Source organism: Jaculus jaculus, chromosome 11, assembly GCF_020740685.1.
Source record: "Jaculus jaculus isolate mJacJac1 chromosome 11, mJacJac1.mat.Y.cur, whole genome shotgun sequence".
In the NCBI taxonomy this organism is placed as follows: domain Eukaryota; kingdom Metazoa; phylum Chordata; class Mammalia; order Rodentia; family Dipodidae; genus Jaculus; species Jaculus jaculus.
This window is the reverse complement of record NC_059112.1, coordinates 56,496,404-56,618,299: the sequence shown is the minus strand read 5'-3', so window position 1 is coordinate 56,618,299 and position 121,896 is coordinate 56,496,404. Positions and strand designations below refer to the sequence as shown.

Sequence of the window (121,896 nt, the reverse complement as noted above, 5' to 3'; positions counted from 1 at the left end):
TAGAGAAAACCAGTCAATGAGTAAGGATTAAGCTTGTCCTAGGGTTGGACAATTAGTCCCCCTCAAGCATATATTGTGTCCCCTTTTCCATTGTCAGAGAATATTCTGGGGTTGTCTGTGTTACTGGGGCACATTCTGCATGGAGAATTTTGCCTGAGGATGTGAACTGTGAAGGCTGTGGTGCATGGTTGGGCTAAATGGGAGCCTGTAAAGTTGCCTGTCCAGAATAGGATAATGAATATTAACAATATAGGCTGCTTGGGGGATATGATGAAATTACAATTAAAGTTTAGAAAGGGTAGAGATGATTTACCCAGCCCAAAGCCCTTTAACAGCCCAGGGTGGCCAATAAAGAAGTCATTCAAAAGCCGGGTGTGGTGGCGCACACCTTTAATCCCAGCTCTCGGGAGGCAGAGGTAGGAGGATCGCCGTGAGTTCGAGGCCACCCTGAGACTCCATAGTGAATTCCAGGTCAGCCTGGGCTAGAGTGAGACCCTACCTCAAAACACACACACACACACACACACACACACACACACACACACACACACACACACAATAAAATAAAATAAAATAAAGTCATATAGCTCATGGAGGATGACCTTGGGTTCCAGAGAGAAAGAGGAAGAGAGGGAAGGGGATAGAGAATAGGCAAGCCACTGCAATTGAGCTCCAGACACATGTACCACTTTGTGTGTCTGGCTTTACATGGGTACTGGGGAATGGAACCTAGACTTTGGAAGCAAGTGTCTTTAACCATTGAGCCATCTCTTAAGCTCCTCAATATCACTCTTTTGACAGAACTGATGAAAGTGATGGGGTCTTTCCATGCTGTATTAGACCTTGCTAATGCTTTCCTTTTTTTTTTTTTTTTGAGGTAGGGTCTCACTCTGGTCCAGGCTGACCTGGAATTAACTCTGTCATCTCAGGGTGGCCTTGAACTCATGGCGATCCTCCTACCTCTGCCTCCCGAGTGCTGGGATTAAAGGCGTGCGCCACCACGCCCGGCTTAATGCTTTCCTTTTTAAAAAATAATTTTATTTATTTATTTGAAAGCAGAGAGAGAAAGTATGGGTACACCAGGGTCTCTAGCCACTGTAAATGAACTCCAGATGCATGCACCACTTTATGCATCTGGAATATGTGGATATGTGGGTACTGGGGAACTGAACCCAGGTGATTAGGCTTTGCAGGCAAGCACCTTAATTGCTGAGCTATCTCTCCAGCTCTAACAAGTTTTCTTTTCTTTTTATTTTACAGAGGGAGAAAGAGAGAATTGGCTTGCCAGGCCCTCATCCACTGCAATTGAACTCTAGACACTTGCACCACCTAGTGGGCATGTGTGACCTTGTGCTTTCCTCACCTTTGTGTGTTTGGCTTACGTGGGATCTAGAGAGATCAAACATGGGTCCTCAGGCTTCACAGACGAGTGCCTTAACTGCTAAGGCAGCTCTCTACCCCCCCCCTTTTTTTCTTAGAGAGAGAAAAAGAGGCAGATAGAATGGGCATGCTAGGGCCAGCCATTGCAAATTATCTCTAGACACATGTGCTACTTTGTGCATCTGGCTTACTTGGGACCTGGGGAATCAAACCTGAGTCCTTGCTTTGCAGACAAGTGCCTTAACCACTAAGCAATCTCTCCAGCCCCCTAACAAGTTTTCTTAAAAGATACTGTGGTGGGCTGAGGAGATGGTTTAGCAGTTAAGACACCTATAAAGCTAGGGACCCAGGTGTGATTCCCCAGAACCCATGTAACGCTAGATGCACAAAGCGGCACGTACATTTGGAGTTTATAGTGGTTGGAGGCCCTGGCATGCCCATTCTTTCTCTCTCTCAAATAAATAAATAAATAATATATATTTTAAAAAATATACTGTGGTATTTTGAATGGATGTTACCAATTCAGGAGTTTTATTCAAGCTTGTAACTAGGTGTCACTGTGGACAGATCCCAGGGTCCATCCCTAAGGCAGGTCTGAATTCTAACTTAAGATATGCAAAGTGCCTTAGTTGTCTGGGTTCCTGAAGTGTGCTTGCTTGTGGTGTTGGGGTTTTTCTCTCTGCTTGCATCTGTGAAAGCAGGCCAGCTTCTGCTTTAGCAAGTCACAGACCAGAAATGAACAAAAGACCACTCGAATAAATATTTTAAAAGAGAGTTTAAGCCGGGCGTGGTGGCGCACGCCTTTAATCCCAGCACTCAGGAGGCAGAGGTAGGAGGATCGCCGTGAGTTCAAGGCCACCCTGAGACTACAGAGTTAATTCCAGGTCAGCCTGGACTGGAGTGAGACCCTACCTCGAAAAACCAAAAAAAAAAAAAAAAAAAAAAAGAGTTTATTAAGCCGGCCAGTGTTTGTTCCCTCACATCAAGGAGGAGAGCAGCTCCATCCTACTTTTTTTTTTTTTTAACAACTTCCATGATTATAAATAATATCCCATGGTAATGTCCTCCCTCCCACCACTTTCCCCTTTGAAATTCCATTCCATTATATCCCCTCCCCATCTCAATCAGTCTATCTTTTATTTTGATGTCATGATCTTTTCCTTCTATTATGATGGTCTTATGTAGGTAGTGTCAGGCACTGTGAGGTCATGGATATCCAGGCCATTTTGTATCTGGGGGGAGCACATTGTAAGGACTCCTACCCTTGCTCTAACATTCTTTCTACCACTTCTTCCACAATGGACCCTGAGCCTTGGAAGGTATGATAGAGATATTGCAGTGCTGAGCACTCCTGTTACTTCTTTCCAGTGCCATGTTGCCTTCTGAGTCATCCCAAGGTCACTGTCATCTGAAATGAGAAGGTTCTCTACCAAAAGTGAGAGTAGCATTAATATATTGGTACAAACATTAAGAGAAGTGCTTATTGGGTAGCTTGATAAGCATAGTATATACATTTATCCAGACAGCAGCAAGCATTACACCCCTAGGGCTCAGGAATACCCTTTATAAGTTTCCAGTATCTGGGATGTATTCCCTCCCATGGAGTGGGCCTCCAGTCCAATTAGAGGGCTGTTGTTTCCACCATGACAGATGTGCCACTATTGCACCCATTGGCTCATTTGGTCTGGCTGGCAAAATTTAAGACTTGCAGTGTCCACTGTTGAATATCTTCACTGGTGATTTCTCTCTCTCCCATTGAACTGCATGCAGAATGGCTTCTTCCAGTTTTCTGTCAGCTGGTCTACTTGGAGGAGGTTATCAGCTCAGTTCCAGCAGGATTTCTCAGTGGCCTTGCAGCCCAAGTATGTGGAGTCTTCAGCAATAGGGTTTTACCATCTATTCCTGGTGGGAAACCAAGGGCCTTAGCAATGGCCTGAAATGTTTTGGGGCATCAGGGACCTCCCTGGCCAACAACTCACTGGAAGGTATGCCATCCCTGGCACTGAAAAATTTCTATCAACAATCTATGGCTCCTGAGTGTTCCATTGTCTAAAAAAGTAGGATTACATATGATTTATTTACATCCTATTAGGTTTTTATTAGCCCTCTCCACCTTTCCTTTACTTAGTCTCTTCCCCTGACCTCACCTGGGCCTTTTCACTCCCATTAATCATTCTTCTACTTACATATATACAATATCATCCTATTACGTACCCACCTCCCTTCCTTTCTCTTCCCTTTATATCTCTTTTCTAGCTTATTGGCCTTTGCTACTGAGTTTTCTTCCTACTCACACAGAAGTCCAGTCATCTGTAGCTAGGATCCACATATGAACATGTGACATTTGGCTTTCAGGGCCTGGGTTACCTCACTTAGTATAATCCTTTCCAGATCCATCCATTCGCCTGCAAATTTCATAACTTGATATTTCTTTACTGCTGAGTAGAACTCCATTCTATAAATGTGCCATATCTTCATTATCCATTCATCAGTTGAGAGACATCTGAGCAAGTATCTCTGAGGTAATGAGATGAGTCCTTAGGATACATATCTAGGTGTGCTATAGCTGGGTCATATGGTAGATCTATTTTTAGCTGTCTTAGAAACCTCCACACTGATTTCCACAATGGCTGGACCAGATTGCATTCCCACCAACAGTGTAGAAGGTTTCCTTTATCCCCATCCTTGCCAGCATTTATGGTCATTTGTTTTCCTGATGGTAGCCAGTCTGACGGGAGTGAGATGGAATCTCAATGTAGTTTTAATCTGCATTTCCTGATGACTCAGGATGTAGAACATTTTTTTACATGCTTATATGCCATCTTTATTTCTTATTTTGAGAACTCAGTTTAATTCCATAGTCCATTTTTAATTGGCTTGTTTGATTTCTTAAAAAATTTTTTTTAGTTGTTATTTTATTTATTTTAGAGTGACAGACAGAGAGAAAGAGACAGAGAGAGAGAATGGGCACGCCAGGGCCTCCAGCCACTGCAAACGAACTCCAGACGCGTGTGCCCCCTTGTGCATCTGGCTAACGTGGGTCCTGGGGAATTGAGCCTCGAACCAGGGTCCTTAGGCTTCACAGGCAAGCGCTTAACCACTAAGCCATCTCTCCAGCCCTTGTTTGATTTCTTAATATTTAATTTTTAAGTTCTTTGTATATCCTAGATATTAATCCTCTACTAGATGTATAGCTGGCAAAGATGTTTTCCCATTCTGTAGGTTGAATCTTTGCTTTATTCAGTGTCTTTTGCTGTACAAAATCATTGTAATTTCATGAGGTCCCAGCAGTTAATCTGTGGTTTTATTGCCTGAGCAATTGGGGTTATATTCAGAAAGTCTTTACCAAGACCAATATGTTGAAGGGTTTCCCCTACTTTATCCTCTAGCAGTTTCAGAGTTTCAGGTCTGATATTAAGGTCTTTAATCCATTTGGACTTAATTCTGGTGCATGGAGAGAGAAGAATCTATTTTCATCATCCTATAGATACATATCCAGTTTTCCTAGCACCATTTGCTGAAGAGGCTGTCTTTTCTCCAATGAGTATTTTTGGCATTTTTATCAAATATCAGGTGCCTGTAGCTACCTGGACTTACATAAGGGTCCTCTATTCTGTTCCACTGACCTATATGTCTGATTTTGTGCCAGTATCATGCTGTTTTTTGTTACTATGGCTCTGAGGTATAAGTTAAAAGCAGGTGTGGTGATACCACTAGCCATATTTTTGCTACTCAGTATTGTTTTAGATATTCGAGATTTTTTGTGATTCCAAATGAATTTTTGGATTGTTTTTCCTATTTATGTGAAGAATGCCATTGGAATTTTCATGGGGATTGCATTAAATGTGTAGATTGCTTTTGGTAAGATTGCCATTTTCACAATATTGGTTTTCCGATCCAAGAACAAAGAATGTTTTTCCATTTCCTAGTGTATTGTGCAATTTCTCACTTGAGTCTTTTAAAGTGTTCATTGTAGAGATCCTTCACTTCTTTGGTTATGTTTATTCCAACGTACTTTTTTTATGTAAATGTGAATGGGAGTGATTCTCTGATTTCATCCTCTGTTTGTTGTTAGCATATAGGAAGGCTACTGATTTCTGTGTATTTATTTTGTATCCTGCTACATGGCTTATAGGTGTTTATCAGCTCTAACAGTTTGCTGGTAAAGTCTGTAGGGTCCTTTATGTATAGAATCATGTCATCGGCAAATAATGATAACTTGATCTCTTCCTTTCCAATTTGTATCCCTTTTATGTGTGTCTGTTGTCTTATTGTTATGGCTAAGACTTCCAGTACTATATTAAATATAAGTGGGGACAGTGGACACCCCTGTCTTGTCCGTGATTTTAGTGGAAAAGCTTCCAGTTTTTCCCCATTTAGTAATAGGTTGGCTGTAGGTTTGTCATAAATAGCCTTCATTATATTGAGATATGCTTCTTCTAGTCCCAGTCTCTGTAGGACTTTTATCATGAAGGGATGTTGGATTTTGTCAAATGCTTACTCTGCATCTAATGAGATGATCATGTAATCTTTGTCCTTCAGTCCATTTATATAATTTTTTTAAATACTTTTTTTTTCAATTTATTTATTTGAGAGTGACAGACACAGAGAGAAAGACAAATAGAGGGAGAGAGAGCGAATGGGCGCGCCAGAGCTTCCAGCCTCTGCAAACGAACTCCTGACGCGTGTGCCCCCTTGTGCATCTGGCTAACGTGGGACCTGGGGAACCGAGCCTCGAATCGGGGTCCTTAGGCTTCACAGGCAAGCGCTTAACCGCTAAGCCATCTCTCCAGCCCCATTTATATAATTTTTTACATTTCTCAATTTGTGTATATTGAACCATCTCTGCATCTCTGGGATAAAGCCATCTTGGTTGGGTTGAATGATCTTTCTGATATATTCTTGTATTCTGTTTGCCAATATTTTGTTGAGAGTTTTTGCATCTATGTTTAATGAGGGAGATTGGTCTGTAATTTTCTTTTTTTGTTCTATCTTTGCCTGGTTTTGGTATCAGGATGATATTGGCTTTGTAGAAGGAGTCTGATAGGATTCTTTCTTTTTCTATTTTATGGAAAATCTTAAGAAGCAATGGTGTTAGTTCCTTCCTGAAGGTCTGGTACAATTCACCAGAGACTCCATCTGGGACTGGACTATTTTTAGTTTTTTTAGTTTAGATAGTTTTGATAACTGCTTGGGTATCCATACTTATCATAGGTCTATTTAAGTGAGTAATCTCATCTTGATTTAATTTAGGTAGGTCATATAAATCAAGGAAACCATGCATTTCTTTCAGATTTTAATACTTAGTGGAGTATATGTTTTTGTAGTTTGTCCCTATGATTTTTTGAATTTCTTTGGGTATCTGTTGTCATGCTACCTTTTTCATCTTTCTTTCTCTCTCTCTCTCTCTCTTTTTTTTTTTTTTTTTTTGGTTTTTCAAGGTAGGTTTTTGCTCTAGCCCAGGCTGACCTGGAATTCACTGGGTATTCTCAAGGTGGCCTCAAACTAATGGCAATCCTCCTACCTCTGCCTCTCGAGTGCTGAGATTTAAAGGCGTACACCAGCACGCCTTGCTTTCATCTCTAATTTTATTAATTTGTGTCTCTTCTCTCTTTCTTTTGGTCAGATTTGCTAAGGGTTTATCCATCTTGTTTATCTTTTTTTTTTTTTTTTCAAGGTAGGGTCTCACTCTGGTCCAGGCTGACCTGGAATTAACTCTGTAGTCTCAGGGTGGCCTTGAACTCGTGGCGATCCTCCTACCTCTGCCTCCCGAGTGCTGGGATTAAAGGCGTGTGCCACCACGCCCGGCTCCATCTTGTTTATCTTTTAAAAGAACCAACTCATTGTTTCATTGATTCTTTGGATTGTTCTTTTGGTTTCTATTTCATTAATTTCTGCCCTAATCTTTATTATTTCTTTCTGTCTACTGATTTTTGGTTTGCCTTGTTCTTCTTTTTCCAAAGCTTTAAGGGGAAGCATTAGGTTGTTTATCTGAGACCTTTCTAATTTCTTAATATAGGCACTTAAAGCTATAAATTTACCTCTTAGGACTGCCTTCATTGTGTCCCAAAGGTTTTGGTATGTTGTGTTCTCATTATCATTTAACTCTATGAATTTTTTCATTTCCTTCTTGATTTCTTCTTGACCCATTCATCATTTAGTAGTGTGTTGTTTAATTACCATGATTTTGCATATGCTGTATTTCTTGCTATTGATTTGTAGTTTGATACTATTGTGGTCAGATAGAATGCAAGGAATTATTTCAATTTTCCTGTATTTGTTAAGATTTGCTTTGTGTCCTAATATATGGTCTATTTTTGAGAATGTTCCATGTGCTGCTGAAAAGAATGTGTGTTCTGCAGCCTTTGGATGAAATGTCCTGTTAGGTCCATTCCTTCTATAACCTCATTTATTTCTGATGCCTCTGTTTATTTTTTGCCAAGATGATCTGTCAATTGATGAGAGTGGAGTGTTGAGGTTACCCACTACAACTGTATTTGGTGTTATCTGTGACCTTAGTTCTAATAGTGTTTGTTTGATGAAGTTCAGAGCCTCATGTTAGGTGCATATATGTTTAGGATTGTAATATCCTCCTGTTGGAGTGTGCCTTTAATCAATATAAAATGACCTTCCTTATCTACCCTAACTAATGTTGGACTGACGTCTACCTTGTCAGATATTAGAATAGCAACCCCTGCTTGTTTTCTATACCCATTTGCTTGGAACACCATTTTCCAACCTTTCACCCTAAGATAGTGTCCATCCTTTGTAGAAAGGTGAGTTTCTTGTAGGCAACAAATTGAAGGATCCTGCTGTTTATCCCAGTCTGCAAACCTATGTCTTTTGGTTGGGGCATTGAGGCCATTGATATTAAGAGATATTATTGAAAGGTGTGTGATTATTTTTGCCATTTTTTTTTGTAGTTCTTCTGGTTTTACCTTTGTTCTCTTGTATTAACTATTATTTGAATATGGTTTGTTTTTTCCAGGTTCCTTATATGTGTGCTTTTCTTTCTCTTCAGCATTGAGGATTCTTTCAAGTATTTTCTGTAGAGCTGGTTTTGTCTTCAAATATTCCTTTTTTTTTTTTTTTGGTTTTTCGAGGTAGGGTCTCACTCTGGTCCAGGCTGACCTGGAATTAACTCTGTAGTCTCAGGGTGGCCTTGAACTCATGGCGATCCTCCTACCTCTGCCTCCCGAGTGCTGGGATTAAAGGCGTGTGCCACCACGCCCGGCCAAATATTCCTTTAGCTTGCTTTTGTTATGGAATGTGCTTATTTCTCCATCTATTTTAATGGATAGCTTTGCAGGATAAAGTAACTTTGGTTGAAAGTTACTATCTTTCAGAATTTGGAATACATCATTCCAGGCCGTTCTGGCTTTTAAAGTTTGTGTTGAGTAATCTGCTGTGATCCTGATGGACTTGCCTTTGTAGGTAACTTGATTTTTCTGTCTAACTGCATTCAATATATTTTCCTTGGTTTGTATGTTTGGTAGTTTAATTATAATATGGTGAGGAGAGGTTCTTTCCAGGTTTTATCTTGTTGGTGTTCTAAAGGATTTCTGTATCTGCATTGGCACCTTTTTCCAAATTTGGGGAAAGTTTTCTTCTATGATTTTGTTGAAAATGCCTACTATGACTTTGGAGTGAAATTCTTCTCCTTCTACTATATCCTGAATTCTTGTTTGATCTTTTTAAGGTGTCCCAAATATCTTGAAATTCTCATTCATATTTTCCTATTAGTTTGTGTTTCTCTTTGTTGGACTGTATTAGAAGATCTGCCATGTGGTTTTCTAAGTTAGATATTCTGTCCTCTCCTTCATCCATTCTACTAGTGAGATTTTCTACAGGGTTTTTTATTACCTTGACTGTGTTCTTCATTGCTAGTAATTCTGACTGGTTTTTCTTTACCATTTCTATTTCCTTATTTATGTCTTGAATTGACTTCCTCATTTCATTAGTTTCCTGTGTCTTCTTTGATTTTTTTGATTTCCTCTTTCATTCCTTTTATGGAATGACATTGAGCATATTTATAATCATTCTTTTGAAATCTTTCTCAGGCATTTCCTCTAACTCATTTTCACTGGAGGTCATTTCTGATGCATTAATACTTTTTGGGTAGATTTATACTGTCTTGATTTTTGTGTTTCTTGTGTAATAATGTATATATTTTTGCATCTTGGATTAATTTAATGCTTGGATTTTCTAGTTAGCTGTAGTATTATTAGATGTATCTATCGATCTGATGTTATATATCTTTAGGGTAGGAGCTTAAGGTGCTAGGTGTGGCTCTTAAGTCTCTCAGAGGATCTACAAAAGTGACCCTAGGTGTTGGGTTTGCCTGCTATGAAAGTATTCAAGTAGGCTGAGTGGAACAAAATACAGGCAGATTCTAAAATTTAACTAAACAAGGTACACATTCAATGAAAAGCAGCACAGAGTATTTATGCAAGATTAGGTATAATGACATCCAGATCCTCTAACAAAGTCACAGTCCCCTCGGGTGTGTGTTGCCCCACACACTTAATCCTGTCAACAAGGAGGTTAAGATTTCTGGTCTGTTGAGGGTTCCAAGTCAGCTTGTGACTAAATGAGACCCTTCCCTAATGAACAACAGAAGTGGAAGCAAAGCCACTACAAATCAAGCATCAAATAACAAACCCAAAGTATAGCTTATTTAAGAATGGCAAATCCAACTATCAGGTTTAACATATAATTTATTCTGATATGGAAGGTACAATCAGAACTTCTGGTTCAGGCCTATACACCAGGCTTATTTGACAGGTACTGACTTGGTATAAACCCAGTTACCTTTTGGGATGATTTTGATCTCAGTTATGCTGTGCTCTTCCTTGGGTCCCTCTGATGCACTAGGGGTTCAAGTAGGCTGGCTGGGTTGCAGGATCACTGCTCAGGTCGCTGGTGCTGGGTGCTGTGGGCTCCCTTCCCTAGGTCTCTGGTACTTGCTGGCCCTTGCACTGGTGCTGGCAGTGGGGAAGGGGAGGATGTGGATGGTGGATCTGTTCTACCACTTTCCACATGATCCTCTACCTCGTGATCTACTCTTCCGTTGTTTGCTGTGGATCTCCCTTCACAGTTCTTGAGTTTGTGAGGAGAAGCTCCAGTGTGAGTAGAGAATCCCCTCACCTGGCTTTTCCTGAAGCTCAAGCTGAGCCTTGCAGCTGTGGCCCCACGGACCTGGTGCCGCCGCTTCTTCGCTTCTGCTTGCCTATGTGTGCTTTGGATCTCTCCTACTTTTCTGCTGCCATTGGTAATTTCTTATAGACATCACTTTTTAGTAGAAGAGTGTAATTTGCTGGTTTCTTTTTTCTTTTTTGGCTTTTTCTCCTCTAGGCTGCTTTGGCATGGTACCTATGCTTCCATCTTAACCAGAAGTCCCCCATCCTACTTAAAAAATATTTTACTTATTTATTTATGAGAGAGAAAGAGATATAGAGAGGATTGGCATGCCAGGACCTCTAGCTACTGCATACAAACTCTAGACACATGTGCCCCCTTGTGCATCTGACTTATGTGGGTCTTGGGGATTCAAACCCGGATCCTTAGGCGTCCCAGGCAAATGCTGTAACCACTAAGCCATTTCCCCAGTCCCCCCCCATCCTACTTTTACAGTGAGTTTTAAACGGCAAAAACCATATTCCTTTACAATGACCTACCCCTTACTCTTCAGTTATCCCTCCACCCCAATTTTGTATGGAGTATCAGGCCACCTTGACCTCGGGGCAAGACTAACCTCAGATATCTTTACTGGACTCATGCCCTCAGGTTTGTAGCTACTGTTCTGTGCTAGTCTTTACTTTCTTATGGCTCCTTGAGAATGTCAAGATGGCTGAGTGGCCTAACATGGCTTCCTTTAGGTCTGTTCATTAGAAGTTGTTTCACTGTCATTATGGAACTTCCCCTGCTTCAATAAATCCCTTCCTCTCATAATTGTTCCTGACCTGAAAGTCATCCCAGTGACAAGAGGCTGTCTACTACAGATACCAAAGAGGAGCTGGGCATGGTGGCACATACCTTTAATCCCAGCACTCAGAGGTAGAGATAGGAGGATCACCATGAGGCTACTGTGAGACTACATAGTGAATTCCAAAAGAGGATTTTTAGAGAAGATTGAGAGATTGATTACTGGAGCTAGAAGAAACTTAGAAGGAGGAGCCTCCCCAGATTTGCAGGGGTATATCCCCCACAATACCTGCTTTTTGTGATTCTGATCCTTAAAACATCTGACCAAAAGCAGCTGATGGGAGGAAAGGATTTATTTTGGCTTCTAGTCTCAAGGGACTTCATGGATGGCAGGGAAAAGAAGGTAGAGGAGAAGTTGGACATCACCTCCTTGATACAGTAGGTGGAAAACAGTAGGAGGAGAGTGAACTGAGGTCTGGTAAGGGAGAGCTGGCCACACCAAAATCGCACCAAAGTCCATCCCCATCAAAGCACCTCCTCCAGCAAGCCTCTACCTTCAAATTACCACCAGTTGAGACCATTCAAAACCCGAGTTTATGGAGGACTTCTGATTCAAACCACACAGGATGTCTGCAACCTGACCAACTCACCCAGAGGTCTGGTATGGGCAGTGTAAGGTTCAGGAGTGACCAAGACCACAGAGACCACTCTGAGGCAAAGATGGAAGTTTTTATTCAGGAAAAACATGAGCTTCCAGGATTGACTCTCAAGAATGGAGCAGTCAATTTGGGATTACAGATAGTGGGCTATATAGAGCTCTTCAGCTGGGGGAAGGTGAGGAAGGGGAAAGTAAAGAAAAGGTTTCTTTAGGGGAGATCTAAGATAGCCAGGGTGTGACACCAGAACAGTAACCTTGTGTCCTGAGAGACAAGGGGGCAGGAAACTGGGGCATTGTTAGGCAAGGAAGGGATGATGGCTGGGTGGTTCCTTGAGGAATGTGGATGACCCTCTTCCTTGTGTTTCTGTTGCCTTCCTGATGTCCTCGGTGATTCCATTTTGTCCTGACCTAACAGGCAAAGGTGCTACCCTGCAGCCTGAGCCCTTTCATCAGACTACCGTCCTTATCCTCTAAGCACTGTGGCTTCTAGACCCTGGCTTGGAAGGGGATATAGGGCCTTGTCCCAGGAAAACAAACAGAGCTCTAAGGGACCAGGCATGGCAGGTGCTGGGGTGTATGAAGGTAGGATAGATAAGCCAGGTATGCCATAGTTGGCTCTTCTGGCCTTACTGCTTCTCTGAAGTTGTGCCAGCTGACCTCTGTTCTGGAGTGGTCAGCCTGGTCCTGGTGACTCAAGGATCTGCCACAGCAGCTGTTTACCATTGATGAGGTGTGTGCATGCCAGCCAGCACTGCCTTTTCCCTCAGCAGGGCCTCAGTCCCATGCAGAATGGTTGTGTCAACTCAGTTTCTCCGTGTTCAGTACAGGTAACATTCTTGGAGAAACTTAGAGGCAGACCTTTAAAAGACAGTGGTGGGCTGCAGAGATGGCTCAGTGGTTAAAGGTGCTTGTTTGCAAAGCCTGATGGCCTGGGTTTGACTCCCCAGTACTTACATAAAGCTGATGCAACAAGTGACACTTGCATCTGAAGTTTGTTTGCAGTGGTATGAGGCTTTCTCTCTGCTTGTAGAAAAATAAAAGATTTGGCTGGAGAGATGGCTCAGCAATTAAAGGTACTTATTTACAAAGCCTGACAGTCTGGGTTTGATTTCCTAGTACCCATGTAAAGCCAGATACACAGGGTGGCACATGCATCTGGAGTTTGTTTCAGTGGTAAGAGGCCTGGTGCACCCATTCTTTATCACTGTCAAATAAATACAATTACAAAACAAAAAGGTAGGTGTGCTGGGCATGGTGGTACATGCCTTTAATCCCAGCACTTGGGAGGCAGAGGTAGGAGATTCACTGTAAATTTGAGGGCAGCCTGAGACTACATAGAGAATTTCAAGTCAGCTTGGGCTAGAGGGAGATTCTACTTTGAAAAACCAAAACCAATCAGAAAGATTGTGAGAGCCACAAGTTGGGACATTTTGCACAGAGACATTGCCTCTCTCCCATAACTGACTGCTGCCCCCATAATGCATGACCCACAATCCCCATGGATTGACCTGCATCCCCGATGAGGAAGGCCATTTCAGAAAAGGGGTAGGGAGGAAGGAAAGGATGGTACCAACATGTGATGCTTATATACAAAATACATCCTTATCTAATAAAAAATATTTTTAAGAAAGAAAAAACAAAACAACCAAACAAAAAAAGATGGGCATGGTGGTGCATGCCTTAATCTCAGCACTGGGGAGGCAGAGGTAGGAGGATTGCTGTGAGATAAGAGACCAGCCTGGAACTAGAGTGAGTTCCACGTTAACCTGGGCTAGAGTGAGACCCTTACCTTGAAAACAACTCAGAAAAACAAACAACCCTCCCCCAAACCAAAACACATACACACACACACACACACACACACACACACACACACACACGACTGGTTATAATGGGGATCGAGGCCACTTGGTGGAGCCACAGCTTCTTCATCAGGGCATAAAATCTAGCATCTTCCTTTCTGGCTGGTCACTCGTGGGGCTTGATGGATGGCACTTGTGGTGCTGGCACCTGTCCCAGCAGACTCAACAGGAACGTACCTCTAATTAGAGTCACATGAGACCTGGCAACTACTGCTGGTTTGCAAGGCACTCCCAATAGTCTAACCTGTAGAAAGGTTTGAATAGATTTTATGTGAATTTATCAAATTAAATGAGCATTAAGAACATCTTTTGTAACTCCCAAGTACGGGCCAAGAGGCCTGGTGTGTGTAACTCAGTCAGTCACAGGGCTTGGGCAACAACATAGGCTGACTATGGTGAATTGAGAATGCTGCATTGGTTAGATCATCTGGGCAGAGCTCCTCCTGGGCATAGTTGCCTGCCAGATGTCTTAGTCCTCCTCATTTAGACCCTGCCTGCTCTGGCCCAGGTCACAAACCACCTGTCCTCAGGAAAACTGGAGGGGATTAAAAGCCTGCGGTATGGGGATGGTCCAGCAGCAGGTGAGGGCTCTTTCTAGTCTCTCCTGGCACCAGATGGCTCAACTTCTTAGCTTACATAGGGCTGGCTTTACTTGATGCTAAACCTGTGGAGGCCTGGCTTGATATCTGGTGTCCTCAACATCCAGCCCCAGTTCTCATATGCACCCCTTTTTTGGACCCTTCCCACATACATTCCAGACTACATTTTCTATCTACAGTAGCCACACCCTATCCTGAAGCCTTTTCCCATATCTGAATTTTTAAAAATTTATTTGAGAGAGGGAGAGAATGACTGGGCGCACATAGGGCTTCCAGCCACTGCAAATGAACTTCAGACATATGTAACCACCTTGTCCATCTGGCTTACCTGGGTACTGGGGAATTGAACTAGGTCCTTAGGCTTCGCAGGCAAGTGCCTTGACCACTGAGCCATCTCTTCAGGCAACCTCCCAACCCCATTTCTTTCTTTTTTTTAATTTTTTTTTTTTTTTCGAGATAGGGTCTCACTGTGGCCCAGGCTGACCTGGAATTAACTATGTAGTCTCAGGGTGGCCTTGAACTCACGGCGATCCTCCTACCTCTGCATCCCAAATGCTGGGATTAAAGGCGTACGCCACCATGCTTGGCTTAAATTTTTTTTAAATTTATTTTTATTTATTTGAGAGCGACAGAGAGAAAGAGGCAGATAGAGAGAATGGGCGCGCCAGTGCCTCCAACCACTGCATATGAACTCCAGATGTGTGCGCCCCCTTGTGCATCTGGCTAATGTGGGTCTTGGAGAATCGAGCCTCCAACCGGGGTCGTTAGGCTTCACAGGTAAGCGCTTAACCTCTAAGCCATTTCTCCAGACCCCTTTTCTTTTTTTTGCTGAGACAATTTTTTTTTCCCCAAGGTAGGGTCTCACGCTAGCTCAGGCTGACCTGGAATTCACAGCAATTCTCCTACCTCTGCCTCCCAAGTGCTGGGATTAAAGGTGTGTACCACCATGCCTGGGTGTTTTGTTTTTATAGAAAGAGTCTCCCTTTAATCCCAGTACTTGGGATTTCGAGACCACCCTGAAACTAGAGCTAGAGTGAAACCCTACCTTGAAATCCTGGCCCTTCCAAAAAGAAGAAAAAAGCTGGGCGTGGTGGCTGGCACACGCCTTTAATCCCAGTACTCAGGACGCAGAGGTAGGAGGATTGCTGCAAGTTCAAGGCCATCCTGAGATACACATAGTGAATTCCAGGTCAGCCTGGGCTAGAGCACAACCCTGGGCCCTTTGGCTTTGCAGGCAAGCGCCTTAAGCGCCCCCGCCTTTTTAAAAATTTTCTGTTTTTTTGGTGCTAGGATGGAACTGAGCCTCCTAGCACCTTGAGAAGTGCTCCGCCCTTAAGTGGTTTATCACCACTTATCTTCCTTCCCAGCACTGCCTACCTAGCGTGTCTGTCCCGGGACCCATAGGCCTCTTTTAAATTCCTTCATCTCACGGGACCCGGTACGTGTGGGGGTTTTTGGTAGGATACCTAATGCTCCTGCAGTCGTTGTGGCCCCTGCCAAGGCGGGGACCATCTCCCCACTCCCAGGCACCGTTTGAATAGCCAGTCTTTGGCTTAGCAAGTCCCATAAGTCTGGCTGGAATCTGCAGACAGTGGAGGGTGGACGCACCCGTCAGTTCGTGTGTGCGAACCTGCTCTGCCCCGGCATTCCACGGCTGGAGGTCAGCCGGGGACGCCAACCTCCGGGGTGGGAGGCTGAGAGGCAGGCCGCGAGTCCAGGCGAGGACAAGCCCGCTCAGGTGTGGGCAGTGTCTCCGCGAGGTAGAGGTAGGCAGCACAGTTCTAGAGACCTAAGAAGTCGGCCACGCAGGGCCAGCGACCCTCACGCTGTCTATGCCCGCTCCGGAGCCCACGCGGATCTAGTTTGCATTAGCCAGTCCCTCATGTTGCACCCGAGAGGGCGAGCGACTTGTCCAAGAACAAACGCGGGGAAGAAGCTTCAGGATACAGGATCCACGCGGGCCCGCAGGCCGCGCCACCCGCCCTCCTCCCAGAGTCCGATCCACTGTCCCAGGTGAGCCGCCGACCGCTCTCCCAGCACAGCCCCCGGCGCAGGCCGGCGGGCGCACGCGCACCGGTGCCACAGCCCGGACACGCTTCTGCCGGGGAGGACGAGGTCCTGAAGCCCCGCCTCTCCTCCGGGCCTCGTGTCGGCGTCGCCCCGCCCACAGGCGTCGTCCCGCCCCGCGGCGCGGCTGAGGGACGGTGGCTCGCGGCGGCGGCGGCGGCGGCGGCGGCGGCGGCGGCGGCGGCGGCGTGCGGGTGGACGGCTGACGGCTCGCGGCGGCGGCTGCGCGGCGGCCAATGAGGGTGGCCGGAGGGGGCGGGGCGTCGGTCGCGGTTTTGTTCCGCCGCGGCTGAGGCGCGTCGTCCTCATGCGAGAAGGGCAGCCTGTGAGGCCGGTGCTCCGCCCCGCCCGGCCCCGGCCCCGGCCCCAGCCCCGGCCCGCCGTCCGGCCGCAGGTACCGAGCACGGCTCCCGCCCGACAAGAGTGGAGTGCACTCCCGGTCGCCCGCACGCCGCCGCGGGGCCGCGCGTGAACTTGGGCCGCTCGGACGCTACGTCCCCGCGCTGTCAGCCCGGGCGTCTCTCCGCACGTCCGCCCCACGGGTGCATTGCTGAGGTGCAGGGCTCGAGCCGCGTGGACCACTTCCTCGGGCCGGCCGTCGCCCACGTACCCCGCGACCCCTGCGCCCCCTGCACGCCCCAGGGTTCCAGCACCCCCAAATCCCCACGGGACCCAGGATCCCTCTGGCTGGGCCAGGGTCCTGCGCTCCCAGGTTCAGCGCACCCTGCATGCTGGGCACTGTGGCCTGTCCCGCCGTGCTGCCACTTGTTGAGTCAACTTTGCGTGTCGCCTTGGGGACTTCTCGCCATACTGAGCCTGTGGGCCACAGCCCTTTCTGGGACTCAGAGTTTGTTATTTTGTACCCAGAGAGAAGCAGGAAGTTTGACGAGATAGAACGGTCTGGTCCGTTAAGGGAGTCCCAAGTGTGGACCTTCCCCAAAGACCTGTGGAAGGTGATATAGAAATGGATTCTGAAATCACTTTTCTGTGTAGACTGGAGGGGTGTAAGTCACTTTGAGACTTCCTGTGAGGGTAGGATGCATATTAGATGTATTAGATGTACAAGGTATTTCACCGTTCTGACTGGCTGTTGCCTTATGTGTAGCATGGATTTTATTTTCCCCTAATCTTAAGTACAGATCTGAAGTGTAATCAATCTGTATTAAGTTGACTCTCGAATTTTTGTATTTTAAAGTATTTTATCATTGGCTATCTCTTAGATGTGAGCCTAAGTTTTCATAAGTTTACATTATTTTGTGTGTGTGTGTGTGTGTGTGTGTGTGTGTGTGTGTGTGTTATGGAGGCTTGAACCCTAGGCTTGGCACATGCTAAGAGAGTACTTCACCACTCACTGGAGCCACACCCCAGCCCCTGAATTTTTTTTTTTTTTTTTTTTTTTTGGTGTTTAGAGGTACGGTGGCACTCTAGCTCAGGCTGACCTGGAATTCACTCTGTAGTCTCAAGATGGCCTCGAACTCACAGCGATCCTCCTACCTCTACCTCCCAAGTGCGAGTGCTGGGATTAAAGGTGTGCACCATGCCCAGTCCCTGAATCGTTTTTTGAAGACTCAGACTTGACACATCATTTCATTTATAATGATCTCAACTCAGAACTTTTGGCGATGGATAAGTTACTTTAAGAATGTACTTCAGTTTCACATTAAGAAATTTAGCTGGTGCTTACTGACGCTGCTGCTTCAAACACCTAAACTTGTCACCTGTCACTTGTGACCCTGATGGAAGGGAGTCTTTGGCCAGAAGTGTGACTGACATGGTTTTGTTTTTGAAATTTGGGATAGTACTCCAAAATGGAAACAGAAATGTTTAGACTTTATTTAGGTGGTAATTCAGACAATTCTTCCCCAGCACCACTGTCACTCCTGAATCCCAGTAGTGGTCCTGGTCACTACTATGGCTTGATAAAATGATTCCTTTCATTGTTCCTGGAACTTAGAGCTTGGTACTTAAGGGTTGGCAAACGTGTATCTCAGGCTGGAGCCATGGTAACAGTTATTGGAGTTTTTGGTTGGATCTTCACTTTTTCTTGACTTAGGTTAAGTTTGACAACCACAGGAAGGATAGGTGGTTTGTGTGTGTGTGTGCGCGTGCGTTGTGAGTGAATGCATGTATGCATGTTTGTATGCCTGTGGGCACTCATGTGCAGGTGCATGCATTTATGTGTGTATATGTTTAGAAACTAGAGATTAGTGTTGGGTGTCTTCCTTTATCATTTTCCTCTTTGTTTTCAGACAGTGACTCTCACTGAACCCACTGATTCAGCTAGACAGCAAGTCATGGGCATCCTCCTATCTCTGCCTTCGCTGGGCTGGAATCACTAGCGTGCATTGCCATTCCTGGCATATTGCATGGATGCTGGGGATCTGAACTTAGATCCTTGGCTTGTGCTGCAAGTGCTTTACTATAGAGCCATCTCCCCATTTTTTTTTTTTTAAATCTTTTCAACATAGGGTCTCACTCTAGCCCAGGTTGACTTGGAATTCCCTGTGTAGTCTCAGGGTGGCCTTGAACTCAGTGAGATCCTCTTACCTCTGCCTCCTGACTGCTGCAATTAAAGGCACGTGCCTCCATGCCTAGCTATGTGCAACCATTCCTGGCTCCATCTCCCCACTTTTGCTGCTACTCCAAAGCATTTAATATGAAAAAAAAATTTGCTCAAGCAATCCTCTCATTTAAATGGATGCACTTTGGACCTTCTAGTTACAGAGGCATTTGCTCATATACAGGTGTGTATACATAGGGCCCAGGAATGTCAGGAGGTTCCAGTCTGAAAGAACATGGTCTTACTGGTAGAACCAAGAAAACCTTTAGGCATTTTCCACTGGTACTTTGGAAATTCTGAAAACTTGTTTTCTTGTTTTTTGGGGGTTAGTGTCTCACTTTAGTCTAGGCTGATCTGGAACTCACTTATGTAGTCTCAGGGTGGCCTTAAACTCACAGTGATCCCCCTACCTCTGCCTTCTATCATGCCCAGCAGTTTTAGCTTTTTTTTTTTAAACTTTAAATTTTTATTTATTTATTTGAGAGAGAGAGAGAGAGAAAAGGTGCCCCAGGGCCTTCAGCCACTGCAAACAAACTCCTGATGCGTGCTCTCCCTTGTGCATCTGGCTTATGTGGGTCCTGGAGAGTCAAACTGGGATCCTTTGGCTTTGCAGGCAAACGCCTTAACCACTAAGCTATCTCTCCAGCCCAGTTTTAGCTTTTTGAGACATCATCTCACTATGTAATCCAGACTGCCTTTGACTTGTGATCCTGCCTCAACCTCCTGAGTGCTGGAATGACGGGTATGCACCGCTATGTGGGCCTCAAAAATTTTATGACATAACGAAACCTTCTGCTTTGAATACTAACTTAAAACAGTAGTGGGGCTGGAGAGATGGCTTAGTGGTTATGGTGCTTGCTGGCAAAGCCAAAGGATCCAGCTTCAATTCCCCTGTACCCACATAAAGCCAGATAAACAAGGTGGCACATATGTCTGGAGTTTATTTCCAGTGGCTGGAAGCCCTGGCACGCCCATTCTCTCTTTCTCGTAAGCTGTGTGTGTGTGTGTGTGTGTGTGTGTGTGTGTGTGTGTGTGTATATATATATATATATAAATTTTTTTCTTTTCTTTTTTTTTTTTTTTTTTTGGTTTTCTGAGGTAGGTCTCACTCTAGCCCAGATTGACCTAGAATGCACTATGTAGTCTCAGGGTGGCCTTGAACTCTCAGCATTCCTCCTACCTCTGCCTCCCCCGAGTGCTGGGATTAAAGGCATGCGCCACCATGCCCGGCGTAGTAAATAATTTTTTATTTTTATAAAAACACCACATTTTTTATTGAGGAATATACATGGGAGAGAGAGGGTCAGCGAACCAAAGAAAGGAAAATGGGTATACCCATGTAGTAATAAGCCCATGTGAGAGAACAAATGGGAACATGAAAAGGGATTTAGGGAGGTAAGAGAAGAAAGTGCAGAGAGCTCCTGCCATGTGAGAGGCAGGAGAGGGTAGAGAGCTAGGGGGCAGTAGGGGAAGCTTACCAGAACAACCTGGAAGGTGAGAGATGAACAGCTAGCAAAGAGCTAAAAAATTTTAAAAATTAGTAGTATTTAAATTAGTAGTAATTTTTAAAAAAGGCCATATGTGGCTTTAATCTCAGCACTTGGAAGGCTGAGACTACATAGTGAATTCCAGGTCAGCTTGGGCTAGAGCAAGATCCTACCTCAAAAAAAAAAAAAAAAAAAAAAAAAAAAATTAAATGAGAGTCTCATGTATCTCAGGCTGGCTTCAGATTCTATGTGAGGTTGACCTTGAATTTCTGTTCATCTACTTTCTGAGTCCTGGGATTAGAGATGTGTACCACCATGTCCAGATATCCAGTTTTTATTTATTTATTTGGGGGGGGAGGGGAAATGGGCACGCCAGTGCCTCCAGCCATTGTAAGTGAACCCTAGAACTTTTCTTTATTTGAGAGAGAGAATATGGGCATGCCAGGACCTCCAGCTGCTCCAAACAAACTCCAGATGTGAGTGCCCCCTTGGACATCTGGCTTATGTGGGTCCTGGGGAATCAAACCTGGGTCCTTTGACTTTGCAGGCAAGCGCCTTAACCACTAAGCTATTTCTCTAGCCCCCACCATGTCCAGTTTTATGGGATCCTGGGGATAGAACCCAGGAGGTCATGCATGTTAGGCAAGCACTTTACCAACTTATCCAGAACTTAAAAAAATCTTTATGTGTGTGTGTGCGTGTGTGCGTGCTCATGGGCCATGTGTTCCAGAGCACACATGTGGAGGTCAGAAGACAATTTTGGAAAATTTCTTACATAAAGTCAGTGTTTTTCTGCAATGATACTTCCTTTTTTTAAAGGTTTTTCAATGTAGGGTCTCCCTGTAGTTCAGACTGACCTAGAATTCATTATGTAGTCTCAGGGTGGTCTTGAACTCAAGCAATCCTCCTACCTCTGCCACCTGAGTGCTGGGATTAAAGGTGTGCACCACCACACCCAGCTGCAACGATATTTCTCAAAGAAAAGTTGACAATTTTTATGTATTTGTTATTAGTAGCCATAATTTAAACATGTATTAGAACTTTAGATCCTTGAGGGCTAGAGAGGTGAAGTCACTCCTCAGTAAGTCCAGCTGGTGTACAGGCCAGTAGGGGTCAGAACCTACATCTTCCCAGGTCATCAGAGCTTACCTGATGCCCTTTATCTCAGAGGGTCACTACATGGTACTCTATCTTCTTTCATGATGTGCATCTGGACTCACCGGTAAAGTAACCAATAACTTCCACTTTGGCATTCCTTTTTTTTTTGGCTTTTCGAGGTAGAGTCTCACTCTAGCTCAGCCTGACCTGGAATTCATTATGTAGTTTCAGGGTGGCCTTAAACTCACAGTGATCCTCCAACCTCTGCCTCCTAAGTGCTGGGATTAAAGGCATGCACCACCATGCCCGGCTAAACTTGTTTTTATTGACAACTTCCATAATGATAAACAATAACCCATGGCAATTCCCTCCCTCCCCCACATTCCCCTTTGCAACTCCACTCTCCATCATACAGTTTCCTCTCTCAGTCTCTGTTTTATTTTGATGTCATCATCTTTTCCTCCTATTATGATGGTCATCATCTTTTCCTCCTATTATGATGGTCTTGTGTAGGTAGTGTCAGGCACTGCAAGATCATGGATATCCATGTGACTGGAGGTGTGCGTTATAAGGAGTCATACCCTTCCTTTGGCTCTTTCATTCTTTCCACCACCTCTTCTGCAATGGATCCTGTACCTTGGAAGATGTGATAGAGATGTTTCAGTGCTGAGCACTCCTCTGTCACTTCTTCCTGGCACCATGGTGCCTTCTGAGTCATTCCAAGGTCACTGCCATCTGAAAAGAGAAGGTTCTCTATCCAAAAGTGAGAATAGCATTAATATATGGGAATAAACATTAAGAGAAGTTCTTACTGGGCATAGTGAGCATAGTATATATATTTTAGCCAGATACCAGCAGATGTCACACCCCTAGGGCTCATGACTACCCTGTCATAGGTTTTTGGTATCAGGCATGTATTCCCTCCCATGGAGTGGGCCTTCATTCCAGTTAGAGAGCAGTTGGTTTCCCCCATAACAGACATGCCACTATTGCACCTGTTGGCTCATTTGGCCTGGCTGGCCAAATTTAAGGCTTGCAATGTCCACTACTTGTATCTCTACTGGTGATTTCTCTCTCTTCCCTTGAACTGCATGCAGCCTAGCTCTTTCCAGCATTCTGTCAGCTGGCCTACATGGAGGAGGTTTTCACTTCAGCTTCAGCAGGATTCCTCAGTGACCTTGCAGCCAAAGTATGAAGAGGCTTTAGCAATAGGGTCTTACCATCTATTCCTGGTGGGAAACCAAGAGTCTCAGCAGTGGTCTGTAATGTTTTGGAAGCATCAGGACCTCCCTGGACAACAACTCACTGGAAAGTGTCCCATCCCTGACACTGAAGATTTTCTAATAATCTATAGCTTCTGGTTTTCCATTGTCCAAAAAAGTAGGTTTCCATTCATACCCTCTTAGATTATGGTTAGCCCTCCCCCCACCTTTCCTTTACTTATCTCATTTAGGCCTTTCCACTCCTATTATTTGCTGCTTCTACTTACAATAATGCCATCCTATTAAGTCCCCCTCCCTCCCTTTCTATTTCCTTTATATCCCTTTTCTAGCTTTCTGGACTCTGCTAATAAGTTTTCTTCCTACTCACATAGAAGTCCAATCATTTGTAGCTGGAATCCACATATGAGAGAGAACATGTGACATTTGGCTTTCTGGGCCTGGGTTACCTCACTAAGTATAATCCTTTCCAAAGCCATCCATTTTCTTGCAAATTTATTTTTCTTTACCACTGAGTAGAACTCTGTTGTGTAAATGTGCCACATTTTCATTATCAACTCATGAATTGAGGGACATCTAGGCTGGTCCCATTTCCTAGCTATTGTGAATAGAGTAGCAATACACATAGTTGAGCAAGTATCTCTAAGGTAGTGAGACGAGTCTTTAGGATATATGCCTAGGCATGGAATAGCTGGGTCATATGGTAAATCTATTTTTAGCTGCTCAAGAACCTCCACACTGATTTCCACAATGGCTGTTCCAGATTGCATTCCCTCCAGCAGTGTAGAAGGGTTCCTCTTTTTCTGCAACCTCGCCAACATTTATTATCATTTATTTCCATGATGGTAGCCATTTGGACTGGAATGAGATGGAATCTCAACATAACATGGTTTTTTTTTTTTTTTTGGTTTTGAGGTAGGGTCTCACTGTAGCCCAGGCTGACCTGGAATTTACTATGTAGTCTCAGGGTAACCTTGAACTCTTGGTGATCCTCCTACCTCTGCCTCCTGAGTGCTGGGATTAAAGGTGTGCACCACCACACCTGGCTTCAACATAGTTTTAATTTGCATTTTCCTAATGGCTAGGGATGTAGGACTTTTTTTAGATGTTTATATGCCATCTGCATTCTTCTTTTATTTAAGATTTATTTATTTATTTATTAGAGGGAGAAAGAGAGACACACAGAGAGAATAGGTGCATTAGGACCTCCAGCCTGCAAATGAACTCTAGATGCATGTGCCACTATGTGCATCTGGCTTACATAGGACCTGGAGAATCAAACCCAGGTCCTTAGGCTTCACAGGCATGCACCTTAACTGCTAAGTCATCTCTCCAGCCCAGTATTTCTTCTTTTGAGAATTCTTTGTTTAGTTCCATAGTCCATTTTTTTTAATTGGGTTGTTTGATTTCTTATTATTTAGTTTTTTTGAGTTCTTTGTATATCCTGGATATTAATCCTCTGTCAGATGAGTAACAGGCCAAGATTTTTCTCCCATTCTGTAGGTTGACTCATTTCTCTGTTCACAGTGTCCTTTGCTGAACAAAAGCTTTGTAATTTCATGAGGTCCCAGTGTTTAATGAGTAGTTTTATTTCCTGAGCAACTGAGGTTATATTCAGAAAGTTTTTGCCAATACCATATTTTGAAGGTTTTCTCCTACTTTTTCTTCTAGCAGTTTCAGGTCTGATATTAAGGTCTTTGATCCATTTGGAGTTAATTCTTGTGCATGGAGAGAGATAAGGACCTATTTTCATCCTTTTACAGATACATATTCAGCACCATTTGCTGAAGAGGCTGTCTCTTCTCCAATGAGTATTTTTGGCTTTTTTTTTTCCCCCTCACAAATAGGATCTCACTTTAGCACAGGCTGACCTGAAATTCACTATGTAGTCTCAGGGTGGCCTTGAACTCACTGTGATCCCCTAACCTCTGCTTCCTGAGTGCTGGGATTAAAGACGTGTACCACCACACCTGGCAATTTTTTGCATTTTTGTCAAAGATCAGGTGGCTATAGTTACCTGGACTTACATCTGGGTCCTCTATTCTGCTCCATTGATCTACATGTCTGTTTTTGTGCCAGTACCTTGCTGTTTTTGTTACAATGGCTCTGTAATATAGGTTAAAATCAGGTATGGTGGTACCACCAGCCTTATTTTTGTTGCTCAAAATTGTTTTAGATATTCAAGGTTTTTGTGCTTCCAAGTGAATTTTTGGATTTTTTTTTTCTGTTTCCATGAAGAAATTGGAATTTTGGTGAGGGTTGCTTTAAATGTGTAGATTGCTTTTGGTAAGATTGCCATTTTCACAATATTGATTCTTCCAATCCAAGAACAAGGGATGTCTTTCCATTTCCTAGTGTCTTCTGCAATTTCTCACTTGAGTGTTTTAAAGTTTTCATTGTAGAGATCCGTTACTTCCTTGGTTAGGTTTATTTCAAGGTACTTTATTATTATTATTATTTTTGATGAAATTGTGAATGGGAGTGAGTCTCTGATTTCATCCTCTGTGTGTTTGTTGCTAGCATATAGGAAAGCTACTGGTTTCTATGTGTTTATTTTGTATCCTGCTACATGGCTATAGGTGTTTATCAGCTCTAACAGTTAGCTGGTCATTTTTAGGGTCCCTTATGTATAGAATCATGTCATCTGCAAATAATGATAACTTGATCTCTTCCTTACTAATTTGTATCCCTTTTATGTGTGTCTCTTGCCTTATTGCTATGGCTAAAACTTCCAGTACTATATTAAATAAAAGTGGGGTGGACACCCTTGTCTTGTCCCTGATTTTAGTGGAAAAGCTTCAAGTTTTTCCTCCAGTTAGTATTATGTTGGCTGTAGGTTGGTCATAAATAGCCTTTATTATATTGAGATATGTTTCTTCTATTCCCAGTCCTTGTAGGACTTTTATCATGAAGGGATGTTGGATTTTGTCAAATGCTTTCTCTGCATCTAATGAGATAATCATGTGATTTTTGTCCTTCAGTCCATTTATATTACATTTATCAGTTTGCATATGCTGAACCATCCCTGCATCTCTGGGATAAAGCCTACTTGGTCAATGTCTTTCTGATATATCCTTGTATTCTGTTTGTCATTATTTTGTTGAGAATTTTTGCATCTATGTTTATGAGGGAGATCTGTCATTTTTTTTTCGATGTGTTTTTGAGGTAGGGTCTCACTCTAGCCCAGGCTGTCTTGGAATTCACTATGTAGTCGCAGGGTGGCCTTGAACTCACAGTGATCCTCCTACTTCTACCTCCAATTGCTGGGATTAAAGATGAGCACTACCACTCCAGGCTATAATTTTCTTTTTCTTTTTTTTGGTTCTATCTTTGTATGGTTTTAGTATTAGGGTAATGCTAGCTTCATTTCTACTTTATGAGAAAAGTTCTTCTATGAAAGTGGTAGAATTCATCAGTGAATCCATCTTGGCCTGGACTTTTTTAGTTGGGAGATTTTTTTTATAATTGCTTAGATCTCCATACTTGTTATAAGTATATTTAAGTGGTTAATCTCATCTTGATTTAATTTAGGTAGGTCATATAAATCAAGGAAATTATCCATTTCTTTCAGATTTTCAAATTTAGTGGAGTATATGTTTTTTTTTTCAAGATAATATTCTTTTTTTAAAATTATTTATTTATTTGAGAGAGACAGACACAGAGAGAAAGACAGATAGAGGGAGAGAGAGAGAATGGGCACGCCAGGGCTTCCAGTCTCTGCAAACGAACTCCAGATGCGTGCGCTCCCTTGTGCATCTGGCTAACGTGGGACCTGGGGAACTGAGCCTTGAACCGGGGTCCTTAGGCTTCACAGGCAAGCGCTTAACCGCTAAGCCATCTCTCCAGCCCGGAGTATATGTTTTTATAGTATATCCCTATGATTTAAAAAATTTCTTTGGTATCTGTTGTAATGGTTCCTTTTTCATCTCTAATTTTATTAATTTGTGTCTCTTCTCTCTTTCATTTGGTCAGATTTTCTAAGGGTTTGTCAATCTTGTTTATCCTTTCAAAGAACCAACTCTTTGTATTTTTTTTTTTTTGTTGTTTAGTTTCTATTTCATTACTTTCTGCCCTAATCTTTATTATTTCTTTTTGTCTACTGAGTTTTGGCTTAACTTGTTCTTTTTTTTCCAAAGCCTCTAGGTGAATCATTATTTACTTGTGACCTTTCTAATTTCTCCACATAAGCTCTTAAAGCTCTAAATTTCGGGCTGGAGAGATGGTTTAGTGGTTAAGCGCTTGCCTGTGAAGCCTAAGGACCCTGGTTCGAGGCTCGATTCCCCAGGACCCACGTTAGCCAGATGCACAAGGGGGCGCACGCATCTGGAGTTCGTTTGCAGTGGCTGGAAGCCCTGGTGCGCCCATTCCCTTTCTATCTGTCTCTTTCTCTCCCTCTCTCTCTGTCACTCTCAAATAAAGAAATAAAAATGACAAAAAAAAATATTAAAAGAAAAAAAAGCTCTAAATTTCCCTCTTAGGACTGCTTTTATTTTGTCCCAAATGTTTTGGTATATTGTATTCTCATTATTATTTAACTCTATGATTTTTTTTTTTTTTTTTTTTATGAGGTAGGTTCTCACTCTGGCTCAGGCTGACCTGGAATTAACTATGTAGTCTTAGGGTGGCCTTGAACTCATGCTGATTCTCCTACCTCTGCCTACTGAGTGCTGGGATTAAAGGCATGCGCCAACACGCCTGGCTGACTATATGAACTTTTGATTTCTTTCTTGATTTCTTCATTAACCCACTCATTATTTAGTAGTGTATTGTTTAGTTTCCATGATTTTGTGTATGCTCTGTATGCTCTGTAGCTTTTCTTGCTATTGATTTGTAGTTTGATCCCATTGTGATCAGATAGAGTGCAAGGAATTATTTCAGTTTCCTTGTACTTGTTAACATTTGCTTTGTGTCCTAATATATGATCTGTTTTTTAGAGAATGCTGTATGTGCTCTGCAAAGAATGTATATTCTGCAGCATTTGGGTGAAATGTTCTATAGACATCTGTTAGGTCCATTTGTTCTATGACCTCATTTAATCTGAATGCATCTCTGCTTCTTTTTTGTCAGGATGACCTTTCAATTGATGAGAGTAGCGTGTTGAAGTCATCCACTACAACTGTGTTTGGTGTTATCTGTGACCTTAATTCTAATAGTGTTTGATGAAATTAGAAGCCCCCAAGTTAGGTGGATTTATGTTTAGGATTGTTATGTCCTCTTGTTGGGGTGTTCATTTAATCAACATAAAGTGACCTTTTTTATCTTTCCTAACTAATGTTGGTCTGAAGACTCCCCTGTCTGATATTAGGATAGCAATGCCTGCTTGTTTTCTAGGCCCATTTGCTTGAAACACCATTTCCAACCTTTCACCCTAAAATAGAGTCCTTTTTTTTTTTTTTTGTGGAAAGGTGAGTTTCTTAGAGGCAACAAGGATCTGCTTTTTGACTCAGTCTGCATGCCTGTGTCTTTTGCTTAGGGCATTGAGGCCTTTTATATTAAGGGTTCTTTTTTTTTTTTTTTTTCTTTTTGGTTTTTTGAGGTAGGGTCTCACTCTAGCTCAGGCTGACCTGGAATTCCCTCTGTAGTCTCAGGGTGGCTTTGAACTCATGGTGATCCTCCTACGTCTGCATCCCAACTGCCGTGATAAAAGGTGTGTGCCACCACACCCGGCTTATATTAAGAGTTTTTATTGAAAGGTGTGTATTTATTTTACCATTTTCCTTGTTTTGTAGTTCTTCCGGTTTTACCTTTGCTTTCTTGTATTAACAAGTATTAAAGTATGGTTTGTCTTTTTTTTCCTCAATTTTTATTACACCTTCCATGAACATAAAAAATATCCCATAGTAATACCTTCCCTCCCCCCACTTTCCCCTTTGAAATTCCATTCTCCATCATATCCCCTCCCCATCTCAATCAGTCTCTCCTTTATTTTGATGTCATGATCTTTTCCTCCTCTTATGATGGTCTTATGTAGGTAGTATCAGGCACTGTGAGGTCATGGATATCCAGGCCATTTTGTATCTGGGGGGAGCACGTTGTAAGGAGTCCTACCCTTGCTCTATATTCTTTCTGCCACTTCTTCTACAATGGACCCTGAGCCTTGGAAGGTATGATAGAGAAATTTCAGTGCTGAGCATTCCTGTCACTTCTTTCCAGTACCATGATGCCTTCTGAGTCATCCCAAGGTCACTGCCATCTGAAATGAAAAGGTTCTCTACCAAAAGTGAGAGTAGCATTAATATATGGTGCTTTTTGGGTAGCTTGATAAGCATAGTATATACATTTATCCAGACAGCAGCAGACATTACACCCCTAGGGCTCATGACTACCCCTGTTTTAAGCTTCCATTATCATGGATGCATTCCCTCCCATGGAGCAGGCCTCCAGTCCAATTAGAGGGCTGTTGGTTTCCACCATGACAGATGTGCCACTATTGCACCCATTGGCTCATTTGGTCTGGCTGGCAAAATTTAAGACTTGCAGTGTCCACTGTTGAGTATCTTCACTGGTGGTATTTCTTTCTTCCATTGAACTGCATGCAGAATGGCTTCTTCCAGTTTTCTGTCAGCTAGTCTACATGGAGGAGGTTATCAGCTCAGTTCCAGCAGGATTTCTCAGTGGCCTTGCAGCCCAAGTATGTGGAGTCTTCAGCAATAGGGTCTTACCATCTATTCCTGGTAGGAAACCAAGGGCCTCAGCAATGGCCTGTAATGTTTTGGGGCCATCAGGGACCTCCCTGGCCAACAACTCACTGGAAGATATGCCATCCCTGGCACTGAAAAATTTCTATGGCGCCTGAGTTTTCCATTGCCCCCAAAAGTAGGATTACATATGATTTATTTATATCCTCTTAGATTTTGATTAGCCCTCCCTCCACCTTTCCTTTACTTAATCTCTTCCCCTGATCTCACTTTGGGCCTTTTCACCCCTATTAATCTATTCTTTATATATACAGTACCATCCTATTAAGTACCCATCTCCCTTCCTTTCTCTTCCCTTTATATTTCTTTTCTAGTTTACTGGCCTTTTCTACCTTTACTCATGTCTTTTAATGACCTTATTTTATTAGGTTGGTTTTCTGTGTTCTTCAGGAGTTTGTTTTCTTCTTTGATTCCTTCTTTGATTTCTTTGAACATAGATATAATCATTTTTCTTTCTTTTTTTCTTTTTTTTTATCAAGTGCATCAGTGGTTCCTTTGAAGACATCAGATATAATCATTTTTAAAAATATTTATTTATTTGAGAGAGAGAGAGGGAGTGAAAGGAAGAGGCAGAGAGAAAGAGAGAATGGGCTCACCAGAGCTTCCAGCCACTGCAAACAGACTCCAGAGCATGCACCTCCTTGTGCATCTGGCTTATGTGGGTCCTGGGGAATTGAACCAGGGTCCTTAGGCTTCGAAGGCAAAAGCCTTAACTGCTAAGCCATTTCCCCAGCCCAATATAATCATTTTGTTGAAATTTTTGTCAGGCATTTCATCTAAAGCAGTCTCACTGGAGGTAATTTCCAGTGGATTTATAATTTTTGGTGGGGTTGTATTGTCTTGATTTTTTTGTGTTTCTTGTGTTACAGTGTACAAATTTTTGCATCTTGAGTTAATTTGATGCTTGTGTTTTCTAATTATCTGCCTTGTTCTTAGCCATGTAAGTCCTTCTTTACGTATCTTCAGTTTAGGAGTGCCAGGTGTAGCTATTATACTCCAAGAGAAACAGCAAAAGTGACCCTAGGTGTTGAGTTTTCTTACTATTCAAGTAGTGTAATAGACTGGGTGAAGCAAATTACTGACAAATTCCAAAATTCAAGAGAATACTGTAGACATTCAATCAACACCTGCACCAAGTATTTATGCAAGTATAGGGATTAAACTAAACAGATAATCTAGTAACTCCAAAGTCCCTGATGGTGTGTATAATTAACCATCATAAGAGGAGGAAAAGATCATGACATCAAAATAAAAAAGAGACTGATTGAGATGGGGAGGGGTTATGATGGAGAATGGAATTTCAAAGGGGAAAGTGGGGGGAGGGAAGGTATTACTATGGGATATTTTTTATGTTCATGGAAGGTGTAATAAAAATTGAGGAAAAAAAAGACAAACCATACTTTAATACTTGTTATTACAAGAAAGCAAAGGTAAAACCTGAAGAACTACAAAACAAGGAAAATGGTAAAATAAATACGCACCTTTCAATAAAAACTCTTAATATAAGCCGGGTGTGGTGGTACACACCTTTTATCACGGCAGTTGGGATGCAGACGTAGGAGGATCACCATGAGTTCAAAGCCACCCTGAGACTACAGAGGGAATTCCAGGTCAGCCTGAGCTAGAGTGAGACCCTACCTCAAAAAACCAAAAAAAAAAGAAAAAAAAAACACCCTTAATTTTATTTTTTAAAACATTTTTGTTGTTTATTTTTATTTATTTAAGAGCGACAGACAGAGAAAGAGGAAGACAGAGAGAAAGAATGGGCATGCCAGGGCCTCCAGCCACTGCAAATGAACTCCAGATGTGTATGCCCCCTTGTGCATCTGGCTAATGTGGGTCCTGCGGAACCGAGCCTCGAACCCGGGTCCTTAGGCTTCACAGGCAAGTGCTTAACCGCTAAGCCATCTCTCCAGCCCTCTACCTTATTTTTTAATATTCATATTTATTTATTTTTACTGTTTTTTTTAAAATTTATTTATTTAAGAGACAGAAAGAGGCACAGAAAGACAGAGAGAGAATGGGCACGTCAGGGCTTCCAGCCACTGCAAATGAACTCCAGATGCATGCGCCACTCTGTGTGTCAGGTTTTCCATGGGTACCAAGCTGTTAGGCTTTGCAGGAAAGCGCTTTGAACCTCTGAATCAACTCTCCAGTGTACCATCTTTTTAAAATTTTTGTTGTTGTTTATTTTTATTTATTTATTTGAGAGCGACAGACAGAGAAAGAGGCTGGGGGGTGGGGACTGTGGGCATGTCAGGGCTGCTTAGCCACTGCAAACAAACTCCAGATGCATGCGCCCCCTTGTGCATCTGGCTAACGTGGGTCCTGGGGAATCGAGCCTTGAACTGGGGTCCTTAGGCTTCACAGGCAAGTGCTTAACTGCTAAGCCATCTCTCCAGTCCTTTTTTGTTTGTTTGTTTTTTGAGGTAGAATCTCACTCTAGTCCTGGCTGACCTGGAACTCACTGTGTATTCTCAGGGTGGCCTCTAACTCACGGTGATCCTCCTACCTCTGCCTCCCAAGTGTTGGGATTAAAGGTGTGCACCACCATGCGCAGCTTTTTTTTTTTTTTTTGAGACAATATCTTACTGAACCTAGAGCTCACAAGTTCATCTCTACTAGCTAGCCAGTAAGTCCCACAGATCCTTACGTTTCCACCTTTCCAGTGTTACCACCTTATTTATTTTATTTTTTTGGTTTTCCGAGGTAGGGTCTTGCTCTAGCTTAAGCAGACCTGGAATTCACTATGTGGTCTCAGGGTGACATGGAACTCATGGCAATCTTCCCACCTCTGCCTCCTAGTGCTGGGATTAAAGGCATGCACCACCATGCTTGACCCACATTCTTTCTTTTTTTATTTTTTATTTTTTGAGGTAGGGTCTTACTCTAGCTCAGGCTGACCTTACTATGGAGTCTCAGGGTGGCCTCGAACTCACAGCGATGCTCCTACCTCTGCCTCCTGAATGCTGGGATTAAACCTGTGTGCCAGCATGCCTGGCTTCTTTCTTTCTTTCTTTCTTTCTTTCTTTCTTTCTTTCTTTCTTTCTTTCTTTCTTTCTTTCTTTCTTTCTTTCTTTTTTTTGAGATAATCTCTTACTGAATCTAGAGCTCACAGACTCATCTCTACTAGCTAGCCAGTAAGCCCCACAGATCCTTATGTTTCCACCTCCTCAGTATTAGCTCACAGGTTCATGACAGTGCTCCCGGTTTTTCAGGGGTGCTGGGGAATTGAATCTGGACCTGCAGGAGGCTTTGTACACAAGCATCTTTAACTGCTAAGCATTTGTCCAGTCCTAGCTTTGCTGTTTTAATTTGCATTTCCTTGATATTTTTCCCTAAGTTGTGCCCATTTTTTAGTTAGGTGTTTTTGGGGTGTAGTTTGTTTATTTTTTTTGTTTGGTTTTTCCAAGGTAGTATTTCACTCTAGCTCAGGCTGATTTGGAATTCACTATTCTCAAGGTGGCCTTGAACTCATAGCAGTTCTCCTTCCTCTGCCTCCCAAGTGCTGGGATTAAAGGTGTACACCACAACACTTGGCTCATTTTTTTGTTTTTTTGAAGTAGGGTTTCACTCTAGCTGAGGCTAACTTGGAATTTACTATGTAGTCTCAGGGTGGCCTCGAACTCATGGCAATCCTCCTGTCTCTGCCTCCTTAGTGCTGAGATTAAAGGCGTGTATCACCATGCCCAGCCTATAAGTTTTTTGTATATTTTGTTGTTAGTCCCTTATCATGTATTCTCTGCAATAATTTTCTCCCAATCTGTTTGTCTTTTCATTGTCTTGATAGTGTCTTTTCACAGAACATATTTTTTTAAAATTTTGATGATGAGACTGTATGAATTCTGTTTCTTGGCTGTGTTCTGTCCACTGATCCATCCTTTTGCTTACACTTCATCTCAAAACGAGACTAGGCAGAAGGGCAATGGAGCAGTTCTGCTGACTTTCCGTTCTGTCCTCCATATAAGTGAACATACTGGGCACAAGGGTACCTATATATGCTAATTCCAGAGTTTGTGTTGTTCAGAAGATTCTCTGGGCTGGATGTGGTGATTCCTTTAGTCCCAGCGCTTGGGAGGCAGAGGTAAGGAGGATTGTTGTGATATATGGGACCTGGAGATAAGGTTGTCTCAGGGCCCCTTAGGCCCTTGTGCTTGTGCAGAAAGTGCACTGAGCCATCGCTCCAGTCCATATTGAGTGATTTTTTTTCTTCCTTTTTTGTTTTTTGCACAGATGTAGGTGTGTGGTGGTGATGTGTTTGGCATATTCACATGTGTTGTACAGAGGCCAGAGAACAGGTATTGTCCTCCATCTGTCATCCATTTTTTTGAGACGTAGTCTCTCTCTGAACTTGGAGTTGCTATTTTTTTTTTGTCAGACTATCTGACCTGTGAATCCCATTGATTCTCTTGTCTCAACTCCCCACAGGACTGGGGTTTATAGGCATGTGTGCTCAGTTGTTTATGTGAGTGCTAAGGAATCAAACTCAATATTAATCTGGCCCTCATGCTTGTATGGCAAGTGCTCTTACCCATTGAGCCATCTTCCCAGCCTAGAATCAGTTTTTTCTTTTTTTGAGGCAACCCCAACAGATTGGGCTTATTTTTTTAATGACAGAGAGAAAACTGGTGTGCCAGGGGACTCCAGCCACTGTAATCTAACTCCAGATGTGTGTGCCACCCTGTGCACTTCTATCATTTTGTACACCTGGCTTGTGTGGAACCTGAAGAGTTGAACATGGGTCCATAGGCTTCGCAGACAAGCGCCTTAACTGCTAAGCCATTTCTCTAGCCCTTTCCTCTTGTTTTTTCAATGTAGGGTCTTTTGCTCTAGTCCAGGCTGACCTGGAATTCACTATGTAGCTTCAGGATGGCCTCAAACTCACAACAGTCCTAGCTTGGCTTCCCAAGTGGTGGGATTAAAGGCATGTGCCACCACATCTGGCTGTTTCTTCTTTTTCATAATCAGTTTTTCATATCCAAAAATAACTGCTTTTTTTTTTTTTTCCCGTGGCAGGGTCTCACTGTGGCTCAGGCTGACCTGGGATTCACTATGTAGTCTCAGTGGTGGCCTCGAACTCTTGGCGATCCTCCCACTTCTGGGATTAAAGGTGTGCACCACCATGCCCAGCACTGCTGGGGTTTTGAATGGGGCTATGGATTGATGTCTCTGTTCTTTCAAAATTCATATGTTGAAACCTAATTCTTAGTGAGAGCATTTGGAAGTGAGGCTTTGAGAGATACTTAGATCATCCTGTGTATGGGGATTGGTGTCCTTAGAGAAGAGACCCCAGGGAGCTTCCTTGTCCCTTCTGTGTGTGAGAACACAGAAATGACAGATATCTAAACACCAGAAGCCAGTCCTTGGCTAGGCACCAAATCTGTCAGTAATGAAAACTTTGGACTACAAATAAATAAATAAATACTAAAAATAAAATAAGACTGGGCATGGTAATGCATACCTTTAACCCCAGCACTCGGGAGGCCGGAAGTATGAGGATCTTTGCAAGTTCGAGGCCACCCTGAGACTACATACTGAATTCCAGGTCAGCTTGGATTAGAGCAAGACACTACCTTGAAAAATCAAAAAATTAAAAATAAAAATAAAAAATTTTGTTTTAAAAAATTTATTTTCACTGGGTATGGTGGCATAATCCTTTAATCCCAGCACTCAGGAGGCAGAGGTAGGAGGATCACTGTGAAGGTGAAGTTGAGGCCACTCTGTGACTACGTAGTGAATTCCAGGTCAGTCTGGGCTAGAGTGAGATCAAACAAAAACAAAACAAAGCAATTTTTTTTTTTTTTTTGAGCTAGGGTCTCACTCTGGACCAGGCTGACCTGGAATTCACTATGTAGTCTCAGGGTGGCATCAAACTCACTTGATCCTCCTACCTCTGCCTCTTGAGTGCTGGGATTAAAGGCGTGTGCCACCATGCCTGGCAACAAAAGTTATTTTCGAGGAGAGTGAGAAAGCAAGCATGGGCTCACCAGGGCCTCCTGCCAAGTACCAATGAACTCCAGATACATGTGTCACTATATGCATCTGGCTTTACATGAGTGCTGAGGAATTGAACCTGGGCCATTAGGCTTTATAAGCAACCATCTTTAACTGTTGAGCTATCTCCCCAGCCTTTTCTAATTTATTTTATTTTTATTAATTTGTTTTGAGGTAGGGTCTCATTCTACCTCAGGCTGACTTGGAACTCACTCTGTCGTTCCCAGGGTGGCCTCAAACTCATAGTGATCCTCCTACCTCTGCCTCCCAAGTGCTAGGGTTAAAGGTGTGCACAACCACGCCTGGCTCCAATTTATTTTTTTTAATCAGAGTTTTGTAGTTTTCCTCATATAGATCAACACATATTTGTTAGATTTATATATCAGTGTTATTTTGAGTTCAACATAAGTTGCTTTGTTTTTACTTTCAATTTCCACTTGTTGGTTGCCATATATATATATATATATATATATATATATATATATATATATATATGTAAAGGAAAGCATTTGATTTGTTTATTAATTCTTTTCTCCATACTTTTGTTTATTTATTTATTACAGAGAGAGAGAAAGAGAGGGGGGGGGGAGAGAGAGAGGGAGAGAATGGGCATGCCAGGGCCTCTAGCCACTGCAAATGAACTACAGACAAATGTGCTACTTTGTGCACCACTGGCTTTACGTGGGTAATGGGGAATCAAATCTGGGTCCTTAGGTTTCACAGACAAGTGCCTTAACAGCTAAGCCACCTCCCCAGGCCTGGTGTATTAATTATTTAAAAATATTTATTTTTTTATTTGAGAGAGAAAGAGGGAGAGAGAGAGAAGGAGGGAGGGAGAGAGAATGGTCATGTGGTTGTGCCAGGGCCTCCAGCCTCTGTAAATGCACTCCATGCTTGTACTACCTTGTACATATGGTTTATGTGGGTCCTGGGGAATCGAGCCTGGGTCCTTTGGCTTTGCAGGCAAGTGCCTTAACTGTTAAGCCATCTCTGTAGCCCTTAAATATTTTTTATTGACAATTCCCATAATTGTACACAATAAACCATAATTCTCTCCCTCCTCGCTTTCCCCTTTGCAACTCCACTCTCCACAGTATCCCCTCTCCTTCCCAATCAGTGGGAAACCAAGAACCTTGGCAATGGCCTGTAATGTTTTTGGGCATCAGGGACCTCCCTGGCAACAACTCACTGGAAGGTATCCCATCCCTGGCGTTGAAATTTTTCTAGTAACAATGTATGGATTCTGGGTGTGCCATTATCCACAAAAGTAGGTTACCATATGGCTTATTTATACCCTCTTAGATTTTTATTAACCCTCCCCCAATCCTTCCTTTACTCAATCTCTTCCCCGATCTCACTTAGACCATTATGTGTATTAATTCTTACAGATTTACTATGATGGTTTATCTTTCTAAAATTATCTTATCAATTTCAGACTTTCTACATAGATAATTATGTCATTTAAGAACTTTCTTGTTAGCATCAGCTATGACTTTGAATATCCTGTTGAAGGGCTGGAAAAATGGCTTAGTGGTTAAGGTGCTTGCCTGCAAAGCCCAAGGACCCAGGTTCCATTCCCCAGGACCCATGTAAGCCAGATGCACAAGGGTATGCATGCATCTGGAGTTTGTTTACAGCAGCTGGAGGCCCTGGCATGCCCATTCTCTCTCTTATCTTGCTTTTTTCTCTCAAATAAATAAAGAAAACTTAAATATGAATATCTTTTGAAAACAGTGGTGTGAGGGTCATACTTGCTTTGTTCTGATCTTGGTGAGTAAGCTTTAAGTTTTATCATTCTCTCTCTCTCTATATATTTTTTTGAGGTGGGGTTTCAGTGTAGCTCAGGCTGACCTGGAATCCACTCTGTACTTTGAGGTAGCTCAAACTCATGGCTATCCTCCCACCTCTGCCTCCCTAGTGCTGGGATTAAAGGTGTGCTCCACCACACCCAGCTCACTCTTGTTTTACAAAATTATTTTGTCTGTTTCAGGCTAGAGAGATGGCTTAGTGGTTAAGGTGCTTGCCTGTGACGCCTAAGGATACATGCCCAACTCTTCAGGTCCCATGTAAGCCACGTGCACAAGGTGATGCAAGCATGCAAGGTTGCACATGCACACAAGGTAGTGCACATGTCTGGAGTTCGATTGCAGTGGCTGGAGGCCTTAGTGTAACAGTTCTCTCTTTCTCATAAAATTATTTTTTTAAAGCCAGGCATGATGGCTTACACCTTTAATCCCAGCACTTGGGAGGCAGAGGTAGGAGGATCGCTGTGAGTTCAAGGCCACTGTGAGACTACAGAGTGAATTCCAGATCAGCCTGGGCTACGGTGAGACCCTACCTCAAAAAACCAAAACAAAATAACTATTTTGCCTATTTGTTTGCATATAAGCATGTGTGCCTATACATATTAGAGAGTGTGTGCATATGTGCATTCATGCATGTATGTTTATATATGTATATGTGCACACCAGAGCCTCCTGCTACTTCATATGAATTCTAGACACATGTCATTTTGTGCATTTGGCTTTCTGTAAGTACTGGGGAATCAAACCTGGACTATCAGACTTTGCAAGCAAGTGTCTTTAACTGCTGAGCCATGTCTCCCAACTCCAGTTTTGGTTTTCTGAGGTAGGGTCTCACTGGTAACTCAGGCTGACCTGGAATTCACTATGTAGTCTCAGGGTGACCTTGAACTCATAGTGATATTCCTAGCTCTGCCTCCTGTGTGCTGGGAATAAAGGTGTGTGCTACCTTGCCTGGCTCAGATTTTTACTCTTAATAGGAATATTAACTAGAGGTTTTTGTAGATATTCATTAAATTGTGAAATTCTCTTAGTATACTTTTGCTGTTATAACAACATATCCAACACTTTTTAATGTATTTTATTTTTATTTATTTATTTGAGAGAGGAAAACAGGCAGAGAGAGAAGGGGCTGGGGAATGAATGAGAGAGAATGGGTGCGCCACTTCCAGCCACTGCAAACTGCAAACAAACTCCAGATACATGCACCACCTTGTGCATCTGGGTTATGTGGGTACTGGGGAATAGAACTGAGGTCCTTTGGTTTTGAAGGCAAGCACCTTAAACGCTAAGCCATCTCTCCAAGCCCACATATACAACACTTTTTAATGAACATAAACCATTTTTTCTCACTGCTTTCATACTATAACAGTTGTTCCAGAAAGCTTCTGTGACCTCAAGTGGTGTGGGGGAATTCTCCCCACCAGCCATGGATACTCCCTGGGTGTCCCTTAATCCAGTTAAGTTCTAACACTGTCTAACTAAAAGCTATACCATATCCCATAGGTTGGGGAATCTGTCCCCAGGACTACTAATACAGACCCTGAACTTCTGACTGACTGGCTACAAATTGAGGTTCTCATACTCCTCAGGTTTGATTAATTTGCTAGAGGTGCTCACAGAACCCAGGGAAGGCTGGAGATGTAGTGCAGATGTTATCTAGCATGCATGAAGCCCTGAGTTTGAGCGTCAGCACCACATAAAACCCAGCATGCCTGTAATCCCAGCACTCAGTAGGCAGAGGCTGGAGGATCAGAAGTTCAAAGTCATTCTCAGATAACAGAATTTGAGGCCAGCCTAGGATACTTGAGACCCTGTCTCAAAAAATAAAAAAAGGTAAATAAACTCAGGGCAACACTATACTTGAACTTACCAAGGACTCAAAACAGGTAAAGAGATATGGAAGGTTCCTGATCCAATCAACCCCACTCCTGGTACAGGATGAGTTGCTTGCTGTCTGCTGAGTCTCCATGTACACAGCTGTCCAGAAGTTCCCAACCCCAGTCTTTTTGTATCTTATGCATGGACATGATTGAAGCTGAAGCATGGGAAACCTTTTTTTTAAATTTTTTTTTTTATTTTTACTTATTAATTTGAGAGCAACAGACAGAGAGAGAAAGAGGCAGACAGAGAGAATGGGCACGCCAGGGCCTCCAGCCACTGCAAACGAACTCCAGATGCATCGCCCCCTTATGCATCTGGAAAGGAGCCTCGAACTGGGGTCCTTAGGCTTCACAGGCAAGTGCTTAACCGCTCAGCCATCTCTCCAGCCCAAACCTTTTTTTTTTAAAAATTAATTTATTCATTTACTTATTTTTGGATTTTCAGGGTAGGGTCTCACTAAAGCTCAGGCTGACCTGGAGTTCACTATGTAATCTCAGGGTGGCCTTGAACTCACAGCGATTCTCCTACCTCTGCCTCCTGAGTGCTGGAATTAAAGGCATGTACCACCATGCCTAGCCAACATATTTTTTGTTTTTATTTGAGGGGAGGGGGAGGGAATATATGAATGGGCATGGTAGGGTTTCCAGCTGCTGCAAACGAACTCCAGACACATGTGCCTTGTACATCTGGCTTATGTAGGTCCTGGGTGATTGAAAGAGGCAGAGAGAGAGAGAGAGAGAGAGAGAGAGAGAGAGGGAGAGAATGGGCGTGCCAGGGCTTCCAGCCACTGCAAACAAACTCCAGATGCATGTACCACCTTGTGCATCTGGCATATGTGGGTCCTGAGGAATTGAACCATGGTCCTTTGGTTTTGCAGGCAAGCACCTTAACCACTAAGCCGTCTCTCCAGCCCCTATTTTTTTTTTTAATTCATTTGCAAACACACACACACAGAGAGAGAGAGAGAGAGAGAGTGAAGAGAGAAGAGTGACACAGAGAATGGGCACACCAGGGCTTCTTGCTGTTGCATACAAACTCCAAATGTACCTGGAGGTTACAACAGTTGCTGTGAGGTCATGAATGCAATGGCTACTTCATGTCTGGAAGATAGCATTCCAAAGAATTCCTCCATATCCTCTGGCTCTTATATTCTTATTTATTTGGGGGTGGGTGGGCAGGCATTGAACCTAGGTCCTTTGGCTTTGCAGGAAGTGCTTTAACTGCTAAGCCATTTCTCCAGCCCTCTTACATTCTTTCTGTCCCCTTTTTGCAATGTTCCCTGAATCTTGGCGAGGGTGATATCAATGTCTCATTTAGCACTGAGCAATCAACAATCCTTTTAATTTTAATTCAGCCCGTTAATGAGTTTTGAGTCTCCCTAGTAGTCACTATCAACTACAAAAAGAAACTTCTCTGACTAAAGGTAAGAGTAGTACTAATCTATGGACATGAGCATAAATATTTAGAGGGATTTTAGTTTTTGAGGTAGTGTCTCATTCTAGCTCAGGATGACCTAGAACTCACTCTATAGCCCCAGATTGGCCTCAAGCTCACAACAGTCCTCCCACCTCAGCCTCCTGAGTGTTGGGATTAAAGTTGTGCACCATCATGCCTGGTGAGAGGGAATTTTTTAAAAAAATAATTATTTATTTGAGAGTGACAGAGTGAAAGAGGCAGATAGAGCAAGAGACAGAGAGAATGGGTGTGTCAGGGCCTCCAGCCACTGCAAGTAAACTCCAGACGTGTGCACCCCCTTGTGCATCTGGCTAACATGGGTCTTGGGGAACTGAGCCTCGAAACAGGGTCCTTAGGCTTCACAGGTAAGCACTTAACTGCTAAGCCATCTCTCCAGCTGGAGAGGGAAATGTTTTCTTTGTTCATTTTTATTTATTTATTTGAGAGTGACAGAGAGAGAAAGAGGCAGATAGATGGAGAGAGGGAGAATGGGCGTGCCAGGGCTTCCAGCCATTGCAAACGAACTCCAGATGCTTGCGCTCCCTTGTGCATCTGGCTAACATGGGTCCTGGAGAATCAAGCCTCGAACCAGGATCCTTAGGCTTCACAGGCAAGCGCTTTACCACTAAGCCATCTCTCCAGCCCAGAGAGGGAAATTTTGATGGGCACCATATCCATTTAGTCAAGCAACAGTGATCTTTCTAGGACCTGTAATCTTGCCAGCCGTAGTCTTTTAACTAGGTTTTTAGTACCTGCCATGAATTCCCTCCTATGGAGTGGACCTCAAATCCAATCGAAGAGCAGTTGGTTACCACCATAACAAACATACACCAATGGTCACATCTTGCTTGGTTGGGTAAGGGTCTACTGGTGAGTAAGACTGTTTTTGACTTTTCTCCCCAAGCAGGCTGCATTTACAGCATACTTTCCAGCACCATGATAGCTAGCCAGCAGGATGGAGGCTTCTAGCTCAGTTGTTGCTTGATTTCTCAGTGTCTTGTAACCTATACATGTAGTGTCTTCAGCAATAGGGTCTTATCCAGTTCTGGTGGGCAGCTAAGAGCATTGGCAATAGCTAGTACTGTTTCCAGGGGCCTCCTTCAACAACTCCTCACTGGGATATAACCCATTTCTGGCACTGGAATTTTCCTAGAACAACTTATTCTGGGAGCAATATTATCCATCCATGCAGTATACTTATGCTCAGGCTCTTTATTTGTTTATTTATTTATTTATTTTCTTAAGGTAGGGTCTTACTCTAGCTTGGGCTGACCTGGAATTCACTATGTATTCTCAGGGTGGCCTTGAACTCTCCCTGATCCTCCTATCTCTGCTTCCTGAGTGCTGGGATTAAAGGCATGTGCTACCACGCCCCGCTCAGGCTCTTTATTTTATGGTTTTGTCAAGGTAGGGTTTCACTCTACTCCAGGCTGACCTTGAATTCACTATGCAGTCTCAGGGTGGCCTCAAATTCATGGTGATCCTCCTACCTCTACCTCTACCTCCTGAGTGCTGGGATTAAAGGTGTATAGCACCACATCTGGCAAGGCTTCTTTTTTCTTTTTTCTTTTCTTTTTTCTCCTCTTTTCCCTTCTCTTCCCTCCTCTCCCTATCTCTCTCCTCTTTCTTTCCATTTTTTTTTCTTTATTCGTGATATACATACTCAGTGTGTAAACAGCACATGTTGGTACCATCCTTACCCTCATCCCTTTCCTCCCCCTCCCCAAGGCTTTTTATTTTCTAAGATCTCTCTCTCTCACACAGTTTTTTTAAAATACTTAATTACTTAATTAATTTAGTTTTAAAAATACATATTAGACAGAGAAAGAGGCAGATAGAAAGAACGGGTATGCCAGGGCCTCCAGCCACTCCAGATGCATGCACTACCATGTGCATCTATCTTACATGGGTACTATGGAATCTAACGTGGGTCCTTAGGCTTCACAGGAAGTGCCTTAATGGCTAAGCCATCTCTCCAGCCCTATAGTTTTTGTTAAAAAGTATTTAATTTATCCATGTTGAGAGAGAAAGAGGAATACACAGAGAGAGGCAGAGAAAGGGAGAGAGAGAATGTGTATACCAGGGCATCTAGCCACTGCGAATGAACTCCAAACGCACGCACAACCTTGTGCATCTGGCTTTACGTGGTTACTAGGTAATTGAACTTGGGTCCTTAGGTTTTGCAGGAAAGTGCCATAATTGCTGAGCCATCTCTCCAGCCTATATATAGTTTTTTCTCTCTCTTTCTTCCTTTCTCTCTCTCTCTTTTTGAGGTAGGGTCTCACTGTAGCCTAGGCTGATGTGGAACTCACTTTGTAGCCTACGCTGGCCTTGAAATCACAGCATTCCTTCTACCTCAGCCTCCCAAATGCTGGGATTAAAGGCATGTACCACCTTGCCCAGCATAAATTATTTTTGTTCATTTTCATTTATTTATTTGAGAGTGACAGAGAGAGAGGAGGCAGATAGAGAAAGAAAGAAAGAAATAATGGGCATCCCAGGAACTCTTTCTTGCCTTTGTAGATGAACTCCAGATGTATGTGACACTTTGTATATTTGGCTTTACATGGGTACTGGATAATTAAACCTAGACCTTCAGGCTTTGCAAGCAAGTGCCTTTAACCATTGAACTGTCTTTCTAGCCCCATTTTATCTCCCCTCCCTCCCTCCTTTTTTTTGTCTCACTGTAGTACAGGCTGACCTGAAACTCACGGTATAGGCCAAGCTGGTCCTGAACTCATGAGTGCTAGGATTAAAGATGTACGCTACCATGCTCAGCTATAATTTCTTTTAAAAATTGAGTAAAATTTCATTGTGTGAATGTACCACATCTTCATTATCCATTTCTCAGTTGATGGACATCTAGGCTGATTCCATTTGTTTGCTGTTCTTAAGAGTGTAGTCATAAACACTGATGAATAAATATTTCTGTAATAGTGTGTAGAGTACTTTGGGGATATGCCCTGGAGTGGTATAGATAGCTCATTTACTAGGTTTTGTTTTTTTGGCTTTTATTTTATTTATTTATGAGAGAGAAAGAGATAGAGATAGAGAGAGAATGGACATGCCAGAGCCTCTAGTCACTGCATATGAACTCCAGACACATGTGCCTCCTTGTTCATCTGGCTTATGTAGGTCCTGGTTAATTGGACCTGGATCCTTAGGCTTTGCAGGCAAATGCCATAACCACTAAGCCATTACCCTGGTTCCTGGTTTTTCTTATTTGTAGCTTTTTGGTAAATCTCCATACTGATTACCATAGTGGCTGTACCAGTTTATACTCCCACCAACAATAAGGGTTCCTCTTGTTAGGTTTTGCAGGGAAGTGTCTTAACCAACTGAGCAATCCCTCCAGCCCTTATTTGATTTTTTTTTTTCCAAGGTAGGGTTTCGCTGTAGCCCAGGCTAACCTGGATTTCACTGTGTAGTCTCAGGGTGCCCTCAAACTCATGGAGATCCTCCTACCTCTGCCTCCTGAGTGCTAGGATTAAAGGTGTGTGCCACAACGCCCGGCTAAAGCATTTTTATTAGGTTTTTTTTTTTGGTTTTTTGAGGTAGGGTCTTAGGCTGACCTGGAATTAACTATGTCATCTCACTGTGGCCTCGAACTCATGGCAATCCTACTTCTGCCTCCCGAGTGCTGGGACTAAAGGTGTGTGCCACCATATCCCGCTCTTATTTGATTTCTTGGTGATTGCCATTCTGAATGGACTGAAGTGGAATCTTAAAATTGTTTTAATTTGCATTTGCCTGCTGACTAAGGATGTTGAACACTGTGGTGGTTTGATTCAGGTGTGCCCCATAAATTTAGGTGTTCTGAATGCTAGGTTCCCAACTGATAGAGATTTGGGAATTAACACCTCCTGGAGACATTGTATTGTTCAGGTTGGGCTTACGGGTATTATAGCCAGTTTCCCTTTGCCAGTGTTTGGTGCACTCTCCTATTGCTGTTGTCGACCTGATCTTGCCCAGGATGTCCACCCTCTGTTCATGCCATTGTTTTCCTTTGTCATCGTGGAGCTTCCTCTTGAGTCTATAAGCCAAAATCAACCTTTTTCCCCCACAAGCTGCTCTTGGTCAGGTGTTTCCTACCAACAATGTGAACCTAACTGCAACAAACACTTAAAATTTTTATTTTATTTTTAATTTTTGTTTATTTATTTGAGAGTGGCAGACAGAGAGAGAAAGAGGCAGAGAGAGAGAGAGCGAGAGCGGGCGCACCAGGGCCTCCAGCCACTGCAAACAAACTCCAGACTCATGCGCCCCCTTGTGCATCTGGCTAACATGGGTCCTGGGGAATTGAGCCTCGAACCAGGGTCCTTAGGCTTCACGGGCAAGCGCTTAACCACTAAGCCATCTCTCCAGCCCTAAGAATTTTATTTTTATCCATTGAGAACTATACTGTATGAACACACTGCATGTTTGTTATAATATGTAGTCTTATATTCCCCCTCCCTTGGCCCCATTTCACTGAGGATGGAATGCACCAGTGGGTCTCTATGGGATAGGGGGGACAATGCCTCATGATAGTTCTTCCTACCCTGTGGCTCTTTATAATCTTTCAGCCCCCTCTTCAGCAATGTTCCTGACCTGGAATTCACTATGTAGTCTCAGGCTGGCCTTGAACTCACAGTGATTCTCCTACCTCTGCCTTCTGAGTGCTGGAATTAAAGGTGTGTGCTACCATACTCAGCTAGGTTTTCTAACAGAGTGAGAGTAGCATGGATCAAAAGGGATGATTATAGACATTTAGAGGAATTTCTGATGGGCATACTCTCTCATTTTAGCCAAATAGCAGTGGTAGCTTCCCTTTAGGGTCTATGGCCTTTCAAGCCATAGGCTTCTGACTCAGTTCTCAGTACCAGGTATTAATTCCCTGTCATTAAACAGCCTCAAGTCCAATCAGAGAACAGTTATCTCCATAGCCTGTAGTTGAACGCTTTTTATTATTTAAAAGTTTTTTTTTCCGAGTTTTTTCATTATTTTTTCACAATTTTTTAAAATTAATTTATTTATTTGTTTGAGAGCGAAAGACACAGAGAGAAAGACAGAGGGAGAGAGAGAGAATGGGCGCGCCAGGGCTTTCAGCCTCTGCAAACGAACTCCAGATGCGTGCACCCCCTTGTGCATCTGGCTAACGTGGGACCTGGGGAACTGAGCCTCGAACCGGGGTCCTTAGGCTTCACAGGCAAGTGCTTAACTGCTAAGCCATCTCTCCAGCCCTTTTTCACAATTTTTATTAACATTTTCCATGATTATAAAAAATATCCCATGGTAATACCCTCCCTCCCACCTGCCCGCACTTTCCCCTTTGAAATTCCATTCTCCATCATATTACCTCCCCATCTCAATCATTGTATTTACATATATACATATATGCAATACCAACCTATTAAGTACCCTCCTCCCTTCCTTTCTCTGTCCCTTTATATCTCTTTTTTAACTTACTGGCTTCTACTACTAAATATTTTCCTTCTCATGCAGAAGCCCAATCATCTGTAGCTAGGATCCACATATGAAGGAGAACATGTGGTGCTTGGCTTTCTGGGCCTGGGTTACCTCACTTAGTAAAATCCCTTCCAGATCCATCCATTTTTCTGCAAATTTCATAACTTCATTTTTCTTTACCGCCGAGTAGAACTCCATTGTATAAATGTGCCACATCTTCATTATCTACTCATCAGTTGAGGGACATCTAGGCTGGTTCCATTTCCCAGCTATTATAAATTGAGCAGCAATAAACATGGTTGAGCACGTATTTCTTTCTTTCTTTATTTTTTTTTTGAGGTAGGGTCTCACTCTGGTCCAGGCTGACCTGGAATTAACTCTGTAGTCTCAGGGTGGCCTTGAACTCACAGCGATCCTCCTACCTCTGCCTCCCTAGTGTTGGGATTAAAGGCATGCGCCACCACACCCGGTTTGAGCACGTATTTCTAAGGAAATGAGATGAGTCTGTAGGATATATGCCTTAAGAGTGCTATAGCTGGGTCATATGGTAGATCAATCTTTAGCTGTTTTAGGAACCTCCACACTGTTTTCCACAATGGCTGGACCACATTGCATTCCCACCAGCAGTGTAAGAGGGTTCCTCTTTTTCCACATCCCCGCCAACATTTCTGATCATTGGTTTTTATGATGGTAGCCAATATAACAGGAGTGAGATGGAATCTCAGTGTAGTTTTAATCTGCATTTCCCTGATGACTAGTGACGTAGAACATTTTTTTAGATGCTTATATGCCATTCGTATTTCTTCCTTTGAGAATGCTCTACTTAGCTCCATAGCCCATTTTTTGATTGGCTTGTTTGATTCTTTATTATTTAACTTTTTGAGTTCTTTGTATATCCTAGATATTAATCCTCTATCAGATATATAACTGGCGAAGATTTTTTCCCATTCTGTAGGTTGCCTCTTTGCTTTTTTCACTGTGTCCTTTGCAGTGTAAAATCTTTGTAATTTCATGAGGTCCCAGTGATTAATCTGTGGTTTTATTGCCTGAGCAATTGGGGTTGTGTTCAGAAAGTCTTTGCCAAGACAAATATGTTGAAGGGTTTCCCCTACTTTATCCTCTAGCAGTTTCAGAGTTTCTGGTCTGATGTTAAGGTCTTTAATCCATTTGGACTTAATTCTTGTGCATGGAGAGAGAGAAGAATCTATTTTCATCCTTCTGCAGATATATATCCAGTTTTCCCAACACCATTTGCTGAAGAGGCTGTCTTTTCTCCAATGAGTATTTTTGGCATTTTTATCGAATATCAGGTGGCTGTAGTTACCTGGACTTATATCTGGGTCCTCTATTCTGTTCCACTGATCTACATGTCTGTTTTTGTGCCAGTACAATGCTGTTTTTGTTACAATGGTTCTGCAGTATAGGTTAAAATCAGGTATGGTGATACCACCAGCCTCATTTTTGTTGCTCAGCATTATTTTAGATATTCGAGGTTTTTTGTGATTCCAAATGAATTTTTGGATTGTTTTTTTTTTATTTCCATGAAGAATGCCTTTGGAATTTTGATAGGGATTGCATTAAATGTATAGATTGTTTTTGGTAAGATTGCCATTTTCACAACATTGATTCTTCCAATCCAGGAGGAAGGTATGTTTCTCCACTTTCTAGTGTCTTCTGCAATTTCTCGCTTGAGTGTTTTAAAGTTCTCATTGTAGAGATTCTTTACTTCCTTGGTTAGGTTTATTCCAAGGCACTTTATTTATTTATTTTTTTGATGCAACTATGAATGAGAGTGATTCTCTGATTTCATCCTCTGTGTGCTTGTTGTTAGCATATGAAGGCTACTGATTTCTGTGTATTTATTTTGTATCCTGCTACATTGCTGTAGGTTTTGATCAGCCCTAACAGTTTGCTAGTAGAGTCTTTAGAGCCCTTTATGTATAGAATCATGTCATCTGCAAATAATGATAACTTGATCTCTTCCTTTCCAATTTGTATCCCTTTTATCTGTGTCTCTTGTCTTATTGCTATGGTTAAGACTTCCAAAACTATATTAAATAAAAGTGGGGACAGTGGACACCCTTGTCTTGTTCCTTATTTTAGTGGGAAAGCTTCCAGTTTTTCCCCATTTAGTAATATGTTGGCTGTAGGCTTCTCATAAATAGCTTTTATTATATTGAGGTATGTTCCTTCTATTCCCAGTCTCTGTAGGACTTCTATCATGAAGGGATGTTGGATTTTGTCAAGTGCTTTCTCTGCGTCTAATGAAATGATCATGCGATTTTTGTCCTTCAACCCATTTATATAATGTATTACATTTATAGATTTGCATATGTTGAACCATCCCTGCATCTCTGGGATAAAGCCTACTTGGTCAGGGTAAATGAGCTTTTTGATATAGTCTTGTATTCTGTTTGCCAATATTTTGTTGAGAATTTTTGCATCTATGTTCATGAGGGAGATTGGTCTGTAATTTTCTTTTTTTGTTCTGTCTTTGCCTGGTTTTGGTATCAGGGTGATGCTGGCTTCATAGAAGGAGTTTGGTAGAATTCCTTCTTTTTCTATGCCCTGGAAAAGCTTAAGAGGCAGTGGTATTAGCTCTTTCTTAAAGGTCTGGTAAAATTCAGCAGTGAATCCATCTGGGCCTGGACTTTTTTTAGTTGGGAGATTATTGATAACTGTTTGGATCTCCATGCTTGTTATAGGTCTATTTAAGTGATTAACCTCATCTTGATTTAATTTATATAGGTCATATAAATCAAGGAAATGATCCATTTCTTTCAGAGTTTCATACTTTGTGGAGTATATGCTTTTATAGTATGTCCCTATGATTTTTTGAATTTCTCTGGACTCTGTTGTGACGTTACCTTTTTCATCTCTGATTTTATTAATTTGTGTCTCTTCTCTCTTTCTTTTGGTCAGATTAGCTAAGGGTTAATCAATCTTGTTTATCCTTTCAAAGAACCAACTCTTTGTTTCATTAATTCTTTGGATTTTTTTTTGTTTATATTTCATTAATTTCTGCCCTATCTTTATTATTTCGTCCCGTCTACTGATTTTTGGTTTGCCTTGTTTTTCTTTTTCCAAGGTTTTAAGGTGAAGCATTAGGGCATTTACTTGAGACCTTTCTAATTTCTTTTTTTTTTCTTTTTGGTTTTTCGAGGTAGGGTTTCAGTCTGGTCCAGGCTGACCTGGAATTAACTCTGTAGTCTCAGGGTGGCCTTGAACTCATGGCAATCTTCCTACCTCTGCCTCCTGAGTGCTGGGATTAAAGGCGTGCGCCACCACACCGGCTTTCTGATTTCTTAATATAAGCACTTAAGGCTACATATTTACCTTTTAGAACTGCCTTCATTGTGTCCCAGAGATTTTGGTATGTTGTGTTCTCATTATTGTTTAACTCTATAAGTTTTTTGATTTCCGCCGGGCATGGTGGCGCACGCCTTTAATACCAGCACTCGGGAAGCAGAGGTAGGAGGATTGCCATGAGTTCGAGGCCATCCTGAAGCTCCATAGTGAATTCCAGGTCAGCCTGGGCTAGAGTGAGACCCTACCTTGAAAAAACAAAAAAACAAAACAAAACCCCAAAACAAAAATTTTTTTGATTTCCTTGATTTCTTCATTGACCCATTCATCATTTAGTATTGTATTGTTTAGTTTCCATGATTTTGTGTATGCTCTATAGCCTTTCTTGCTAGTGATTTGTTGTTTGATTCTATTGTGGTCAGAGAGAATGCAAGGAATTATTTCAGTTTTCCTGAATTTGTTAAGATTTGCTTTGTGTCCTAATATATGGTATATTTTAGAGAATGTTCCATATGCTGCTGAAAAGAATGTATATTCTGTAGCATTTGGATGAAATATCCTGTAGATATCTGTTAGGTCCATTCCTTCTATGACCTCATTTAGTCCAGATGCCTCTCTGTTTATTTTTTCCTAGGATGACCTGTCAATTGATGAGAGTGGTGTGTTAAAGTCACCCACCACCACTGTGTTTGGTGTTATCTGTGACCTTAGTTCTAATAGTGTTTGTTTGATGAATTTGGGAGCCCCCATGTTAGGTGCATATATGTTTAGGATTGTAACGTCCTCCTGTTGGAGTGTGCCCTTAATCAATATAAAGTGACCTTCCTTATCTTTCTTGACTAATGTTGGACCTTGTCAGATATTAGGATAGCAACCCCTGCTTGTTTTCTAGGCCCATTTGCTTGAAACACTGTTTTCCAACCTTTCACCCTAAGATAATGTCTATCCTTTGTAGAAAGGTGAGTTTCCAGTAGACAACATATTGTAGGATCCTGATATTTAACTCAGTTTACAAACCTATGTCTTTTCGTTGGGGCATTGAGGCCGTTGATATTAAGAGATATTATTGAAAGGTGTGTATTTATGTTTGCCATTTTTTTTTAATTGTGGTACCGGTTCTACCTTTGCTCTCTTGTATTAACTAGTATTTGAGTACTGCTTGTTTTTTCCAGGTTCCTTATATATGTGCTTTTCCTTTTCTTCAGCATGGAGGATTCTATCAAGTATTTTCTGTAGAGCTGGTTTTGTCTTTAAATACTCCTTTAACCTGCTTTTGTCATGGAATGTCCTTATTTCTCCATCTATTTGAATGGATAGCTTTGAAGGATAAAGTAACCTTGGTTGACAGTTGTTATCTTTCAGAACTTGGAATACATCACTCCAAGCCCTTCTGGCTTTTAAAGTTTGTGTTGAATAATCTGCTGTAATCCTGATGGGCTTGCTTTTGTAGGTAACTTGATTTTTCTCTCTAACTGCTTTCAATATTTTTTCCTTGGTTTGTGTGTTTGGTAGTTTGATTATAATATGGCGAGGTGAGGTTCTTTCCTGGTTTTGTCTGGCTGGTGTTCTAAAGGCTTCCTGTATCTGCATTGGCACCTCTTTCCCAATTTGGGGGAAGTTTTCTTCTGTGATTTTGTTGAAAATGTCTACTATGCCTTTGGAGTGAAATTCTTCTCCTTCTACTCTGCCTTGAATTCTTGTTTGATCTTTTCATAGTGTCCAAAATATCTTGAAATCCCCACTCATACTTTTCTATAAGTTTGTTTTTCTCTTTGTTGGACTGTATTAGATCTGTCACCTTGTCTTCTAGCTTAGATATTCTGTCCTCTCCTTCATCCATTCTACTGGTGAGATTTTCTACAGTTTTTTTTTTTTTTTTTAAATTTCATTAACTGTGTTCTTCATTGCTAGTAATTCTGACTGGTTTTTCTTTATTATTTCTATTTCCTTATTTATGTCTTGTATTGCCTTCTTTATTTCATTTAATTGGTGTCCTGCATCTTCTTTGATTTTCTCTTTGATTCCTTTGATTTTCTCTTTGATTTCTTTGATTTGTTCTTTGACTTCTTTGAACATATTTGCAATCATTATTTTGAAATCTTTCTCAGGAATTTCCTCTAAATCATTCTCACTGGAGGTTATTTCTGATGCATTAATACTTTTAGGTGGATATATATTGTCTTGCTTTTTAGTGTTTCTTGTGTTATAATGTATATATTTTTGCATCTTGGATTAAGTTAATGCTTGGATTTTCTAGCTAGCTGGGTATTCTTAGCTGTATCAATTGATTTGATGTTATATATCTTCAGGGTAGGAGCTTAAGGTGTTAGGTGTGGCTCTTAACACTCTCAGAGTATCTAGAAAGGTGTTCCTAGGGGTTGAGTTTCCCTGCTATGGGAGTATTCAAGTAGGCTGAGTGGTATAAAATACAGGTAGATTCTAAAAGTTAACTAAACACTGTACATATTCAATCAAAAACAGCACCGAGTATTTATGCAAGAATAGTTATTCTAACAACCAGATCCTCTATCAACAAAGAGGTTAAGATTTCTGGTCTGTTGAGGGATCCAAGTTAGCTTGTGACCAAATGAGACCCTTCCCTGGTGCAATCCCAGTTACCTTTTCAGATGGTTTTGGTCTCAGTCAAGTTACTGGCTGGGTCGTTGGACTGCTGGTCTGATTTCTGGAGCTGGGCACTGGCTTTTCCTGCGGGGCAAACTGAGCCTGGCAACTGTGGCCCTGCAGATCAGCACCCCTGCTGCTGGAACCACCACTGCTGCTGCTGGAACCACCAATGCTACCGCTGAAGCTGCTGCTGCTGCCACTGCTGGATCTGCTGCTGCTGTGGCCTCTGTTGCCGGTGCTGGAGCCGCTGATGTTGCTACCGGACTCTGCTCCTGCTTTGGTCCTGCTGTCGTCTCAAGTTGGCGTGGCTGGGTCCTGTGACTGCTGCTCTGTTCGCTGGAGCTGGGCACAGGCGGTGGGGGAGGGTATGAGTGGAAGCTCCCCTCACCTGGCTTTTCCTGTGGCTCAAGCCAAGCCTGGCTGCTTTCTGGTGTGCTGCCGCCGCCGTGGTTGGTGGACCTGTCAGGCCGCTTTTGCTGGCCTGTGTGGGTTCTGGATGCTCTGGATCTCTTCTACTTCTCCACTGCCATTTCAATTTCCTATACACCTCAGTTTTTAGTAAAAGTGTGTATTTTGCTGAGATTTTTTTTGGTCTTTTTCCCCCCTAGGCTGCTTTGGCATGGTGCCTATGCCGCCATCTTAACCGGAAGTCTTTTTCCGAGTTTTTTGAGGTAGGGTCTCACTCTGGTCCAGGCTGACCTGGAATTAACTATGTAGTCTCAGGGTGGCCTTGAACTCTGGCGATCCTCCTACCTTTGCCTCCTGAGTACTGGGATTAAAGGCATGTGCTTCCACGCCCAGCCTATTTAAAAGTTTTAATTATGTATTTATTTGTAAGCAGCAAGAGAGAGAGAAAGAGAGAGAAGACAAGAGAGGCAGGAATGTGGGTGCCAGGGCCTGTCGCCACTGCAAATGAACTCCAGATGCATGTACCCCTTGTGCATCTGGCTTACGTGGGTTCTGGGGAATCAAACCTTGGCCCTTTGGCTTTGCAGGCAAGTGCTTTAACCTCATAAGCCATCTCTCCAGCCCTAAAAGTTTTTTAGCTGGTGTGTGATGCACGCCTTTAATCTTAGCACTTGGGAGACCAAAGTAGTAGGATGGCCATGCATTCAAAGCCAGCCTGACACTACATAGTGAATTCGAGCTCAGCCTGTGCTAGAGCAAGACTGTACCTCAAAAATTAAAAATGTTTCCATTTTTTTGCCGGGTGTGGTGGCGCACGCCTTTAGTCCCAGCACTCGGGAGGCAGAGGTAGGAGGATTGCCGTGAGTTCGAGGCCACCCTGAGACTCCATAGTGAATTCCAGGTCAGCCTGGGCTAGAGTGAGACCCTATCTCGGAAAAAAAAAAAAAGTTTCCATTTTTAAGCGGGTGGGGGTGAGGAAGGGGAGAAAGAATATGAGAATGGGTGCACCAGGGCCTCTTACCACTGTAAGCAAACTCCAGACACATACATATGCACCTTTGTGCATCTGGCTTTACATTGGTAGTTGTGAGTTGAACATGGGTTGGCAGACTTTGCAAGAAAGTGCCTTTCACCACTGAGCTATCTCCCTAGTCCCCTATCTATATTTGTTAAAAATTACTTATCTGCAAGCAGAGAAGGGGAGGGGAGAGAGAGAGAGTGAGAAATGGGCACACCAGGGCCTCTTGCCACTGAAATGAACCCCAGACACATGTACCACTTTATGTATCTGCTATGCCTGCATCTTAAAATGTTGCCACTACTTTTTCCTTTAGCAGTTTCAAATTTTGGTCTGATGTTAAGGTTGGTTTTTTTTTTTGTTTTTTTTTTTTTTTGGTTTTTCAAAGTAGGGTCTCATTCTAGCTTAGGCTGACCTGGAATCCACTATGGAGTCTCAGGGTGGCCTCGAACTCACGGCAATCCTCCTACCTCTACTTCCCAAGTGCTGGGATTAAAGGCATGCGCCACCACACCCAGCTTGATTTTAAGGTTTTTTGATCCATTTATGTTGATTCTTGTGCACAGAGAGAGAGAAGGATCTAGTTTCAATCTTCTACATATAGGTAAACAGTTTTCCCAGCCACATTTATTAAAAAGGCTATCTTTTCTCCAGTGAGCGCTTTTGGAATTTTTATCAAAAATCAAATGGCTCTAGTGGTTTATATCTGTTTCTGTGTCAGTACCATGAAAAAAAAATATGTTTGTGTATGTATGTGGCTTTTCAAGATAGGGGTTTCAGTGTAGCTCAGGCTAACCTGGAATTCGCTATGTAGTCTCAGGGTGTCCTCGAAGTCATGGCAGTCCTCCTACCTCTTCCTTCTGAGCTGGGATTAAAGGCATGCAACACCACACCCAGCTTGTAATATATATGGAAACCAGGTATGGTGGTATCTTCAGCAGTTTATATATTATTCTCAGGATTGCTTTGGCTCTCTGAGAGTTCCTTTTTTTTTTTTTTTGGTGCTTCCAAATTGATTTTAAGATTTTGTATATTCTATTTCAATGAAGAATAACAATGGAATTTTGATGGGAATTTCATTAAATCTGTAAATTGCTTTTGTTAAGATAGCCATTTCAACAATACCTTTAACAACTGAGTGATATTGCAGCCCCCTAGAATATCTTTTTTTGTTGTTTTTGGTTTTTCGAGGTAGGGTCTCAATGTGGCCTGGGCTAACCTGGAATTCACTATGTAGTCTCAGGGTGGCCTTGAACTCACAGTGATCCTCCTGCCTCTGCCCCTTCTGAGTGCTGGAATTAAATGCATGTGCCACCATGCCTGGCTCATCCATTTCTTTTTAATGGAGTTTTTTTTTTTTTAAAAAAAAACAATTTTAGTTTTATTTGTTTGCAAGCAGAGAGAGAGAGAGGGAAGACAGAAGACAGGCAGAGAAAGAATGGGCACACCAGGGCCTCTAGCCACTGTAAATGAACTCTAGATGCATGTGCCCCTTGTGCATCTGGCTCACGTGGGTCCTGGGAATCGAACCTGGGTTCTTTGGCTTTGCAGGCAAATTAACCACTATGCCACATTTCTCCAGCCCTTGTTTTGTTTTTTTGAGGTAGGGTATTACTCTATCCCAGCTGATCTGTTATTCCCTGTGTCATCTCAGTATGGCCTCAAGCTCATGGTGATCCTCCAACCTCTGCCTCCTGAATTGTGGGGTTAAAGGCATGTGCCACCGTGCTTGATGTAGTGGAGTATAATTTTATTTAATTAATTTAATTTATTTATTTGAGAGAAAGAGAGAATGGGCGCGCCAGAGCCTCCAGCCACTGCAAAGGAACTCCAGACACATGCACTCCACTGTGCATTTGGCTTATGTGGGTCCTGGTGAATTGACAGGGATCCTTAAGCTTCATAGGCAAATGCCTTAACTGCTAAGCCATTTCCCCAGCCCTTTATTTTATTTTATTTATTTGAGAGGAGAGGAATAGACAGAGAGAAAAAGGAGTATATTTTTAAAGTATGTATAATTTCCTGAATTTTGTTTCCTGTAGTAATGGCTCATTTTTCATCTCTAATTTTTAAAAATTTATTTATTTATTTGGTTTTTTGAGGTAGGATCTCACTCTAGCTCAGGATGACCTGGAATTTACTATGTAATCTCAGAGTGGCCTCAAACTCATGGCGATCCTCCTACCTCTGCCTCCCCAGTGCTGGGAAGCCTGGCTAAATTTATTTTATTTTATTTTTTATTTTTGAGGTAGGGTCTCACTGTAGCCCAGGCTGACCTGGAATTCACTATTTAGTCTCAGAGTGGCCTTGAACTCACAACAATTCTCCTACCTAGGCCTAAGTGCCAGAATTAAAGGTGTGTGCCACCATGCTCAGAAAAAAAAAAATTACCTATGTATTGCCACACGCATGTGCGTGCATGTGTGTAGGTGTGTGTGTTTGGGCATGCCAGGGCCTCTTGCCACTGCAAGGTAACTCCAGATCTTAAAACTACTTTTTACATCTGGCTTTATATTGTTGGCTTGGGAGTTGTACCAAGGCTGGCAGGTCTTATAAATAGGCACCTTTAACTGTTGAGCCATCACCCCAGCCTACTTCTCACTAATTCCATTAATTTGCATCTTTTCCTTCTTCTTATTTTTTTTTTTTTCTCTTTGAGGTAGGGTCTTGCTATAGCCCTTGCTGACCAGGAATTTACTATATAGTCTCAGGGTGGCCCTGAACTCACGGCAATCCTTCTGTCTCTGCTTCCTGAGTGCTGGGATTAACGTGTGCACCACCACGTCCAGCTTCTCTTTCATTTAATTTTGCTAAGAGTTCATCAGTCTTTTTTATTTTTTATTTATTTATTTAGTTTTTTGTTTTTTGAGGTAGGGTCTCACTGTAGCCCAGGCTGACCTGGAATTCACTATGGAGTCTCAGGGTGGCCTCTAACTCACAGCAATCCTCCCACCTCCCTCCTGGGTGCTGGGATTAAAGGCATGAGCCACCACGCCCAGCTCATCAATCTTTTTCAAAAAATATTTTATTTATTTATTTATTTGACAGAGAAAGAGGGGTAGAGAGAGAATAGGCACACCAGGGCCTCCAGCCATTGCAAATGAACTCTAGACACATGTGCCCCCTTATGCATTTGGCTAACGTGGGTCTTGGAGAGTCGAACCTTCAGCCAGAGTTTATTGATCTTTATCCTTCCAAAGAATCAACTTTTTAATTAATTAGAGTGTGTGTGTGTGTGTGTGCATGCATAAAGGCATGCCAAGTTCTCTTGCCACTGCAAACAAATGCCTATCCAGATTTATGTGGGTGGCTGGGAACTGAACCTTGCTGGCAGGCTTTACAAGTTTGGGTCTTTAACTGTTGACCCATCTCCCCAGCTCCATCAATTCTTTGTTTCATTTTTTCTTTGTATTATATTTTTAAAAATTTCTATTTCATTCAGTTTAAAGGGGTACAACCACTCCTGGCTCACATTTTTATTTATTTATTTATCAGAGAAAGAAAGAGAATACAAATTGGCATACCAGGACCTCTTATCACTCAAATCCCAGATGCATGTGCCACTTTGTACATCTGGCTTTATGTGGGTTCTGGGGAATTGACCCAGGATGGAAGGCTTTACAAGCAAGCACCTTTATCTCCTGAGCCATATAATTTGGCCTTTTAAAGATTTTTGCAAACAAAGTTTTTATTTATTTGCAAAGAGAGAGAGAGAGAGAGAGAGAGAGAGAGAGAGAGAGAGAGAGAGAATGAGTGAGTGAATAGGTGCTCCATAGCCTCTAGCCAGTGCAAACAAACTTCAGATGCATTCACCACTTTGTGTATCTGGCTTTACATGGGTACTGGGGAATCAAACCTGGGTTGTTAGGCATTGTAGGTAAGCTCCTTAGCTGCTCAGTCTTTTCTCCAGCCCCCAATTTTTTTTCTTTTTCTTTTTTTTCAAAAAAAAATCATTTATTTGAGGGGGGGGTGGGGGGGAGAGAATGGGCGCATCAGGGCCTCTAGCTACTGCAAACGAACTCCAAACACATGCACTACCTTGTGTCTGGCTCTGGGGAATTGAATCTGGATCCCTTGGTTTTGCCAGCAAGCACCTTAACCACCTAGCAATCCCTCCATTCCCCCTTCCCCCCCAATTTCTTTTTTTTTAAATTTTTTATTTATTTATTTGAGAGCGACAGACACAGAGAGAAAGACAGATAGAGGAAGAGAGAGAGAATGGGCGCGCCAGGGCTTCCAGCCTCTGCAAACGAACTCCAGACGCGTGTGCCCCCTTGTGCATCTGGCTAACGTGGGACCTGGGGAACCGAGCCTCGAACCGGGGTCCTTAGGCTTCACAGGCAAGCGCTTAACCGCTAAGCCATCTCTCCAGCCCCCCCCCCAATTTCTTAATGTAGGCACTTAGTGCTAAAAATCTCCTCTTAGGACTGCCTTCACTATATCCCATAGGCTTCTTTTTCTTTTCTTCTTCTTTCTTTCTTTCTTTCTGTTTTTGTTTTTTTTTTTTTTTCTTTTTTGAGGTAGGGTTTTTCTCTAGTCCAGGCTGACTTGGAATTTACTATGTAGTCTCAGGGTGGCCTTGAACTTACTGTGATCCTCCTACCTCTGCCTCCTGAGTGCTGGGATTAAAGGCGTGCGCCACCATGCCCGGCTCTTTTTGGTGTTTCAAGGTAGGGTCTCACTCTAGCCCAGGTTGACCTGAGATTCATTATGTCATCTCAGGGTAGCCTCAAACTCACAGCCATCCTTCTTCCTCTGCCTCCTGAGTGCTGAGATTAAAGGCATGTGCCATGACACCTGCTTCCCATAACTTAAAAAATATTTTTAATATATTCATACATATATATGTAATGTATTTTTATTTTTTATTTTTTATTTTTTGGTTTTTCAAGGTAGGGTCTCACTCTGGCTCAGGTTGACCTGGAATTTACTATGTAGTCTCAGGCTGGCCCCAAACTCATGGCAATTCTCCTACCTCTGCCTGCCTCCCGAGTGCTGGGATTAAAGGCGTGCACCACCACGCCCGGCTGTACATCTTACTTTCGTGCCTTTTATTTTTTTAACCCATTAGCTAGACTGAGAAGTTTGGGGTCTCATGTATCCTTCCCTTATTGATGATGGATATATTGACAGGCTGGAAACCAAAGCTGCTGTGAGTTCATGAATATAATGGTGATGTTATATTCATATGACAGTTTTTTTCCCTCAATTTTATTAACATTTTCCATGATTATAAAAAATATCCCATGGCAATACCCTCCCTTCCCCCACTTTCTCCTTTGAAATTCTATTCTCCATCATATCCCCTCCCCATTTCAATCAGTCTCTCTTTTATTTTGATGTCATGATCTTTTCCTCCTCTTATGATGTTCTTGTGTAGGTAGTGTCAGGCACAGTGAGGTCATGGATATGCAGGCCATTTTGTGTCTGAAGGGAGCACATTGTAAGGAGCATATGACAGTGTTTTGCAGCCCTCCTCCCTATCCTTCTGCCCTTTAATTCTCTCTGCTCTCTGTTCCTCAAGATTTCCTGAGTTTTGGAGGATATGGATATAGTTTAAGATATTCTCTTTGAGACTGAGCACACAGTTTCAAAGCTGTGCATCTATGCATGAACCACTGCCCATTGTAGTAAGAAAATTCTGTGAACAAGGCTTCAATCAGTACTAACATATGGGACCAAATGTAGATATTTAGAAGGTATTTTACATGCTGTCCACTCAGCATAACCATAGTAATGGCCTATGTCCCTAGCCAGGTTTATATATATAGTATCAGGTATGAAATGCCTCCTGTGGAATGGGCCTAAAATCCAATCAGAAAGCAGTTGGTTAGTCACTATTGTACCTGTGGGCTTACCTTGTTTGGCAGGTCAGCTGTGGAACACTCTGTCCACCACTGGGTAGGACTTAATGGCTTTTTCCCCCCAGCAGCTTGCATAGCATCTTCTGGTACAAAGAAAGCTGGCTGGCAGGGAGGAAGCTTCTAGTTCAGTTACAGCTTGGTTTATGCCCTACAACTGAAACGTGTGGTGTCTTTATCAATAAGGACTTAACATCTAGTTTTGGTAGACAACCAGGGGACCTCTGTAGCTTCTCTGACCAACTAATTGGCACTGGTGCTGGCACTAGAATTTTGATCAATAACCTATGGCTTCTAGAAGCAGCTTCATCTACCCACATAGGGGACCTTCATTCAAACACTTTTTTTGTTGTTTTGAGATAGGGTCTCGCTCTGGCTCAGGCTGACCTGGAATTCACTATGTAGTCTCATGGTGGCCTTGAACTCATGGTGATCCACCTATCTCTACCATCTGAGTGCTGGAATTAAAGGCATGTGCCACCACTCCCTGCTTCAAACACTTTTTAATATTTTTCTTTTTTGTTTGATATTTATTTATCTAAGAGAGAGGGAGAGAAAGAAAAGCAGATATAGAGAGAAAATAGGTACACCAGGGCCTCCAGCCACTGCAAACAAACTCCAGATGCATGTGCCACTGGCTTATGTGGGTCCTGGGGAATTGAACCTGGGTCCTTTGGCTTTGCAGGCAAGTGCCTTAACCACTAAGCTATCCTTCCAGCCAGAAATTTTCTTTTTTGAGGCAAGCCCAAGAGACTGGCCTTTTTTTAAAACATGAGAGAGTAAGAGTGAGCGAACGAGTGAGAGAGAAACACGAAGAGAATTGGTGCATCAGGGTCTCCTGCCACTGCAAACAAACTCCAGATACTTGTGCCACTTTGTGCATCTGACTTTATGTGGGTACTGGGGAATTGAGCCCTTGTTGTTAGGCTTGGCAGGCAAGTGCATTATATTGTAAGTGGCTTACCAAGTAAGTAGGTTTCCATATGGCTTATTTACATATCTTTAGTTTTTAAACTTAAAAAAAGTGTTTTTTTTTTTTTTTGCTTATATGATGTGGTATGTATGGTGTATGCTTGTGCATATGCCTTTGTGGTACCCAATAACAAAGGGGTTGCTCGTTCAGCTGTAGTGACTCCAAAGATTCTCCATTTTCTGCTCCCCTTTAGGACTAGAATTACAAGTATACAGCTGTTTTATGTGGGATCTGGAGATTTAAATTTACATAGTGTCAGACCCCTCAGGTTCTCATGCTTACCCAGGAAACATACTTAACCACTGAGCTCCAGCCCCATATGATCTTTAGTTTTGATATATCTTCCCTCTGTCCCTGTTTCCCCACCCCATCCCTGCTTAAACCTTTCCTTACCACTATTAACCCCATGTTTTCTACTATCCTCCCATGGTCTTTTTCTAGCTTCTTGGCCTGTACACTACAACTTGTAGCCACTAATATAGAAGTTCAAAACTAGGGTATGTATATAAAAGAGAACATAGGCATCTGTGTTTCTGAGCCTCTGTTACCTACCTTACTATGATTTTCATAGGTACAGCCATTTTCCTGCAAATTTCATCATTCTATTTTCCTTTACGCCTGAATAAAACTACATTGCATATATGTACCACATCTTCATAATTCTTTCATCAGTAGATAGGCATCTAGGCTGATGCCCTTTCCTAGTGATTATGAATTAGAACAGCAACAAACATGACAGAGCAAGTGTCATTAAATTAGAGTGTGCTATCTTTAGGGTATATGCCCAGGATTGGTATAGCTGTGTCATAAGTTAATTCTATTTTTAGCTTTTTTTTTTTTTTTTTTTTGATGTAGAGTCTCACTCTATCTTAGGCTGACCTGGAATTCACTATGTAGTCTCGGGGTGGCCTCGGACTCATGTGATCCTACTACCTCTATCTCCTGAGTGCTGTGATTAAAGGTGTGTGCCGCAACACCCGGCTTATTTTCAGCTTTTTGAGAAATTTCCATTCTTATATGTTTTGGTATAATTTCATTATCATTTGATTCCAGGAATTTTAAAATTTTCTTCTTAGCTTCTTCAATGACCCATTCATCATTTAATAATGTATTTTTTTTTCCTTTTGTAGGTAGGGTCCCACTCTAGCCCAGGCTGACCTGGAATTAGCTATGTAGTCTCAGGGTAGCCTCAAACTCATGGCTATCCTCCTACCTCTGCCTCCTGAGTGCTGTATTAAAGGCGTGCACCACCATGCTGGCCAATAATGTATTTTTTAATTTTCATGACTTTGTGTATGTTTGTAATGCTGTTGATTAGTAGTTTTATTCCATTGTGATCAGATAGAACACAAGCATTTATTTCAGTTTTCCTGTATTTGTTGAGATTTATTTTGTGTCTTGTATCTGTTTTAGAGAAAGTTCAGTGCTCTGCTGAAAAGAATACTGCAACATTTGGATGGAATGTTCTGTAGATGTCTGTTAGACTCACTTGCTCTATGATGTCATTTAACCCAGATGCCTCTGTTTATTTTTTGTTAGATGCATTGTCATTGGTGAGAGTTGGGTATTGAAGTTGCTCACTACTATTGTACTGGGATTAACCTATGACTTTATATTTGTTAGTGTTTAATGAAATTTGGTATACTTGTGTTCAGTACATATGTGTTTAGAATTGTTATGTACTTTTTGGTTTTTCAAGGTAGGGTCTTGATCTAATCCAGGCTGACCTGCAATTCACTACTTCAGCCTCCCAAGCACTGGGATTAAAGGTATGCACCACCATACTTGGCTCCTATTATTTATTATTTTACTAATTATGAACTTTACTCTATGAAAATATCACATACTGGTCATATTCCCTTCAGGTTATTCCTCTGCCTCCATTCCACTGAGGGCCCCCAGTGAGGTTATTGGTGTTCAGTGTGGTTTTTTTAAATCATGAAAAGTTCTTTTTTTGTCTTTCAATGATGACAGGTAGCTTTACTGGGTATAGTCTGAGTTGGCAGCCATTGTCTTTCAGAATTTGTAATGCATCATTCAAAGCTCTTCTGGCTTCTCAAGTTTCTGTTGAGAAATCTATTACTTTGATGTTCTTGTCTTTATAACTGACTTATAGCTTCTTTCTTGCTGCTTTCAATATACTTTTATTAGTCTATATATTTAATAGTTTAATTATAATATGACTAACAGAGATTCTTTTCTGGTCATGTCTGTTTGGTGTTCTCAGTGCCTCCTGTATCTGGTGTGGCATCTACTTCCTTAATTTTGGGAATTTTTATTTATGATTTTGTTGAGAAGGCAATGTTCTTATGTGGTAGAAGGGAGGGAAGGCTGTGTCCTCAAGTTGTGGAAGGGAGGGAAGGCCATATTCTCATGTGGTAGAAGGGAAGGCCATTATTATTATGTGGTTGAGGGAAGGGAAGGCTGTGTTCTCACATGTTTGGAGGAAAGGAAAAAGGCAGGGTCCTCACATAGTATAAGAGAGGGAGGTAGAGTCCTTGAGTGGGCAGGGTAGGGGAGTATGTACACTCTAAATATTTTATTTTTATTTATTTGACAGAGAAGGGGGAGAGAGAGAGGAAAAAAATGAGAATGGGTGTGCCAGGGCATCCAGCCACTGCAGGCAAACTCTGGGTGTGGTGCACCCTTGTGTCTGGCTAACCTTGGTCCTGGGGAATCGAACCTGGGTCCTTTGGCTTTGCAGACAAGTGCCTTAACTGCTAAGCCATCCCTTCAGTCCGGAGAATGCACTCTAGTACTACAGGGGAGGGGAGCTGTGTCTTTATGTGGTAGAAGGGAGTGAGGCCATGTCCTCACATATTAGAAGAGGGAGAAGACTGTTCTCATGTGATGTAAGGGAGAAGGCATGTACTTGCATACTCAAGGGTAACCTCTTATGTAAGGGCCCTTATTTCACTCAATGGTGAAGTGTACTCATAGCCCAATAACAAGGCCTTCTACTTGCTGAAATTTTATCATGAATAGGCATTGGATTTTGTCAAATGGTTTTTATGTATCTTTTGATCTGAAAATGTGATTTTTTTTTCTTCTTTAGCCTGTCAGTGTGATGGATTACATGAACAGACTTTCATTTCAGTGCACTTTTAGACTAAACATCCTGTTGTCTAAGCCAACTAGTTGTGGATTTTAATACTAGCAAGATATGTGTCATGACAGGCAGGTTTTGTACTCTTTGTTTTGTTTTGTCTTGTTCAGAAGAGTCTTTTCAAAAAGAGTTGCACAGAATATCAGTAGCACCAACCGTGTGCACCCAAACAAGGATTTGTTTCAGGTCCTCTGAAAGCAATGTGATATCTAAATGTGATCTCTTAAAATTTAAAAAAAAAAAATATTTGCAAGCAGGGCGAGAGAAGAGAGAGAGAAAATGCGTTCACCAGGGCCTCCAGCCACTGCAAACAAGCTCCAGGTGCATGTGCATCTGGCTTTATGTGGGTACTAGGAATTGAACTTCGGTCATTAGGCTTTACAGGCAAGAGCCTTAATTGCTAAGCCATCTCTCCAACCCTGGGTAAGCTGTCTTAAAGGATGCTCTGAGTACCAACTGGTCAGTGACCACGAAAAGAGAATGGGCAAACTATGTTGGCAGTCCATGGTGATTTCACTTGAGTGGCTTGTGTGGCCTCCTGTAGGAGTGGTCACTGATTGGTCCCAGGAGAGAGACAGAGCATTTGGCTCCATTCTCTGGATTAAGTGTTAGTATTTGAGCTAATATGTTAGTATAATGAACAACACTGCTAGCCTGAAGCAGTAATAATAGACTATTGCTCATGGTTCCAAGGGCATGTAATTCAGTGGTGTGGTCCTCCTGTGGGTTCTTAGGAAGGTTGGCCAGGTGGGTCTGGCTAGAGTCTCATGTGATGCTTTTGCTGCTGTCTGATACCTTGGCTATGTGAGAACCAGGCAGTTGAAACCTTTTCTACTTTGTCTCTGCCACCTAGCTCCTGTTCACTATTGAGAGGAGCTGGTAAGCAGTGTGCAGGAGTTTAGAGAGGAGTGTGCAAGGGTCTTGAGAGATGAGTGTGTAGGGATCTCCAGAGAAGAATGTGGGGTCTCTAGGAAGGTTCTAAAGCTACCACTCACATTAGCAGCTAATAATTGATGTGCTATAGATTATTAGTAATTGTTCAAGTACTTTGTTTCTTTTTTCCTTCCTTCTTTCCTTCCTTCCCTTTTTCCTTCTTTTCTCCCTTCTTTCCTTCCTTCTTCCCTCCCTTCCTTCTTCCCTCCCTTCCTTCTTTCCTCCCTCCCTCCCTCCTGAGAGAAAGAGAGGCAGATAGAGAATGAGTGTACCAGGGCCTGTAGCCACTGCAAACAAACTCCAGACACATGTGCCACCTTGTGCATCTGGCTTTTGTGGGTACTGGGGAATCAAACTCAGGTCCTTAAGTTTTAAAGATAAGCGCCTTAACCAATAAGCCATCTCTCCAGCCCTGTTTTATTTTTCTCTAAGGAATGGAATCTCTCTGGTTTCTAATCTCTAGACTTGACATTTCTGCCTTAGCCTCTTGTAGCTGGGACTCTAACCATGAGCCACTGTACCCTGCTTTTAGGTACTTAAGAATTTTTAAAAAATATATTTTATTTATTGATTTGAAAGAGAGAAAGAGGGGGACAAAGAGAGAGGGAGAAAGAGGGAGAGGGAGAGAATGGTCATGCCAGGGCCTCCAGCCACATCAAACTAACTCCAGATGCATGTGCCCCCTTGTGCATCTGGCTTACGTGGGTCCTGGAGAGTCGAACTGGGATCCTTTGGCTTTGCAGGTAAATGCCTTAACCGCTAAGCCATCTCTTCATCCCTAAAATTTATTTTTATTTATTTGAGAGAAAGAAAGAAGGAGGAGGGGAATGAGAATGGGCATGCCAGGGCCTCCAGCCACTGCAAATGAACTCCAGACACATGCACCACCTTGTGCATCTGGCTTACGTGGGTCCTGGGGAATCAAACCTGGGTTCTTTAGCTTTGCAGGCAAGTGTCTGCAAATGTCAAATGTCTGTGTAATTGCTAAGTCATCTCTCCAGCCCTTAGTTACTTTTTGAGAGCAATCGAAACAAAAAGGAAACTGGCTGGTGCTATGTGACAGTATGCTTGTTGCTCCTTGAGGTGGACAGTATAGGCTTAGTGGAACTAGCAGGCTGTTGTCTTCCTGTTGGAACCTCCTAAGGCTGCAGTGCTTTTGTACTTGCACAGAAGCAACATGGACACTGGGAATTCATTATTGGCCAGATTTAAGTGCTATAGGCTGCTTTTCTTGCATAGCAAGCTTTGTAATCAGGACTTGGAAGCTATTCTTTCTGCCTTATACATTAGGAGCCAGAATAGAGAAAGGAAAGTAGATTATTCAGAGTCTAGATTTGAATTCTACTGCCAGCAGTAAGGCCTGGGTTGGCTAGGTACCTGCCCTGAGCCTCAGGAGGTGCCAAGAACTGCTACTTAAAAGTGACATTCTCTTTCTGTTCATGTTGTCTCCAGGCTGCTTGGTAGCCTGGTTGTCCCTGCAGATTCCTTTGTGCTGCAAATCCTTACTGAATTCTTTCATGTCAGGTGGCCTGCCTGGTTACATGCCAGGATGAGTTCTTTTCACCCCTAGGAGTTGTGGGCCTGTAAGCCTCTGAGTCTCTTGGCAGTGAGGTGGTGATGAGAGCTTTCACTTCCACCAAGTGGACAACAAAATGATTGACATCAAAGGAAACTCCTACCTGACAGCAGAGTATACCAGGGATCTTGAGGTGTGTATTAAGCAGCTCAATGATGGTCCAGGGAAGAGAGAAAAATAGACTCTAAAGCCGAGTGCTCAGAGACGTCACACCCAGGGTCAGGTACACCCAGGGAAGAGTCAGGTGTCACAGGAATGCTTGGAAGATGAAGCCAAGGATGGGCTCTAGAAAGTAAAGTAGTCACAACTACAGAGTAGAGAGGTGGCAGAGGGAGGAGGGAATGAGCCACTGGTCAGGAGAGGACAGTTGGAGTCTAGTAGCAGATGGGCACTGAGGACACTCAGCAACTAGCAAGCTTCTGAGGCCTGAGGACTTGGTTGCTAGGTTAGAAAGCCCTACCTGAGGCTTAAGAGGCATGATTCCTAGGAAACTGCAAGGTGAGGGTGAGGGCAGTCTCACCACCCCCAGGCCTGCACATGAGGCAGTTAGGCTCTAGGAGATTCAGAGCACAAGGGTTCCCACATCTGTGACCCAGCAGAGCTTATCCTGAGAGGTTTGGAATTATACTGGGGACTTTCAGAGGAGGTCATTAGAAGCTTTGAAACAGACTTCACTCATTTTGTGTCAAGGAAGATTAACAAAAATGTTCAGAGCCCTTGGGAGGCATGGCATGGGTTGATGCAGGGGGCTGTGTGAGAGGCAAGGCAGCTGGTGTTGAGTGAGGCTCTTTCGAGTCACTTGTTCATCAGTCCAGATCCTGAGCTAAAGAGTTGGCAGTGTGTCTGGAGAAGGGCTGATGGGCAGATCTTCAGGGTTCAAATGTATATAGATGCATGTACTTTGATCCTATACCATGGGTGTTGCAGTCTGGTTCACTTTGTTGGCAGAAATCATCCAACCAAGAAAAACTTTTTGGAAAAAAGGGCTTATTTTTGCTTGCTGACTCAACCTGGGCAAACATCAAACTCTGTAGCTCTTAAGTCCAGTGACAAATCTCCAAGTCTGATAATACTAACCAGCAACAAGTCTCTATAGTTCTAATTCCACCTGGAAAACTTCATCCAAGGCCAGCAGCTTTCCTTAGCAGCCATCTTGTGGTCCTGGCATCTTCACTGGGTCTCCACTGCAACCCACAGTTCATCCTCATGGCTTCATTGGGTCTCCATGCTGGCATCCAGCAAACCTGCTCCACATTGCCCATGGCTGTTTCCAAAACAAGACTGTGTTACAGATTCAATGATCATCTCTTTCTTGCATTTCTTATTCTCCATAATACCAGGTAGGGTGCCAGTTTGTTAATCCTGGGGTAAATAAAGCAGACTTTGAGGAACAGGACACTCTTGTGCATTCAGGCCCCTTCAAAAGAGTCTACATTCTTCCTGTTGCCCCAGTGCAGGTCATATGGCCCAGTCTCAAAGGTTGTAATCTCTCATATAATTGCAGCTGAATGGGCAGAAGTTTCAGCCCAAAGATTTCATTTCTGTGCCATATCCCTCTGCTCACACCGTCCATTTCTATGCAATGCAGTCCTGCACAACTCTCAGGACATGGGCATAACAGCAAACCTCTCACACAAACTGCTTCTAGCCCAGTCCAGGCAAAGCTCTTTCTTATCCTCATAAGCCAAACCTCACAGTCCATAGTTCTTACTGTATTCAGGTCTGAGTTTGACCAGAATAGTCCACCAAGCTGTACTTAAAGCACTGTAAGGCATCTCTTAGGCCTCTTGAAAATCATTCCTCTTGAAAATCAGCTCCAAAAGGCCAAAAGCCATGCAGTCAGGTTTCTAGCAACAAATGATATCACTTCTCAGGACCAGCTTTACTGTGGCAGTCAGGTTCACATTGCTTGCAGAAATCACCCAATCAAGATGAGCTTCTGGAAAAAAGAGGTTTATTTTGGTTCACAGGCTCGAGGGGAAGCTCCACCATGGCAGGAGAAAATGATGGCATGGCCAACATAAGGAAGACAATAGCAACAGGAGAGTGTGTCAAATGCTGGCAAGGGCAAACTGGCTGTAATACCTGTAATCCTGCCCCAATAATACACTGCCTCCAGGAGGCCTTAATTGTCAAATTTCCCTCAGCTGGGAACCTAGCATTCAGACCATGTAAATTTATGGAGGACACTTGAATCAAACCACCACAGTGGGGTTGAATGGGGCACCCCTAAATTTGTATGGTGAAGTCCTAAGTCCCAGTCCTTCATAATGCCAGCTTATTTGGAAATAGGGGTATTGTACATGCAATTAGTTAAGAAGTAATACTTCAGGAGTTGGTCTTAATCACAAATGATTGGGATCCTTGTACAGAGGGAGATTGTGGGCACAAGAGATGTGGGAACATGGAGGAGGGTGGGAGTAATGCCTTTATGAGCCAAGTTCGGATATGGTCCCAAGGCCTGCAGAGGGACTGTTAAACAAAAAGTGGGACTTTGTTGAGATAACCACAGGACACCAGCTGAGGGTCTTGCTGTGCTATATTTGATTCTGTGTAATAAACTTGAATTAAACAGAAAGGTGAGCTGGGTGTGGTGGTGCACACCTTTAATCTTAGCACTGGAGAGGCAGAGGTAGGAGGATTGCCATGCATTTGAGGACATCCTGAGACTCCATAGTGAATTCCAGCCTGAGCTAGAATGAGACTCTACCTCAAAAAAAAAAAAAAAAAAAAAAAAAAAAAAGTACGGGATGTGGTGGTACAAGCCTTTAATCCTAGCACTCAGGAGGCAGAAATAGGAGAATCACTGTGAGTTTGAGGCCAGCCTGGGACTACATAGTGAATTCAAGGTCAGCCTGGGCCAGAGCTTGAAACCCCCCCTCAAAAAAAGAAAGAAAAGTAGAACCTATTGTGGTGTCATAAAGTTTGTCACACACAAGTAAAGAGCAAGGTAGTGTGCTGAATTGGTGGCTTCTCCTGTGCTGCCTTTGTGGAGAAGAGTACCTGCACAGAGTGTGCCACTCCTGGCCTTAAGGTGCTGGTATGGCCACAATATGAGGAAGAAGGGAGGAAGACCTAGGGCCAGGGTGAGGATTTTGTCCTCTGTCCTAGAATGCTTGATGGGTATCTGAGGGGTCCAAGGAACTGGTATCACCTGCTGAGGCCAAAACTAGAGCTGCCAAGTGGGATGGCAGTTGCTAGGGCTGTAAGGTGAGGCTTTTCCAGGTGTGGCTGAGTGATAAGTGGTAGGGTGCAGGATAGAGGTCAGCTAAGCCACTGGCTCACTTACAAAGGAGGGCCAGCCTTTGGGAGTTTTTTTGTTTTGTTTTGTTTTGTTTTGTTTTGTTTTTTTCAAGCTAGGGTATCACTCGGGCTCAGGCTGACCTGGAATTTGCTATGTAGTCTCACGGTGGCTTCAAACTCACAGCAGTCCTCCTACCTCTGCCTCCTGAGTGTTGGGATTAAAGGCGTGCACCACCACTCCTGGCTCCAGCCTAATTTAGGAGTTTTTGTGACTATGCTGCCTCTGAAGGGAGAGTGAAAGTGAGCTCACTTTAGCCCAGGGATGTCTAACCGTTTGGTCTCTGTGGGTCTTATATTCATGTAGCCTATCTTCTGCAGCATGTCTATTGCACATGGAGAGTCAATGTCCAGAAGGGGTGGGCTGTGGGCTGCCTGTGCCACTAGAGTGCCTGAGTTTGTAGTTCTTTCTTAGCTCTTGCCAGAGCACTGTCCCTGGCCAAGGCCCACCTTCTGACCTGACCAGTTGTGCGACCTGAGCCATGCTTCTCCTACTTGGCTGTTATCTGCCCTCTGTCCTCAGCACCACTCCTGACCTTTGTCCTCTTCTCCTTTGTTCATCTTTCAGTCTTGGCATGCATGACACCCCTTAGAGGGGCTTCTCTGGCTGCCATTGCTACCCATGACATCTGCTGGCTTTCTTCTTCTCACCAGCTTTCTGCCATTGCTCTTGTTATCTCTGGCCTTCTAAGCACAGACACATGCTTCTTCCAGTCCTGACTAGTTTCCACAGGACCCCATATGGAGCTTTCCATGTAGAATTCTAGAGGACAGGTGTGCCATGATCATGCCCCATGACCATGTTCATGTGCTCCTTCACATTCCTGTGAGAGGAAGCATACTTGGCATTGTGGGTTGCATCTCCCCACTTCCCTCCCCAACAGGTGTTTTTAGGTCCTAACATGTGAGATACCCTTATCTGGCAATAAGGTCTTTATATATGTTAGAAAGATGAGGCCATGCTGGAGCAGGGTTGGCTCCAACCCAGGAGACATAACTACCCTGGGGAAAAGGCACACTGTGACAGGGTAGAGATACAGTTTCATACATGAGAGTCAAGGAGCACAGGCCTGCTGGGAGTCACCAGGGACACACTCTAGGATCTCCTCCCAGTGAAAGGAGGAACTTCAGTGTCTTGTGGCCGTTCTGTGAGTGCGTTTGTAACTGCTTGATGATGTGGCTTCCTCCTCCTTGAAGGAAATTCACTTTCTGCAGGAGTCTCAGCACCTACTGCTAAACTTCCTGGTGGGAGGTTAAAAAAAATGATGACATCAAAATAGAAAATAATTGGGAGGGATAGGAGGTTTGATGGAGGGTGGATTTGAAAGGGGAGAATGGGAGTGAGGGAGGGAATCATCATGGTTTATTGTTTATACTTATGGAAACTCAAAAAAAGTTAATAAAGGGAAGTATCTTGTGGGGAGATATTTGGAAATTAGATATTCTGTTTTTTGTCACTGCTGTACTTTCACCCATGGACTTGGCATACATTGATAAAATCATAGAGCTGGCATGGTGGCGCACACCTTTAATCCCAGCACTTGGGAGACATAGGAGGATTGCTATGCATTTGAGGCCAGCCTGAGAATACAGAGTGAATTACAGGTCAGCCTGTGCTAGAGCAAGACCTTACCTCAGAAAACAACAAAACAAAACAAAACAAAACAAACAAAAAAGAAAATCATAATGTGTTTTATTTTATTTTATTCTTTCAATCTTCTGTTTATTTATTTATTTTTAAAATTTTTATTAGCATTTGCCATGATTATATAAAAAAATCCCATGGTAATTCCCTTCCTCGCTCTCCACTTTCCTCCTTGAAATTCCATTCTCCATCATATTACCTCCCCATCTCAACCATTGTACTTACATATATATAATATCAGCCTATTCAGTACCCTCCTCATTATTTTTTTTTTAAGATTCTCTATTTTATTTTATTTATTTGTTTGTTTATTTGAGAGTGACAGACAGAGAAAAAGGCAGAGAGAGAGAGAGAATGGGCGCACCAGGGCTTCCAGCCACTGCAAACGAACTCTAGACACGTGCGCCCCCTTGTGCATCTGGCTAACATGGGTCCTGGGGAATCGAGCCTCGAACTGGGGTACTTAGGCTTCACAGGCAAGCGTTTAACCGCTAAACCATCTCTCCAGCCCATTGTACGCGGACTTTTTTTTTAATTTTTAAATTTTTATTAACATTTTCCATGATTATAAAAAAATATCCCATGGTAATTCCCTCCCTCCCCCCTGACACTTTCCCCTTTGAAATTCCATTTGCCGTCATATTACCTCCCCATCTCAACCATTGTACTTACATATATATAATATCAGCCTATTCAGTACCCTCCTCATTATTTTTTTTTTAAGTTGTGTTGTGCTGCTGTGGTTGTATGTGCGCCTTGTGTGACCACAAGTTGCAGAAAGCTAGGTAGATGAACCCTCATAATGGACCATTGACCAGGAGTGGCCAGGTTACTATTAGTTTAGCTGAGGGAGGACCCTGCAAAGCCCTACCTAGTTCTGTGAGGGTATAGCATAGAGGGTAGCAGCTTGGGGAGCTTTTGTGCAAATGGAGTACAGCGAGCCAGGCTGCCCACAGCTCTCTGTGTCCCCACTGAGCTGACATGGGACTAGTGCTGTTTTCCCAGCATGACTACCTCTGATTTGTGCTCTTTCATTTGAAAGATGCACAAATAGGCTGGCTGTGTCCTGACTGCTGCCCTCCTGTGGTATGGGGCTGGAGATGGTCACCTCTTCCCAGGCCAGTGGGGCCTGCTGGTGCTGAACATACCAAATGCTATGCTAAAGGCTTGGTGGATGGGATTTCAGGTCAGATAAGCTAAACAGAAACAGTATTTCAGTGGCATGGTCTACCCTTGGCCAGGAATAGCCCCCACATACAGATAATACTTTTTGTTGGCATACTCCCAGGCCATATGTATGCATCAGCTAATGGGAGTTCTGATCTAGGCCTTGGTAGCTGATGGAGTTCATTGTGGTGTTGGTATCATGTGGCTGCTGTTCCCTGGCCTTGCCCTATATAGTCAAATGCTGGCTTCTGGGCCCCGTTTCAGTCATGTAGAGGAAGTTGCTTGATTTCTTTGTCAATTCTTTTGTTTTGTTTTGATGTAGAGTCTCATTCTAGCCCAGGTTGACCTGGAGTTCACTGTGTAGCCTCAGTGTGGCTTTGAACCACAGCAATCCTCCTACCTCTGCCTCTCTTTGTTGATTCTTATTTTCAGTGTGTGTATGTAAACTTATAAGGCTGAAAAGTTGGTGCTAAGTTTTGTTGAGATCTTTCCAACAGCTATGGAAATGTATGCTTTTCTCCTTCAAACGTGGCCTTCTGCTGACAGTTTCCTAATGTTGAGTGTGTCTTGTCTGACAGTGTAAGCCTTGCCTTGCAGTGATAATATTTCAAGTAGGTATGGGCATGCTGGGTTTGGAGGAAGTACTTGTAGGAGTGTCTTCCCTCAGGCCACCTCACAGGGTGTGGGGGGCATGGATGGGGCAGTCTTTGCCCAGCATGCTTCATCAGTTGTGGATACACATACTGGAGGCTCTGAACTTGTAGCCTGTTATGTCAGGCTGATTCATTTTCCAGAGCGCTGATCTGTTTTCTCCACATGCTCCTTTCTTTCTGACAAGTATGCTTGTTCTGATTTGCTGTGTAACATATTCTCTTGTCATGCTTAGGTTAAGACTGACCACAATGGAAAGTTCACCTCTTGTTGCTTTTATTATTTTTTTTTTCTTTTTGTTTCAGTGCTAGGGATGGAATTCATGGCCTTGTGGCATGCTAAACAAGTACTGTACCACTGAGCTATAACCCAAATTCTGTTTATTGACTAGCTTTATTTTGCTGATTCTTTCTGTTTCCCACTCTCAGTTTTGGTCTGTCTTGCTTTCTAAGCGTATGGATCTTGGCTGACAGCTGTTCACATTCATCACTTCTGGAGTTGAAGAGCATAGAGCCCATGATGTCCCTTTTATCAGGCTGTCCCTAGTGCAGAACTCTGTGTTTGCCCCTGGTACCCCAGTCTGTATTCATAAAGGAAATCCTAGCCAGGAGCTGGAGTCAAGAAGGATGTATGTTTAACTGCTGGAGCAGGCCTGGGGTGCCCAGTAGCGTACAGTGGTGTTCTCAAAGCTGAAAATCTGCTTCCTGGGTTTTCTAGCTTCCAAGGTGTGGCTGCCATTGTCTCCTCTCCTGTAGTTTTTTTTATTTTTTATTTTTTTATTTTTCGAGGTGAAAGTTTCACTCTAGCCCAGGCTGACCTGGAATTCAGTTGCAGGCTGGCCTCGAACTCATGGTGATCCTCCTATTTCTGCTTCCTGAGTGCTGGGATTAAAGGTATGCGCCAGCATGCCCAGCTCTCCTTTCCTGCTTTTTTTTTTCTTCTTAAAAATATTTTATTTGATGCTGGGCATTGTGATGCATATATGTATGTGTGTATGTATGTATATATATATATGTGTGTATGTATGTGTGTGTGTGTGTGTGTGTATATATATATATATATATATATATATTTTTTTTTTTTTTTTTTAATTTATTTGAGAGAGAGAGAGTATGGGAGAACCAGGGCCTCCTGCCATTGTAACTGAACTCGATGCATGTGACACTTTGTGTGCCTGGCTTTATTTAGGTATGGGGTAATCGAACCTAGGGCTTCAGGCTTAGCAAGCAAGCACATTTAATTGCTAAGCCATCTCTCCATCCCCTCCTCTCCTGTGTTCATTGTCCTTTGGAGTATAGTCCTTGTTGCTGTTCAGGCAAGACTTTGGTGGGCTGGTTCTGATGCTCGCCTCACCCTTTTAGTTTATCCAAAAGATGTGTTACTAGAGGTTCCAGGAATGTGCTTGATTTTTTTTTTTAAGGTTGGAACGTATTTTGTGCATACCGGACTCAGTGTGTAACAGTTGTGTGAACCAAATGGTTCTACATATAGTTATGGCAATTTCTCTTCACAGAGATACACAGCTCTGGAAGCTACCTGGGAATGGGGCAGTCATCTCTAAAACAGACCCCTGAGATTTAACTAAGACTTGTCAATGGCGTGGGCCTGCTGACATCCTGCATTCTGGAAATCTACTGCCCATCAATGTAGACTGAGGACGGGTCATGACCATGGTCACCCTCATCACTGAGAAGCTACAGAACCAGAGTCTTGATGACCTCACCCGCAAGGCCTGTGAGGCCAGCCCAGTGAGTGTGCTTTGGGGGTCAGAGGCAGGGGCCTGCCTACTCTGTGGTTTCATGGAGGTGGTGTTCTGGGAGGTGGAGGCAGAGGGCTTAGGGGCCTGAGTGGGGGTGTCAGACAGATGTCAGGGTCCTAGCAGTTTCATAGCCCATCAGCCTTAGAATCACCATGTGTAAGGGGAAACAGGGACATTGGTACAGGCTGGGAGGAGAGGTGATTTGTATAGTACTGTGAGAGAGAGCCTTTGGTCATGCGCAGTATTTGCAGAGATACTTTCTCCTCTCTCTCTATCCAAGCCTGAGGTTGTCCAATACCTGTGCCCACTGAGCCCAGTGTGGCCACATGTTCACCAGCATCATACAGCCAGGCTAATGAAAGTACAGCCCCCTATCCAGGATGGCATGTCTGTCTGTGGACAATCTCTCTACTTAGTGGCTACTAAAGAGTATCCTTTACTAGGTCACAGGAACTCAACTTTAACTTGTTCCCTTGTTCAGAAAAATATTTTTAGGGCCAGGCACAGTGGCACGCGCCTTTAATTCCAGCACTTAGGAGGCAGAGGTAGGAGGAGCGCCATGAGTTCAAGGCCACCCTGAGACTAATTCCAGGTCAGCCTGGGCTAGAGTGAAACCCTACCTTGAAAACCAAAAAAAAAAAAAAAAAAAAAAGTTTAAAAAAAATTTACTTATGTGTGTGTGTGTGTGTGTGAGAGAGAGAGAGAGAGAGAAAGAGTGAGATTGAGATAGGTACTCCTGGATTTCCTGCCACTGCAAATGAATCCCGGGCACATGTGCCACTTTGTGCGTCTGGCTTTACATGGGTACTGGGGAATTGAACATAGGCCATCAGGCTTTACTTTTTTTTTTGTTTTTGTTTTTGTTTTTCAAGGTAGGGTCTCACTCGGGTCCAGGCTGACCTGGAATTAACTCTACAGTCTCAGGGTGGCCTTGAACTCATGGCGATCCTCCTACCTCTGCCTCCTGAGTGCTGGGATTAAAGGCGTGCACCACCACGCCCGGCTAAGGCTTTACTTTTAACCACTGAGCCATCTCCCCAGCTCTCCCTTTAGTTTTTTTTTTTTTTTTGAGAGATAGAGAGAGAGAGAGAGAGAGAGAGAGAGAGAATGTGAATTGGTACATCAGGGCCTCAGCCACTGCAATTGAAGTCCAGATTCTTGCGCCACCTAGTGGTTATGTATGACCTTGCGCTTGCCTCACATTTGCATCTGACTAATGTGGGATCTGGAGAGTAGAAGAACATGGGTCCTTGGGCTTTGAAGGCAAGCGCATTAGCTGCTAAACCATCTTCTGCATCCCCCCTTTTCTGAGATAGGTTCTCATGTAATCCAGGTTGGTTTCAGTCTCTATATAGCTGAAGCAGACCTTGAACTCCAGATCCTCCTGCTTGTACCTCCTGTGTAATTCCAAATGCTGTGAGTATGGGCATGTGCAGCTGTGCATGGCTTGCTTATTTATGTATTTATGTATGCATGCATTGATTGAGACAGGGTCTTATTAAGTAGCTCAGGTTGGCTTTGAACCTGCAGCAGTTGTACTGCCTTAGCCCCTTGAATGCCAGGATTATAGGTGTTCACCAAACACCTGGATTTCCCTTTATGTGAGGCAGCAGTATGTCCTTAAGACTTCTTGGGGTAGAATTGGAGCCAAGAATGGATGGGTTTTCCATATCCCCTTTCTGCCAGTCCAGAGAAACTTTCCTGCAACCTTAGAGGGGGTAGACCTGTTGTCTGGACACTTTTCAGGACTGGGGTCACCCTCTGAAGCCTAGGGCTCAGGATCTTGAGTTTTGGCTCATGACCTTGTTGAAAGTATCTATATGGTGATGTTTGAAAGACAGGTAGCTCAATCCAGCAGAAGGGAAAAGACTAGAATTTCAGGAGACAACAGTTACAATATACTTATGACTTAGAATGAAAATGTCACTTCAGCTAGATTTTGTTTGGTTACAAAAAAAACAAACAAACCAAAACCCTTGAGGCCACCCTGAGACTACATAGTGAATTCCAGGTCAGCCTGAGCCAGAGTGAGACCCTACCTCGAAAAACCAAAAAAAAAAAAAAAAAAAAACAAAAACAAACAAACCAACAAACAAACAAACAAAAAAACCCCAAAACAAAACAAAACAAAACCTTCTGTTCAAAAAGTATGTTCCAGGGGCTGGAGAGATGGCTTAGCGGTTAAGTGCTTGCCTGTGAAGCCTAAGGACCCCAGTTCGAGGCTCGGTTCCCCAGGTCCCACATAGCCAGATGCACAAGGGGGCACACGCATATGGAGTTCGTTTGCAGAGGCTGGAAGCCCTGGCGCGCCCATTCTCTCTATCTCTATCTGTCTTTCTCTCTATGTCTGTTGCTCTCAAATAAATAAATAAAAAAAATGAACAAAAAGTATGTTCCAGAGATTTCTAGTTTAATCATCAAAGGTAGTATTAGGGAAAAAGTGAACTTATTGTCATGCTAAGAAGACAAATATTTCTTCTCTTTGATTTTCCATGTGAATGCTGAGACTTCTCTCTTATCACTTTCAGTATTCTGCCGAGAAACTGAATAAAGGTAGCCATTTGCTCCCTTTGGAAATTGGCGGTAAGTGTTCCAGAAGCCCTGGAAGGGTCTTCTTTGGGCTGGAATGGCTATGGGTGGAGCAGGGTGGCAACAAGCCCTGGTCAAGAGGGGATTCTTTGCCGGGTGTGGTGGCGCACGCCTTTAATCCCAGCACTTGGGAGGCAGAGGTAGGAGGATTGCCGTGAGTTCGAGGCCACCCTGAGACACCATAGTGAATTCCAGGTCAGCCTGGGTTAGAGTGAGACCCTACCTCTAAAAAGAGGGGATTCTTTAGCTTAATTGAACTAGATATTTGGAGCAAGATTCAAGGAAGCTTTTGTGTAACCTATACATGGGGCAGGAAGGTCACTAGCCCATATTTTCTCTGCTTTTGGACAAGCAGCTATGGTCAGTGTCCAGCAAGCCCTCTTTTTTTCTTTGCTGGCAGTGAAAGCCTTGCCCTTTCTAGGAGGTACAAGGCCTACCCAATAACTTCTTTTAGCTGCCAGAGGAAGGATGATCTACAAGGACAGGTGGTGTGTGGCCTTGGCTACATTTTGCTATGGTGGAGACTGGCCAGCTGTGTATTCCTGTGTCTGCTTAGGCTTGCCCTCCTTTCCTGACACGTGGTTTTTAGCAACTGGAGAGGACAGCAGAACCCTAACAAAAGCCCTAGGATTGGAGTCACCCTTGGTTGGCCCTGACTCCTGTATAGTGCTTCCATGTCAGGTTCACCTTACTGAGTTCCAGGTTACTAAAATGAAGGTTTTTACTAACTTCTTTCATAAGTAGTTGGAAATAGGAAGTAGGAACCCCCAGCTGGTCCCTGTCTCACTGTCCCTGTATCCTTCTCCCACTTGCACCTTGGCCTCCTGCATATGGGGCCAAACACCACCTCAGCAGCCCAGGCTACTTCAGTCCTTGGTTGGAGCTTCTGAGGTTCTTGCATACTCATTTCTTCCTTCCTTCTTGTTGCTGGGAAAAAGCACCTGACCAAATGCAGCTAATGGGAGGAAAGCTTTTATTTTGGCTTATAGTCTTGAGGGATGTCAGAGTAAAGCATGGCATGAGCTGAGGCTGGACATCACCTCTGTCACAGCAGGTGGAAAACAGTAGCAGGGAGAGTGAGCTGAACTCTGGCAATGGGGAGTTGACTGTAACCCTGCTTAGTCCATCCCCAGAAACACACCTCCTTTAGCAAGGTCCCACCTCCCAAATTGTCATCAGCTGGCGACCAAGCATTCAGAACACAGAGTTTATGGGGGACATCTCATTTAAACCACAATATTCCCCCTCTGTCCTTAGCCAGGTCACCCCAGGGTCCTTGTACATGCCTTTCTCAGAGGTAGGCCTAGCTTTCTGTTGTTGGTCTCTGTGGCTTGAATATTACTTACTCTGAAAATGGTAGGAAGTAGCAGTGGCTGAAGTCCAGCTGCCTGTTGGACAATCTCCTGCCAAGAGTGTCTAGAGTACCTTCTGGGTAAGTCAGTGGTTTCATGGGCAGATCCAAATGAGGAGACCCATATATCTTGCTTTGCATTTGAGTCTTCAGATGACAGTGAGAGCTGGGGCATGTACCTGTTTTTGACAGCTGGCAGGAGGAATGGGAACACATATAGGGTCCAGGCGCTAGGCCAGGTTGGGTTCTGGGAATGGAGAAAAGGGATTTGGGCTAAGCTGGGCAGGCTTATGTCATATGAGAAGCACACATAGGGCATGTGTCTCAGAGGAAATGGGTTTGCCAAGGACACAGACCTTGGCTATTTGATGTTGAGGCTTGTGAGCTACTGATGGGGCTTAAATGTCTTAAGAACTTCTCAGTCTTCCTCAAGGGGTGATGACGGTGAACACAAAGGAGTTGCACTGATGCTCTTGGGAACATGACCCCCAGTCAGTAGGGGACTATTGCCAGCATCCTTTTTTAGGGCTGTGGAAGCCATGGTCTCTTCCCTGGGCCACAGTTCTCACCTATGGAGGTGTCCATGCCAAGCTTTTTGTTTGTATGTCTGTCTTAAAAAATATTCTTTTTAGCTGGGCGTGGTGGCGCACGCCTTTAATCCCAGCACTCGGGAGGCAGAGGTAGGAGGATCGCCATGAGTTCAAGGCCATCCTGAGAGTACAGAGTTAATTCCAGGTCAGCCTGGACCAGAGTGAGACCCTACCTTGAAAAACAAAACAAAACAAAAAAAAATTCTTTTTGAGAGAGAGAGAGAGAGAGAGAGAGAGAGAGAGAGAGAGAGAAGAGAGAAAATGAATATGGGTACAGCAGAGCCTCCATCCACTGCAGACAGACTCCACATGCCTATACCACCTTTTGCATCTGGCTCATACTTACACAGGTACTGGGGAATTTAACCTGGGTCCCTAGGCTTCTCAGGCAAGTGCCTTAACTGCTAAGCCATCTCTCTGGCTCTGTTTTTTTTTTTTTTTTGTTTTGTTGATTGTTTCTTTCTTTTGTTTTTTGAGATAGGATTTCACTCTAGCCCAGGCTGACCTGGAACTCATTCTGTAGCCCCAGGCTAGCCTCAAACTCATAGTGGTCCTCCTTCTCTAGCCTCTGGAGTGCTGGGATTAAAAGTTTGTGCCATAATGTCCGACTTTATTTTGTTGTTTATTTATTTTTAATATTTAGTTTAAAAATTATATATTAGAGAGAGTGAGAGAAAAACAGCAAGAATGGGTATGCCAGGGCCTCTAACCACTGCAGACAAACTCCAGACGTGTGTGTCATCATGTATATCTGGCTTTATGTACATCTTAGAAAAAGAAAATCAAAAGTCAAGGCCACCCTGAGACTACATAGTGAATTCCAGGTCAGCCTGGGCTAGAGTGAAACCCTACCTAAAAACAAAAAACAACAACAAAAAAATCAAACATGGGTCCTTTTTTTTTTTTTTTTGATATAGTGTCCTGCTCTAGCCCAGGCGGACTTTGAATTCACTATGTATTCTCAGGCTGGCCTTGAATACACAGTGATCCTCCTTCCTCTGCCTCCTGAGTGCTGGGATTAAAGGCATGTACCACGTCTGACTCTTTTTTTTTTTTTCTTCAAGGTAGTAGGGTCGTGTTCTAGCCCAGGCTGACCTGGAATTCACTATGCAGTCTCAGGGTGGCCTTGAACTCATGGTGATCCTCCTACCTCTGCCTCCCGAGTGCTGGGATTAAAGGCATGTGCCACCATGGCTTAAAAAGGTTTTTTTTTTTTTTTTTGTTTGTTTGTTTTCATTTATTTATTTGAGAGTAACAGAGAGAGAGAGAGAGAATAGGTGCATCAGGGCCTCCCTACAGCCACTGCAAACGAACTCCAGATGCGTGCACCACCTTGTGCATCTGGCTTATGTGGGTACTGGAGAATCGATCCTTGAACTGGGGTTCTTAGGTTTCACAGGCAAGTGCTTAACCACTAAACAATCTCTCCAGCCCCCCCCCTTTTAAATTTTTACTTATTTGTTTATTTGTAAGCAGAGAGACAGAAAGAGAGAGGAGAGAGACAGAGAGAGAATGGGCATGCCAGGGTCTCTAGCCACTGCAAATGAACTCCAGATGTATGTGCCCCCAGTGCATCTGGCTTACATGGGTCCTGAGGGATCGAATTTAGGTCCTTTGGCTTCACAGGTAAAACACCTTAACTGCTAATCCATCTCTCCATACCCCCTTGTTTTGTATTTAAGATAGCATCTCATTATGTACTATGGCCCAGGCTTGCTTTAAATTCACAGCAATCCTTCTGCCTTTGTCTCAAGAGGACTGGGATTACAAACACACACCACCACAGTTGGCTTTGGCCAAGCCTGTGTCTCTAAGAAGACTTAAGCTGACTGTCTTCTTGGGTCATGAGGAAAAGTGGCTGTTTTTAAGAAGTGGCTATGCAAGGCTCCTGATTGGCAGAGGTGCACTCCTGCAAGGCTGGCTAACAAAGCATTTTGATGACCTGGTCTCAGTGAAAGGGAGTGAGAGCAGGGAATTTTCAGGAGACACTGGTGGGGAGGCACTGACTTACCTCCTTCAGACTAGGTACGTTTCTTGAAGAAGTGAAATGAGCTCTATAGCTAACCCAGTATTCAGACACTAGTGGCCAGTGCAGGTGAGGCATCATCAGATGAGCAGTGGTGTTTCACTCAGCTGTGTCTTTGTCTGGTGTTCATCTGCCTGTAGCTTGTCTAGTTGCTCATAGTAACCTAAGAGGAGAGGCAGCAAGGCAGTCCTCCCAAATCTGTGTGTTAGGGTAGAGGGTGGCTCCCATTGCTCACCTGTCTCTCCTCCCTTTTATGTTTCTTCAGTGGACCAGAGCCCCTGGAAGGCCTTACGTGGAGGACAACCCATTGGAAGCCAGGCAACCTCAAGCCCCTTCCCACTGGGCCCACATGGTGTAGCTCATACTGAATTTCTTCAGTGGAAGCCTGAGACCCCAGGCTCCCTGGGTGTGGGCAGTTTTTTGGACCTCTGTGAGAACACAGGGCCACCCACAGCACCACCTACCAAACGGCACTGCCGGTCCCTGTCAGAGCCGGAGGAGCTGGCACGCTGCCGTTCCCCATGGCGTCCCAGCAGCTCCAAGGTCTGGACCCCTGTCTCCAAGAGGCGATGCAACAGTGGTGGGAGTGCCACATTACAGCGCTGCAGTGGCCTCAGGAGCCCAGCCCTGCAGGGATGCCTTGGCACAGGCCTGCCCAGGAGTTCCGTGTCACCTGCTGGCCCCACCTCACCCCTAACACCCCGGCCAGCCTCTGCCAGCAGTGGTTTTGTGGATAGCAGCGAGAGCAGCATAAGCTCTGGCCTGCCCTGGCGTTCTGCAGGGCCCTGTCCACTCTCCTCCAGGCGCCGCTTGTCCCTCTCACAGGAGCACCTTGCAGATGCAGAGGCCTGCCAGCCTTCAGCCAACAGCACCCCCACGTCCACACCTGAGCTAGGCCGGCGTCAAGGCCTGCTCAGATGCCGCTCACAGCCATGTGTGCTAGGTGGGAGGAGGGGCCGCTGTAAGCGGAGGCGGGAAGAGGATGCCAGGTGGACACGCCCATCCTTGGACTTTTTGAAAATGACACGGGTGAGGCTGCACTCTTGGGGTACTCAGGAAAGCCTAGATCTGGCTGTGGTTGGTCTTGGGTGAGGTTGCTTTTGACCCATAAAACTGATCTCATTTGGCTGGTTTCTTCTGAACCCAGATGCTGTGTGAAGCCAGTCTGTCAGGGAGCATAACATGGCTTGTCTCCAAGTGACAGTGGCCTGTTTCAGGCATCCCCACACTTTGGTCACACCTCAGGAGCAGAACCATATATGTAGATCCTAGAGTCTGGGCTCTGGAGAAGGTGGGAGGAGCTGAGCCATGAGACTGTCCTAGTTGATGTGGCCTCATTTCTAACTCTAACTATAGTTTTTGAGTAGCAGTTGTTCATGAAGTGAGAAACCATCCCTGGAGTCTGGCTGAGGCATAGCTTGGGACATTGTTCTGTACCCAGGTCCTTGGCTTGTGGGAGGCAGCAGAAGCCAAAGCCACTAATATGGATGGGGTGAGCCTTATTCAGAGGCTGGAAGGTACCTGGGTGGGCAGTGCCCACATGCCTTGGAGGTACCTGGTACATCCTGGGGACAGTTCATTTTGAGGGAGGCTTTTAACTGGTATAGAATACTGCTGCATCTGACACACCACTGCCTACCTTTCCTCTTGTGCAGCTCACAGGCTAATACCCATAGAAGGTAATGGCTTGAAGCTGGGTGTGGTGGCATATGCCTTTAATTCCAGCACTTGGGAGGCAGAGGTAGGAGGATTGCTATAAGTTCGAGGCTACCCTGAGACTATATAGTGAATTCCAGGTCAGCCTGAGCTAGAGTGAAACCCTACCATGAAAAACGAAAACACACATACAAACACACACACACAAAAAGAGTCCTTGAGGGTGTGGTGGTGCACCTCTTTAGTTCCAACACTTGGGAGGGTAAGGAAGGAAGGTCACTGTGAGTTTAAGGCCAGCCTGGGCTGTACAGTGAGTTCCAGGTTAGCTTGGACTACTACAGTGAGACTCTGCACTGGAAAAAAATACAAGAAAACAGCTGGAGAGATGGCTCAGCCTGATGACCTGGGTTTGATTTCCCAGTACCCATGTTAAGCAGGTGCATAAAGTGGTGCATGTGCCTGGAGTTCATTTGCAGTGATAAGAGGCCCTGGTACACCTGTACTTTCTCTCTCCTTCCCTCCTCCTCTCTTTCTCTCTCTGCTTGAAAATAAATAAACAAAAAAGAATGGGTCCTTGGTGTCTGACAAGGAGGGCATGCCCACTTAGGTGCATTTGGAGGCAGGGTGAGGTACTCTCAGTCCCTAGGTAGGAAGGAGGCTGTTGGGAAGTAGAGTGGAGCCTAGTGGCTTTTCTCACCTCTGGGTTAGCTATGAGGGAGAATGAGAAGAATGAAACTCAGGTGCTTCTTGCACTAATCTTGCATTGACCACTGTTGGGGCCAAGGCTGAGGGGAGGTGTGGTTATGTTCCTCTTTGGTGACTCATGGCCTTGGCAGTTTCCAAACTGCCCACTGCACAGCCCCAACTGAGAACTACACTGACCTGCCTCCTATGTGGGTATTGCTGTGGGTGGATGTTATGCTCTGGGTATTGTGGGTGGTGCCAGGACTGTCCTGGAGGAAGCTGCTTAAGTGTGATCTGCTGGCCCCACATTAGGTAGGATGCAGGTAGGATGGTGGCTGCTGTCAGCCTCAGGAGTAGTCCTTATGGAAATCCTGAGGAATGCCAGAGATTCTGCTGGATGCCTGCTTTGCACCCTGCAAACATAATTATTGGCTTTGCCTCTGGCTGGCAGGTTCTTTAGAAGCTTCTTCCTGTGACTGCAGGGGTAAAAGTCCAGTCTTACTGGTTGTGACTGAAGAGGCTGGCATCTGGAAAGGAGGTGATGACTTTTGTATGATAGTGACTGTTGAAAAGTTATAAACTATGGATACCCAAGCTGTTTTCTGCTGGCTAGTCATGTATGTATGTGATACCACCATGTGGATGCCAGAAGGACAGCAGCACAGGAGGCTGCCAACTGAGATGCCATTGGCATGTGGGAGTAGCTTGTGACAGAAACAGACTGATGACTAAGGGACAGTCCTTCTCTGGAAACCCTGGGGGCACTTTAGACCCAATGGAAGAGAAGAAGGTGGGTGTGGCTAGGTTGATGCTGGTGCTGGGACACTGTAGATGTGGGCCTTGGTGTGAGGTAAGTGTCCCACAGGCCTCCTGCCTCATCCTTTCTCCATTGTCAAGCCCCCAGGTAGTGGCTGTCACTTGGGTATTCTCTGACTAGCCTTTGTCCCTCTTCTAGTTGTCTGCCTCAGGCTTCAGATACATACCTCCTGCTTCTGAGACACTGTTCCTATGTCAGCCTTCCCTTAGTCCTTATACCCCATGGTGACTTCTCTGAAGTGAAAGTTCAGGATTACTGTGTAGCCAGCTGTTGCTGAATAACAGGTGAACCAGTTCATCTGGAAACATCACAGCTATGCTCTCTCACTGTCATTTCAGGTCAGGGGACAGGAGGCTTGGCAGGAAGGACCTGGTCTTGTTTGGCTGTAGAACTGTTTCTCAACTCCTTTGTAGGCTTCCTTCCTGGCTGCTGGTCTCTGTGGAGCACATGTATGCCAAGTCTTCCCAGAAGGAGTGATCTGAGGGGCATCAGGGAGCTGTTACTGTGCCTCATGGGACTGCCTCTGTGAACTTGACTTTGGCTTTCTGGTGGGCTCTGTGTAGCCTACATTCATCAGACAGTACTTGCTGAGGGGAGTGGCTTGCAAAGCTTTTACGCAACACAGTGAGTCATCTATGTTGAATGGATACTGACTGCAATACTGGCCACAGCATCTGGAGTTGTGGAGACTGAGCTGCATGGGGACCAGGATGGGAATAGCATTGCACATACAGTGCATCCCTCAAATGACTTTTTCTTTTGTCTTGTAAAATTGCTATATTTTATCATTTGAGATGAACCTGGTATCCTATAGTTGAGTCAGTGCCTTGTTTATTAGAGCGTTGTGCCTGTCATGGACATGCATACAGCTCTGCTGTGTTCTGAGGCCAAGCACTTTCTAACCCAATGTAAATACAGTGGCAGTGTGGCCCACAATAGGAAGGTGAAGATGTGTGCTTTGAATTGTTGAAGTTTCCATTGTCTGACTCTTAGGGACATACCCATACAGGGACATACACACAGTTACACACCCACACATGCAAACTTGATGGGTCCTAAGGCTGAGGTAGGAGGAGGAAAGAGGGAACACAAAAGGTAGGGAGGTGGAGAGTGGGTGCACAGGCCTTGAGTCCCTGAGCAGCATAATCACAGGGATCTTGGGTGGGAGGAATGGGTGTTTTAGATAGTGTAGGAGATAGCAGGTGCACACTGTAAGAGAATGGAGGTGAAAAGCCACCTGGTTCCCCCATCCTGGTTGTAATCTTCCTGTAATACCCTTGTAACCTTGGCTTATCTGCCTTGAGTATCATTTCCCAGTGTGGCCAGTGGCTGTGTGCACGTGGCAAGGGAGCCTCGCCCTTGTATCTACTTCAGATCACTCTTCTCCAGGATGGCAAGGTGAGGCCTATCTTTGTCACTGTCTCATACTTCTGGAGAGCTATACATTTCTGTGGGGCTCATTTTGCCTACTGACTGGGAATCCAGTTCTGAGATGGAAACCAATTTGCTGTGGTCTCTGAAAGTGGTGCTTACACTGTCCTGGATCCTAGCACTGATTTGTGCTGAGCAGTGGAGAGACTTCCCAACAGTGTGATCTGCTCCTCTGGTTTCCTATGGCCTGTAGTCCCTGCTCTGTCCCAGCCTTTCAACCAAAGTGCCTGGGTGCATATTTGTTTTTGTCAGTAGGGCTGAATATTAGGCCCCTTCTGAGTGACTCATACCCATTCCTGTCTCCCTGGTGTCTTTCTGTTATTCCAGTGACTCAACTTTGGACCTCCTGGGCTGGATCTTTAATTTTCTTTCTCCCATTTTCTTTTTGCCTTTTCTGCTTAGGGGTTACATATTTTATTTTTAAAAAGATTTTATTTTTATTTATTAGAGACAGAGACAGGAGGAGAGAGAGATAGAGAAAGAGGGAGGGAGTCGGTGTGCCAGGGCCTCCAGCCACTGCACATGAACTCCAGTTGCATATGCTACCTTGTGCATCTGGCTTATGTGGGACCTGGGTTCTTTGGCTTTGCAGGCAAGTGCTTTAACTGCTAACCCATCTCTCCAGTCCACGTTTTTTATTTTTATATTTAAAAATATTTTATTTATTTGATAGAGAGAAAGAGGCAAAGAGATAGAGAATGGGCACACCAGGGCCTCTAGCCACTGCAAACGAACTCCAGATGCACGTGCCACCTTGTGCATCTGGCTTTACCTGGGTACTGAAGAACCGAACCTGGGTTCTTTGTCTTTGGTGGCAAGTGATTTGACCACTAAGCCATTTCTCCAGCCCCATTTTTATTTTCTTGAGAAACAGGCACCTTACTTCTGCAAACAATCTGGTCTTACTGTGGGAGGGGGTCTTCTTTTCTGTCTCCCATCCCTTCAGTTTGCTTCCTCTCAGGGTTTATTCTGGTCTGTCTCTGGATGAGATGCCTTCTCTGGTGCTTGGTGGCATCCACCACCTGCTCGGTTTAGTTATGGATCTGGGTGCACCCCAGCCTTGAATTTTGTGAGATGTCTGAGTGAGCTGGCACTGGGAGTGGTATCTGTCTTTGGGTATTTCCTTAGGGGCAGAAGTCCCTTCTTGGAGAGTTTAGAGCTCTGTGAGGGCCCTATACTCTGTATTTGGGGTGTAGAAATGCACCCAGAACTCCCCTACACTATTTCTGCTCCCCTTGGCCACCCTCTGGTAGTGTTTACTTTTTCCTGAGAGTAGGTCTCCTCTCTTGTGCATGCAGAACAGGGGCAGATCCTGTAGGAGACCTCTGTGTGACATGCTCACACATGTGCTCTGGCCATCTCTGCCCCCAGGTATGGATGTTCTCCTGTTCTTCTAGTCCTCTGTGGTTCAGGACAGGCTGGTCTTTCCCCTCCTTTCCTTGACTGTACCTGGCCTGTGGTTGGGGACTGGAGCAGCCTTGCCAGCGGTGGGAAGAGCTAGTGAACACAGATCCACATATCTTTCTTTTTGTTTGTTTATTTTTATATACTTATTTGAGAGTGACAGACAGAGGCAATAGAGAGAGAGAATGGGCACACCAGGGCCTCCAAACACTGCAAATGAACTCCAGATTTTGTGACTAGGATTCTGCTGTTTATGCCTTTAAGGATTTGGTTCTTCAGAATATTACTTCTCAAATAGGTTCACAATTTCTTTTTTTTTGAAATAGAATCCCTACATATGCGTCTGACAGGCAGGGAACTGAGCTTCTCCAGCCCTACAACTTCCATGTACTAGAAACATAGCCAGGGGCTAGAGAGATAGCTTAGTGGTTAAAGGCACTTAAAGTTATAGGCATAAGCATGTGCTACCACACCCAGCTTAGATTCATTTCATTTACTTATTTTAAATTTATTTATTTGAAGCAAGGTATCACTCTAGCCCATGCTGGCCTGGAACTCATAGTGATCCTCCTACCTCAGCCTCCCAAGTGCTGGGATTAAAAGGCATGTGACACCATGCCTGGACAAGATTCATTTTTTTTTTTTTTTTACATTTAAAAAATTTTTTTTAAATTTATTGGTTTGAGAGAGACAGACACAGAGAGAAAGACAGATAGAGGGAGAGAGAGAGAATGGGCGCGCCAGGGCTTCCAGCCTCTGCTAACGAACTCCAGACGCATGTGCCCCCTTGTGCATCTGGCTAACGTGGGACCTAGGGAACCGAGCCTCGAACCGGGATCCTTAGGCTTCACAGGCAAGCGCTTAACTGCTAAGCCATCTCTCCAGCCCAAGATTCATTTTTTAATAGTCAACCAATAAACAAAACATATGGCAGTTTTGTTTTGTGGAGACAACTAATGTTCTTAAAAGTACTAATTTCAGAAAGAACCTCTGCTCCCCTATGGACTTGTGTGTGTCTGTATGTCAGTTTGCTGTGGAGCTGCTTCTAGGAAATCTTCTGGTCAGAAAAGCTCAGGAGTGGTGGGGCATGCCTGAATCAAGGCAGTAGGATCAGAAGTTCAAGTTCATCCTTAGCTACATAGCAAGTTTAACAACAGCCAAAATTATATAAGATCCTGTCTCAAAATAATAATAAAAAAGAAAGGGCTGAGAAGATGACTCAGAAGTTGAAAACACTTGCTTGATGGACCCGGTTCAATTCCTAATCCACCTACGTAAACTGGACCCCCAAAATAGCACGTATGTCTGGCATTAGTTTGTAGTGGCAACAGGTCATGGTGCATCACCTTTCCTGCACACATACAAATAATTTTTTAAACATATTTCTGCTGAAACTATTTAATTCATAAATTAGTGATGAGGAGAAAAAGGCAGACAGTGAGTATGGGCTTACCAGGGCCTCCTGCTACTGTAAGTGAATTCCAGACACATGCACCACTTTGTGCATTTGGCTTTATGTGGGAAATGGGGAATCAAACCTGGGTCATCAGAGCTTGCAGGAGGGTGCTTTTAACCGTGGTGCCATCTCTTCATCCCCAAATTAATACAATTAAAAAAATAAATTGATTTTCTACCCCAGGAAGCATTTCGCTGCTTTGATGATAAGTCTGGGAAGGTATGTAGTTGTGTGGCACTGGTTAACCCATGTTCTGGGTGTAGATTCTGAGTGGTCAGTGTAGCTCATATCCAGTGCTGCTGTGTGTGTGGTCTGTGTGCTGTTGCCTAAGTTGCAGCCTCAGTGCCTTCACACCCTCTTGGGGCCCCAACCACATGGTGGCACATGTCAGAGGTCAATTTAGAGGAGCCTGGTTGAAACCATAGTACAAACATGAGCTGTGGGTATGTGAATGGGACTGGATGTTGAAGGAGGGGAAGATGAGGCCAGGCTGAGAAGTGGCAGGGAAACAAGGCCTGACAGTGCTGGGGGCAGCTGCTGTGGTGTAGCCCAGAGAGATGTGGCCATGAGACATGTGGCCATCCAGGTAGGAGACAAGGGGGACAGTCTGAGAGTCCCAAGTGCATAGAGACTGTAGTCAGGGGAGAACTGTGGTCTAAGGTAGAGACTGTAGTCAGGGGAGAACTGTGGTCTGGAGTAGAGACTAGAGTAGAATTGGCAATGGCTATGCAGATAGTAAGCTCCCTCAGCTGGCCTCTCATGGCTCTGTACCCTGAGCATGCCCTTAGTGACATGTGACAGGTGATGGAGGCAGCTTGAGATGTGATGAGGCTAGGAGTGCCCACCTGGACAGGGATGATCAGAGGCTTCTTCTGTGCATGTGTATCTTAATGTTTCAGAATGAGAAAGCTCTCCACGGTTAAACATTTGAGGATAAAGGAGGAAGGTGGGAAACCAGGTTGAGATAGGTGGAATTTGGGGCAAGAATTGTATGTGTGTGTATCTGATGAGGTCCAGCTGGCTGAGAGTTCCTGTCTGAATGCTGCTGTGAAATGGGTGTTGTTGGAGATGAGCACATGGGGCCCTTCTTTGCCAGTCTGCTAAGAATAAGATAGGCACTGGGCACCAGAGGACCACCCCAGTATCAGGCACTCACATGCTTGGCTTGGGGCAGGTCTATGTTGTTTGCCTCCCAGCATCACTGGCCAGCAATGGGGTAAGCAGAGTTTTAGGAACCAGCTCAAGGGCTGTGGCTGGTATGTTCTGAGACCATTTTAGGGTGGGCTAGATACTGAGCATACCATGTCTGCTGGAAGTGCCTTCAGCCCATGTCTTTTCTATTGCAGACTTTAAAAAACTCGAAGAGCCTTTGCTCCCTTAACTATGAAGATGATGAGGAGGATGACACCCAGGCGAAGACGGTTGTGTCCTCCCCGTGTGACTCACAGGGCCTCGTGGGCATCATCACATCTGGCTCCAGCCCAAGGGTTCCTAGGCCTTGCCCTGCCAGCACCAGCCCATGGGCCTCAAGGGAGCCATTGGCCATTGCAGGCGAGGGTGGGAGCAGTGGGGATCCCAGTGACTGTGACAGTGCGGGGGAAGAGGGCATCTTCCCACTGGACCACAGTGACCTGGACCTGGAGCAGATTGAGAACAACTGACATGTGGCTAAGCAGTAGTTGCCTCCCTGGTACCCGACTGCTGGAGATAGAATTTGTGTTATTTTGAACATTGAAACATAATTTTGATTCAGTTTTTTCCTAAAGAAGTATTTTGCATTTTTATGGCGTTTACAGTTCGGGAGAGCTTCTCTATTTTGAAATGAGTTTTCAGAGGGCATTCTATTAAACATGATTCTGCCTAAATTCTTGCTTAATCTACTCCTTTTATCAGCAGCATGCTGTGAAAAGCATATGTGATTTGCTTCCTTGGCAATCTTGGGGGCTGGTGGTTCGAAGCCTCCCTGTAGAGGGTCACAGTGGCCTCTGGGCCCACAAGGTGCTTTATTCCCTTGGCCATTGTCATCTACAGCCTAGCTTTCTGGTGATGGTGAGGCTGCTGGCTGGGTTGGGCTGAATCTGTGGTTTTGGGCTCCCATGGCATGAAGAGGCCATCCCTGTCCCAGTCTCAGTCCCTAAAAGTGATGCTGATGGCAGTACAGTCAGTGTCTACTCAGTGATCCTCAGTGAATTCAGTATAAGGCATTTGCTCTGAGTTGCAACTTCTGACCAGTTTTCCTTTCCAGACTCTGAAGGATCTGGCGGCCTTAGTGCCTGCCACCCTGGCTCAGCACTGCTCAGAGCTCTGGTATCCTGTCCTGTACTGTCATGTATGAACCATAGGGATCCCACTGAAGACATCCATTATGAAGAAAGGGTTTGTGATAGCAAGGAAACATTCATCTCTGGAGTTTTCTTGAGTTTTTTTTTCCCTCTTCCAAGAAAATTTGTGAGGGGTTATTAGTGTGGCCTTCTGTGCTAATCTGATGGAAACAAGTAGAAGTCAGCTTCAGACACCCCCAGGCTCTCCCCTATGGCCATAGGCAACATCATGCCAGTGGTTCCTCTACCCTCCTCAGCTGACAGTGGGTACTCATATGTGCCATGTTCAGTGGCACCTGGACGGACACGTTACTTGCACCATTGTGACATGGCCAGAAATGGATTCCTTTCTATTAATATCCTAGGCATTTTTTAACTGTTGGAACCTGGGCTACTATTATCTGTGGGCCCCTGATACTTGTAGAGGAAATGCTCTGTGAGGCGGGCAGCCAGCTCAGCCAGTGTGCCAGGGTCACACCAAGAATTTTTGTTGATTCTAGAACATCCTGGATTATCTAGTGGCCCTCACCATAGGGTGTGTGTGACTTCAAGGGCCTCACCCAGGCTAGGGAACTGTGGGCTGGGATCTCCTCATATTGTACTGAGCTGATTAACGGAGTGTCACCATTGGTGGCATTGTCAAGGAGGGCAGCTGCATGTCTCAGACACCCAGACCCTGCAGGGCCTGTGACCTGGTACTGAGAGATCAGTCACCCTGTTGCTTCTGGTCTAAGCTTTATAAGGAGTGTCCCTGCTCCCAACTGGGGAGTGCTAGGTCCCTGCCTGAGTCTTCCTGTTCCCTGGCCTGTCACCCTCAATATATCATTCAAGGGCTACCAGCTTCCTCCAGGCAGGGATGACCCCTCGACCATTGGCCTGCTCCCCTGCCTTCCTTATGGAGAACCACAGAGACAGAGTAGACTTTTTTGCTCTGAGCCTGGCCCAGCATGCCCAAGGTGCTATGTGCCCAGCCTGATTTGAGTGGAGCCAGGGACTGTGGCCATTCCTTAGTGAGCTGGGGTCTCTGAGGATAGAGTCCCTCCCACCTGTGACTTCTTTCTAATCCTTAGCCAGAGTCCAGACCCCAACAAAGGCTACTCGGTTCTGCCCACTCATTGGTCTGCTCCCGTAGCCCCCTGCCTGCCTTCCTTTGCTACTTGATTCAGGCTACTGGCCCCGTCTTGACCCCCCAGCCTAGTGAGGCCCTCCTCTACATCACTACATCTTAATGAGCACCATGTTGCCTTCCTCTTGGCTGGGCCCAGGCCACTCCTAGCTTCACCCCTACCTTACTCCCTCGTGTGTCTCCACCTCTTCTCCCTGGGTATCCATGCTTTTCCACTCAACGAGGCCAGGAAGCTGTACCAGCCACCAGCATCCATGTGGGACTGAATACTCCAACCCTATGACCTTCTACCACCTTCCAGACTGCCCTCCCACAAACCAACTTCTCACTATCTGTCTTGCTACTTTAGGTACACAGTTTTTAGCATTAAGACATTCATGTGGCTGGGTGCCTGCCATCATCTGTTTACAGAACTTTCCATCTCCTGAAGCTGAAGTCCTGTTCCCCATTCAACATCCTTCCCCTGTCTCACTCTACCTCAAATGTCCCTGAGGACGACTCTAAGTCTGTGTTATGTGGCATCGTGTATGCTATGGCCTCCATGACTCTTTGTCATGTCCCAGAGGTTTTGCACGTATTGCAGCATATTACACAAACTGCTGTTCAAGGATAAACTCTATAAATGGGCCACTTGTGACCTGCTTATCTGTGAGTTCTGGTGAGACCCAGGCAGAGACATACCCTGACCACTGCCCCTTCTAGCCTGCCACTGACCCTGCCCATGTGCTGTAGCTCATTGACAGTTCCTGACCACATAGGCATGGTGCTGCTAATCCTTGGTTGGGAGCTTATTTGCCCTGCTCAGCTCCTGGCTTGAGTGTCATCTTCACAGGTATCTTCTCTTGGCCTACAGTGTCTGCCCAGGACAACCCAGCCTCTGGGCCTCCTGGTTGTTCCTGGGACATGCATCTAGGCAGTCAGTTAGTCAAGTGGGGCAGGCCCTACTAGGGCAAATATGGGTCGCCCCTGTGGTCTCATGGTACCTGGCCCAGGCTCAGCAGGCACAGACACCTCTGAAGACATTCCAGAAACCAGGGTCTCATGTTGGTACATAGTCATTCATCCTGCTATTTTGCCTGGTTTGTCCCTAGGTACTGGGTGCTGCTCTTGACATGTAGAGGTGAAAAGTAGGTGGGCATCTGGAGGAGGCATGTTCTGCTCAGAGGGAATAGCCATTGCAAAGGCCTGGGGCATGGACAAGCTCGGGGAGACAACAAGGAGGCTTGGGCTTGGGCAAGATTTCTTTTTTTTCAAGGTAGGGTCTCACTCTAGCCCAGGCTGACCTGGAATTCACTCTGTTGTCTTAGGGTGGCCTTGAACCCAGCAATCCTCCTACCTCCCGAGTGCTGGCATTAAGGACGTGCACCACCATGCTCGGCGAGTGGAAAGATTTTTATTCTATTTATTTGAGAGGGAAAGAGAAAAGGTAATGGGTACACCAGGGCCTCCAGCCACTGCAAATGAACTCTAGACACATGTGCCACCTAGTACATTTGGGTTACATTGGTACTGGGGAATCAAACCTGGGTCCTTAGGCTTCGCAGGCAAGCACCTTAACTCCTAAGACATCTCTCCAGCCCCACACTTTCCTTTTTAAGGACAAGATAGTATTCCGGGTTTTGCCAGCCACATTAGTCTATGCTGAGTAGTGTTCTTTTCATCCTCTTTTTCCCTTCCAAAAATATGAAAATCACCAGACATGCCTGGAATCCCAGTACTGGGAAAGTTAAAGCTAGAAGAGTGCCATGAATTCATTACATAGTGAGTTGTATGCTAGCTTGGGCTACAGTGTAGGATCTTGTTTCAAAATAAAAAGCACAAAACAAAATAACACAGAAGCAAAAAGCATTCTTAGCTCTAAGGCAGGAAAGTTAGTCCAGTAGTGATCATTTCTTTTTCCTGAGCCAGGAGAAAAAAAGAATAAACCTAAAGAGAAGAGGAGGGAGGAGATAGTAAAATGAGAGCAGAGGCACAGGTAAGTGACCATCACACAATAGCAAAGCAGGTCATCAGATTGTGCCTGAAACCTGACAAGGTTGCAACAGTGATTATCAAGAACTTTTAGGACTGGCTGAGGGTGGTGGTGCACACCTTTAATCCCAACATTTGAGAGGCAGAAGTAGAAGGTTCGAGGTCAGCTGGAACTACAGAGAGAGTTCCAGGACAACTTGGATTAGAGTGAGAAACAAACAAAGCAACAACAACAAAAAAATAAAAAGAACTGTTAGGACTGGAAAGAGAGACAGCACCAGAGAGGCAACATATCATGAGACAAGAAGAGGATACTAGGGAGAGCTCAGAAGAAATGGACAGACACCTGGGAAGATGCCAGAAAATGGCCCAAGAATGAGAGCTCACAAATAGTCCTGTAGCCCCAAGTAGACTAAACAGTACTTTGGAAACTTGCAATTCAAGTATGACTTGAGCTGGCTGAAGCAGCATAGCTGTAATCTCAGGACTCAGGGTGGCAGGTGATAAGTTCCAGGTTGGCTTGGATGCTACAGAGTAAGACCTTGTCTCAAAAAAAAAAAAAAAAAAAAAAAAAGCAAGTAGGGTGGGGAGGGGAGAATTTTAATCTTTAACCATTTATTTTTTTCCTTTTGTTCTTGTTTTCATTTTGAGAAACATTTGTTTTGAGTTTGAGAAACTCAGGCCCCACCCATTATACCTTAAGGTCAGGGCCACAGGCAGATTGAGTGGCCTCAGATCCATATCCTCCAGTTCTACCCTCCCGATAGCCAGGGAAGCCCAGATCCTTATAGCCACCAACCTGTGCCCCTGGAGGTGGGTGAACTGTTTCTCTCTGCCACCCTCACTGCCAGAGTCTCTTCCTGGACCCTAGCTCAGCTCACCCCTGATGTTCCTGACTTTTACCTTTGGAGGTACTCAACTGGGTCTCCTGGGTTTCTGCTGCCCCCTTGTTGGGTTGGTCTAGAAGTGAGTCCTGCAGTGTTGCAGTCCAGTTTGCATTGCTCGTAGAAATCACCCAACCAAGAGCAGCTTCTGGGAAAAAGAGATTTATTTTGGCTTACAGGCTCAAAGGGAGGCTCCACGATGGCAGGGGAAAACGATGGCATGAGCAGAGCGTGGACATCACCCCCTGGCCAACATAAGGTGGACCACAGCAACAGGAGAGTGTGCCAAACACTGGCATGGGGAAACTGGCTATAATACCCATAAGCCTGCCCCCAACAATCCACTCCTTTCAGGAGGCATTAATTCCCAAATATCCATCAGCTGGGAACCTAGCATTCAGAACACCTAAGTTTATGGGGGACACCTGAATCAAACCACCACATGCAGCTTGAGCCTGAATTACTTACCCTTTTGTTTTGCAGTTATGGACATGGGAATTAAAAATATCTATTTATTTATTTGGGAGAGAGAGAAAGAGGAGGAGGAGAGAGAAAATGGTTATGCCAGGTCCTCCAGCCATTACATATGAACTCTAGACGCATGTGTCACGTTGTACATCAGGCTTACATGCATCCTGGGGAATCGAACCTGGTTCTTTGGCTTTGTAGGCAAGGACCTTAACTGCTAAGCCATCTCTCCAACCCTGGACATGGGATTTTTTTTTCCCTCATCCCCCACCCTCTGACATGAGATTTTTTTTTTTTAAATTTATTTATTTATTTATTTATTTGAGAGCATCAGACACAGACAGAAAGACAGAGGGAGAGAGAGAGAATGGGCGCAGCAGGGCTTCCAGCCTCTGCAAATGAACTCCAGACACGTGCGCCCCCTTGTGCAACTGGCTAACGTGGGACCTGGGGAACCGAGCCTCGAACCGGGGTCCTTAGGCTTCACAGGCAAGCACTTAACCGCTAAGCCGTCTCTCCAGCCCTGGCATGAGATTTTTTAAAAAGCATATTTAAATTAATTTTGGTAATTTATATTGTCTTAAAATTGTCAATTTTATCAAGACTAGTGACTGTATTAACTTGCCACTTTCAATTTCTTTTGCTGTTTTGACTTCCCTCTGCTTGTCCTTGTGGGCCTCTGTTTTTTTTTCCTCTCTGCTGATTAGACTGGCCAGAGTATGTTTATTTTATTTTACTTTATTTATTTATTTATTTAGAGAAACCAGTTCTTGAATTTACTGAGGGGTGCTCCCATTTTTCTTGTTTCCAATTCATTAATCTGCCTTTATCTTTACCCCTCCTGCCTCCTGTGGATTTACTTTATTGTTCTGTTTTTCCCTCCTTGTGTCCAATGTTTAGTTCATTTATTTTCAGTCGCTGTTGCTCAGTAATAAAAACATTTAAGGTTGTGAATTCTCCGCCAACTCCTCCTGAAACTGCCCTGTGAACATGCAGTTTCTCTTTTCATATAATTGTAAAATTGCCTGTCACCTGGATTTTATTAACTCTCTGACCTAGGAGTAATTTAGGAGAGCATCTCTGAATTTCCAAATCACCTGGCTTCATTTTAGATCTTTTCATGAACTTTTAGGGTCCTTACATTGGTTTAAATAATAAGCTCTGTGGATTCTTACCACTGAGAACATAGAAAGGTGTGTGTCTGTGTACATGTACATGTGGATGTATCCTCACACATGTATATGTACATGCATGCATGTGGGGCTCCTTCCTGCTCAGGTAGTGCCGAGGGAAGGACCAGGCCTACTGGTTCCTCCCTAGGGGTAGTGGGGATGATGAGCGTCGGACGACTCAGAAACCTCTCCTGGCCACCGGAGAAAAACCACACTGAGTCGGGAGTCTTTTCCATGCAGAAGCAACTCGCTTTATTACTCTGAGCACTTGCCTATATCATGTTGGGGACGAAGGCGGGGATTTTAGGATGGGGGCAGAGGTAAGGGCCAATAGTAAACTGTAATTATTGAAATGGTAATTACAATTGCCATGCGGAGGTAGCAGGCCAGAAGCCATTAGGCGTCTTGCTGAGTCATAGCTGGCCAGAGACAGGTCTCCAAACTTTAGGTAGGCTCAGGAAGTTCCGCTAGGCCTCATGTCTGGGCCTTTCAGGGCCCAACACATGCAAGCACCATGTGCACTCCTGTGCCTCTGTGTATATTCTGTGTGCATGTGCTCTGCTATATATACAGTTATGCATGTAGTTATGCATGTGTGCCAACATGGTGGGTAGATGTGCTTACCTGTGTCTATATGGGTTGTGCACACTCATGTATCTATATATGTATGTACATACACAGTTACATGTACCTGCTTGTAGCTGTCTGTATTTGCATGTAGATCTATGTGTGTGAATGTGGGTGTTTATGTGGATGCCTGTGTAATATGTCTGCATAAGCAGGTAATATGCAAGTGAACAGTCTGTACCTACATGCATGCATGCATGTGTTAGCACATGTAAATGCATATATATTGTGGTTTCGGGTACATGCTCCATTTGTGAGGTACTGGGGTTTGTGAACATGCAGCTTCCCAGTCAAGAACATCAATGGAAGGATTTATTCCAACTTTGTTCCTTTGTCCAGGGTTTCTGGTGAGCTCCAGACATCACCTCTGTATGAAGCTGGGGTCCACAGCTGCCCTCACGACATATTTCCTATCTCACTGGTGCTGTGGTGGTCAGGGCTTGGGACAGATCTGTCAGAGCTCTTAAAATCAGGATGAAAGAAAGGTACCTTCAGTACCTGTCTCTGGGATAGTACAGGGGCTGCTGTGGAATATTGGTCTCCTGTATAGGTGGCAGGGTAGATGGGCTTGTCTGGGGCCCAGGCCCTTCCTCTAACCTTGCAGGAGTCTCACGTGGTAAGGCTGCAGAGCTAGGGAGGTGCCTTGGAATATTTTCAAACGTAACATTCAATTTCTTCTGAGCTTGCTAATCAAAATCATGAATGGACATGGAATTTTAAAAAATTTATTTGTGAACTTCCGGTTAAGATGGCGGCGTAGGTACCACGCCAAAACAGCCTGGGGGGGGAAGACCAAAAAAAAACTCAGCAAAATACACACTTTTACTAAAAAGTGAGGTGTATAGGAAGTTGAGGCGGCAGCGGAGAAGTAGAAGAGTTCCAGAGCATCCAGAGCCTGCACAGGCGGGAACAGCGGCTCCGGGCCGCTCGACTACCCGCCGCAACCGCGGAGCGGCAGAAAACCGCCGGACTCTTGGCTCGAGCCGCAGGACAAGCCAGGTGCAGGATTTTCCCCTCACACCGCGCTCTCCGCAACTCGGGAAACGTGAGGGGAGAGCGGCAGCGAGCAACGGAGGGAGGAGCAGACCGCGAAGTAAAAGCACACGTGGAGAAACGATACAACCAGAACAGCGCGGCTCCCTCCCCTCCCCTGCCGCCTGAACCCAGCTCCAGCGAACACAGCAGCGGCCCGGGACCCGGCCACGCCAACTTGGGCTGACGGCGGGACCCAAGCAGGAGCAGAATTTGGCAGCAACTTCAGCGGCTCCAGCACCGGTACCAGTGGCCCCAGCAGCAGCGGACCCAGGAGCGGCAGCGGTGACAGATCCCACAGCAGCGACTTCGGGGGAGCAGCACCGGTGGACACGGCAACGGCAGCTTCAGCAGCGGTGGGGGCTCCGGGGGTGGCGCCTACAACAGCTGCAGAGACGGCGGCAGCGGCTCGGTTTGCCCCGTAGGAAAAGCAAGTGCCCAGCTCCAGAAATCAGAACAGCAGCCCGACGACCCAGGCAGCAACTTGACTGAGACCACAATCACCCAAGGTAACTGGGATTGCACCAGGGAAGGGTCTCACTTGGTCACAAGCTGACTTGGATACCTCAACAGACCAGAAATCTAAACCTCTTTGTTGATAGAGGATCTGGTCATTATAATAACTACTCTTGCATACATACTCGGGGCTGTTTTTGATGGAATGGGTACAGTGTTTAGCTAAATTTTAGAATCTACCAGTATATTATTCCACTACCTTAAGGTCCTACCCTGAAAATATATTACACCAAATCAATTGATACAGCTAAGAATACACAGCTAGCTAGAAAATCCAAGCATTCACTTAATCCAAGATGCAAAAATATATACATTATAACACAAGAAACACTAAAAAGCAAGACGATATAAATCCACCTAAAAGTATTAATGCATCAGAAATGTCCTCCAGTGAGAAAGAGTTAGAGGAAATGCCTGAGAAAGAGTTCAAAAGAATAATTATAAATATGTTCAAAGAGGTCAAAGAACACATGAAAACAATCAAAGAAGAAATCAAAGAGGAAATCAAAGAGGAAATCAAAGGAATCAAAGAAGAGGCAGGACACCAATTTAATGAAATAAAGAAGGCAATACAAGACATAAATAGAGAAATAGAAATAATAAAGAAAAACCAGTCAGAATTACTAGCAATGAAGAACACAGTTAATGAAATAAAAAACTCTGTAGAAAATCTCACCAGTAGGATGGATGAGGGAGAAGACAGAATATCTAAGCTAGAAGATCAGGTGGCAGACCTAATGCAGTCCAACAAAGAGAAAGACAAACTTATAGAAAAGTATGAGTGGGAATTTCAAGATATTCGGGACACTATGAAAAGATCCAATATAAGAATTCAGGGCATAGTAGAAGGAGAAGAATTCCACTCCAGAGGCATAGTAGGCATCTTCAACAAAATCATAGAGGAAAATTTTCCCCAAATTGGGAAAGAGGTGCCAATACAGATACAGGAAGCCTTTAGAACCCCAGCCAGACAAAACCCAGAAAGAAACTCTCCTCGCCACATTATACTCAAACTTCCAAACACACAAACCAAAGAAAAAATATTGAAAGCAGTTAGAGAGAAAAATCAAGTTACCTACAAAAGCAAGCCCATCAGGATTACAGCAGATTATTCAACACAAACTTTTAAAGCCAGAAGGGCCTGGAGTGATATATTCCAAGTTCTGAAAGATAACAACTGTCAACCAAGGTTACTTTATCCTGCAAAGTTATCCATCCAAATAGATGGAGAAATAAAGACATTCCATGACAAAAGCAGGTTAAAGGAATATCTGAAGACAAAACCAGCTCTACAGAAAATACTTGATAGAATCCTCCATGCTGAACAAAAGGAAAAGCACACATATAAGGAACCTAGAAAAAACCAGCCATACTCAAATACCAGTTAACAGAAGAGAGCACAGGTAGAACAAGTAACACACACACACACACACAAATGGCAAACATAAATACACACCTTTCAATAATATCTCTTAATATCAACGGTCTCAATGCCCCAACGAAAAGACATAGATTTGCAGACTGGGTTAAAAAGCAGGATCCTACAATTTGTTGTCTTCAAGAAACTCACCTTTCTACAAAGGATAGACATTATCTTAGGGTGAAAGGTTGGAAGACGGTGTTTCAAGCAAATGGGCCTAGAAAACAAGCAGGGGTTGCTATCCTAATATCAGACAGGGTGGACTTTAGCCCGAAGTTAGTCAAAAAAGATAAGGAAGGTCACTTTATATTGATTAAGGGCACACTCCAACAGGAGGACATTACAATCCTAAACATATATGCACCTAACATGGGGGCTCCCAAATTCGTCAAACAAACACTATTAGAACTAAGGTCACAGATAACACCAAACACGGTGGTGGTGGGTGACTTTAACACCCCACTCTCATCAATTGACAGGTCATCCGGGGAAAGAATAAACAGAGAGGCATCTGGACTAAATGAGGTCATAGAAGATATGGACCTAACAGATATATACAGGACATTTCATCCAAAGGCTGCAGAATATACATTCTTTTCAGCAGCACATGGAACATTCTCTAAAATAGACCATATATTAGGACACAAAGCAAATCTTAACAAATTCAGGAAAATTGAAATAATTCCTTGCATTCTATCTGACCACAATGGAATTAAACTACAAATCAGTAGCAAGAAAGGCTACAGGGCATACACAAAATCATGGAAGCTAAACAATACACTACTAAATGATGAGTGGGTCAATGAAGAAATCAAAAAGGAAATCAAAAAATTTATAGAGTCAAATGATAATGAGAACACAACATACCAAAATCTCTGGGACACAATGAAGGCAGTTCTAAGAGGTAAATTTATAGCCTTAAGTGCCTATATTAAGAAATTAGAAAGGTCGCAAGTAAACGACCTAATGCTTCGCCTTAAAGCCTTGGAAAAAGAAGAACAAGGCAAACCAAAAAGTAGTAGACGGGAAGAAATAATAAAGATTAGGGCAGAAATTAATGAAATAGAAACAAAAAGAACAATCCAAAGAATTAATGAAACAAAGAGTTGGTTCTTTGAAAGGATAAACAAGATTGATAAACCCTTAGCAAATCTGACCAAAAGAAAGAGAGAAGAGACACAAATTAATAAAATCAGAGATGAACAAGGTAACATCACAACAGATTCCAGAGAAATTCAAAAAATTATAGGGACATACTATAAAAGCATATACTCCACAAAGTATGAAAGTCTGAAAGAAATGGATGATTTCCTTGATCTATATGACCTACCTAAATTAAATCAAAATGAGATTAATCACTTAAATAGACCTATAACAAACATGGAGATCCGAGCAGTTATCAATAATCTCCCAACTAAAAAAAGCCCAGGCCCGGATGGATTCACTGCTGAATTTTACCAGACTTTTAAGGAAGAGCTAACACCATTGCTTCTTAAGCTTTTCCAGGAAATAGAAAAAGAAGGAATCCTACCAAACTCCTTCTATGAGGCCAGCATCACCCTGATACCAAAACCAGGCAAAGATAGAACAAAAAAAGAAAATTACAGACCAATCTCCCTCATGAACATAGATGCAAAAATTCTCAACAAAATCTTGGCAAACAGAATACAAGAGTATATCAAAAAGATCATTCACCCTGACCAAGTAGGCTTTATCCCAGAGATGCAGGGATGGTTCAACATACGCAAATCTATAAATGTAATACATCACATAAATGGGTTGAAGGACAAAAACCACATGATCATCTCATTAGATGCAGAGAAAGCATTTGACAAAATCCAACATCCCTTCATGATAAAAGTCCTACAGAGACTGGGAATAGAAGGAACATATCTCAATATAATAAAGGCTATTTATGACAAGCCTACAGCCAACATATTACTAAATGGGGAAAAACTGGAAGCTTTTCCACTAAAATCAGGAACAAGACAAGGGTGTCCACTGTCTCCACTTCTATTTAATATAGTTTTGGAAGTCTTAGCCATAGCAATAAGGCAAGAGACACACATAAAAGGGATACAAATTGGAAAGGAAGAAATCAAGTTATCACTATTTGCAGATGACATGATTCTATACATAAAGGACCCTAAAGACTCTACTAGCAAGCTGTTAGAGCTAATCAAAACCTACAGCAATGTAGCAGGATACAAAATAAATACACAGAAATCAGTAGCCTTCATATATGCTAACAACAAACACACAGAGGATGAAATCAGAGAATCACTCCCATTCACAATTGCATCAAAAAAAATAAAATACCTTGGAATAAACCTAACTAAGGAAGTAAAGAATCTATACAATGAGAACTTTAAGACACTCAAGCGAGAAATTGCAGAAGACACTAGAAAGTGGAGAAACATCCCTTGTTCCTGGCTTGGAAGAATCAATATCGTGAAAATGGCAATCTTACCTAAAGCAATCTACACATTTAATGCAATCCCTATCAAAATTCCAAAGGCTTTCTTCATGGAAATAGAAAAAACAATCCAAAAATTCATTTGGAATCATAAAAAACCTCGAATATCTAAAATAATACTGAGCAACAAAAAAGAGGCTGGTGGTATCACCATACCTGATTTTAACCTATACTACAGAGCCATAGTAACAAAAACAGCATGGTACTGGCACAAAAACAGACATGTAGATCAGTGGAACAGAATAGAGGACCCAGATGTAAGCCCAAGTAGCTATAGCCACCTGATATTCGATAAAAATGCCAAAAATACTCATTGGAGAAGAGACAGCCTCTTCAGCAAATGGTGTTTTGAAAACTGGATAAATATCTGCAGAAGGATGAAAATAGATTCTTCTCTCTCGCCATGCACAAGAATTAAGTCCAAATGGATTAAAGACCTTAACATCAGACCGGAAACTTTGAAACTGCTAGAGGAAAAAGTAGGGGAAACCCTCCAACATATTGGTCTTGGCAAAGACTTTCTAAATACAACCCCAATTGCTCAGGCAATAAAACCACAGATTAACCACTGGGACCTAATGAAATTACAAAGATTTTGCACCGCAAAGGACACAGTGAAAAAAGCAAAGAGGCAACCTACAGAATGGGAAAAAATCTTCGCCAGCTATATATCTGATAAAGGATTAATATCTAGGATATACAAAGAACTCAAAAAGTTAACTAATAAGGAATCAAACAGGCCAATCAAAAAATGGGCTAAGGAGCTAAATAGAGAGTTCTCAAAGGAAGAAATACGAATGGCATATAAGCACCTAAAAAAATGTTCTACGTCACTAGTCATCAGGGAAATGCAGATTAAAACTACATTGAGATTCCATCTCACTCCTGTCAGATTGGCCACCATCATGAAAACAAATGATCATAAATGTTGGCGGGGATGTGGAAAAAAAGGAACCCTTCTGCACTGCTGGTGGGAATGCAATCTGGTCCAGCCATTGTGGAAAACAGTGTGGAGGTTCCTAAAGCAGCTAGAGATTGATCTACCATATGACCCAGCTATAGCACTCCTAGGCATATATCCAAAGGACTCATCTCATTTCCTTAGAAGTACATGCTCAACCATGTTTATTGCTGCTCAATTTATAATAGCTGGGAAATGGAACCAGCCTAGATGTCCCTCAACAGATGAGTGGATAATGAAGATGTGGTACATTTATACAATGGAGTTCTACTCAGCGGTAAAGAAAAATGAAGTTATGAAATTTGCAGAAAAATGGATGGACCTGGAAAGTATTATACTAAGTCAGGTAACCCAGGCCCAGAAAGCCAAGCGCCACATGTTCTCCCTCATATGGGGATCCTAGCTACAGATGACTGGGCTTCTGTGTGAGAATGAAAATACTTAGTAGCAGAGGCCAGTAAGTTGAAAAGGAGACATAAAGGGTGGAGAAAGGAAGGGAGGAGGATACTTAATAGGTTGATATTGTATATATGTAATTACAATGATTGTAATGGGGAGGTAATATGATTGAGAATGGAATTTCAAACGGGAAAGTGTGGGGGTGGGGAGGGAGGGAATTACCATGGGATATATTTTATAATCATGGAAAATGTTAATAAAAATTTAAAAAAAAAAAAAAAACAAACAAAAAAAAAAAATAAAAAAATAAAAAAAAATTTATTTGTAAGGAGAGAGAGAGGGAGGGAGGGAGGGAGGGAGGGAGGGAGGGAGGGAGGGAGGGAGGGAGGGAGGGAGAAAACACCAGGGCCCCTACAAGCAAACTTCATGTGCATTCACCATTTGTGCTTCTGACTTTCGGGGAATTGAACCTGGGTTGTTACGCTTTACAGGCAAGCACTTTAACCACTAAGCCATCTCCCTAGTCCCTGGACATAGATTTTTTTTTTTTTAAATTTTAGTTAGGGTCTCACTTTAGCCCAGGCTGACCTGGAATTCACTGTGTAGACTCAGGTCAGGCTGGCCTCAAACTCACAGTGATCATCCTACCTTTGCCTCCCGAGTGCTGGGATTAAAGGTGTGCACCACCATGCCAGGCTTGGACATAGAATTTTATTAGTGTTTTTATTCATTTCCTAAGATGATCATGTGATAGTTCTCCTTTAATCTGTGGTTGGGCTGCCATCAGGAAACACCACAAACCAGGCTTGCCAGTCATGTGTGGCCTTTCAGTTATGAAGGCTGCAACCTGAGCCCAGACGTAGAGGGTTGATTCCTCTCAGGCTTCACTCTGGTATGAAGACAACACCTTCTGCCAATGTCCTCAGGTGGCTGTCCCTCTGTGTATGTATTGTTCTCTTCTTGTGTGGACATTGGTCTTGGTGGACTGGGACTCACCCTGATGGCCTCATTGAACCTTAATGACCTCTTTGGGTATACGTATGATTGTGTGTGCATGCGTGTGTTGTATGCCATGGTATGAGTGAGGAGGTCCAAAGACAGCTTTCAGGTGTTGGCCCTCACCTTCTACCTTAGTTTTTGAGGTAGGGTCTACAGTTGTTCATGACTACATTTACCAGGCTAGCTGACCCTGGAGCTTTTGGCAGATTCTCCTGTCTCTGCCTTGCTTCTGGCCCATAGGCATGTTGGGTTTACAGATAGCCTCTACAGCATCCGGCTTTATTTGGATATTGGAGATGCTAACTCAGGTACTCATGTTTGTGTGGCAAGTGCTTTATCCACGGAGGCATCTCCCTAGTCTTTTGATGATTTCTTTAAAGACATTTAAAATTGTGGTAAATTTTTCTATTTTAGCCATTTCTGAATGTACACCCAGTGACATTTAGCACATGTACCTGGTTGTACAACTGTCACCACTATTGTCCCAAAATGAAGCTCTTCTCTTTTTTTGTTTTTATTTTAGACAGAGAGAGAGAGAGAGGGAGAAAGAGAGAGAGAATTGGTATGCCAGGCCTTAGTCACTGCAATTGATCTCCAGACACATGTGCCACCTAGTGGGCATGTAAGACCTTGTGCTTGCCTCACCTTTGTGTGTCTAGCTTACATGGGATCTGGAGAGTCAAACATGGGTTCTTAAGCTTTACAGGCATGCGCCTTAACTGCTAAGCCATCTCTCCAACTTTGAAGCTCTTTTCTTATTAGCTTTCTGTTTTCTCCCACTTGCTAGCATCCACATTTTACTCTCTTTCCCTCATGTAACTGGAATCATATAGTATTTGTCCTTTCATCACTGGCTTATTTTACTCAGTATAATTCCTCCAGGTTAATCCATGTTATATCCATGTTACAGCAGGTATGTGACTTTTAGTTAAAGGCTTATTTATTTATTTAAAGTTGAGTGCAATAATATTTCATCAAAAATTTCCACTTATTTACCCAGTTGGTGATGGTCTTTTGGGGGTTTTGTGACTAATTCTGCAATAAACATTGTTGCACACAGACCTTTTCCTATTCTTTGGGTGTATACCCCAAAGTGGAATTGCTAAATCATATGTGTGATGGTTAATTTTTATTGTTAGCTTGATTGGACTTAGAATAACTCTGGAAGCACACCCCTGGGTGTGTCTTTTATTTATTTTTTCTCATGGTAAGGTCTCATTCTAGCCCAGTCTGATCTGGAACTCACTCTGTATCCTCTTACCTATACCTCCCAAATGCTGTGACCAAAGGCATGCGCCATAATGCTTGGCCTTTGGGTGTATCTTTGAAGGCATATTCAGAAAGGTGGTTTTTTTTTTTGTGTTTTTTTTTTTCTGAGGTAGGATCTTACTCTAGCCCAAGCTGGCCTTGAAATCACAGCTACCCTCCTACCTCTGTCCCCTGAGTGCTGGGATTAAAGGCGTGCGCCACCGTGCCTGACACCAGAAAGGCATTTTTTGTTTTGTTTTTGTTTTTTTTTTGAGGTAGGGCCCTGCTCTAGTCCAGACTGACCCAGAATTCACTTTGTGGTCTCAGGCTGGCTGCAATCTCAGCAATCCTTCTACCTCAGCCTCCCAAATGCTGAGATTAAAATCATGTACCACTGTGCCCAGCTTTTGTTGTTTTAAATTTTTTTCTTTGTTGTTTTTTTAGTCTTCTCTTTTTTCCAATCTGTCAGGATTTGCAAGCAATCACTGTTAACTACTGAGCCATCTTGCTAGCCCACAAATTAATTTTCATTGTTTACTTGTATGTAATGTGTGTTACTCCTTGTTTTACTTTGAGTCTGAAATGCCTCCTGCAAACTTGTGTTTGAACACTTGGTCTCCAGTTTGTGGGCACTGTTTTGGGAAGTTGTAGGACCTTAGGAGGTGACCCTTGCTGGAAGTGAGCCTCTGTTTCCTGATCCAGCAAATGTAAGGAGCTCTGCGGTATGTTCCTAGTGCCAGGCCTTCCCTGCTGTGATAGACTATGCCCTCCTGAAACCCAAATAGCCTTCTCCCCCTTAAGTGGCCTGGGTCAGGAGTGTTATCATAGTGACAAGAAAGGTAACTGATGACCCCCATCCCCAGAAGCTTTAAGGTTTTGTCTTTATTTTTCATTTTGTTTATTTGTTTATTTTGGTTTTCCGAGGTAGGGTCTCACTGTAGCTCAGGCTGACCTAGAATTCACTATGTAGTCTCAGGATGGCCTCAAACTTATGGCAATCCTTTTACCTCTGCCTCCTGAGTGCTGGGATTAAAGGCATGTGCCACCATGTCTGGCTTGTCTTTATTTATTTATTTATTTATTTTTTTTTTTGGTTTTTCGAGGTAGGGTCTCACTCTGGTCCAGGCTGACCTGGAATTAACTCTGTCATCTCAGGGTGGCCTTGAACTCATGGCAATCCTCCTACCTCTGCCTCCCAAGTGCTGGGATTAAAGGCGTGCGCCACCACGCCCGGCCCTTGTCTTTATTTTTGATTTTCAGTTTGCTGCTCTGACAACCAAGGTGGCACACTTCTGTCATGATCTTTATCCCTCATGTCCATTTCTTTGCTGTTGTTGTTGTTTCTTCTGAGGTTGGGTCTCACTCCAGCCCAGGCTGACCTGGAACTTACTTAGCCTGGCCTCGAACTCACAGCAATCCTCCTACTTCTGCCTCCCAAGTACTGGGATTAAAAAAGTGTGCCACCATGCCCACCAGATTTTTGTTTTTAAGTTCTTTCTTTCTTTCTTTCTTCCTTCCTTCCTTCCTTCCTTCCTTCCTTCCTTCCTTCCTTCCTTCCTTCCTTCCTTCCTTCCTTCCTTTCTAGTCTTTTTTCCTCCTCCTTCTTTTCTGTCAAGACAGGGTCTCTAGCCCAGGCTGACCTTGAACGCCTTATGTGGCAAAGGATGACCTTGAGTAGATTCTGATCCTCCTGCCTCTATATCCAAAGTGCTGAGATTACAGGTAAGCACTGTCACACATTATTCATGTGGTGCTGGAAATGGAACCCACGGCCTTGTCCATGGTTGGCAAGCAACCCTACCAACTGAGCTACATCCCTGATCCTCCTCCTCCATACTTCTTTCTTCATCCTCTTCCTTTTCAGCCCCCACCCATCTTCTTCCTCTCCCCTTCTCCTATTTTTCCAGACAGGGCTTCTCTATGTAGCTTAAGCTTTTGTGAATTCAAGATCCTTCTACTTTGACCTTATGAGTACTGGGATTCTAGTATGCACCATTGTACTCTGCCTACCTACCTCCTTGTGTGTGTTTGGGGGGGGGGGGTTTGAGGGTGGTATGGTGTGTGCTATATGTACGTGTATGTACAGATGAATGTGCCAGAAAAGAATGATGTGCCCTCTATTGCTCATCCACCCGTTTCCTTGAGACAGAGTCACTCACTATACCTGGAGCTGCCATTTATGGCAGACTGGCTGATCTGTGAGCCCCAGGCATTCTGTGATCTCCACTTCCCACAGGACTGGGGTTACAGGCCTGTGCCACCACACTCAACTGTTTCATGGGTTCTGGGAAATCAAATTCAGGGCAAGTCAGGACCCTAGGCCCCATGCTTGTATGGCAAGCACTTTTTCCTGATGAGCCATCTGACCACTTGATAGTTTATTCTTAAGGCAAAGCCTGGCCAATTTCCTGTGCCCATCAAGTATCTTATGTCCGTTATACCACAGGGCTCCACTCCTGGCATGGACCTTGCTGGGGAGGCTTAGTCATCTGATCTCTTCTCTTTGGAACTCACCCTCCAAGGCTTCCCTGTGACTACTGCTCTTCACGGTCCTGCAGCAAATTGGGTCTTGATGTCCCTTGAACTTCAGCTAGGAGCAGAGGCTGTGGGGTCATGTTCCACACTCTCAGGCTGACCAGCTCCCCAGTCTCAAGAGCAGATGGAGAGCTTGTACCACCTGACTGCCTTTACCTTTTGTGTTGTGATGACTTCCTTCACCTGGATTTGGACCTTTTACCTTCTTCCATTGACTATGCAGAGAACCCCAGCCCTGTTTAGCCCTTTCCATAAAAATTGCAAGGGCATCTCACCTCATCAAGTCCTCCAGCTCCCAGTGTCTTTGTCTTTCTTCCAACAGTGCCAGAACCTCAACCAATTCTCCAGCCCAGCCACATCCCTCTCAGCTGGTATGCCAGGCCTGGAGCACCTCCATTACTCTCCCCATTTGATAGCTGCTACTTGGTCCTTACATTGCAGAGGTGTCCCCTGGATCCATCCTTGGCTTCCTGCCACCTGGCCTTCCTATTGGACAGCTTAGCTTACAAGCAAGGGACAAAGGTAGAAGCTTGTCTTTGTTACCTGCTCTTCCAGTGGCTCATTGCATCTGTCAATTTTTGTATATAGACGTTACCCTCTAGGGCCAGTCCCCAGTTTGGGCAGTGACAGGATGCCTATACCCTTTGGGTCTGGAGCTGACTTTTGAGGTCTGTTCTCTGTAGCTTCAGAGGCTATTCTCATGCCTAGTATGTACGGCAGGCTGGGAAGAGAAGCCCAGGCCTCTCCTCCAGGAGCTTGGAGATAGTAGGGACATGCTCTGGGGAGCCACAAGCCACATACATGATGAAGAGACCCAGGTACCATCCCTGTTTTGCAGAGCACCCTGAGGAGGCTCAGAAGTGTAGATGGTGGTATTATCCCACCTGCTTCAGGTGCTCCCCATATAGAATTCATTTTAGGAGCAGGAAGGCATGGGGCTGAGGTCAAAAGTCAAGGCCAAATGCTTCCATTATTATTCTTTGAGACTGTTAACTTACCAGAGGCCTGGGGAGATGGTTCAATGGCTATAGTGCTCTTCTCAAGCTGGAGTATGTGAGTTCAGTCTCCTTAATCCCAAAATGGTACATGGAAGCTTGTCAACAGTAGAGGAGAATCCAAAGATAGAAATTGCCTCATGTGAGGTACAAAGGCAGAGGACTGACCCAGAAAAGTGTTGTCTGACCTCCACACATGCACTGTGGTACATGTGTGCCTGTACTTTTTTTCTCTCTCTCACACACATATACATGAACACACACAAAGATAACTTAACAAAATGATCCTTTTTATTGCTAATATGTTAGAATTTATTAGCTTGGGGTATTAAATTTACATATTACTATATGTATGAACTAGTTATCTTTTTTAAAATCTTAAAAATAAAATTTGAGGGGGGACTTCTGGTTAAGATGTTGCTATAGTAGCCACATCAAAGCAGCCTACAGGGAGAAATAAGCAGAAAAATACCACAATACACTCTTCCACCAAAAAGTGAAGGTGTATAAGGAATTATCAACCCCAGCAGAGAAGCAGGAGAGACCCAGAGCTTCTAGTAAACAGGCAACCAGCCAGAAATCAGCTCCCACAGCAGCACTGGTGCTCCCATCCCGGTCTCTGGGACTATGAGCCTGAGCTGCAGGAGCAGAACTCAGGTCAGAGACTCTCCACTCACACCAGCCTCCTTACAAAGTCAAAAAACCTGAAGGAGAAGACAGCAGGGACCAGGTGAGTGGCTCATGAGGAAAATGACCACAGAGCCCAGCTAGCAGCTCTGGTACACCTTCAGGCACCCTCCACATTCCTCCCCCCAACTGCCAGTGCCAGCAACCACTGGAGACCTGGGGAAAGGAACTCAGCTTCACAGCACCCAGCACAGGTGATCAGAACAGACCCACTAAAGCAGCCAGCCTAACTGAGCCCACAATGCAGTAAAGAGGGACCCAAGAGGGCATGAAGCATAAGTGAGACTGAAGCCATCCCAAAAGGTAACAGGGCTTACTCACACCCGGTCAGTACCTGCCCCAAAGCCTGGTATATAGGCCTACATTGGAAGTGCTAATCACACCTTCCAGGTCAAGGCAGTTTATGTGGTAGATTTGATCAATGGCTGGCCTTGCCATTTTTTTTTTTTTTTGAAAGAGAGGAGACTTTTTTGTTTTGTTTTGTTTTTTTAAATTTTTTCCATTTATTTTTATTTATTTATTTGAGAGCAACAGACAGAGAGAGAAAGAGGCAGATAGAGAAAGAGAATGGGCACGCCAGGGCCTCCAGCCACTGCAAATGAATTCCAGACGCATGCGCCTCCTTGTGCATCTGGCTAACGTGGGACCTGGGGAATCGAGCCTAGAACCCGGATCCTTAAGCTCACAGGCAAGTGCTTAACCACTAAGCCATCTCTCCAGCCCTTGCCATTCTTAATTAAGCTATTTTTTGGGGTTGTCCTTTGTCTGCTTCTTCTGTCATTGGTGCGGCCAGGGTCTCACTTGGCCCCAGGCTAACTTGGCTAACAGACCAGAAATCTCAGCCTGCCAGTTGACAGGATTAAGGGTGTGGGACAGCACCCTTAGGGACATTGACTTTGTTAGATTATCTGTTTGTTTTAATACCCACTCTTACATAAATACTCCTTGCTGGTTGAATTTTAGAATTTGCCAGTACTTTGCTCCACCAAACTTAGTAGAATACTTGCATAGCAGGCAAACTCAACACCTAGGGTCACTTCTGCTGTTACTCAGGAATAAGAGCCACACCTGGCACCTTAAGCTCCTACCCTGAAGATATATAATGTCATATTTACACATCTAAGAATACGGCAGATATTTAGAAACCCAAGCATCAAATTAACCCAAGATACAAAAATCTCTACATTATAATACAAAGAAACACAAAAAAATCAACACAATATAAATCCACCAAAAAGTGCATCAGAAATTACCTCCAGTGAGACTGATTTAGATTAAATGTCTGACAAAGATTTCAACAGAATGATTATGGGCTGTGGAGATGGTTTAGAAGCTAAGGCACTTGCTAAGGATCCAGGTTTAATTCAATCCACATAAGCCAGATGCACAAGATAGAGCAAGCATCTGGAGTTTGTTTGCAGTGGCTGGAGGCCCTGGCATGCCCATTCTTTCTCCCCCATCTCTCTATCTGCCCCCTCTCAAATAAATAAATAAATATTAGAAAAAAGATTGATTATAAGTATGTTCAAAGGAATCAAAGAAGAAAACAAACTCCTGAAGGAGAACACAGAAAATCAACTTAATAAAATAAGGAGGTCATTAAAAGACACGAGTAAGTAAATAGAAATACTAAATAAAAGCCAATCAGAAATACTAAAAATGAAAAACATAGTCAAATAAAAACCTTTGTAGAAAATCTCACCATTAGAATGGGTGAAGGAAAGAACAGAATTGCTAAACTAGAAGACTGAAAGACAAACTAATAGGAAGCTATGAATGGAAATTTGGGGCACTATGAAGAGATCAAGCTGCAGAATACATATTATTTTTACTGTTCTCTAAAATAGACCATATATTAGGACACAAGGCAAATCTTAACAAGTATAGGAAAATTGAAATAATTCCTTGTACTCTATCTGATCACAATGGGATTAAATCACAAATCAACAATAAGAAAAACTTCAGTGCATACACAAAATCATGGAAACTAAACAGTACATTACTCAATGATGAATGAATCACTGAAGAAATCAAAAAGAAATCAAATTCATAGACTCAAATGATAATGATAACACAACATACAAAAACCTTCGGGACGCAATGAGGGCATTCCTAAGAGGGAAATTTATAGCTTTAAGTGTCTATATTAAGAAACTAGAAAGGTCACAAGTGAACAACTTAATGCTTCACCTTAAGGTCTTGGAAAAAGAAGAACAAAGCAAACCAAAAATCAGTAGATGGGAAGAAATAATCAAGATTAGGCTAGAAATTAATGAAATAAAAACAAAAAAATACAAAGAATTAATGAAGCAGAGTTGAAAGGGTAAACAAGATTGATAAACTCTTAGCAAATCTGGCCAAAAGAGAGAAGAGACACAAATTAATAAAATTAGAGATGCAGAAGGCACCACTACAACAGATACCAAGGAAATTCAGAAAATCACAAGGACATACTTTAAGAACATATAATCAGGGCTGAAGAGAGGGCTTAGTGGTTAAGGCACTTGCCTGCAAAGTCAAAGGACCCAGGTTTGATTCCCCTGGATCCACATAAGTCAGATGTACAAGGTGGTTAATGAATCTGGAGTTTGTTTGCAGTGGCTGGAGGCCCTGGTGCACCCATTCTCTCTATATATGCTTTGTTTTTTCCTCAGTAAATAAATAATAAATAGCAATAAAAAGAACATCTACTCCACTAAGTTTGAAAATCTGAATAAAATGGATGATTTCCTAGGTTTATATGACCTATCAAAATTAAATCAAGATGAGATAAACCATTTAAACAAACCTATAAGAAGTATGGAGAGCCAAGCAGTTATAAAATATCTCCTACCTAAGCCAGGTGTTGTGGCACATGCCAATAGTTTTAGCACTCAAGAGGCAGAGGTAGGAGGATCATTGTGAGTTTGTGCCAGCCTGAGATTACATAGTGAATTCCAGGTCAGACCCTATCTTGAAATAAATAAATAAATAAATCTCTAAAGTAAAAATGTCTAGCCCAGATGGATCCATTGGTGAATTTTACTAGACCTTCCTGGAAGAACTAACATCAATGCTTCTCAAACTTTTCCATAAAATAGAAAAGGAAGGAATTCTATGAAACTCCTTCTATGAAGCCAGCATCACCCTGATACCAGAACCAACGACAGAACAAAACAAAGCAAAAAAAAAAGGAAAGAAAATTACAGACCAATAATCTCTCTCATGAACATAGATGCAAAAATCCTTAACAAAATATTGGCAAACAGAATTCACGGATATATCAAAAAGATCATTTTCCCCGACCAAGGAGGTTTTATCCCAGAGATTCAGGGATGGTTCAACATATACATATTGAGAAATGTAATACACTGTATAAATAGACTAAGGGACAAAAATCACATGATTATCTTTATAGATGCAGAAATGGCATCTGATGAAATCCAAAATCCCTTCATGGTAAAAGTCCTAGAGAAACTTGGAATAGAAGGAGCATATCTCAACATATTAAAGGCTATTTATGACAAACCTATAGGCAACATAATACTAAATGGAGAAAAACTTGAGGCTTTTCTGCTAAAATCAAGAAGTATACAAGATTGTCCACTGTCCCTACTTTAATATAGTACTGGAAACCTTAGCCATATCAATAAGGCAAGAGAGGGCTGGAGAGATGGCTTAGCGGTTAAGCGCTTGCCTGTGAAGCCTATGGACCCCGGTTCGAGGTTCAGTTCCCCAGGTCCCACGTTAGCCAGATGCACAAGGGGGCGCACGTGTCTGGAGTTCGTTTGCAGAGGCTGGAAGGCCTGACGCGCCCATTCTCTCTCTCCCTCTATCTGTCTTTCTCTCTGTGTCTGTTGCTCTCAAATAAATAAATAAAAAATTTAAAAAAAAACACACACACACACACAAAATAAGGTAAGAGAGACACATAAAAGGGATACAAATGGGAGAAGAATAGATCAAATTACTTGAAGATGATATGATACTATATATAAAGGACCCTAAAGATTCTACCACCAAACTGTTAGAGCTGATAAACACTTATAGCAATGTAGCAGGATATAAAATAAACACATAGAAATCAGTAGCCTTTCTATATGCCAACAACAAACACACAGAGGATGGCATCAGAGAATCACTCCTATTCACAACTGTGGAAAAAGTAGGGGAAACCTTCAACATATTGGCATAGGCAATGACTTTCTGAATGCAACCCCAGCTGCTCAGGAAATACAACCATGGACCAACCACTGGGACCTCATGAAATTACAATGTTTTTGTACAGCAAAGGACACTGTGAATAGAGCAGACAGTCAACCTACGGAATGGGAGAAAATTTTTTCCAGCTATGCATCTGACAGAGAATTAATATCCAGGATATACAAAGAACTCAAAAAACTAAATAATAAGAAATCAAACAATTAAAATGGGCTATATAACTAAATAGAGAGTTCACAAAAGAAGAAATACAGATAACATATAAACATCTAAAAAATGTTCCTTAGCCATCAGGGAAATGCAAATTAAAACTACTTTGAGATTCCATCTCACTCCTGTCAGGTTGGCTCTCATCAAGAAAACAAATGACAATAAATGCTAGTGAGGATGTGGAAAAGAGGAACCCTTTATACTGTTGGTGGGCATGTAAACTGGTCCAGCCATTGTGGAAATCAGTGTGGAGGTTCCTGAGACAAGTTTAAAAACTGATATACCATATGACCCAGCTATACCACTCCTAGGCATATATCCTAAGAACTTGTCTTACTACCTTAGAGATATTTGCTCAACCATGTTATTTTTTGTTTTTTTGAGGTAGGGTTTCACTCTAGCCCAGGCTGACCTAGAACTCACTATATATTCTCAAGGTGGCCTCAAACTCATGGTGATCCTCCTACCTCTGCCTCCCAAGTGCTGGGATTAAATGCAATGCCACCATACCTGGCTAAGTCAACTATCTTTATTGCTGCTCTGTTTACAATAGCTAGGAAATGGAACCAGCCTAGATGCAGAAAAGGCATCTGATTCTCAACTGATGAATGGATAATGAAGATGTGGTACATTTATATAATGGAGTTCTATTCAACAGTAAAGAAAAATGAAATTGTGAAATTTGTAGGGAAATGATAGATCTGGAAAGAATTATACTAAGTGAGATAACCCAGGCCCAGAATGCCAAATGCTGCATGTTCTCTCTCATATATGAGACCCAGCTACAAATGCTTAGACTTTTATGTGAATTAGAGTAAAACTCAGTAGCAGAGACCAGTAAGCTAGAAAGGGGCTATAAGGGAAGGAGGAGAGGAGAAGACTCAAAGAGATGATATTCCATATATTTAAGTAAATGAACAGATTACTGGGGGTTCAATGGCCTAAGAAGGTTATGGGAAGAGATTGAGTAAAAGAATGATGGGGGATCAAAATTCAAGATGTTATGAATAAAACCATCTCTCTCTCAAATAAATAAATAACTAAAATTTATTTTTTTAAAAGAGGGCTGGACAGATGGCTTAGTGGTTAAGGTGTTTGCCTGCAAAGCCAAAGGATCCCGGTTCAGCTCTCCAGGACCCATGTAAGCCAGAAGCACAAGGGGGCACATGCATCTGGAGTTTGTTTGCAGTGGCTGGAGGCTCTGGTGCACCCATTCTCTCTCTCTCTCTTCCTCTTTCTCTTAAACAAACAAACAAAAACAAAAAAAAAAAAAACAAATAAAATGTATTTAAACCATATGGTAACTTGCTTTTTTGGATAATGGTACACCCAGAAGCCATAGACTCTTACTAAGAAAATTTCAGTGCCAGGGATGGGATCCTGTCCAGTGAGTTTTTGGCCAGGGAGGTCCTTGATGCTCCCCAAATATTATAGGCCATTGCCAAGGCTTTTGGTTTCCCACCAGAAATAGATGGTAGACCTTATTGCTGAAGACTCCACATGTTTTGGCTGCAAGATCACTGAGAAATGAAGCTTAAGCTGAGCTGAAACTTCCTCTCTGTAGACCAGCTGACAGAAAGTTGGTAAAAGCTATGCTGCATGCAGCTCCATGGGAGAGAGAAAACTCATCAGCAATGATAAACAACATTGGACACTGGTCAGCCAGGCTAAATAAGCCAACAGATGCAATAGTGGCATGTCTGTTGTGGGGGAAACCAACTGCTCTCTAGCTGGATTGGAGGCCCTCTCCATGGAAGGTAATACATATCTGGCACTGAAAACCTAATCAAAAGCCTATGGCAGGGGAGGTCATGAGTCCTAGGAGTGTAACACCTGCTCTTGTCTGGCGAAATGGGTGTATTATGCTCACCAAACTGCTCTGTAAGCACTTTTCTTAATGTTCATATCCATATATTAATACACACACACACACACACACACACACACACACACACACACACACACACATATTGCTGAGAAGAAGTGACAGATGTTTCAGCACTGAAATATCTCTCTTTCATACCTTCAAAGGCTTAGGAATGTAAGAATGTAAGAGTCAAAGGAAGGATAGAACTGCTTACAATGCAGTCGTTCAGGTACAAGTTGGCCTTGATATCCATGACCTTGCAATGCCTAGCACTACCTTCACAAGACCCCCAAGATGATGACATCAAAATAAAAGAGAGACTATTTGAGAGAGGAAGGGGATATGATGGAGAAAGTGGGGGAGAAGGGGAATTATCATGCTTTATTGTCTATAATTATGGAAGTTGCCAATTAAAAAAAGTTTTAAAAAATAAAATTTGAGCTGAGCATGGTGGTGCATGCCTTCAATCCCAGCACTCAGGAGGCAGAGGTAGGAGGATTGCTGTGAGTTTGAGGCTGGCCTGAGACTACGTAGTGAATTACAAGTCAGTGTGGGCTAGAGAGAGACTCTACCTCAAAAAAACAAAAATAGCCAGGTGTGGTGGCGCACGCCTTTAACCTCAGCACTCAGGAGGAAGAGGTAGAAGAATCACTGTGAGTTTGAAACCACCCTGAGACTACATAGTGAATTCCAGGTCAGCCTGAGATAGAGTGAGACCCTACCTCGAAAAACCAAAACCAACAACAAAAAACTCTAAAAATAAATAAACTAATTTAAAAATAAAAATTTCATAACACAACATGAGCATCTGTTCAGTTTAGTGGTACTTAGTATTTTAGATACTAAGTGGAATAGCACTTTTTTTAAAAAATTTTTTATTAACATTTTCCATGATTATAAAATATATCCCATGGTAATTCCCTCCCTCCCCACCCCCACACTTTCCCATTTGAAATTCCATTCTCCATCATATTACCTCCCCATTACAATCATTGTAATTCCATATATACAATATCAACCTATTAATTATCCTCCTCCCTTCCTTTCTTTACCCTTTATGTCTCCTTTTTAACTCACTGGCCTCTGCTACTAAGTATTTTCATTCTCACGCAGAAGCCCAGTCATCTGTAGCTAGGATCCACATAAATAGCACTTCTTAGTTCCAAAGCATTTTCCCCCAGAATGAAATCCCTAAAATGAAGACCCTCTTGAGGACCCCAACTCCAAACCTGGAGATCACCAATCTGCTTTCTGTTTGGACATGTATTAGAAACAGGGTCATCAAACATGGGCTTTGGAATCTGGGAGCATTAGTGTTTTTATGTGCCCTGTTTGTATGTATGTATGTATGAATGAATGGGTGCACATGCCACAGTGTGTGTGTGGAGGACAGAGGACAATTTTAAGGTGTCTGTGCTCCATCTTCTTTGCTGTTGCCAGACTGCAAGGAACATCAGATTAGCTGGCCCATAGTCTTCAGACTGTCCTAACTCTGCCTCCCATTGGGGTAAGGTGCTAGGAACTGAACCTTTAACCACTGAGTGAACTCAGCACATGGTTGTTGTTTGTTTATTTTTTGAGGCAGGGTTTCACTCTAGCCCAGCCTGGCCTCAAACTCAAGGCAATTCTCTTATCTTAACCTCTACAGTACTGGGATTAAAGGCGTGCACCACCATACCTGGCTCATTAGTATTTTATTTTTATTTATTTATTTGATAGAAAGAGGAATGAAGAGAGGGAGAGAGAGGCGGGGGGGGGGGGAGGAGAGAAAGAGAGAATGGGTGTGCCAGGGCTGTAGCCACTGCAAATGAACTCCAGATGCATGCGCCCCCCTTGTGCGTGGCTCCTGGAGAATCAAACCTAGGTCCTTTGGCTTTTCAGGCATATGCCTTAACTGCTAATCCATCTGTCCAGCCCTCATTAGTATTTTAAATTGGGTTCCAAGCCAGGTGTGGTGGCACATGTCTCTAATCCCAGCACTCAGGAGGCAGAGGTTGGAGGAGCATTGTGAGTTCAAGGCCACCCTGAGACTACATAGTGAATTCCAGGTCAGCCTGGGCTAGAGTGAGACCCTACCTCAAAAAAAACAACAAAAAAATTGGGTTCCAGGGTAGAGGTGAGCTGGGACTTTGCTCAAGAATAGTGGGTGCTAGGTAGGGGTAGTGGATAAAGAGCCTGTTTTGGGAGTAGGGATGTTAGAGCTTTGGTAGGCATGGCTCATGCCTTAGTGTGACTCAGGCTGCTCTAGAACCTTGCTCTCGTCCATGTCTCTGAGATGCTTCCTTTGTGATACATGATCCAGGGTTGGCAGACTCAACCCAGTCTCTGTAGTTTCTTTTTTCTTCTTTTTTTTTAATTTTATTTCTATTTATTTATGAGAGAGAGAGAAAGGGAGGGAGGGAGGAAGAGAGAGAAAATGGGCACATCAGGGCCTGGAGGCACTGCAAATGCACCATTTTGTACACGTGGCTGCACTTTTAACCAAGGAGCCATCTCTCCAGCCCTCTGGTTTCTTATAAAGGTCAATATTACTGTTTCCACAGTAAAAGATTCAGCATTCAAGATAACTTGAATATGTGTTCCTGGGCCAAAGCTACCCACAGCTGGCTCAAAATCAGCGGTCTTTTTTTTTTTTTTGGATACAAGAAAGCTTTTGAGCCTGTTTTTTTCTTTTTTAATTTTTATTTTCAAAAGTTTGGCATGGGCTGGAGAGATGGCTTAGCGGTTAAGCGCTTGCCTGTGAAGCCTGAGGACTCCGGTTCAAGGCTCTTTTCTCCAGGACCCACATTAGCCAGATGCACAAGGGGGCGCACGCGTCTGGAGTTCGGTTTGCAGTGGCTGGAGGCCCTGGCGTGCCCATTCTTTCTCTCTATATGCCTCTTTCTCTCTCTCTCTCTGTCACTCTCAAATAAGTAAAAATAAACAAAAAAAAATTAAAAAAAAAGTTCAGCGTGTTTTTTTTGTCTTGTTAGAAATATGATTTTTTTCAAAATTTTTTTATTAACAACTTCCATGATTATAAAAAATCTCCCATGGGGCTGGAGAGATGGCTTAGCGGTTAAGCACTTGCCTGTGAAGCCTAAGGACCCCGGTTCGAGGCTTGATTCCTCAGGACCCACGTTAGCCAGATGCACAAGGGAACGCATGCATCTGGAGTTCGTTTGCAGTGGCTGGAGGCCCTGGCATGCCCATTCCCTTTCTCTCTCTCTCTGCCTTTCTCTCTCTGTTTGTCGCTCCCAAATAAATAAAAATGAACAAAAAAATTAAAAAAAAATATCGCATGGTAATACCCTCCTTTCCCCCACTTTCCCCTTTGAAACTCCGTTCTTCCCATCTCAATCAGTCTCTCTTTTATTTTGATGTCATGATCTTTTCCTCCTCTTATGGTCTTCTGTAGGTAGTGTCAGGCACTGTGAGGTCATGGATATCCAGACCATTTTGTGTCTTGGGGGAGCACGTTGTAAGGAGTCCTACCCTTCCTTTGGCTCTTAACATTCTTTCCACCACTTCTTCTGTACTAGACCCTAAGCTTTGGAAGGTGTGATAGAGATACTGCAGTACTGAGCACTCTGGTCACTTCTTTCCAGCACCATAATGCCGTCTGAGTCATCCCAAGGTCACTGCCATCTGAAAAGAGAAGATTCTCTATCAAAAGTGAGAGTAGCGTTAATATAAGGGTATGAACATTAAGAGAAGTGCTTACTGGGCAGTTTGATAAGCATAGTATATACATTTAGCTAGACAGCAGCAGACATTACACCCCTAGGGCTCATGACTACCCCTGTTTTAAGTTTTCAGTATCAGGGATGTATTCCTTCCCATGGAGCAGGCCTCAAGCCCAATTAGAGGGCAGTTGGTTTCCATCATGACACATGTGCCACTATTGCACTGGTTGGCTCATTTGACCTGGCTGGCCAAATACAAGGCTTGCAGTGTTCACTGTTGAGTATCTTCACTGGTGACTTCTCTTTCTCCCATTGAACTGCATGAAGCATGGATTCTTCCAGCTTTCTGTCAGCTGGTCTACATGGAGAGGCTATTAGCTCAGTTCCAGCAGGATTTCTCAGTGGCCTTGCAGCCCAAGTATGTGGAGTCTTCAGCAATAGGGTCTTACCATCTACTCCTGGTGGGAAACCAAGGGCCTCAGCAATGGCCTGTAATGCTTTTTTAAAAAAATTTATTTCTATTTGTTTATGAGAGGGAGAGAGAGACAGAGTCCCTGTAGTTTCTGTGGTTAGTTCTGTTGGAATGTGGCCTTGCCCATTGGCATGTGTGATCTGAAGCTATTCTCAGGTGACGGTTTCCACAGAGGCCATTGGAGGAAAGAGGAAGAGGAGGAAGATGAGGGAGGGAAACAAGGCCCTCTGGCCACCCACTGAGGTCTGGGCCCTGTTCCCTCCTCTCTCTTTATCTGTTTGGGGGAACCTACAGCTTTAACTAAAGGTGTTGGGGGATGCTGGTTGACCATAATGGTGACTGGCCTGTGGACTGTGGAGGTCAGCCTGTGGCTGGGACCTGGGTCTGTTTTGCCCTCCCTCTGGGACCCAGGCCAGATCTGTGGTAGGGGGAAGTAGAGGCAATTCCTCTAAGCATCTGTGTCTGTGCTCCAGGATCCTGTAGTGCCCACCTCACTGAGTCTGGGTGTCATCAGGTCCTTCCCTTAGTGTTGGCCCCACCTATCTCCAGGTGTTGGAGGTGAGGGTGGGAGGCCTGTCCTGTGCTGGATCTTGGAAGGATCAGAATGTTTTAGATGCAGAGGGACACTGGGCAGGGGATGTGTGGCCCACGGGATGGGGTGAGGGAGGCCTTGAATACCAGGGTTGTCCCGGAGCATCACTGGGTTGTCAGAAGAGGCTGGCCCTTGACTGACAGGGTAGTGCTTGCTGCAGTTTCAGCCTCCTGAGAGCTGCTTAGTGGATAAAGGTGAGGCCTGAGCAGTTACAAGCCCCTATCCTCTGAGGGCCTGGGGACACAAAAGGACAGATGTAACCCTGCCATCAGTGCCCCAGCATTATGACATCCTGAGGTTGGGGACTGAGGGCCCTGGCATCACAGTCCTCTTTACTGGGCAGGGTATAGAGTTCCAGCCTGGGTGCCTGCCTGCTATGGTCCTTATGACTCACAGGTGGCAGACACTTGAGTGAGTGTGACATGGGGCTCCCAGACTGTGCCTCCAGCGTGAACTGTGCCACAAGCACGAAAGGGAGAAGATGCTGAGGGCATCAGTCTTCTGGCAAATGCTTCCACTGACCCTGTCCAGAACGCTGGCCTGACCCCTGTGACTCCCTGCCCCCTCCTGGCCAGGTCCAGTTCT

General features: G+C 43.6%; 1 protein-coding gene across 1 annotated transcript; it reads left to right on the top strand.

The window, feature by feature from the left end:
- The first annotated feature begins 17,206 nt into the window (after positions 1–17,206).
- Fam53a (family with sequence similarity 53 member A) lies at positions 17,207–90,300 on the top strand. The gene is made up of 5 exons (XM_004656039.2): positions 17,207–17,443; positions 74,219–74,453; positions 76,993–77,047; positions 81,286–82,049; positions 89,815–90,300. The coding sequence occupies exons 2-5, from the start codon at positions 74,370–74,372 to the stop codon at positions 90,127–90,129; spliced, it is 1,218 nt and encodes a 405-aa protein (XP_004656096.2). The 5' UTR covers positions 17,207–17,443; positions 74,219–74,369; the 3' UTR covers positions 90,130–90,300.
- The last annotated feature ends 31,596 nt before the right edge of the window (positions 90,301–121,896 follow it).

Coding starts and splice junctions, on each gene's coding strand:
- Fam53a (XM_004656039.2), top strand. CDS start 74,370: ATGACCATGGTCACCCTCATCACTGAGAAGCTACAGAACCAGAGTCTT. Junction 74,454..76,992: donor AGGCCTGTGAGGCCAGCCCA/GTGAGTGTGCTT, acceptor TATCACTTTCAG/TATTCTGCCGAGAAACTGAA. Junction 82,050..89,814: donor ACTTTTTGAAAATGACACGG/GTGAGGCTGCAC, acceptor TTTCTATTGCAG/ACTTTAAAAAACTCGAAGAG.